Source organism: Malaya genurostris, chromosome 2, assembly GCF_030247185.1.
Source record: "Malaya genurostris strain Urasoe2022 chromosome 2, Malgen_1.1, whole genome shotgun sequence".
In the NCBI taxonomy this organism is placed as follows: domain Eukaryota; kingdom Metazoa; phylum Arthropoda; class Insecta; order Diptera; family Culicidae; genus Malaya; species Malaya genurostris.
The window spans coordinates 347,594,882-347,739,060 of NC_080571.1; the positions used below are offsets into that span (position 1 = coordinate 347,594,882).

A 144,179-nucleotide genomic window follows, 5' to 3' on the forward strand; every position below is an offset into this window, starting at 1 on the left:
TTTATTGACGTAACAGTTGTTTGTTATACCAAAAGCGATAAGCTAATGATATTCACCCCCATTCTGTATTTCGATCCAATGCGAAACTTTGCATTTTGAATCTCGATCGATTTTGGGGTTTCCATACAAAAATATCACTCGATCGAATAGGTGCATGCAAATTTTGACATTCGATCGAAGTACAGAATAGGGATGATTATTATTATTTTATCAAATATTTCTTAAAAACTCATTCATTTTATCATATCACATATCTTCGTTACTTCGTAGGCGGTTGTTGTCAGATCTAGTGCGAGAAGCTGAGTCGAGCTGGTAGTCATCCAGAATCTTTCGTCAAAGTAAGTGTTGACTCATGGCTCATTGGTCGTTATCAAATGAAAAACTTGTTTTGTTGATGCCTGTTTCATGACTCTCATATTCTCATTTACCGGGTTGAAACAAATGAAGTATGAAGAGAGCTTTTTTTTGTTAACATGACACTTATTTTGAATGAGAAAATAGAAAATATAGTCAAAGTATTGACCATTGCTTTCTATATACACATCTTGACCACATTTCTGGCAATTGATAAATACCACGCCAATAGAAACGATCGTGTTTTGAAGCAAATCAATCAGACACCCAATTTCCGACATCTGTGTAGGAATCAAAGTGCTGCTCAGCCAATGCGTAGCCCAATGATGAAAACAAATCTCGATGAACATTAGAAAAGGTCCCAAGTGCAAGTGACAGTCAGGGTTGCCACATTTAAATCTGCATTTTTCAGAAGAAAAATCTGTAAATCTGTATCGGGAGCTCAAAAACCTGTATTGAAAATCTGTATATAGAAGTGATAAGAAATCGAAGCACAACGGAATGAAAAAGCCTTTAGAACCCAAATGTAAAGAAACCAGTCTTCAACTATCATAGAGCTAATTGTTTGGATTACAGATCTCACATTGAAAATCATGTGGATCATGAAACTATTTTAGAAAATTCTGCGGACATCGACACAGCAATTGATAATTTGAATCATTACATTATCGAAGCTAGAAATCTTTCAGTTCCCAAAGCTCAAACTAAATTAAATTCTCCTATCATCGATGACAATCTTCAACTGCTCATTCGGTTGAAAAATGTTCGTCGGCGACAACATCAACGTTCTCGTGATCCTGCTATGAAAAACATAGTTAAGGATTTACAAAAAGAAATTAAACATAGATTTACTCTTTTGCGAACTGAAAATTTTGCTAAAGAAGTTGAACAAATTAAACCATATTCTAAACCTTTCTGGAAACTTTCTAAGGTTCTTAAGAAACCTCAGAAACCAATTCCTGCTCTCAAGGAAGGAAATCAAATACTTCTTACAATTGGCGAAAAAGCTCAAAAACTTGCTCAGCACTTCGAGAGTGTACACAATTTTGATTTGAACTTTGAGTCCTATTGAAAATGAAGTCTCACTGAAATATGATCATATTTCAACTCAAGTGTTTTCACAAGATGACATTATTGAGACGAATTTTGATGGAATTAAATCAATTATTAGGAAACTCAAAAACATGAAGGCTCCTGGAAATGATGGAATTTTTAATATTCTTATTAAAAATCTTCCCGATGTTGCCTTGAGACTCCTGGTTAAAATTTTCAACAAGTGATTTTCATTAGCTTACTTCCAAAAAAGATGGAAAAACGCTAAAGTAATTCCTATCCTGAAACCTGATAAAAATCCAGCAGAAACATCAAGTTATCGACCAATTAGCTTACTTGCTTCTATCAGTAAACTTTTTCAAAAAATTATCTTGTTGAGAATGATGTCTCATATAAATGAGAATTCAATTTTTTACCAGAGCAGTTTTGATTTCGTCATGAACATTCAACTACTCATCAACTTGTCAGAGTTACGAACATGATAAAAGCAAATAAATCTTCTGGGTTATCCACTGAAGTTGCACTTCTAGACATAGAAAAAGCAGGGTTCGAGCGTAGCTCCAATCTTGTATAATATTTTCACTTCTGGTCTTCCAAATCTATCCGTTGGTTGTCAGAAATCGCTATTCTGTGACGACACAAGTCTGTTAGCCACAGGAGTGATCTGCAGTCGCCTGCAAAGAAGTTTAAATATTTTCAGTGATTATCTGTCAAAATGGAAAATTAAACCAAATGCAGCAAAAACGCAATTAATTATCTTTCCTCACAAGCCAAGAGCTTCTTTTCTTAAACCAAACAATAATCACATTCTCAAATTGAATGGTTTGGAATTGACATGGTCTGACCAAGCTAAATACTTAGGTTTAACGTATGACAAAAAACTCACTTTCAAGGATCACATTGAAGGAATCCAGGCAAAGTGTAATAAATATATTAAATGTTTATATCCTCTTATAAACAGAAATTCTAAGCTCTGTCTAAAAAACAAATTGTTAATTTATAAACAAATTTTCAGACCAGCCATGCTTTATGCAGTACCAATTTGGTCAAGTTGTTGTTCCACCAGGAAGAAAACGCTTCAAAGGATTCAGAATAAAATTCTGAAAATGATTTTGAAGCGTCCTCCCTGGTTTAGTACAAATGTGAGTTACACAGACTCACAAATATAGAACCATTAGATGTAATGTCACATAATATTATTAGCATTCCGACAAAAATCGATGCAATCTTCAATTGAATCGATTCGCTCTCTGTATTAGTTAGTAAGTTAGTATATAAGTTCCTTTTCCCCATTACACAATACAAGTAGGTTTAGAATTTTCCCTACACAAAAATCTCAGAATTGCGGAAGCAAATGATGTCCTCATGGTAATAACCAAATCATATATATATACACCCAAACCTCCGTTTACGAACACTTTTTATACGTAACCTCTTTTTACGTACCTCTTTTTACGAACCAAATCCCAAATAACGTAATCTTTTTTTACGAACGAAATCCCAAATAACGTAAACTTTTTTTACGAACCAACTTCGTAAAAAGAGGTCTTTGCATCCGATGAAAACAATTTCCGGCTCCATGGAAATTTCTACAATATGGGTATTTTCGGAACGGGATTGATGAGTAGATGACGGAAAACGACGTTTGAAGCAGTTCGGAAATCCAAGATGGCGACTTCCGGTTTATCTATATTCCTTAAAAACCATTACAATATGGGTATTTTTGGAACGGGATTGATGAGTAGGCAGCTACATTTTTGGAACAGTAGTACAATATCTACGGCTGATCTGAATTATAGCCGGATTTGTAAAAAAATACCTAAATACCATTCAAATTAGTTTTAAATTACCTTAATAGTTTAAGCTTGACAAAGGATAAGAGCAAATTGTCTAAACTTGTCGTCTTTTGCAAGCTCGAAAATTTAAGTAGCGCCCTATATATAGCGAAATTCTGGATACAAAGAACTGAAGCAGATGACTATGCCACTACAGGAATTATGAGAATATTCCATTGAATAAAACAAATGTTTATTGATATCATTTTTCATATCATTAATTATTCGCTTTCATATATCAGCACGCGTGAATTTCGCGGAAACACCTCTTCGTTACTGGACTCGCTCATTGAATCTGAAAATGAAAAAAACGTCATCTACTCATCAATCCCGTTCCGAAAATACCCATATTATAAGGGTTTTTAAGGAATATCGACAAACCGGAAGTCGCCATCTTGGATTTCCGAGCCACCTTAAACATCGTTTTCCGTCATCTACTCATCAATGCCGTTCCGAAAATACCCATATTGTAAGTGTTTTTGAGGAATATCGACAAACCGGAAGTCGCCATCTTGGATTTTGAACCGACCCCAAACATCATTTTCTTGCACCCACTTATCACATCCGTTCCAAAAATGGCCATGTGATTGGGGTTTCCACATTCATTACACAAAACTTTTTTTACGAAGTAAATTCCAAATAACGTAAACTTTTTTTACGAACCAAATCCCAAATAACGTAAACTTTTTTTACGAACCAAATCCCAAATAACGTAAACTTTTTTTACGAACTACCTCCATTTACGAACCCCCGTTTAGTTCGTAAATGGAGGTTTTGGTGTATAATAGGGCTGAAAAGTCAGCACTTGTGACTGAACACCCAATTTAAATCTTAATAATTTAATTTTAACTCATATTCCAATAAATAGTTATTTAAAAAAAATAAAATAAAAAAAAAGAAACCAGTCTAGTCTGAATTTCATGATTTTGTAGTTAAAAAAGCGCTGGAAGTTGTTTTTGCGTTGGAGCCTTTCCAAATAATGTTTTGACGAAAAACTTTCAAAATCCAATCTGAAAGTGAAACTTAATCTGGTCTCTTTTTAGAATTAACACACAATCAGGATAATGTTTTCCCTTTGAAATAATAATCAATACCATCATTTAATATATTTTATCTTGATCTTTATTCAATTTTCAATCCACGCTATCAAAAATCTGTACAAATCTGTATTTTTTATTTTTTGCCAAAAATCTGTAATCTGCATATACAGAATCTTGGTCACAAATTTATCTGAAAAATCTGTAAAATGCAGATTAATCTGTATATGTGGCAACCCTGGTGACAGTTTCTCTTGGTTTACTTTCTCTTTCAATTATTACGGCAAATTCCAGTAATTTCCAACAAATTCTACAGTGCATATCGAAAGTTGATGGTTTTTGCTATAATCCTATGTGAAGTGTTAGATGGGAAGATTGCTGATTGGACCGTAATACTCGAAAGAGAAAGTAAACAAAGAGAAACTGTCATTTGCACTTAGGATCTTTTCTCGTGTTTGTCTTCAAATGGTAGACGGAAGGAATCAAGTCTGGTAAATACGGTGGAATAGCAAATGGTTAAAATTCTAAGAATTAATCCATTTTCCATCGCCAGTAACAATTCGATGCAAAACTGATTTTCTTTCGCGTTGTTGAATTTAATTTGTTTTCAAGTCTTATCTTTATGTTCCGTCTTACACTCATCAGTGCAGAATTGAACTGCTTAGAGCAAACTTAAACAGTTCAACTTGAGCGACTAAGCAACATGACTTGACAAGTCTAAGACGACTTACCTTACCTTACCTAACAGCTATAGGCCTGGGGTGTCCTTTGCTGTATCAAGCATACGTCTCCACATAACTCGGTCCATGCCCACTTAGAAAAAAACGTTCAACGGTGGTCCTTCATTGGTCCAATACGTTGTATCATTGGTCCAATGAAAGTCCAATCAATCGTTCAACGGGAGGCCAACACGGGTCCTTCGTTTGCCGATTTTGAAACAGACCGTTGAACCGAATGCCATTTTTTTCGTTCAACAAACCCGGCAGACAGAGGTCCATTGTTGAGCCATTTTTAACATGAGGAGTTGGAGCCCCGTTGGACTAGTTTTACTGCAGAATTTCTGAAGTTTTCTCCACTCATTTGTTTAAACTAACAATACATACCTGCACAATACTTCTACTTCACGTAGAATAACAACAAATTTTCTTTCTATGTAAAGGTAAAACTTAATTTTCACACTATTTTTGCAAGAGAAAAAACAACAACAAACCGTTCCAGCAAATTGAACGAATATTTCGTGCAATATATCGTTCAACAAGCGATCAAAAATCAACAAAATTGAACGGCCTGCTGAGAGGGTGGCTGCTCGTCGCCAGCCACACTGATAAAAATATGGGATGTAAAATTATATGAAATACACTACCATTCGCGCTTACTGTTCATTAAATGAAAATCATGTGAATGACAAATACATTTTAATAAACATAACTTTATATTTTCATGTGAAATACCATTGAATGTTACTACAGTAAACGGAATGAATCTTCATTGATGTGACATGAACTTTATGTATGATGATTTGCATTTGAATATGTTTCCATACGAATTTGTAATGGATTGTTTTGAAATGCATAAAAAAATTAATTTGAATTGTATCAGAATAAAAAATTTATTTCATGTGTTCCACAATTGTGATATATTGGGCTAATCTTGAATTTAAAAATAATTCATGTTTAATATGAACATGAAGGATACGCATTTTGATTAGTGTGCACAGAAGCAGTTCTAATATAAAAACTAAACAATCTGCTCGTCTGCTTGTATGCACAGTAATCAACAAAAATGTTGAATGTTTCTAATTTGAATTTTATTGAATTACATGTTCTTCATACATTTATACATTACATGATCATATTCATTAATTACATTTCGCTGATGTCATCTACATAGTTGTACTTTTTTCGATAATATACTTTATTTTTAATAGAATGCACTGTTATTGGGGAACCGTCAAAATCTTTTAAAGGAAGCACTTTGAAAAGTTCAATACGTCGTATGACTTCGAAAGCAAGAAAATGTTCATCAAACTGACCACATTCCCACAACTGGCAAACAATATAAATGTTATCAGTGATTTTTAAAATCTCAACGATTTCTAACAATTCAGTCACGCAATTCAATGTAGTCGTAAGATATAAACCATTTCTGTATCTTGTGCCGTATATTTTGCAAGAATATGTAGAAAAGATATTATCAGAATCAATATTTATGCAGTTACTCATGACCAGATTTTTGAAATATGATCTATTTTTAAAAATAATATGCTCAAACGATGTTTCGAAATCACTTTTGAAGAAATTATTATTGTAAGCATCGTGAGAAAATTGTAAACAAGCCTTAACACAAATCGTATAGCAAATGTTTTTTCTGGACGATGTGACATGAGCATATTGCTTGAAAATTTTATGCTTGGCTTCCTGTCTAAAAGTCATCATTTTTGAGATTGGTCCACTTTTCAAAATGACAGAAGCGTAATGTACAGAAAAATGATGTTTAGGTTTCAGAACCTCTCCGAAAATTTCTTGATAAAGCAAGTTATGTTTGTGTACACATGCTTTCAATTTTTCAATATCCGATAGAGAAAACGACGGAGCCAATACTAACTCTACCAGTACTACTAATAATTTTGCGTATTCCCATACAGGATCACCAAATGGGACGAAAGGGCCTACTATAAACGTGAAATAGTAACAAAAAGTACGCATTTCACTAGCCGTTGTTCTAAATCTAATGGTTTTTTTCTTGTTAACTGAATCATACACATAATCAAAATCAGGCATTCGTGCTAGTGACTCTTCAATTGCATGCTTACTAATTGCTCTGCGACTAGCATTTAGCTGCGAGATTGTCAAAAAGCTCTTACTAAATACAATGTAATTCAACACATTAGTAAAACCATATTTCAGAATACCATTACTAAAATAATCGTGCATAGCATCTACTGTCTGATTTAGTATTACGTGGAAAGAAGGTAGTTTATTAAATTCAGATTCTCCTTTTATCCCAGTGCATTTCAAATCATTAATCTTTACATCCTCTTCATAATTTTCGATTGTGCGAAGTTCAACGATATATTCGTCGCAATCATGCTCCATTAAGTCTCTATGCCGCTTACAAAATCTACAGTAAAAATTCGCATTAAAGCTATTCGAAAACATAAGCATTGTGTGGATGCCTAAATTATCTCCTTGAACTAGTACTAAAACAAATTTAACCATACGTGTTTGACCCTCCGTTGTTATCTCTACGCCATTTTCTTCAATTCTCTTGAATTTATCGACTATGCTAGCAATTAACGCATTGACTCCTAGTTTACTGATTGTCACTTTTTTCATTACGCCAGCTACAAATATGTTTGACAGTTTACTCGAATACTCAATAGGTGTCGTTAAACAGGTATAGTACATCCCGCAAACTACATCTCTTTTGTTGTGGGAGCTTAAATTATCATTAATCTCGAACTCGTCAGTGTAAAAAGACAATGGTAGCACTGTATCATGCGGATATTTCATTTTGACTCTTTTCCATGTTGAACCGTTAACGAAATTCGATATTCTGCCTGACTTTTCTAGTTCACACATGTATTGCACTGTCTTATTGAATACATTGTACGATTCAAAGTATGTTTTCAACTGAAATTCTATATCTGTAATAGCTGTATAATGTGTTTTCATTTCATCGGTTTTCAATTGATGTATGATAGGCGGTTTATATAAGTTATTCATTTCTAAGTAGCTGATAAATTTATAGTCGCTGTCAATACTATCAAACGAATGTACTAATTTTTCTATAAAATTTTGCAGTTCAAGTGCTGATTCGTCGTTTTCAAATAATATTGGTAACTTCCTTAAACAGTTAGCTATATTTGTGTGTATCTCTTGCACATTTGCTACAATACTTTTTACATCAGACCTTGTCAAATTGTTCCTTTTATGTAAATTCAACAAAAAATTCAATATAATTGATGGAACGGTTTCATCGGCCAAGTGCGAGCTATTTACGTCGTGTTCATTCGTGTTTTTCATGCTTTCATTCGAATGACATGTCAAATAATGATTTACGTCAGCGTTTTTAAAGGATTTCTCACAACAGATTGGCGAGTGATCGATGAATTTGTGATTAAAAACATGGCGCTTGAACGAGTAAAATTTTAGAAAAACTAGATCACAACTATTACAATATGTACATGTAATGCGGTAGTTATTCGGAATGCGATGCTCGTTTTTTAAATGTTCGATATATGTTGTAGCTACATTGAAGCACCTCGTACATGCTCCTACAAAACAATTTATTTTAGGTGTAGCAGGTGTCTGAGAGTAACTCCAACTCCTTGATGCTTGCATTACACTCGGGTCATCGAATCTCTGTAAGATATAGAAAGAAAAATGATATGTTGTTACTTTGAAATTTTGTTTCTGAAAATATTTCGGTTATTATTCACTTTTTATCAGCTGCTAATTCTAGACGAGAATTAATTCTTATACGAGATAAAAGAAAAACCACTTTTTTGTTGTATAAATTCCATGCGAGCAGCGAATCATCCGGAATTTCTTGTAAAATGAAGTTTAATAGGTGAGTATTATACATATACAAAACCATAAAATGAGCATTAGGTGAAAGTTTAATTTCCTTGCATGGCACAACTACTTCAATCAACTCCTAAAACAAAACTTGGTTATATGAAAGAGAATTTCATTTGTAACATATTTTCTTAGTACTATGATATTTGAATAGCTTTTGGTTCACTGATACACCGATTATGAATGAAAAAGTATACCATATTATTGCTGGAATCATGTCAAGTGTCGTACAATCCGAAATTTTATTAATCAAGACAATTTTTCTTGTTTAGGTATGCTTGCAATTTTTGAATGGATGCATATTTTTCCGGGCGTTTCATATCGTATATATAAACAGATATAAATAACCAGACAAGATTCGATATTCTAGAATGCTTTAGTCCCAAAACGGCCGTGAATTTAATCATAACATCGACAGCTCTTGCAACAGTTGGTAGCGTATAGTAAATGTTGTCATAGTAAACTCTAAACACACCAGTGAGGTTTTTGCAGTTTTTTCCAAAAAAAATTAACTTTGGTGAAACAGGAAGTCCAAAATCCTGATAGCGCCTGTAAACTGCGTACAATTTTATGTTGGCATCTTCATCAGAAGCGGCAAATAATATAGACTCCTCCAATGCAGTAACAACTGTTGGTTTGTAATTGCCGGTCACTTTATGCGGATGCAGCACACAATTCAGCAGCTGTATGAGTGCGCAAAATCTCGCATCTGAAAATAAATAATAAATTTAGTACAACAATAAGTGTAGAGATAACGTTATATTATATATTCACTAAAGTTAAATGATAATCAACTTAGGAATCCAACAACAATTACGACACATGGGCAAACGGTACAAGAATTCAAAATATCAGCATAACTTCGTGAGAATCTAACCGGCAGTATAAACAGTAACATTAGTTGGTGAAAATAACAATAACCTGGAGCTTGAACCACTGGAGCAGTTATCCAACGGAATCAGTCTAGATTTAACCATTGTAGCAAATAGTCATAAGTAGTGATAAGTTCGTGATAGAAATAAAATAATGTTTTAAAAAGTAATTTAGTGTAGTAAAATAATTAACTCCAATTCATTCAAAGTGTCTGTTGATCTAATATCTATTTTTTTCTATTTCAAAATTTGATTTTCGAAATGGATTTATTCAGCATAACATTTTGTAAAATTATTCTTAAGGGAAAGTACTACGAGCATAATACAATATAATACCTTCATTCAAATTTGTGTCGCGAAGACATTCTCGTAATTCATAAAAGAAATCACTGGTAATTTTCTGTTCAATATATCCATGAATAGAATTGATCACTTTCGACCATTTAGTCATACCATCACTATCTCCAAGTCTCATCAATTGAAAATCGATGTCAATCTATAAAAGAAAAGAAATTTTACATATAAATGTCTTATAAAAATCACGTTTTATTTTATTTACCAGCTGATAACCAAACTCTGAAGTAATTAGTTTCCATAAATCGATTTGAATCAGTTTTTCAATGGCCATAGGCTTAGCGATAAATGTTTTACGGGCGGAAAAACTGTCAGTCCACTTGTCAATTACTGTAGACCACGGTAAATTATTATGCGTAAGCCATCTAAGGGCTTCACCAACACTGTTCTGAATATTTTCAGTATCATTGTCGCACTGGTGATTTGATTTGAACCGTTTTGAATATTCATTTTCTTCTCTTGTTCGTTTTCTTTGCTTCGTTTTGATTGTGTTAATTTTATTATATATTTTACCACCCGGATTGTTTTTGTCACCCCCTTTTGGTAAGTAATAGGACTCCTTTAATAATTAGATTAGCTTAAAAAATAATTGTGTGGACAAAAGCAAAAGTAGAAAAAGTACCTCATTTTCGTACTTGAATAGTGTTTTGATAGCTCGTGTATATAATTTCAAATCCGAATCATGGAGTTTGCTCCTATTTGAAATATGATATTCAGCGACAATTTGGGCCAACTCCAACTGTCTGCGGTCGGATAATTGTCCCAGAGTTGCACTTTTCAATATTTCTTGCCCAAGTAAAGTTTGTTTTAAAATGTGATGTAGGACTTGCGAATTGAAGGTTTCGTTACTAGAGACATCCAAATCATTTTCTTGGTTTGAATCAAAACCTTGTTTGTCGCAAATGACTTCAATTAATGAATCCTTGGAGGAGAAATATAGAAAGAATTATTTGTTTAATTTGCACAGTACATTTCAATTTTATGTATTTGTAAACAAGGAACCTTTCAAAAAGAATAACAATCGAGAATCTATAATAGGTAACCCAAACTACAAAGCTGAGCACGATAACTGAACTAAGAATAGGTAATCATATAACGAAATTACTATAATTATTGTTATTATTATTATCATCATTATTATTTTATATATTTTTTTTCCAATATTAATTATATTATCATCAGCATTATTATTTCTATTTTAATCATTATTAATATTACTATCAACATCATCATTGTTAGTATTCGTATCATCCTTAGTATTGGTATTTTATATTAATGTTTTTATTATTAAATTTAAACGAATGTTTTATAAATTATAATTACATAGAGAATTTATTGAATTAAAAAATGAATTTTGTGATGCATATCGATAGAGATTAAAAGCCATACTATCCAGAACTACGGTTTATTTTATCGTTGTGTATCTCCGTGAATGTTTATGTGAGAATAGAAACTTTATGTACAAATTTGATGTATTACAAAAAAGTCTATGGCATTTTTAAGTGGTCTGCCGCTTTATCAGTTACCAACATATTGCAAATACAGGGAGTAAACATTCTAAAGTATGAACCAACTAATAAACCAAACAAGCCAGCACAAACCATCATGACTTTTATAGGGCGGTCAAACCCACACAGTCTCTCCAAATTTTTCACAAATCTACTAAATCTTTTTTGATACGAGTCGGAATTCGACAAAGTTTAGAGTGATAGATACATAATCCAACAGATTTCAACACTTATGCAAACGAAGAAACAAAACCCACGAATTTAATTAAAATAGTTTATGTTTCGTAACAGGTTTCGTAATCATATGAACAAAAGTAATGATTTATTGTGGCTGTATGAGCATGTTTCTATATGAATTTTCAGTTGTAAAAGCATCCAATGTCAACCGGGAAAGCGATATACTGTTCCAAATTTTTTCGAAGAACACAACAACATACGAATATATTCATTCATATTCATTTAAAATATTTCTTATTACAATGTATCGCGAACTCACATAATTCATAAACAATTCCTTTGCGAGTACTTATTAACTCCTTAGTATCCGCTGCATATGTTTAACAAATGCTGTTTGAACATTTTCATTCAAGTATTTAAAAACTCAGGTGAGTTCAATTATCGGGGATAAATGAACGGATTACAATAATTTAATTACCTGACTGTTTCGACTTGATAATGAACCGTAATTTGCCTTGTTAGCACTTACAAGTGCTACAGATCCAGATTGAAACTCTTTCGAAGCATTGTGATCAATGGATGAATCAAGCTGAAGAGAAAATAATTAAAATTGAGTTGTACAGTAACGTCTAGTCATCGTAATTAGCAAGACAAAATTGATGACATGCCTAGTGTGAATACAGTTGTTTTATCTGTAAATGCCATTGTTTATAATCACGTACCTTGTGTACATGTGTCCATGAATCAATCATTTGAACAAGTTGAACTTCTTTCAGCGGAGAGGAGCGCGACGTAGCTGTTTCAATAGCTTTTTCTGAATCAGCACAAATGTATTCAGATGTTTCTTTGAGGATAGAATATTGAGGTTGCTGAAATAAGTAGTTTTTGTTAAAACTCGTTTACGAAAAAGTAAAACAAAGAGAAACAAGAATCGACATTTCGAAAATCATCTTAATCTAAGACAACTCTAAAGGGCTCAATAAAGCAGGTTTATTAACTAACTGGAAGAATGCCATTGTGCTTCGAAAACATCCACATATTATCACCCGGGTTAATAATTTCGATCGATTCGGATCGAAAGTGAAATTTACAATGAAACACAGGAAGGAAATTTGACTTTTGATCAAATTATAAAACGCTGGTGTTCCAATTACGATCTAAGTGTAATCAAATCAAAAGTTACTTGTGATTCATTTCGGCCTGTTCCTGTGCTTATAAACTGTATAATTGCTGGAGCATCGTTTTCGGTGATTCCATACTCTGAAAAAAAAATGGCTTTATAAATCCCAATATTTTCGCAAAACCTCTTGTACTTACGAATTAGAACATTTCGAACGGCATCCGGGATAAAAAATTGATCTTGCGCGTCCATAGCGGATTTTTTTTTTTGGCAGTTACACGGTCAAAACAAGTTTATATAGATTTCGTGTGTGAATCACACGGAATGCACTGAATAAAATTTATGGTTCAAATTAGAGTATGTTTCTGATGAAAACGATAAGATTTCGAATATGAACTGATATCATTAAAATATTATATAGCATTAATTATAGCTCCATATGGAACCCAACGATAAGTTATTGACAATTGAATGGAAATACATACGAATTTCATAACAAACTAACACATCCTATTCATGTGACGAAACTTATAAATCTAGCCCATCATCTTTTTTCAGTGCACTCAAGGCACGGATGCTTCTGAGATCACCCTCCACTTGATCGATCCACCTTCTCGTGCGCTCCATTTCTTCTTGTACCAGTCGGATTAGATTCAAGAACCATTTTCACTGGGCTGTCGTCCGACATCCTTATGACATGCCCAGCCCATCGTAGACGTCCGATTTTAGCTGTCCGTACGATAGGTGGTTCTCCTAGCAGCTGCTGCAATTCATGATTCATACGCCGTCTCCACGTTCCGTCTTCCATCTGCATTCCGCCATAGATGGTCAATTTCGTGCGGTGGCGTACTTTTCTCGATCGGAGGGTTTTTCTGAGTCCAAAGTACGCACGATTCCCTGCCAAAATACGTCTATGAATTTCTCTGCTGGTGTCATTATCGGCGGTCACCAGCGAGCCCAAATACACGAACTCGTCAACCACCTCGATATCGTCACCGTCTATCAATATTCGTGGTGGGAGGCGTAGTGTTTCTTCTCTAGAGCCTCTTCCTCTCATGTATTTTGTTTTCGACGCATTTATGGCCAGTCCGATACGCCTAGCTTCAGCCTTCAGTCCGATGTAGGTTTCCGTCATCTTCTCAAGGTTACTTGACACAATATCAATATCGTCATCGAAGCCAAAAAGTTGTACGGACTTTCGGAAGATCGTGCCACTCGTGTCGATCCTCGCTTTTCGAATCACACCTTCCAGGGCAATATTGAACAAGATACAAGAAAGTCCATCACCTTGACGTAGCCCTCTCCGAGATTCGAAGGGACTCGAGAGCGTCCCAGATACTCGGAGGTAGCACATCACTCTATCCATCGTTGCTTTGACCAATCGCGTCAGTTTATCCGGGAAACCGTATTCGTGCATTATCTGCCATAGCTGTTCTCGATCGATTGTGTCGTATACCGCTTTGAAGTCATGAATAGGTGATGCGTGGGTACGTTGTATTCACGACACTTCTGGAGTACTTGTCTTATCGCGAATATGTGATCCGTAGTGGCGCGGGCTCCAGTAAATCCCGCTTGGTACGGCCCTACGAATTCTTCAGCTATTGGTGATAGACGACGGCAAAGGATTTGGGAGAGTACCTTGTAGGCGGCGTTCAGCAATGTGATTGCGCGGTAATTGCAACAGTCTAGCTTATCACTTTTTTTATAGACGGGACATACCACTCCATCCATCTATTCCTGCGGTAGAATCTCCTCCTCCCAAATCCTAGAAATCATCCAGTGCAGCGCTCTAGCCAGTGCCTCTTCTCCATGTTTGAGCAGCTCGCCTGGCAACTGGTCATTGCCCGCGGCTTTGTTGTTCCTCAGCTTGCCAATCTCCTCAATTATCTCCGACAGATCAGGGGCTGGGAATCTGTCGTCGACTGAGCGTGCATCCAGATTGATTCCTGTACCGTTCTCTGTATCTTGTGCTTCGCCATTCAGATGCTCGTCATAGTACTGCTTCCACCTATCGATCACCTCACGTTCGTTCGTGAGAAGTTTACCACTGGTATCTCTGCACATTTCGGCCTGTAGCGTGTAGCCTCTACGTGAGCGGTTCACCTTTTCATAGAACTTCCGTGTGTCATTTGCGCGGTACAGCTGTTCCATTGCTTCGCGATCTTGGTCTTCCTGGTGGCACTTTTTCCTCCGGAAAACAGTGTTCTGTCTGTTCCGTGCAAATCTGTATCGTTCCTCGTTCGGCCTCGTGCGGTGTTGCAGCATCCTCGCCCTTTGCTGCATTCTTCTCTTCGACCAACTGCTGACATTCGCCGTCAAACCAGTCATTTCCTCGATTCGATAACCTCGTACCTAGAACGGTTGTAGCAGTGCTACTCACGGCGGACCTTATGTTCCTCCAGCCGTCTTCAAGAGTCGCCGCGCCAAGCTGCTCTTCCGTTGGTAGCACTAACTCCAGTTGTTGCGCGTATTCCTCTGCAGTACGAATGCTACGTAGCTGCTCGAGATTGAATCCCGGCGTTCCTGTGCGACGAGTATTGTGCACCGTCGATAGTTTTGAGCGCATACAAACCGCGACAAGGTAGTGGCCAGAATCAATGTTGGCACTGCGGTAAGTGCGGACATTGATGACGTCGGAGAAGAATCGCCCGTCGATGAGAACGTGGTCGATTTGATTTTCCGTATGTTGATCAGGTGATCTCCAGGTGGCTGGCATTGTGGATATCTTTGCGGGGGAAGAAGGTGCTCCGAACTACCATTCCTCGGGAAGCTGCAAAGTTTACGCATCGTTGACCGTTATCGTTTGTTACCGCGTGCAGGCTCTCCAGCCCGATCAAGGGCCTGTACATTGTATCCCGGCCTACCTGAGCATTCATGTCGCCGATGACGAGTTTTACATCCCGCCGTGGACAGCTGTCGTAGGTTCGTTCCAGCTGCGCGTAGAATGCTTCCTTCTCGTCATCGGGTCTCGTCTCATGTGGGCAGTGCACGTTGATGATGTTGTAATTGAAGAAACGGCCCTTGATCTTCAATACGCACATTCTATCACTGATTGGCTGCCACCCAATCACGCGCTGGCGCATCTTGCCCAACACTACAAATCCCGTTCCCAGAACGTTGGTTGTGCCACAGCTCTGATAGAAGGTAGCCGCTCGATGCCCACTTTTCCACACCTTCTGTCCCGTCCAACAAAGTTCCTGCAGTGCTACGACATCGAAGCCGCGGATTTGAAGCTCATCATGTAACATTCGGTCGTATCCTGGGAAGCCAAGCGATTTGCAGTTCCATGTGCCAAGATTCCAATCGTAGTCCTTTGTTCGTTGCGTAGGTCTTTGCCGATTATTCCGAGTCGTATTTCCTTCTTGATCGTTCGTAACATATGTTTTCCGGGCGGCTTGTTAGGCCTGCACCAACCTCCTGTCTCGCCGGAGGGCCATCGTGTCAGCACTGTTTAGAGTCCCACACTGACACAAGGAAGGTAATCAGTCGCTCCTAACATGGAGAACAGACGCTGTTTCGAGCCGCCCCAACATGGGGACCAGACGCTCGGTTCTCTGTAAAGAGAAAGCAAGCCCCATCTTCCCTGTCAGCATAACAGTTCGGCTGAAAAGTTCGTATCGTTTAATAGAAACACACATTTTTTTGCCAAAATTCGATACAGATACAGCGATTAAAGCGATCTTCCAACTTTTCGATACCATTTTTGTAGTACGATTTGTCCTTTGCCTCAAAATAGGCCTCAGTTTCAGCGATTACCTCTTCATTGCTTTTAAATTTTTTACCAGCGAGCATTCTCTTAAGGTCTGAGAACAGGAAAAAGTCACTGGGGGCCAAATCTGGAGAATACGGTGGATGAGGGAGCAATTCGAAGCCCAATTCGTTCAATTTCAGCATGGTTTTCATCGACTTGTGACACGGTGCATTGTCTTGATGAAACAAAACTTTTTTCTTCTTCAAATAAGGCCGTTTTTTTTAAATTTCTTCCTTCAAACGCTCTAATAACGCTATGTAATAGTCACTGTTGATGTTTTTTCCCATTTCAAGGTAGTCGATGAAAATTATACCATGCGAATCCCAAAATACAGACGCCATAACCTTACCGGCCGATTGTTGAGTCTTTCCACGCTTTGGGTTCGGTTCATCGCGTGCAGTCCACTCAGCTGACTGTCGATTGGACTCCGGAGTGAAGTGATGGAGCCATGTTTCGTCCATTGTTATATATCGACGAAAAAAATCGGTTTTATTTCGATATAACAGCTCCAAACACTGCTCAGAATCATCAAGTCGATGTTGTTTTTGATCGATTATTAGCTCACGCGGCACTCATTTTGCACAAAGCTTTCTCAAATCCAAACATTCGTGAATAATATGTCCAACACGTTCCTTTGATATCTTTAGGGTGTCAGCTATCTCGATCAACTTCACTTTACGGTCATTGAAAATCATTTTGTGGATTTTTTTCACGTTTTCATCGGTAACAGCCTCTTTTGGACGTCCACTGCGTTCATCGTCTTCGGTGCTCATATGACCAGTACCAAATTTTACAAACCACTTACGAATTGTTGCTTCGCCCGGTGCAGAGTCTGGATAACACTCATCAAGCCATTTTTTGGTATCGGCGGCACTTTTTTTCATCAAAAAGTAGTGTTTCATCAACACACGAAATTCCTTTTTTTCACAATAACAAAAGTAGCTTCACTCAAAATGCAATATCTCACAAACTAATAATCAGACAGCTGTCAAATTTATACACGTATCTTTTGAAGGTTGGTACTAACTGAAAATGGTATGGATTTAATTCTAGCGCGCCCTCTCATAGAAACGATACGAACTTTTCAGCCGATCTGTTACGACCAAAGTCCCACCGGGGTTGGTTACCCGATCTTTCCTATGGTTGCTCGTATCCCGGCCGGCACCGCGGGGAGGTAGGGATAGGAGTTACTAGACAAGAGGCTAAGAACCACATTGGGGCCTGAATTGCGCATTGTCCAGTCGTTTACCAACCAACCAGTCTAAGACGAAGCGTATAGATAAGTGAAAACGGTTATGTGCCCTAAGCACAACCATAGGATTACCCCTAAATGTTTTCAAGTGTATTATTTCCACCTGCCTTTCATTCATTTCATGTGGTATATATATGTTTGTATGTGTGTGTGAAGCCACCAGATCCGAATTTGATGATCAGGAATAGCCAAAATAGGTTTTGAGGGCCCGGCACCTTCCACCAGAAACATCCGGTCATATAATAAAGAATTTCGCTGCATTATGGTTTGTTTGTTAGAAGGGTGCATTTTACTCATTTCCCTAATGCACTCCCAGCCCCTCCCCAGTGTCGATGTAACTGAGCATAATATTATACATTTTAATATAATTCAATGAGGTATAATATCATACATATAACATAACATAATATAATACAATAATATCATACAATACAATATAATTTGATATATTACAATACAATACAAAAAATATAATATAATAAAGGGTGATGTTTTAAGAAGTATAGGATTTGAATAAAAGAAAACAAAAATATAAAAAAAATGATGAAATTGTTATGGAATGGATAGAACTTGCAAATGCTGGCCGCAGCTCCGCTTTAGATGACCCATGACATGACGCTAGGTGCACATTTGGCACACTCTCTATAACATATCGGCCGGTATTTCACGAATAATGCAATCGACCCATAATCCACACCAAACAATAACTTTTTTGGGATGCATTGGTAGCACTTGCAACGCTTCTGGCTGGTCTTCACTACTGACAATTTTACCTGTTGATGTATCCATTCAACCAGTAATGAGCTTCGTCGCTAAACACAATGTTTGAACCTTTCATTCTGCTTCTAACGCATAAGGCAATAGCATTCAGTCGATGCCGTTCTATTGACCAGTTGTCATCATAGACATACGGGGAGGCATAAGATAGGAACTTGTGACGACTTAGTTATCTCACCTTTTGTCATTCATTCAATTCATGTGGTACCCATTTTCCACACTTATATTTTTCCATAGCTTTCAAACGGCTTTCATTCAAAATTGTTTTAATTCAGTGTCTTCAAACTTTTTTGATTGTTTTTCACCTTCTTCATTTCTCACATGAAAATCATTATCCCTGAACCGGTTAAACCAACTGATAGAGCATGATAATTACATGCATCAACAAGCATTCGATGCGACTCTGCAGAATGGTGTAACAAAATTCAAGTGTCAGTTTCACCAAATTTTCCGGGCTCCTTTTGAATCCTATAGGAACTATGCCAAATTTTTGTTCGATCGAAAGTCAGAAACTCGCTTAAATAAACAGTTTTAAGGAGTTTTCAAACAATTTAAATTTTGATATATTGTCACCCTCATTCTTGTTTACACGGCCGTAGACGATACGTTCGAAAATATGTTAAATTCGTATTACTGTTTACGTTCGATTGAATCGCACTTTCAAACATCGTACCTACAAAAGAACAAAGCCAATCTAACTCTAAATTATCTGTTCTGGTACAGACTTAAGTTGAAAAGAAAAATGTTTGATCTCATTTGTTATTTGGCTTATTTTCGGCTAATTTTGTATCATCATTCTTGTTTACGTCCGTAGCGATTATTCGACGAACACATACTTCTGAACGAATACGAACATTCCATTATCATTCGTATCCGAGCAGTCGTCCGCGATACACTTGTTGTTTTTTCGCTCCGTATCGGGACGGTATCGATTACAAAACCTCGAGTGCGAAGGTGTTTCCCTAGCAAGGGCTGGAGGAAACATTTTTTTGTTCTCTTAGATCCAGTGGTTGATCGAGTGATAAACACCGGCAGCAGACAGTGGTATACACACTTGCTTGCGACCATTTCTACCTGTCGCTTCAATAGCATCGGCACCAGCAGTGAGTGACTGGATCATCAAGGTCACGCGAGAGAAATAATCCAAGCAAAGGACCAACTCACCCATCAGCTCAACAAACCATACCGGTGAAGTAGTTTTTTCATTTTATATTTCAACTTTTTTCCTACTTCTCACTATCCTATCTATTTTTTCTATTTTCCTTGATAGTGTGGGAGACTTTGTTTCTCCTGCACAGAAAATATGTCTTCCGATGAGGGGAACCTCGGGGAAGATGATGATAAACCTAGAGGTGAGGAACGTTTGGATGAATATCCTGATAGTGATACATCTGAAATGGATATCCCCGCTCCCCCTCTGGGAAAACCACCAATCCGTCAGAAGGTCTATCAGGATGACGGATCGGATGGCCCGTGGGTGGTTTACTTCCGGCCCATAGCTAAATCCCTCAGAGTCCTCAATATTTCTCGAGATCTGACTAAACACTACTCGGCAGTAAAACACATGGACAAAGTATCTCCGAACAAACTGCGCGTTGTCGTGACTGATCTAAAACAAGCAAACGACATTGCTACCAATGAGATTTTCACGAGGGAATATCGCGTCTACGTACCTTCTCGGATGGTGGAGATCGACGGTGTGGTCCACGAAGAAAGTTTAACTGTCGAAGATCTGATGAAGGATGGGATTGGCCGCTTCAAAAATCCCGACCTTCAACCAGTGAAGATATTGGAGTGCAAGCAATTGCACTCTAAATCGACACAAGATGGAAAGTATCATCCATCAAACTCTTTTCGTGTGACCTTCGCCGGTTCTGCACTTCCGAATTACGTTGTAGTGGGAGGGGTTCGTCTACCTGTTCGGTTGTATGTACCGAAAGTAATGCACTGCTCAAACTGCAAACAGATGGGACATACGGCTCAAGTCTGTTGTAACAAACCACGATGTGGTAAATGTGGTGAGGGACACAGAGATGACTCCTGCAGGAAGTCAATCGAAAAGTGTATTTACTGTGGTGAGAATCCGCATGCTCTTTTTGAGTGCTCTAAATATAAACAACGAGAGGAAAAGCTCAAGCGAACCGTGAAGGAGCACTCCAAACGATCTTACGCGGAAATCCTCAAACGAGCTACTCCACATATCTCTGACAACCCATTCGCTTTTTTGTCGACTGACGCTGATGTTTTAAATGACCCCGACGAAGGACCTTCTTCTGTTCAGCTAGGAACAAACAGGAAACGACCAATTATGTCCTCTCCTAAGCTTCCTCGCAAAGGTCTTAAAATACTAGAAACTAAAATATTAAAACGGAACCAAAACAACAATGTCACAGAGCCGAAGCCAATACCTCCTGGATTTCAAAAATCGAATTACAACCAGGAATTTCCAGCACTTCCAGGGACACTGAAAAACCCAAGTGATCCCAAAACACAACCAGAAAACCCGACAAACGTTGGATTACTGAAACTCTCTGATATCGTGGACTGGATATTAACAGCCTTCAATATAACTGATCCTCTTAAAAGTATTCTAACGGCTTTATTACCAACAGTAAGAACATTTTTAAAACAGTTGACTGAACAATGGCCCCTCCTTACAGCGATCGTATCTATCGATGGCTGAAATACCTACAGAAATCAAGAATATGATCACTATACTCCAGTGGAATTGCAGAAGTATCATCCCAAAATTAGATTCTTTCAAATTTTTGATAAATTCGCGTAACTGCAACGTATTTTCATTGTGTGAAACATGGCTCACTTCAAATATAAACTTTGACTTCCACAATTTCAACATTATACGCCTGGATCGAGGAGACTCCTATGGAGGGGTTCTTTTAGGGATCAAAAAGTGCTATTCATTTTATCGAATTAACCTCCCCTTGATCCCGGGCATTGAAGTTGTTGCTTGCCAAATCAGAATTAGAGGCAAAGATCTTTGTATAGCTTCTATCTACATACCTCCCAGAGTCTCGATAGGGCATCGACGACTTGCAGACATCATGGAGCTTCTTCCCACTCCGCGGTTAGTTTTAGGAGACTTTAACTCGCATGGTACGGGGTGGGGCTGCCTATATGATGATAACCGTTCTTCGTTAATTTATGATCTGTGCGACAACTTCAATATGACAATTTTAAATACGGGTGAAATGACACGCAATCCAAGACCGCCAGCCCGCTCTAGTGCGCTGGACTTATCCCTTTGCTCGACATCACTACAGCTAGATTGCAAGTGGAAGGTAATCCCTGATCCCCACGGTAGTGATCACTTGCCGATTTTGGTTTCAATATCCACTGGTGCACAAACACCGACATCAGTCGATATGACATATGATCTCACGAAAAACATCGACTGGAATTCCTACTCGATCGCGGTATCCCAAGCTCTTGAAACGAAACAACCAGATTCGCTTGAAGAAGAATACAAATCCCTAGCTGACTTGATCCTCAACGCCGCGATTCAAGCCCAGACCAAACGAGTACCCAAAACTACAATCACTACGCGACCTTCAACCCCATGGTGGGATAAAGAGTGCTCGGAAATATATAAAACAAAATCATCCGCGTATAAAAAATTCGGGAACAGTGGCAAGCGCGAAGACTACGAAAAATATGCATCATTAGAAAAGACCATGAAAAATCTGATTAAAGCAAAAAAAAAAAGGTTACTGGCGTCGGTTCGTCAATGGCCTATCTAGGGAAACATCGATGACCACTCTGTGGAATACAGCCCGTCGTATGAGGAATGCAACCACTAATAACGAATCCGTAGAATATTCAAATCGCTGGATATTTGACTTCGCCAAGAAAGTTTGCCCGGATTTTGTTCGGGAATCGAATACCTATCGCGTCGCGTCCTCTCGATACACTGAAAACGATACCCCCTTTACGATGACGGAGTTTTCTCTTGCCCTCTTATCGTGCAACAACAATGCCCCAGGGCGTGATAAAATTAAATTCAATTTGCTTAAAAATCTTCCCAATATCGCGAAAAAACGTCTGTTGAACTTGTTCAACAAGTTCGTCGAACAGAACTTTGTTCCTCAAGACTGGAGACAAGTGAGGGTTATCGCTATTCAGAAACCGGACAAACCAGCCTCCAACCACAACTCGTATCGGCCGATTGCAATGCTTTCCTGTATTCGGAAACTGCTGGAAAAAATGATTCTGTTTCGTCCCGATGAATGGATGGAAACAAGTGGCTTGCTTTCAGATACACAATTTGGCTTCCGTAAAGGCAAAGGAACGAACGATTGCCTTGCGCTGCTTTCTACAGAAATTCAAATGGCATTCGCTCACAAGAAGCAAATTGCATCAGTATTCTTGGACATAAAGGGGGATTTTTGATTCAGTTTCCATAAAAATTCTCTCGGAGAAGCTGCACAAGCATGGTCTTTCCCCACTTTTCAACAATTTTTTGCACAACTTATTATCGGAAAAGCTCATGTTTTTTACACATGAAGACTTGACGACCTCACGAATTAGTTACATGGGCCTTCCCCAGGGCTCATGCCTCAGCCCCCTTCTTTATAACTTTTACGTCAATGACATCGATGAATGTCTTGAAAATTCTTGCACGTTAAGGCAACTTGCAGATGATGGCGTGGTGTCTATTATAGGATCCAAGTCTACCGACCTGCAAGGACCATTACAAACTACCTTAGACAGTTTGTCTACATGGGCTCTAAAGCTGGGTATCGAATTCTCCACGGAGAAAACTGAGTTGGTAGTATTTTCCAGGAAGCGTGAACCTGCACAACTACAGCTTCAACTAATGGGTCAAACCATAGCTCAGGCCTTCACATTCAAATACCTCGGAGTCTGGTTCGATTCCAAAGGTACCTGGGGATGTCACATTAGGTATCTGAAACGAAAATGCCAAAAAAGAATCAACTTTCTACGTACAGTGACCGGGACTTGGTGGGGAGCTCACCCAACAGATCTTATAAGGCTGTACCAAACAACGATATTGTCAGTGATGGAGTATGGATGTTTCTGTTTCCGTTCAGCCGCGATAATACACTTTATCAAGCTGGAGAGAGTCCAGTATCGTTGCTTGCGTATAGCCTTGGGTTGTATGCAGTCGACTCATACGGGGAGTCTCGAGGTACTGGCGGGAATTCTCCCGTTGAAAAACCGTTTGTGGGATCTCTCATATCGGCAACTCATTCGATGTAGCGTCTTAAACCCGTTGGTTATCGATAACTTTGAACGGCTAGTCGAGCTTAATTCTCAGACCCGATTTATGACATTGTACTTTGATTTCATGTCACGTAACAATAATTCTTCTTCCTACAATCCTCACAGTGTTCGTTTCTATGATACTTCTAATTCTACGGTGTTTTTCGACACATCCATGAAAGAAGATATTTATGGAATCCCGGATCACGTATGCCCTCAAGTGATCCCAAATATTTTTAATGACAAATTTAGAGAAGTCGACTGAAATAAAATGTTTTACACTGACGGATCACATCTCGACGGGTCCACTGGCTTCGGTATTTTTAATGAAAATTTCACCGCCTCCTATAAACTCAGTGATCCGGCTTCAGTTTACGTCGCAGAACTAGCTGCAATTCAGTATACCCTTGAGATCATTGAAACTTTGCCCACAGACCACTACTTCATTGTATCGGACAGTCTCAGCTCTATCGAGGCTCTTCGCTCAGTGAAGCCTGGAAAGTACTCGCCGTATTTCCTGGGGAAAATACGGGAACAACTGAGTGCTTTATCTGAAAAATCATACCGGATTACCTTGGTTTGGGTCCCATCACATTGTTCCGTAAGGGGTAATGAGATGGCGGACTCACTGGCCAAGGTGGGCGCATTACAAGGTGAAACCTATGAAAGACCAATCTGCTTCAATGAATTTTTCAGTCGTTCTCGTCAAGAGGCACTCGTCAGCTGGCAAACCTCCTGGAATGATGGATATCTAGGACGGTGGTTACATTCCATTATACCGCAGGTATCGACGAAAGCTTGGTTCCGAGGGTTGGATGTGAACCGGGACTTTATTCGCACAATGTCAAGACTTATGTCCAACCACTCTTTGCTCAAAGCGCATCTTCATCGTGTTGGCCTTAGTGAGAGTAATCTTTGCGTTTGCGGAGACGGTTATCATGACATCGAGCATGTTGTTTGGGTGTGCTCCGAGTATTGCGACGTCAGACTCCAGCTAATTGATTCCCTTCGGGCCCGAGGTAGACCACCTTATGTTCCAGTCCGTGACGTTTTGGCAACCCGAGATCTCCTTTACATGACCTACCTCTATAACTTCCTCAAAGCTATAAACGTGCAAATCTAGTTCCCTCTCTTTCTCTTTCTTTCTTCTACAGTGGTCCTACCCCAAACGAACTAAACACTGGTCAAGCTGAATTGCTGGAAACCATCCATAAATGACACACCAACATCAAAGTACACCAACAAAGCATCCGAGTTTAGTATAGTCTCTTCCTCGTTACAATCTGGAGAACGTCGAGAACCCGGAAATGCAAAGTGTGTTTAAAAGATGCAAGCTATTAATGAATGATTTGTAATATCAAAATATTTTCAAAATCAATACAGTATAGGTCCCACCCTCCTGACACTCCTTTACTAACTCTAGGGGAGCAGGTCGCCCCATAATACGGCTTCCACTCTTTTCCACCTAACAACAAGACAATCGGCCACGTTAAGCTAACGCAAATGAGCCCAATAAAAATTTTATTATAAAAAAAAAAAAAAAAAAAAAACATTCCATTATGTATTTTGATAAAATCGAATTACTGCGATCGAATGTGAAAATTTACATTCTGTAATTCAATCGAGTTCGAGTTTTCCATACAAATGCATCAATCGATCGAAATACAGAATGCAAATTTGCACATATTTCTTATATTGGCAAAATCATACATTTATTTAATATAAAATAAAGCATGTTTACCCATCGTCTATTTTTCATAAAGTATCTAATAGGTATGGTAAAATTTGATGCGTAAAATATTGGAACCGCGACATGCTTTCTAAATATTTTATTCAAAAAACAAATTTACCATTTGCTTGAAAATCACCTCTACATTCGAAAGTAATGTTGTTGAAAATTGTTTAAACTGTTTTCAATGTATTCGAACGGTTGATTCGCAACAATGAACTGACGAATGGGACTCGAATAAATCACCCCGATTTTGCAATCCGACGGATTTGTGATACGAACGAATCTACACTTTTGATCGAGTTCGAATTTTGCATTCTTTATTCCTTTCGACTTGTATGATTCTATCGACTCTCGTTCGAGAACACTTGAAATTTCGAACACTAACCATCAAAGCTGTCAACACTATTTACACTTTCTTTATTATTTATATTATTAATTTCTTAGTAAACGAAACCGTCATACTTGTATAAACAAATTAGAGCAATTCTAAACCGAACAGAAGTAATACGTACGTAATTCGATCGAGTAATGTTCGAAAATTTAACAACTCGAACGAATGATATTCGAGTTCATACCCAACTCGAACGGAATGCAGAATGGAAATTTCTCATTCGATCAGAATATTTCGAATCGATCGACGTACAGAATAGGAGTGAATATAATTAAAGTATACATTCAAACTGTAATAAACAACTTCATTTGTCGATGCCTTTTCACGCAGCTCACCTGGGTTCGATTCCCAACCCCGCACACGGGGTCAGAAGGTTTTTATGACCCGAAGTTAAAACCTCTATAATCGAAACAAAAAAAAACTTCATTTGTTTCCATTTCTTCATCGTTAGAGAAACGGATTCCCTATTTGTATTTGGATGATATACGATTTGTCAGGAGTATCGTAAGCTCATTTGATAGTTTTTTCCAATATATAAAAAGTTAACTGTATGTCATTTTTGGCTCGATCCATACTTTCTTTTCTAAGCTTGCGTTCTACTCCATACTTACGTGTTCGTCAAATCCTATCCTTATCACTATTTTTTGCAGTCATGCTTCTGAATATTTCACCTTTCGAAGATATAACAAAATCGATTTGATTTTCGGATAGCAAGAGATTCTCGAAAGACTTCATCTAATCAGAAATATTACATTCAAATATTAGGAACATTTTTTTTTAACATGTTGTTGGAAATTCGCTGCAGAATTAACTAATTTGAATCATTGGCAATGGTTTATCAAAAGATGGAAGTATTACGTATGTTTTTGAACATAAGATTCACACGAACATGTTGCTTACTTTTCCTTGGTCATTTGTGTGAACTTTGCAAGGTTATAATACAAATAAAACGTTGACACTTGAGAACAATTTCAATATACAAAGAAATGAGAAGTATAAACTATCAACTAGTGTTCTAGTAAACCTGTTGGGTATTAAATTTTCAAAATAAACATGTATTAAAATATAGGAAGTTTTGCGTATGATATATACGCTAGGATATAATGGGTTAAAAACGGAAATGCAATGCTACTTCCAAATATCGTGCATTTGGTTAAAATATTCAATTTCAACTTGTTTCAGATCAATCGCGGGAAACTTACGAGTGGTCAACAAAGCCAAGCTATGGTAGATTCCTACTATTGTGCATATTTCGATCGAATGTTAAAAGTTCCATCCTGCATTTCGAGTGTGTGATGCATTCGTATGGAACACGAGATACAGTACGTTGTATTTAGCGGGACTCATTTCATTGGAAAGTTTGTCTTTCTAATCGTTGGTCGCTAAGTTTTCCTTACCTTTTGTCTGCATCTTTATATCTATTACTCCTCCGTCATTAGAGGCCAGGTAATTGGACCAAATAAAATGTCTTGTAAATACGACGAAATTGTTTGATCACACAGATGAACCAATCCTGTGAGTTTGTATTTATTTAGACTACAGATTGATGAGGTATATCAATTCCTTACCGACACCTCTATTGCTATTGGTCCTTCACTCAATGGATTACTAATAGGCGGTAGTCCTGCTATAATAAGTGATAGTAAAACACATCATATCCTCGCTACATCGTATACTGTGTTGTCTATTTGTATTGATTATTCATTCAACGGTTGCTTTTATTATTGAAATTGAAATACATGTTTGATTCATTACTGTTAAATTTCGGATCTAATTGTTTTTTTTTTCGTTTGCTTTAATGAATTGCCCATATCCAAGATACGAATAGAAAAGTTTCTCTCATTGAGTTGTCATCATTTATTTATTAAACCATTTGTGAACCATCAATTATCCATCAAGATTGAATATTACAAGTAATATGTTATGTGATATATGTACTGTAAATTATTAGTAGTATAGTATTTCTTTCTTATAGAGATAAAACAAATGTCTCGCCAACGATCGAGTGCGCGTATTCAGGGGGGACTTTCTTTAGGATCGAATAAGAAGCTGCAAGTTATAAAAAAATACTTCATTGTTTTTTTTCTTTGTCGTCAAGTACCTAATAACCGTTTCTAAAATTAACAGTGTAGGTAAGTAGATAGTAGGAAAAATAATATTTCCTTTCGTTTAGGTACAGTTTCTTCACTGTCGAACGTCGAGAACTTAAAAAATAAAAACTGCAATACTTACTATAACGTAGCGTAATTTAGTTCCTTCATGGGTTACGTTTGGTTTTTCGTGTGATTGAAATGTCAAATATCGCGCACTCACCACATTTTCGTTCAGGCTGATTTACAGGAAATACAACTTCTTCTCCAGAAGATTGCTCGGTGCTTGATGCAGAAACTGGGCCACCAGGAAGGACAATTTATGTGCGTACTGACACACCGCCGGAACCCGAGTTGTGCCAGACCAGTTATAGTATAAATGACACTGTTTGTACGAAAGCATTTGTAAATGATCAATCTTCAAACCGGATGTGTCATAGATAACGTTGTACGCGGTCGGTGAAACGGTACCTTGCCGTACCGATTGCGAAACCAAGTAAAAATCAGTCCTATGGGGGAAAAACGTCGAAACATCAGAAACTTAGTTTCTATTTATGACATTAAATTAAATTACCTTTCAGGAAGGGTTACGATGTCGTCAACTACGGTTCCGGGTTTAGGATTTTGTCGGTGATCGAAGAATCGCGTATTGATACGCTTATTCACAATAAAGAAGGTAAGTAAAACATCCTGATCAACTCCTGCGGATTTGTAGATCTGGTTAAGTTTATCGACTATGGACTTTACTTCGTGTTCGTAAATATAGTGCAACTGTCCTTCGCCGACACCGTCTCGATAGAAAATTATACGTTTGGGAAGCTCTCCGAATTCCTTACGGTACTCATTTAACGCTTTCACGGTGTTGATCGGAAGGTAGTTGGAGATTTCTTCTCCATGCGTGTGCTGACTTACGGTGGAAAAGAATTTGGGTGTACCCTTGTTGTCATGATCTAACGTGGCAACCATCGCTCCGAAAGATTTTGTTTTATCCTTGGCATCGTGACACACATCGAACCCAATTGTCATTAAACCGTTTAATGGAATTTTCACTTTCCAAGGTACTCCACCAAGTTTGCAATTCATTTGAATAACGACTTTAGTTGCGACGGACATTAGTGTTCTTACATTGCCTCCTTTTGGTGTGATTGTTTTCTGAACCATAACCTGTGTAGGAATGGCCCGATCGACGCAACACTTTTTCTTGATGGCGGTATACCGGTCGGCTTTGTTATTGGACACCACGCACATAATCATCTGAGGGTCTTTGTTCAGAATATTGTCCAGTGTACGTACGTACGTACCGGGGTTATCATCTGGAATAGGAACCAGTTCGCAGTTGCTGATTTCAAAGCGCATTCCTCGAGCAGCCTGTATCATGCAACCAAGAAAATCGTTTGCTTCGCGCGTAGCTCGATTTGGAACGACCAGATACCAGCGGAACAGACGAACGGTAGCAAACATGGGATTGTTACGGAAATGGGCCGTCCAATCAGCCTGCTCACCCGCTTGTACACCACTGCGAAAAATAAAAGATCATAAAAATATATCAAAACGAGGAACATACGAACATCATACGAAGTGACATACTTTGCAGTAGTTGAGAAGAAAATCATTTCCTGTGGAAGCAATCGACCGGGAAGTTCGACTAAACGCCTATCCAGCTCCATCTGCCAGGTTTTAAAAACCTCACAGCTTTCTGGGGACGTCTGCAGTCGACGATTGAATGTCTCTAATCGTTCGATACGTCGGTCCGGATTCAAACGAGTGTGGTCAGCCATAGCACGCATCATTCTGATAAAACGAAACGATTTAAATATACAATACGAAATTTATGAAACTCTTCAACATTACCTGAAATCAGATCTCATTTGATCAGTTAATCCAGTCATCTGACAAAGTTCAGGAACCAAAGCCATAAGCTCATTTCCTCCGGCACGTAGGTCACGTTTTTTGGCGCGGGATAGCAGCATAGGCTGATGTGGATCACGAATACGGATGTTGTACTTGGTTTTGTAGTACTCCAAAAACGAAGTTTTGCCATTCTTAGTGTCGAATGTGCTCTCCGGAGTCGTCTCAAATGTTACGTCATTAATTGTGTACGTTTTGTTGTTATAACCGGTGAGTACGACAACACCCAGAACGGCTCGTTTGAACGAATCCTTATAGTTGCGATCGTGCTTCTGACAGTCGCGTAGAATATCGTAACAGGTTTGCATTCTCATAGTTTTATGTGCAATTTCACAACACACCAAAATGTCGGCTTCGTGTTGGCGAATACTGGTAATGTACCCAGGCCACAATTCGATCTGATACTCGCGGATGGCGATTTTTGCTGCGGCATCAAACAAATTTCGTCCCACAAGCTGTAAGTTCAAACCAGCCATAGCCCGTCGAAGAATCAAGTTCAATACCTGAATACCGGTTTCATTAGTCATGTCAACGGTTCCCGTGTGTACAATTCGTAGCTGATAGATGTCTCCAGTTCGCTCGTGGCGTGATTGCAGGGTCAATTGATCGCTTCTCAGTTTGTTTACCATAAACAATTGAGTACCATCGAACAGAAAACCACCAAAGATTTTTTTATGCTCATTGACTAACCCCTGCATTAGACGAGAACTAGCACATTGGGGAGAGAAATCAATGCGATATTGATACAAAGTCCATTCAATGTGCTTAAGCAGTTTGAAATAGTTGCTGTGTAACTGCAAGGCGGATCCAGTGCTTCCATGTTTCGAGGGGGCATCCAGAGCACGGGTTCGAAGAGTGTCGCCAATGTTTCGTCGACCACGCATCGCTCCTCGGCTTGTGGTGGTTCCTCCACTGTTGCTAGTTCCAGTTCCATTTCCATTTCCGTCGCCTGGCCGGCCTTCGCGCATTGCTTCACTACGTCCTTCTCGCATCGCTTCGCCACGCCCTTCTCGCATCGCTTCACCACGTCCTGCTCGCATCGTTTCACCACGTCCTGCCCGCATTGTTTCACTGCGACCTGCACTCGAGTCTCGATGAACCATCGCACGACCCTCGCCAGCTCCTGGTTGACCCCATGCGGGACGAGGCTAGTTGGAAAATATTCATTAGCATTCAATTCTCACATTAGACTTAGAATAAATCGACATTATTTTCATGAAGGCACATAATTGGGAAGCAAATTTATGGCAACTGATAAAGCAGTTTCGGGGGTTCATAGGGTACCGTTGGTTTAAGTGCCTTTATGAAATTATGTCTATGGAATACTTACTCCTTGTCCCGATATACCAATACCACTTCCGCGAACTGGAGCCTGACCTCTTCCCTCACGTCCTTCATGGGAAATATTCACAGCCGCGTAGCCGCGCGCTCTGGCGCGTGCTTGTGTTTGACGATCTGCCATACCTTTTCTGGAATAGTAAACACTACATAAAGCATCTAGATTCAGCAAAATTAAACGGTTGTTTCCAATTATTTTTCGTATTTTTATTGGCCGGATAAAAAGAACAGGTGGGATAAACTACTTGTTTGAAGTTTGCAGAATAACGATACAAACAAAAACAATACATAATTTGAACCGTGTTCTCACTAATCACCCCACCAAAACCGGCGAATTTCTCATCATTCGCGGGCTCACTTATTTTTCTCATGACAGTGAGATTATCGAAAAGAAAAAAAGGTGAAGAAAACCAGCAATGGAGGAGCAAAAATCCAACGCCGGTACAGAGCTACAGAAATGCGACTTTCTTCAAACGAAAATTTCCCGTGAGTGGATAGACTTCCTACATCCAGAACAGCTTGAAATTCAGAATACATACCTGGACTAACTTTTTCAGGTTCTTTTTCGATTAGTTAGTACGATTTTGCCGGAAAATAGCACTTTGCAATAATTTTCACACCGGACAAAAATGTGCTTGCGTCGTGCACACGCAGTCCGGTACGCGGAATACGTGAAGCTTGTTCGAACAGATAAACGGTAATGAACTGAGACGATGCAATGCGAGAATATTGAGTTAAGATCAGAGATGCCAGAATAAATATGAAAAGCATATCAAGGGGCTTTCACATAAACGAACTAGTATTTGAAGAAGAAATTTATTACGTATGAATAGAAAAAAATCTTCGACAACCTTTTGGGAATTCTAATAGGATTCTACGATATTTAAAAATCATAACACAATTGATTTTAATTCAGAAATTCATGTTTTATAATGTTACTCGGTTAACTTTCTTCAAACACCAACATGCATGATTATCTGGCTTCACTGAAAATTACGTCGTATATCACAAACACAACACCAAAAGATATTAGCGAGCAGCTTTCTCTCTTTCTCTCTCACTTGTGGACGAATAGTAAATGCGAAAAAAGGAAAGATGTAAACAAATGTGGAAATCCATAAAAACGCGCCAGTGTATAAAGCGGCACTTACACGAGAATTGTCGGTTGATTTTTCAAATGGCCGTATGAGCAAATGACAAATTCTCTTTGTTTACCTTCTCTCTCGATTATTGTGACGTGATTTTGAAGGTTTTCCTGTATTTTGAAATTCTGTTATACAAAGAGTGAAAACGTGGTAACTGTTTGGTATGTAATAGAAGAGAGGGCAAACAAAGAGAAACTGTCACTTTCTCTTACGGCCTTTTGAAAAAACAACCGAGAATTGTTAACGTCATTTTTAATAATTACACTAAAAATAATTTGCAAGTGAGTGTGAAAACTGTTTAAATTTAGTGGAAATCATGCTACGTTTATTAAATGCACGATCATTTGTGCTGTACTCATACCCACTAGAAAAAGAAGCGTTTAACACATGTAGTTCGATTCAATAGCAAAACACATCACATCAAAAGGAAAAACACATCAAAGTTAAGTGAAAAATAATCTAATCTCGCATCTTAGTGAATTTGCATATGAAATCTTGAAACAAATCGCTTTGGTTATGTATTGATTTGAAAAAGCATATTAAATTGAAGTGGTGTTTACATATGAATCGATCGTGCAAATTTTTATCTGTGTAAGCGTTTGAATGACAAGATTTCTCGGGTAATTTTTCAAAAGGGCGTATAAGCAAGTGACAGTTTTCCTTTAATCGCTCTCTCTTTCGATTATTGTGATGTGATTAAAGAGATTTTCTTTGATATCACTATTCTGTTTGAAAGTCGAAAGTTTCGGGTATCATTTCATGCAAAGAGTTGAGAGATAAACGTGGAAACCGCTTGGTAATTAATAGAAGAGAAAGTAAACAAAGAGAAACTGTCACTTGCTTGTACGCCCTTTTGAAAAATTAACCGAGATTTTTCTTCGAGGGGCACCCGGTAAAAAATAAGCTTAGACTTTACTGCATAAACAGTTGATTCACAATAAGATCTACGGGAATAAAACAATTCAGTGTACTATGACTAATTTTTTTTTCAGCTATACATTGTATTTTTTTTTAATAATTTACAACAAAGTCTTTTTTTTGGTATCCCCAAAAATATGCAAACTGAACGCTTCGATAGTCATACGTCAAAAAAGCCTAAATGCAAATGAGAGCCTCTCTTTACTTTCTTTTTTGATTATTGCTGTAATTTTTTGAAAGTTTCTACTATAAATCGTAAGCTTGTGGTTTTAACTTCGACGTTTAGCGAGGAGTAAGGTTTCAAATATGAAACCAATACGGTAAATCGCGAAAGGAAAAGTATTCAAAGAGATACCGACGACAACGACCTGCCACTCGCTAATCAAAACTGTATCATAAATCTAACTTCCCCCCAGTAACTGGTAATGTCAAAATAAGAATGTTCAAAAAATATTCGAAACTGGCAACCCAGATTGACTAACTGATGATATTTAAATAATAGTTACCATAACTATGGTTACTGCTCGTCAATTTGACCTTTAGGAACATAAATAAAACAGAATTGCTGATATAATCCTAATTTAATGGACGATCATGAAAACGAAACTTTAATTCTGACGCCGATGTTTTGGAAACATCCATAGATATTCTCATTTATACAGATAATTTTTTTTTGAAGAGGTAAAAAGTAATTTCATGTTGAATTTCAGGAACTGAACAACTCAATAATACCATCGTGATTCATTTTATCGCAGCAGTGCTTTAAGTATTTTTTGGAACACATCTGGGTGCATCTTTCGGGTGCATCATTTGTTTTAATTCTGTGTGTGCGCGTGAGTTGGAGGCCTTTCTTTAATAAAATAATACAGTTTTAATATTTTTAAATCTGAACGCGAAATGTTCACGCCATATCATTGCCACCGCATCATGAAATCAAAATGGTGACCTATATTTGATCTGGCGAGCTAGAAGACTAGAAGGAATGTACCAGCAGTTTCATTGTTTCGTTAGAAGCTAGAATTTTCGATAATTAGTAAATAATATTGATTGATATCGTGTAGTGTACCAAGTTTCTAATAATTACTCATAGCTTGGATGTATTAAAACTTCTCAAACTTTTTTTTACATTAAATCCTGTCTTTGGTTTTAATTTATATCAAATTTATGAACCACAAATTTTAAATGTCACTGTTTATTTATTTCGATGCAGTAACATGGCGACTAGAGAGCCTATAACCAGAGTGACGACATCTCATCCGTAATGTTGGCAACAATTCAACACATTCCATTAGCTTTACATTGAATTGACAGGTCGTTTGCTCGTTTGGAACTGGTAGCTGTCATTCCAAACGAACAGCTGTCGCCACTCTGATTATAGCGGCCCCCTGTTACGACGCCATCTTGATGAGATCAAAATCGGAACTTCAAAATCAGCTGATTGCAACGTAAACAAACAAACAGTAATACGAAAATGAGTGAATTTTGGGTCGACTCTCTCACAATAACTTGTCGGTTTACCTAAAATACATCAGACAGTGTTTTGGGACATCAAGTGGAGATAATTGTCACAATTTGAGAGTCGCGATGAGTATCAAAACATCGCAGTGTTTGGGGCTCGAAACGCGAGGGGCTCAATGTAATCGGTGTACTTTCAAATGGTTGGTGCTCACATACCGGTGTCAGATGGGTGGATTATAGTCACTCTAATGGCGACTATTTCGTTTGGTATAGCAACCAAGACAGTGCTGCTCGAAGAGTATATTTTTTATCATTTCAAGGGGTCGTTCAACATTTGGTAACTTGTGGTGAATCGCTTACAGACAATCTTAATGCCGATTTTCCTTCGGAGTGACTGGTCATGTCGTCGCTTGGGCCCTTTTGTTGTGTGACTATCGACTTTATTGTATTCCGAAAATAACATGCAGGAAAATTTGAGGCTTCTGTATTGTTAAGATTGTAATTTTTATTTTATTGTAAAAAGATTGTTTACAATTCATTAAATGGTTAGTAACAATATATTGAAATGTAATCGTATGGTTAATGTAAATTTTTGAATGGAACTGTAACGACGAATCGTATTGTTTATCTGCAGTATTTTATATTCGGGTTTTGAATCCAGCAGAATTTTATTATAAACATGCATTCAGTGTTACATTCAATTAACGTCAATACAAGCCTGTTGTGTTGGTACAACGTATTCACAATGCGCCTCGGCGAACGATCACGACAGCAAAAGTTGGGGTAGAATGAAACGATAATCATAAATAATAATAATAATAATATACGAATTACACATTCTCGAATACACAGACCGCAAAATCGAGAAATTTTTTTTCTAAATGTCTTAGAAATGCATAAAACATTCAAATCTGTAATCTCAAAAAAAAAAATATTGAAAAAATCGAATTTTTATGCCAAATTTTTTTAATTGAAGATATTCTAAGTGTCAGAGTTGACATAGAAAAATGTCGGGATTATACCAGATCTCGACGTTTCATGCATTTTTTAGAGAAAACAAGAAAACCGCGTAACTTCGGAAATCCGCGTTAAACAAGTCGCGTAAAGAAAACCTCAATGTACTAATCATAAATCCCTCAATATAGTATTCGAATTTGGAAAGTTATTGTTATTACCGATGATATGTCTGGATTTACGGTCATGTGATCCAGTTTGCGTTTTTCACTGAATGAATGTCGCATCATCTGAGCCTCGAGTAACATGGTAGATCTTGAGGTCATCTGTCATCAGCGGTTCTTCCAGAGAAAAATGAACATCGTTAAAGTACAGCAAGAGCATCCAAGGGCCGAGATGGCTTCCCTACGGGATTCCAGAGTTCTTCAGACAAAAAAAATCATTAAATTCAACCATAAGATGACGATTTTTTGAGATATTTTATCCATTGAAGGACGTTTGTACCAAAACGATGTAGATGAAATCCGTCTGATAACTGCTAGACATGGCGTTGGTCACATAAGATGTAAAGGATAAGAGATTGGATGTAAAATATAAGAGATCAATATACTGCTTGGTTGAAAATTTGAGTTAGTATTACTTTCGTGAGCTGCTTAGAGATAGTGCTTATAAAAGTAATGCCAAGTAACGTAGTACATAATTTCAATGGCATGGTAGCGCTTCACGGTTTTTTTGCCCATTTGTTTTATATGCGCATAACGATTTCGCAGTACTACATTTGCATTTACTTAGTATTAGAAATTATCATTAGGACTACAATGTGTCTGTTGATTTTACAATTTTAAACAATATTTGGAGTATTGTTTCAGAGATACTCCTTTGATTGTTTTCAAGTGTATCAGTTTGCCACGGCGAATGCAGAGAAATTGATGCGTTTGAAGAACGACATCAATGAGAAACGCTTCCAAATGAAGATAAAAAAAGTGCGCTTTCACTGAGAAAATGCGCTGTGTTACAATTTATTCGCTTCCATGTCGAAATTGCATGAAATAGGCTTCGAATTGCTCCCGCACACAGCATGTTCACCAGATAGGGTCCCCAACGAATACTACCTCAGTTTTTGCAATGACTGATCGTAAACCTTAATGGATTATGCCTTAATAAATATATCTTTGAAAAAAAAAATATATTCGAGAAGCCAAATGAATGAAAAACTTAACAGAAAAGATGATTTTTTGGAAAAAGATACGCTCAGAGACAGGATTCGAACCTGCGTTCTTACGCATTCCGTTATGGCGACTTTACGTCAAACCAACTAAAATTAATAAATCGAATACTGCCTGTTTTCAGACCTTGAAAAGGCTCCAAAGTAGGAGTCATCGTCGAAAAAAGCACTTATTTCGATGCAAAATAAAAATCGTTCCACTGTTACAGAAGCGCTAAACCAATTGTGTTGCTCTCGAAGGAAACTGCTGATAAATAAAATCTAGGTTTGTCAAAAAATGTTTTACTAAGCAAATCCCGAGACTTATTGATCCACGTTTTATAACACCTGTCTATGTGCCAAAACCATGTTGAGTTTCGAGATGCTCTCCCGCGGTAGTTGTCTTCATTCATTCAATCTGCTATCTTGTATACCAGAAACATGAAAGTGGACTTCCGAAGCGTTGAAAATATTTCCGTGGTGACAGTCGAAAAATAAAACAGAGGAAATTGATGACACCAAAGCAGCATTTCTTTGTAATGTATACCATTATCGTCATTTTCTGGAGAAGTCTTGATTGATTCAATGCAATTCAATTTTTTGCGATTCGTGGAACTTCAAGTGATAATAAACTTTCGCAATGTTAAAACCGGGTTTGAATAAAATGTGTGCAAAGTAAATTCGTTCAAGAAAATGGAGACAAACTTCTCGAAGATTAGATGCGGTATATATTGTTATAAGTCGTTATTGAAACTAATCCTGACTTCTTCCCCCGGTGAATGACCGATAGGTTAAAACCGGGCTAAAATAAACAACTAACTAACTAACTAATCCTGACTTCTTTGATTGAACGTTGACATGTTTCCAACAGTAATTTTCTTGATTTGATAATTTCGTGCAAATGTTGTTGTTGACCCCCCGCGCTTAGAGTTTTTCTTAAATACGTATCATTTTACAACTTTTCAGTCGTTTATGCATCATACATTTAATTTGAAACTGATTTTTCTGGTTCATTGTTTCGATTTGTCTGTTAACTCTAGCCAAATGCTGTGGTCATATCTTGACTTCAAGCGGAACATGACCTAATTACAATTCGTGGTACGCAAATTAAAAAGGTATGAAAAATATAGAAATCTGTTACTGAAAAATTATGATTGATGTACTGTATGTTAAAATTTTATTTCATGATATATCTCATCCTATCCCTTTGCACACAATTGTATGAAGGTAGCCTAACATATTGTTGAAAACGCCTCAGCGAATATACATTGAGCCAGACTAGTCAATAGAACGATGACCTCGGAACATGATTTGATCTGTATACGGAATCAGTTATCGATATTCAATTGAGCTAATACCTACCTGCTGTTTTGATCTTTTATAGAATGCAGATTTTGGTGCAGGACAACTGAAATTTCTTGATACTGTTTAATACTCGACAAAACAATGCAAAATAAATAAAACAAAAACAATTGTTTTCAATTTTTCAAAACGTTTGTTTTCATTCCTTACATCGCTCGTTACAAGAAAAAATATTTACCCCTATTCTTCCTCCTGCACTACGGTCGTCTTTTCCGAAACATAGAGACCATCCAAGAATTTACGGATATCCTTGTTTCGTACTGTAGTCGACTGCTGTATGAGCGCGGCAGATAAGGAAACGGCCTCGATGTCGTTACCCTCGAGAATCAGCTCATCTTTCTGTTTGGCAGAATTTACTACAGTTACTCCGGGCTGCATCTTTACTCGACGGATGTGTTTTTCGCCCAAAAAGTTGCGAATTTCCACTAACGAGTTATTTTCACTAATGACGCAGTTGATGGGGAAATGAGCGTGTACAGCGCGCATCTTGTATTGGAAACCCTTGGTCACTCCTAGAAAACAGCATAGAATATAAAGTTAACTTTGGTATGTTTTACACGGGACTAAATCATACCTTTAATCATGTTTTCGATGTGCGAGCAAACAGTGCGGACAGCGGCGATTTCCTTCTTGGATCCGAACCATTTCTCCACCATTAGCTTTTTCTTGGACACCTTGTAGACATCCATTGCCAAATGTCGGAAGCTTTTGCTTAGCTTCCCGCGCGGTCCGTATACTGTAACGACACGGGCATGGACTTTGGCAGATACTCCCTTCGGGATGGTGACCGTCTGGTTAGAGTTGATCGTTCTCATTGTGATTCAACCTGAAACAAATATAACTTGTATAACTTGGCTTGTACTACACATGATTCGTTTCTTTAAGTTCGAAGTGCGCTGGTAACTTTGAAAAATGTTTGAACATTTATCAGCAGAAGCAAATGTCAAATCGAAAATGTAGCTGGATGCTGATTTTTTACGATAACACAGAGGTTTTCGCAACAGTTTTTATACACTGGATCCAAATCGCACTGCAAACTATTTAATATATAGGAATTACAAAAGCCGCTTGCAAATATTACTACTTTTAATTGTAAATAAATTATTTCAAACATAAAATTCACGACTTACACGTTCAAGAAACAAACCGGAAAAGAATCCGTCAAAAATGAGTGAAGCGAAATGTCACAATAAACCAAAATCGACGCGACGCCGCAGTTTCCGTTCGGCATTGTCCCGCTCAAAAATGCCCGCCTCGTAGCTACCAAGCTAGTTCAGCAAGGCTTTTGTCGTTTTTCATAGATTCCACTCGTTCAGTGCCAATATTTTGCGCTGATGTTTGTTATTTCAAATTTACAAAGAAAACTCGTCATTACTGCACCTTACACGTTCATTGAAATGACATTATTATTTATTTATTTTCAAGTAATGACACATTTAATGAGTTGAAAGTTTGTTTTTATTTCGAGACAATTGAACTTAAAAGTATAAACTTTTGGAATGACAGGGATAATACCACAGACTAACAGACAGGACACTTAAATTAGATTCTTCAATCATTTTAACGGTCATTTCGAACATTCCCTTATTTGGGACAGTACTCACATGTGTCATGATGGCGCCACGTTACCCCATCAAAAACATCCTGTCTGTCATCTAGACTGTGTTCATTTTTTTCATTTACCAACAGAGTTGCCATTCATACAGAATTACCTGTAATGTATTGATTTGTATACGTCCATGCGAATTTCATGCAGGATACAGATTTAATCTTGGATTTAATACATCTTGCCTATATTCATAACTATATACATAATTGTGCCTACTTCTCATCCTCCAACGCAATACAAAATCAAACCCGTTTTGTTACAATATTTACTTGCTTCTGGTCTGCCGCCACTTAATTTCGGGTGAAAACTACCAACACAATAAAAATAGTCTAGATGAACAACGTTGAGTCAAATAAATGGTTACCTTCCAACATCGCGAAAAAGTTAAATGTATTATCAACGTAATCCAATAATTTATTGTAACGATTCATTTTCAAATATTTTGATGAAATCAGGCATCCCTGCAAGCAGCTGATCGGTGTTGACAAACGAGGGGAAACCAACTAGTAAAAAAACTTTTACATAACACAAGGGGTGTACAGATAGTAAATAGTTCGCGCAGTACAATATAGGTGGAACTAGTGCATCACGAAAAATTATTTTTATAAGAATTTACTCATACTGTCATGTCTGTTAGTCTGTGATAATACTTTTGAACAACCAAGAAACACTGAATCGATACAGTGTATTTTTAAGAAGCAAGACTCTTTGCAAGCGTATGAGTAATGCCAACAATGTGTCCGTAAATACTGCTTAAAATTGCAATTCAGGAAAAGCGAAAATCTTAGTCTAAAACTCTTCCGTTTTCTTTAAAGCTGCTCCAGAAAAATCATTTCAGTTTCAGCTCACTTCCACTGACACATTTGATTAGCAACAAACACATTCCTATATGGATTTCCTCTTGCAGAAATTATTGCAATATAGAGATTTACGTACCTTCTATAAGTAAACTCGCGAAAAAAGAAACCTTTAATTTAACACGCGAAAGCCAATGGATATGGAATGTTGTCGTAAATCTATTCATTTTTCCGGAAAACTTCTTTTGTAACAGAAAATATTTACTTTTGTTCAAGGAAGGGAATAATCGTATCTATTTTCACTCGGCTAGCACTCATAGACACGTTTCTACCTGATGCGAGTCACTCGATTTTATTCGTTCATAAGTGTGCTTCTGCCGAACACCTGATTGCCTCAAGTAACACCCGATCGGCAAAGCGCAATAGTTAATTCTCTCGCATTTATTCTCTCTTTCATTCGTTATGGAGCGCTGCCATTTGAATTCTGCTTAGTACATGTTCGGAACCAATCCGAACCAATGATGAGTTAACTCGCTCGGCAATCCGAATATTTGCAAGTATTTTGAATCGTGATTCAAGACGATCCATTCTTTTAACGCTCTGGAGTATAATGAAGGCAGGCGCAAAATAATCGTATCCGTGAGGTGATTTCACGAGCCGACGGGAAGTTTAAGTGCATTTTTGATTCATGCTGCAAATATGTGAAAAAAGTTGTTATTTTCTAAATTAAAGCGACATTATTTGCAGTTTTCACGATGTTGTTTCTAGTGGCCCGCTCACCTAGAAAATTTATGATACCGTATTTTCAGGTGATTGTAGTATCTCGATTTGCTATATTTCAGTAGAGGCTTGACAGTTGCCGAAAGGAACTAACATTTTCAACTGAAAACCTATTTTCTATGCACATTATATTTTCAACTTTTGTAACAGCATATTACAAGAGAGCAAAAGAAATGAATGAACAATGTTTGCCTCAATCGATAAATAATTATAAGAAATCATGAATGTAAAATTGGAAAATCAGTCTTACAATTCTTTCGGAGATATTCCCTTTGCGCGTTTTCTCGAAACCGTTAGGGAACACACGATAACAATAAAACTACTGGACCAAACTGGGTATTTTGCTTTTCCCTATAGAGAGGTAAAAGAATTGCTGCAAAATCCGACTTTCAAACGGATCCTCCGAGTCCCATTTTTCAGAAATGGTTGAACCGATTTCCGCAAGCATCCCGTTTGAAAGCTACTAACAGATATTGAGTGGGGGGGTAATATAAATATAACACATATCGAAAAAAATAGAAATAATTCTTTATAATAACGCATGCGCTATCCAAAATAATAAACATTTCAACTGTTGTTGTTTACAAATCAGCGGAAACATTCTATTAACAATATTATTCCTTGTATCTAAAACCCTGAATCGTGATTTTTTAATAGTCTAAAATTATTAATATAACCGCTTGGTGTATGTTAGTCCCATCAGCACCCAATAAATTAAAATTCGATGAACATAGAGTAGTTCCCAATTTTCGTCTAATATGTCAATTATGGTGTTGTTTAAGTGAAACTAAATTTGTCCTCTGGGGTATCAGAGGAGGAATCACGTACGGTGATCAAGCGGTGATCACCAGAAATTTAGAAATCACAGAAGGTGATCGTGTATCACCAGTCTGGTGATTGGGTAATGGGGCAATAATTTTTTTATAATATGACTAAGGAAATAAAGTTTTCCAACCAAACTTTTTCCTATTCAAACTAATTTATTTCAGTGTCTTTTTATCGAAAACTTCGAAAACTAAACTGAATAGAATGTCGTAATCATTCAAGAATTCAATGAAACTCAAAAAAGTATCAGTACTTGACAAGAATTGATGATCCATAAACTCGAACGTGATAATAAAATCATAATCATTCAAAAACATTCTCACTATTATCAGTCATGCAGAGATTCTCACTGAAAATGCTGAAATTCAATATGGTGGGTGATGTATTGAAAATCAATTTAAATCTGATCTTAATATGCCACTCTGTGATTAAAAACAATTATAATGACAATTATAACTTCAATCATGAAGCATGTTTCATGCAGAGTAAATTGCAGGTACATTTTTTATTCAGGTTTAAAAAAATATGTCACTATTGCTTGCTTTTCATACACCGAAGTAACAGGAGCGGAGAACTTGGCTAGAGCGAACACAAACAAGCGCTCAAACCAGCTCGGTGGAAGAGTGCTGTAGCAAGTGTTATCGTAGCCAACAGGCTTCCCAGTAGAGGGCTGGTTCAAGTGCTGCGCACAAATATTTGCACTCTTGTTACTTCTATACACAAAATTCATGCTAAATAGCGTTTAATAAGGGTAATAAAGTTACTTAGACCATGAGATTTAATCAACCCTAGAATTAAAACAAAGTCCTTTGTCTCTATAATCAATATTCAGATTGTATTGTTTTTTCGCTGTATCCTATTGCGCATATTGCTATTGCGTACTGAACTTCCGACATCTGAATATCATCATCAGCTAGTGCAAATCGCTGCATGGCTGATAATAGTGAGAATGATCATTCATAATCATGTGTGTATTTAAATAATATTACTGTAGTGATATTGAAAGGAAAGAAATTTTCCCCATACTTAGCGGAGGTGGACTAGGTGATAATTGTGCAGCACTGATCAGCACCCAATATCAATCTCAGGAAAACAAAAACATTTCGTTAACATTATAATGCAAACACTGGTGGTATGAAGATTTTTCGAAGGAAGGTTTTCCCAGTGTTACTTGTTTGATCTTCCTGAAATGTGTCAGAATATGCATTGATTGATATGATTAACAGAAATGCATAAACTGTTGCTTGAGAAGATTGAGCAAGCAACAAAGGGAACAACTGCTTTGGAATATTATGCCTATTGAGAGGTTTTACATGAAGATACAGTTATGATTATGTCCAGATTTCCAAAACAAACTTATATGAAATGCACCATCACACCACTAGGTGGACCGAATCAGCATGCCTTGCAATAACACGGATTATGTGAAACCTTATGCATAAGCGCACTGGCCGTTTCAACAGATTGCTGGAATCATTCGAACTGTTCAATTACAATGATGAAGCTCTACTTTACTTGAAAATCATTCCGAAGTGAAGTCGATGATCGGCGGACAAATTTGTTAGAGTTGGAACTAATTGATTTCCTCATTCGTCAACTAACAATCTCATCTTGTTTGTCTTAAAAGACCTAATTAACTCTGACTAGAATAGCACATCAAACTTGTAACATGTTAAAATAACTGGCAATGTAACGATCATCATAATGCACATTGCCCTTCAAGCAAAAACTTATATTCAGCCGACCGAACTCATCATGCAATCTTGCCATAGCCAGTTTTTTTATCCACCCTTCCCTACAACAGATCGTTTCGATCTAACTCCTGCTGAATATATCCAGTCACACTTGTCAATCGTTCGGATTTTCGATTGCACACGAACAGTTGGTTCATTTTTACGAACGAACATAATCGCTTCCGATGATGTTCGCTGGCACTCTTTAACTCATGCATTGGCAATTGGGTTCGTGTTTCAAAATTTTGCGATTTTCAATTCTCTTATTCTCCGCCATCGCACGCAGTATGATACCGAACGAGTTTGAGTGACTCTGTTATGTATTATTGAGTACGCAATGGAACGATGATGCATAGTGAAAGATGATCGTGTGTATTCAGGGTGATGATTGATTTTTTCCGTCCTTGCTTTTGTTAATTCTGTTTAGTGTAATCAAAGACATCATATTTACAAGATATCCAGCTCTCACATTTCCCGAACAAATCATTGGCAACATCCTTTTTTGCGAGCATGTCGCCCTCAGGCGAGTCCGCATCGAATCACGTACATAGAAGTAGGGGAGAGAAATGTCAAATTCGTACTCGCTAAAATAGCAGCACTGCGCACCCATACAATTGTCATGACATGTTGAATGAGACGCCGTGCGATGGCGTTGCTGAACTGAAGATTGAGATCGCTCCAAGCTGACAGGGTCTGGTGTAATCCAATACAAATGCATTGAAGCAGTGTTGCTAACTTTTTTATTAGGGAATTAAAATCTACGTTTATAAAATGTAAGCAATTTTTCATAAAACGTTGGTGAAAAATGGATCAAAACTAATAATTCATCCAAGATGTCAGGCTTAACATTCATTTCAGAATAAATAATTATGAAAAAAAGGTTGTTAGAAACTCAATCGTGCAATCCACTTTGATAAACTCTGTGCACTGCATATATGAACACATAGATCTATTGAACAATACAATCAGCGTGGTCACCACGAGATAGTGTTATGGTGATTGTTTTGACATATTCCATGTATTTAGAAAATTTTTTGACGAATTTTTCAATTTACTTGAGTTTGAAAGAATGCAGATGGCAAAACCTTACAAATATGGGTAAGAAAAACGATTATTCACGTGTTGTCATCAATCATATGATTTCAAATTGTCCTATACTCTTGACAATCTCGGATGAAATTTGAAATTTTCAGTTCACATACACATTTGATTTAGACATGAGTAAATAGACTAGTCATAAAACTTTTGATCATAATTTATCCATTAATCTCAAAATCCAATGTTAGTATTCGATTCATAAGAAAAAAAAAACAAAAACCCTGCATTTTGTTCGAATCTTCAAGCAAAATCTGAAAATTATCACCATCGCTTAGTTCAAAGCTCGCCACTCGGACAGCGCAGCGATCGCAAAAGTGTTGGTTGTATTCTTCAATGGCATACGTACCATAACTTTTTATACTCAATGCAGAACCACCTTCAAAGTAAAAGTTTTCCAGCTCTCAAATTGATTGTTTTTACTCTCTGCAAAAAAAGAACCAACGAAAGTTTTCAAATTTACCAACGATCTTCTTGAATTAACAAAAGTTATTTTTGTGCATATGAATTTGGATCGTCATTACCATACCATATGCAGCATGAATCTGGCCGCCCGTAACAAACAATTAAAGCTTGGTTCGTCCACAGCGGCAGCCGGTAAAAAAATCTTTAGCTGCCCTTACACGAGACAATATTATTGTCAATACAAGGAGTATCGACAATACTTTTGATCGTGTAGTGGAAACTTCATTGCATTGACGAAAATATTGTCAAAAAATCAAAACTGCTCATCAATCCTACAATACTTTCTCTCCAGAGAGGAAACAGTTGAATATGTACAATGACCTTTTCTCTCAATGTTTCAATATTCAGTTGCAATATTTAAAGCTCCAAACACTTGATTTTATCGAAATACGCGGACTCAAGTTACCAAGCCAATTGGATTGACGGTATTGACTATACTTTGGATTGACAATAATATTGTCACGTGTAAGGGTCGCTTTTAAATGCAAGAACCGGATAAAAACATTTGTTTTGGATGGATTCGCTAAGTTTTTGCATTTCAGAATACTTAAACGAGGTTTTCAAACAAAGTTATACTTATCCGATTTTTGTCATTCATAAAAGTTAAATCTCCAATCGTTGTAATTAGAATATTTCTGAAACAGACAAGAGAACTTTTTGTCTTAAAATTTACACATGTTTGTAGTAAAATTTCGTTCTAGCCTGTATATTTGTTATCTGTGCTCAGTCCATCTGGGCAGGGGCGGCAAGTTCCATGAAATATTGGGGGGCACAAAAAATTATTACTGCAGATCATTAAATTATGCAATATATAAAACATTTTTATAAAGACAACGGCCCGCTTGTGAGGAATTTTGACAACCGTCAGAAGGCTGGCTGCATTCCGGCTGCTGTCAGAATTGTCCAGGCGAAATTGCGTCATTATTTCGCCGTACGTGTCTTGTTTATTTCCCTCCTCTTTCTTTTTTCTTTTGTCGTGAATACGACTTACTTTACTATGGGGTGCCTTTTCAAAATTAGCCATATGGAAGAATGGGCAGAACTTAATCGTGAATATCTCGACTTGTATTAAAGGCAGCAACATAATTCTTTCACCATTTCATCAAAAATATGATCAGGAATTTAGGATAATATTTTGAACAGTGTGAGATAACCACAAACAACTCAAATATTAAGTTTTCTCAAACTTTGAAAACAACGCGGAAAACTTTTTATTTTTGCTTGGCTTTTTCGCGCAAGGACGACGATTTTGAGGTAGTCAGGCACATATCTTCAACTGACTGCGTATAAAAGAGGAAACGTGGTCGAAATTCGGTCATTTCTTCTTGTGCGTTGGATGCAAGCAGACGTCGTGGGACCAGCAGCTTCGGAGAGCAGACCTTTTGCGTGGTGCCAAACCTCAAACGCTCAGGTCGTGCTCTCATTTGGACTTCAGCCGTCAGGTGGAGCAGTCGGCAATGAAAGCAGACCTTTTGCGTGGTATAAAGCCTCAAACGCTTAGGTCGTGCTTTCATTTGGACTTCAATCGTCGGGAGCAGCGGTCATCGATAATGAGAGCAGGCCTTTTGCGTGGTGCCAAACCTCAAACGCTCAGGTCATGCTCTCATTTGGACTTCAGTCGTCAGGTGGAGCAGTCGTCAATGAAAGCAGACCTTTTGCGTGGTATAAAACCTCAAACGCTTAGGTCGTGCTTTCATTTGGACTTCAATCGTCGGGAGCAGCGGTCATCGATAATGAGAGCAGGCCTTTTGCGTGGTGCCAAACCTCAAACGCTCAGGTCGTGCTCTCATTTGGACTTCAGCCGTCAGGTGGAGCAGTCGGCAATGAAAGCAGACCTTTTGCGTGGTATAAAACCTCAAACGCTTAGGTCGTGCTTTCATTTGGACTTCAATCGTCGGGAGCAGCGGTCATCGATAATGAGAGCAGGCCTTTTGCGTGGTGCCAAACCTCAAACGCTCAGGTCATGCTCTCATTCGGACTTCAGTCGTCAGGTGGAGCAGTCGTCAATGAAAGCAGACCTTTTGCGTGGTATAAAACCTCAAACGCTTAGGTCGTGCTTTCATTTGGACTTCAATCGTCGGGAGCAGCGGTCATCGATAATGAGAGCAGGCCTTTTGCGTGGTGCCAAACCTCAAACGCTCAGGTTCGTGCTCTCATTTGGACTTCAGTCGTCAGGTGGAGCAGTCGGCAATGAAAGCAGATCTTTTGCGTGGTATAAAGCCTCAAACGCTTAGGTCGTGCTTTCATTTGGACTTCAATTGTCGAGAGAAACAGTCATCGATAATGAGAGCAGACCTTTTGCGTGGTGCCAAACCTCAAACGCTCAGGTCGTGCTCCCATTTGGACTTCATCCGTCAGGTGGAGCAGTCGGCAATGAAAGCAGACCTTTTGCGTGGTATAAAACCTCAAACGCTTAGGTCGTGCTTTCATTTGGACTTCAATCGTCGGGAGCAGCGGTCATCGATAATGAGAGCAGGCCTTTTGCGTGGTGCCAAACCTCAAACGCTCAGGTCGTGCTCTCATTTGGACTTCAGCCGTCAGGTGGAGCAGTCGGCAATGAAAGCAGACCTTTTGCGGTATAAAGCCTCAAACGCTTAGGTCGTGCTTTCATTTGGACTTCAATCGTCGGGAGCAGCGGTCATCGATAATGAGAGCAGGCCTTTTGCGTGGTGCCAAACCTCAAACGCTCAGGTCATGCTCTCATTCGGACTTCAGTCGTCAGGTGGAGCAGTCGGCAATGAAAGCAGACCTTTTGCGTGGTATAAAGCCTCAAACGCTTAGGTCGTGCTTTCATTTGGACTTCAATCGTTGGGAGCAGCGGTCATCGATAATGAGAGCAGACCTTTTGCGAGGTGCCAAACCTCAAACGCTTAGGTCAAGCACTCATTAGGACTTCAGCCGTCAGGTGGAGCAGTCGGCAATGAAAGCAGACCTTTTCTGAATTTAATTCTTGAACTCAGATCCAGTTCCTAATTTCAGAATTCTTCAAATCGGTTCTTTTTAGAACCATAATAATACTCCCAAAGAATTATGCGAAATTTTACTTTTCTGTACTCTATACAACCCATTTTTAAATTGGTTGCAGTTTGTAGAACTTCCTTCTGATTTGCTATATAAAATGCATAGCACCGACTCAGAAGCCATTCATTTCGAATTTGGCTGTCGTTGTCAACGTATCGATTATGGCGCGATCGAGGCATCTCCAGGCGAAATACAAAGCTTGCTACCGCAAGCGGAAGAAGCAGGAGGCTTCAACAGAACTCGCAGAAGGAGAGCCGAGTCGGCTGTTGAGACGCGTTGAGCAGACAGTAGCAGAGCCGAGTGATGGAGGTGGTTCGTTGAGTTCGCAACCGAGTGGAGTACAAGATGAGCACTCGAATGGAATCCGATCAGGTATGTTATTATCACTTATTCTGAATAGTGACGTATTGATTTTCCGATCGGATCCAAGCTACCCTGGATTTCGACAGCGTTTTTAGAAATATCAATAATATTCGTTCGAAGTTCTAGTGATAATATTACGGATAGCAGAATAACGGTTCTTGATATTTTCCAATAATCTTACATCCTGTTGATTAACCTTAATGCGCGCTGAATAATCGATATTTCATATGATTGATTTTATTACTTCAAAACTTTTAATGTCATTTAGTAATTTGTTCATTACGATTAGTATGATTATTATTATTATTATAATTATTATTATTATTATTTATTATTATTATTATTATTATATTATTATTATTATTATTATTATTATTATTATTATTATTTATTATTATTATTATTATTATATTATTATTATTATTATTATTATTATTATTATTTTATTATCAAAATTATAATTGCACAACGGAAGTACACATTTCAAAACGGACCATTGCAATTGTCTCTTAATGAAATCTTCGTACTTGAAAGTTTTCATTGAAATTACTTCAGAAATTTGTTGTACCCAGCCTATATTAGTATATTAAAAATGAATTGTTTTACGCTTAGAATATATAGTTTTGCATTCCATTACCAGCTGCCGAGAATGAAATGTATGAATGGTTTTTTATTTCTTCATAGATATGATGTGTGTTTATGAAAGGGCTGATCGCGAGTTCAAAAAGCGGTTTACTGATAATGAGTTTGGTGTAGTGTGTAGCGTTTGCGATCGATTATGGTTTCAAAATGATTTGAAAACGATTAACAGAGAAGAGGAAAATTTGCTTATTACATTAGCTTCTTTTGAATCCACAAATAACTTTAGAGCATGTCAAACATGCCGAAGCAGTTTGAGACGTGGGGTTGTACCTAAGCTAGCAAAAACGAATGGTTTTGTATATCCCAATCGTCCGCTAGGTCTACCTCCACTTGATCCCATAAGTGAGAGACTCATCTCACCAAGAATACCTTTTATGCAGATTCGCCGTTTGCGTCATGCTGCAGGTAGTCATTCAATTATGGGACAAATTATTAATGTACCAGTAGATGTTTCTGAGATGGTTCGCGTGCTTCCTAGAAACATTGATGATGATTATTCATTCAATGTTAGCATTAAGAAGCATTCGATTCACAAATCATCCTATTTGAATGGATTCGTTAAAAAAGCTACTGTGAAAAAGTGGCTTATGTACCTTGTTGATACTCCATTATACCGTCGTTATAATATAGTCATCAATCAAGATCAACTAAACCAGTTTGACCACTCATCGTCAACATTACTTGATCCTGACAACGAGCCGGAATGTATTGATTCTGAGAGTGATTTTGAGCTTTTAATTGGACAACAACAAACGCTCCTTTGGAATGAAGACCAGTGTTTGGAAATTGCGCCCGCTCAGAATAGAATTCCTCTGTCAATAATATATGACGAATTTGCGGAAGAACTCTCATTTCCAGATATTTATTTCGGGCATCCACGCACTTATAGAACTGATGTTCATGTTACACCATTTATGATGGCTACAAGTGAGCTCAGGCGCCAGGATAGGCGAGGTGCCAAACCGAAACACCTGTTGTATATGGCAGCAAAAATAATGCGACTTCGTGTTTCAGAAGGTTTGCACAGCACTTTTAAGTGTATGGGAACTGCGAATATAACTCGCGAAATGTTAAAGAACCGAGAGTTCTTGGAGACTTGCATTGAGCGTAATTTATCGTTTCTCAAATCTATCCCAAATTCAGTTCAATATTGGCAACAACGTAAGCATGATGTTTTCGCTATGATTAGACAACTTGGAAGACCAACAATATTCATGACTTTGAGTGCCAATGAAACTCGATGGCCCGAATTGTTAAAAATTTTACATAGACTTTCTGATGAACATATCGCTAATTTAGCAAACCCAGTAGATCAACTGACTGCTTTGCAGCGAGCTACACTCGTTAGTGAGGATCCAGTCACTTGTTGCATTTATTTCAATAAACTCGTGGATACCTTGCTCAACATATTATCTTCGTCAAGATTTAGTCCCTTTGGTGAATATTATGTGGTCGATTATTTCAAAAGAATAGAGTTTCAGCATCGTGGCAGTCCACATGCACACATTTTGCTGTGGTTAAACAATGATCCTAAAGAAACAATTTCAGAGGACATGCCCGCTACAATTGAACTTATTAATAGACTTTGTTCCATCAATTCTAACAGTAATCAGGTACATAAGCATACATTTACCTGTTACAAACGGAACGAAAAGCGATGTCGGTTTAATATCCCATATTGGCCCATGGATCAAACAAGAATTATTTTGCCAATGCCATCGAATGACTCCCGTCGTAATCGGTTGATGAAAAAAGGTGAAGAAATGCGCGAAAATTTGAATATAAAAATTTATGCGACATTAGATGAATACCTTTGCGATTGTAATTGTTCATACGATGACTACTTGGATGTAATTCGTGCCTCCACACCAAGACCTATAATTCTTTTGAAACGTTCCATGGAAGAACTTTGGACCAACCCGTATAATAAATGGGTTGCAAACAAATTACTGTCAAACATGGATCTTCAATTTATTCTAGATGAATATTCATGTGCTGCGTATGTTGTTGAATATGTTAATAAAACGAACAGAGGTATTAGTAACTTACATCTCGAATTAGTTAAGTTACAAGAAGAATACCCTGATCAAGATTATGCTTCATTACTGAAAAAAGTTAGTATTAAAATGCTAAATTCAGTAGAAATGTGTGCCCAAGAAGCTGCTTGGTACTTACTACGTCAACCAATGTCAGAAGCCAGCCGGAAAGTACAATTTATACCCACCATGTGGCCACATGAACGTATAAAGTCTAGAAAGCATACTAAACAAATGGACGAGGAAGGAATTGATGATGATTCTACCGATGTTTGGACGCTGAACATAGTACAAAAATATGAAAAGCGTGCAGATCTCGATGACATTTGTTTAGCTGACTTCGTAGCGTGTTACACGAAGGATAACAGTAACACGAATTCGTATAAGAAGCGAAATGCACCTCGCATAGTGCGATGGTTGAAATATAAAATGTCTGAATTAAACGATTACAAGCGTGAAATGGTTCTTCTGTTTCTACCATTTCGAAATGAAGCTTGTGATATTCTTGATCGTAACAAGTTCATAGATTTGTATGATCAAAATAAAACTATCATATTCGACAAGTTAAAAGAATATGATTGTGATATTAAGTTGGAACAGATCGTCGAAGAATATCTTCGTGTTGCAGAAGAAAATGAAAGTGATGATCAACAAAAATCCAACGATAAACACAATGAGTACGTACGGGCCATAACTATGGAGCCCAACGATGATGATATAGAACAGTTGCCTACTGGTGCTCTGTCAGCTGTCATCAAAAAACGTACCAATGTCATGAGCAAACAGGATTATTGTGCTATGGTCAGGGCCACAAATGTAGATCAAAGAAAATTGATTTTACATTTGATTGATATTTTGCATGCGTTCGACGGTATGAACACGCCTTTGCAGATATTCTTCACTGGCCCCGCAGGATGTGGTAAAACGTTTACTCTGAAAATATTGATGGAGACTTATAATCGTTTTAGTCAAGCACACAATTTACTTAAAAACGCATATGTCGCCTGTGCATCAACAGGGAAAGCAGCGGTAGCTATTGGAGGCACTACAGTTCATTCTGCTTTTCGAATTTCAATGGCACGTAGAAGTAGTTCAAAACTTGGGTTCGAAGCACTTCAACTGTATCGCAATGCTTTTGCAGGCGTTAAAGCGATTATTATCGACGAAGTAAGCATGATTGGCGCAGATATGCTTAATATTATTCACACTCGGTTGCAAGACATCACTGGGAACTATGATGATCCTTTTGGCGGAATTCATATAATATTCTGTGGTGATCTTCGCCAACTGCCACCTGTGAACGCACGGCCAGTTTTCAAGCCATGTAAAAACTCTATTCTTGGACCTGTACTCTGGCAATCACTTAATTTCTTCCCATTAGTTCAAGTTATGCGACAAGCTGACATTGAATTTTCTTCCATACTTACTAAAATAGGTAATGGTATGCCACTTACTGATTCTGAAAATGAGCGTATTGAAAGCCGCTTTCGAACAGCTGAGTGGTGTAAACAAAATGTTCCGAATGCTATACGTCTCTTCCATCGCAATATGGATGTTGAAAGATATAATACGGAAGCATTGCGTGAACGAGAGGGCTATGATTTTATTGTCAACGATGTTTTCACAGGTTATCGAAATGCGGAACAACTAGCTAGTGCTAGATTAAAGATGCATAAGATGAGCGTAGTGGAAACAGGCGGTCTACCTTATCTATTACGGTTGACGCTTGGAATGCCCTATATGATCTCAACTAACATTGATGTCGAAGATGGGCTAGTTAACGGGGCCATAGGAGAGCTTAAATTTATCGAACATGATGATGATAATCCCGAAGAGCGCATTATTCGATTATGGCTAAAATTTGAGAGTAATATTATCGGTGCCAGCTTAAAGGTCAAATCTAGACCTTTAGTGTATTCTAACCCAGGTCAACTGCAATTTGATTGGGTACCTATATTAAAACGATCAGCCAATATTAAGCTTGGTAGCATCAACTGTAAAAGAATTCAATTTCCGATAGTTAGTGCATGTGCACTCACGGTCCATAAATCGCAGGGAGGTACATTTTCTGAAATTGTACTTGACTACGATAAATCTTTGGAACAACAACTAGTATATGTTGGATTGTCACGGGTGACAACAATGGATGGGCTTTACTTAACTAACCAAAAGAACTTCTTCAAATTTTGGCACTCAAAGGGTAGTGATTCGCCCAGAATGACGGAACTGAGAACAGAGTTAAACCGACTATCCAGTCATAAACTATTCACAATCAGTGACGCACTGTTGGATTTTATCGCTATGACAAATCAAGGTTTAAGCTTAATCAGTTTCAATGTTCAAAGCTTAAATGCTCATGCTTCAGATATTTTCACTGACAATATACTAACCAAAGTTGATATTTTAGCATTTAGTGAAACTTGGTTGGACAATTGTTCTGCAGTGAGTATAACAGGCTATAATTGCATCGCCGAATATAAACGTTCTAATTGTAGAGCTGGTGGTGTTGCAATTTACCTAAAGGACACTGCGTCTTTGATTGCTACTGTTCATAAACTCGAACAACTTAGTGAGCAATATGATGAAAATTTGTTGTTGGCTGACAATTTCGGCGACATATGTGCAATCGATATTATGCTAAATGGTATAAAAACACTGTTAGCTGTTCTATATATTTCGCCAGATACAACTTACAAAGAGAAGCAATTTTTCATCACGCGTAATTTATTTTTATATTCTCGTAAAATTACACCGATGATCGTTGTGGGGGATTTCAATATAGATGCCTCAAAACAAGATAATATTAAATTCATTGATTTCATGAGCAAGTATATGAAGCTGGATATGGAATCTGATCCTTCACAAGCTACTACGATTGGAGGCACATGTATCGATCTTGTTTTTGCTAGGAACATCAATGTAGAAAGCCGTAGATATATTTCATACTTTTCATATCACAGGCCTATTGTATCATTGATCAATCCAGCAACTTGAAGTTTCCTTTACTGAAAGATTGTAATCGATTGTGAACGCTATACCTACACAAACCATATCAGTATCGCACCCACGGACAACAGCCTGGTCAGCCTGGAAACAGATGAAGGAAGTCAGCGGTATCCATCGAAAGTCAACGGTATCCATCGGAATTCGAACTCAACTCGTCACTCTCCATCACGAACGCTTTCATAAAAGGTTCTTTTCAGAGCCACCATTATTTTATTATAAAGAACTATACTGCTTATTTCATAATATTTAATTGCGTTTCAGAATGATTAATGTAACTAATCTGTAATCTAGTCTAGGCGCATCGTTTAAAATTCTAGTAATGAAAGAGGGGGAAGTTGCACAATTCAAACAATCGATCAACTACCAATTCGAATTCGGAAGTATAAATAAAGCGTGTCATATTCGTATTCACGACATCCAGTTATGTCTCTGACATTACACACCCGTACTTTTTTTATTCGACTTCATTTGATAGCCAGATAGTTTCTCTTCCGAATGTTGTGACACGATCACAAACATTTTCCTTACTATTCCAGTATGACAAATATTCGAAAGTGGTAAAGTATAGCACGTTTCACATTGTAGTAAATTAGTTTAAAGATTTTAGGGTTAAGACCAGAGATGCCAGGTAAAAATTTCAAATATCTGCAGACAGGGTCTGTAAATCTGAAAAAAAAATCTGCAGTCAGCAAGTATGTCTTGCTGGTAGCAATTTCTCTATAAAGTATGACACGCAAAACTGGCTTGGCGAGCAAAAAAAAAAGGTCGCGGAAATTTCAAAAGTCTGTAAATATAGACGAAAGTCTGCGAGAATTTCAAAAGTCTGTTGTAAAAGTCTGCACAACAAAAAATGTCTGCAGCACTATACCCCAAATCTGCAGATTTACAGACAAATCTGCAGACCTGGCATCTCTGGTTAAGACGATTACGAAGAGGAATTACAGGGTTAACAGAAAAAAAGTTATATCATAAGATATTTCCAGCAAATTTTCAAATATTTATTCCAGTTGCCAAAACATTGCTAGGGAATGGCCACTCCAACCCGCTTGTGAGGAATTCTGGCAACCGTCAGAAGGCTGGCTGCATTTCGGCTGCTGTCAAAATTCTCCAGGCGAAATTGCGTCATTATCTCGCCGCACGTGTCTTGTTTATTTTCCTCCTCTTTCTTTTTTTTTTTATTCGACTTCATTTGATATTCGTCAATCCCGCATGTGCGTACAAAAAACGAATCTTGAGACGAGGTAAATGAGATTGAAATATGGGTATGTTTGGTAGTGAGAAAGTAATGTTATTCACCCTCATTCTTGTTTACGTCCGTATCCGCAATACGACGAACGGGTACTTTCGAACGAATACGAATAAGCCATTCTTGTTTTCACTCGAATGAATTCGAACGCGACTCGTTTGCCACAAAATATTCAAATATCAGTAAAATTCTTAAAATAAATGCTAAGCCTTGATGAAATCAGTCCAATTCTTGTGATTAACCATATGCGAAACGCTAGAATGTATGCCATTTTAGTTTCAAACGAAACATGTATTTGAACATCATTCGTACGAACGAAAAGTCCCATTCTCGTTTACGGACGAATAGACGAAATGCCGTGGTTTCGATTCGTCAGTTTTATGTTGCGAATCAATCGTTCGAACACATTAAAAAAAGTTTAACCGATTTCTAACAAATTTATTTTCGTGTCTAAAGGTGATTTGCAATCAAATCATAAATTTGTGTTTTGCATAGAACATTTAGAAAGCATAGCAGTACAGTAAAATGCTCTTTTTCTCTGGCGAGCCTTTGAATATATGCTCGGTTCCAAGTTTTAACGCATCAAATTTTACATCTATTAGGTACTATATGGAAAATACGCCATGGGTAAACATGCTTTATAAAAATGTTGAATGCATGATTTTACCAATGTAATAAATATGAAGACTATCGAAAACATGACAAAATTGCAAGAAAATGCAAAATATTTTTCGCCGATACAACTGATCGGACTGCTATTTTAAAAGCTTTTTTTACTTTGCATGAAGTTTAATTTGAAAATTTCATTTACCGAAATGAATGAAATTGGTCCTGAGTGCGATATTTATTTATTATGTAGCATTCGTCACTCCCTTAATGCTTGGAATCTTCCTAAAAAAACTACCTGCGATGCCGATCCTTCTTTTGCACAGGAATCGCGTACGTACACGTTCGAGTGAAAACAAGAATGGCTTGTTTGCATTCGTTCGAAAGCATGTGTTCGTCGTATGGTCGATACGGACGTAAGCAAACATGATGATACAAAATCAGTGAAAAAAACGAGTCAAATAACAAATGATATCAAAGATTTTTATTTACAACTCAAATCTGTACCAGAACTGATAGTTTAAAGTTGGGTGGGCGTTGTTTTTATGCATGTACGATGTTTAAAAGTGTGATTGATTCGAACGTAAACGGGAATACGAATTTGCTATACTTTCGAACGTATCGCATACGGCCGTAAACAAGAATGAGGGTGATTGGCAATAACATATTCCACACACTTAAATTTTTTAGCTGAGTCTCGGCAAAAAAATGCCGAGATTCGCACAGCCGAGTAATCAGCAATCATCTCGGCAAAAATAAAATTACTGAGCGTCTCGGCACCCTAAAATTTGACAAACGTCAAATATTGCCGAAATCGTCAGCATAAGATTTACTGTTTGCTCAGTGAAACGTTCACTGAATATTCGGCAATCCAATAAAACGAAAAAATGAAAAAATAAATTACCGAATCATCAGTAATTAAAAATCTAGTCAATTAAATTTGTTTGTAATTTCTCAACTTTATAAACACGTCATTCAGGATCAAAAATTTATTTTATTAACATTTAAAGGAGGCTTACAAATTTGTTGCCAGTAGTGCTTAAAGCCTCTACCTGAAAACATGTAGCATAACAAAAAGCGGCGTTTCCAGATGCGACCACCTTGAGTCGAGCTGGAAATATGAAAATAAAAATATATATTGATTTTTGGCTCACAAAAATGTTCAATATTTAATGATGCATATACTGTATTGTTTAAAAAATAAACTTACTTTGATCTATTGAATTATTCCATGCATTGGGTTATTTTTTCGCTTATCCCCCAAAGTTTTGTCTCGAGGACGCTTTGAGCCCCGTGTTGGGTGTTTTTGCCTTATAATCGCGAGTGCTCTGATAAAGTCGCTTTTTATAAAGCGAAACATGTCAATATTTTTACTTGCAAGTGGTTCCACGGTTCTTCGAAGATTATTTATTTTTTCACTCGAGAATTTCATTAGAAAATAATCGCACAATGCGAAGCAAAAATGTAACGCGGCAATAAATGACAGCTGTCGTGCGTAATCTCGGCAACAGCTAGCGCATATTCCGAAATCTCGGCAAACGTCTCTGCTGATGTCGGCATATCTGTTGTTTACTGATAAATTCAGCAAGCAATTATGCTAAATTTCGGCAAAGTGAAGCATTTTACCGAAATATCAGTGAATGCATTTAACGAAGTTCAGAAACATGCGTATTGATTACTGAGCAATCAGCAAATTTACGTGTTGCTGATCAGTTTCGGCATTTTATTATGCCGAGCTCAAGAAATGGTTTTAAGTGTGCATGATTAGTATATATGAAGGGCAATAACTTATTCTCTTTCATACGTATCTTTTATTGAAAAAATAAAACCAAGACGCTTAAAATGTAGAACCGATTCAAAACGGTTCTGCCAATCTTGTATGGCAAGAATCCGACAGAAAAGAACCGTTAATAACCACTAGGCGAAATTCTCTGCCGGAAACGGTTGTAGCGTTGTTGCCAGACTTTTGCTGGCACCCACATTATCAGATCCGAATGGATTCCGAATCAATTCCGAATCAGCGAGAAATTTTCATTCGGAATTCCATGTTGAAATCATAATGAATTCCGAATCAATTCCAACTCCAGTGCAACAACCGATTCCGAATGAATTTCGCCTACAACCGGTTGATTCGGAAATCAGTCGGAATTGAGTGAGAAGATGCGGACTGAATTGTCAATTTGTCTTCTTCTTCTTCTTCTTTCCCGATTTTGCACGTTTTCGTGCTGACTTTCAGTTTATTTTTAAATGAAAACATTACATAACTGACTATACACATTGAAATCTTCATGTTTTTCGGATATACAGAACTAGTAAATAACCAGTTCTTCTTAGAATTCCAACATAAACTGTTGAAATTCGCTGGAAATTAACAAAACGGCCTACCTTAGTCAGCATCATCCATTCATCTAGCAGGAGTGTAATGAAATGGCTTAAGTCGCCTAAATTTTACACTAACACATTCATAAAATGAGCGAATATTCAATGACATTTATAATGTCACTGTCAAACAGGTTGATCGAGCAGCCAACTCAGGCGAAAATTCTAGCACTGAACCGATCGAGCACTGAAAAATCATGCAGTCGAGTAAGAATTCATTACGCATTCCGTCATTTCGATTATGTGGGCAGACATAGCCAGCCGTCTGGGGGGAAATCAGCCCGCCGCGTACAAGTGGGAATAAGTGCTTTGTCTACCCATACCCACATTATCGAAATGACGGAATGCGTAATGAATTCTTACTCGACTGCATGATTTTTCAGTGCTCGATCGCTTCAGTGCTAGAATTTTCGCCTGAGTTGGCTGCTCGATCAACCTGATTGAGAGTGACATTATAAATGTCATAGGATATTCGCTCATTTTATGAATGTGTTAGTGTAAAATTTAGGCGACTTAAGCCATTTCATTACACTCCAGCTAGATGAATGGATGATGCTGACTAAGGTAGGCCGTTTTGTTAATTTCCAGCGAATTTCAACAGTGTATGTTGGAATTCTAAGAAGAACTGGTTATTTACTAGTTCTGTATATCCGAAAAACATGAAGATTTCAATGTGTATAATCAGTTATGTAATGTTTTCATTTAAAAATAAACTGAAAGTCAGCACGAAAACGTGCAAAATCGGGAAAGAAGAAGAAGAAGAAGACAAATTGACAATTCAGTCCGCATCTTCTCACTCAATTCCGACTGATTTCAGAATCAACCGGTTGTAGGCGAAATTCATTCGGAATCGGTTGTTGCACTGGAGTTGGAATTGATTCGGAATTCATTATGATTTCCACATGGAATTCCGAATGAAAATTTCTCGCCGATTCGGAATTGATTCGGAATCCATTCGGATCCGATAATGTGGGTAGTTGCCACCCCTGCATCTGAAACTCAGTATGATTTTAAAATGGATTACGTATCAGATACAACAACTAATTTCAAACCGCTCCTAATCGGAATATGTTGTTGCATCTAATTCGGAATCCATTTGAAAATCATACTGAATTCTGAAACAATTTACAAACGAGATGACGGGGATATCGTACAGCGAGTTATATTTGTCGGGTGATTTTTTCTTAGAGGGCTTACGTCAGTTTTCTCATCGTTCGCCTGAAGCGGTTCGGGCGAATTTTTTTTCATGCTTTGCTATGATTAGTGAGAAGTGATGAGAAAAATGTCGGCTTGCTAGTTATTTAAAGCATCGGGAAAGAAAAAGTCATTATTATTGGATTGACGAACACTAATTTATGTGGTTATCTTTCCTCAGTTAAGTTGGTGTAGAAATAGTGCTTGCCGATCAAGCCAATACAGCAGGGCGCAAGATGAGCCACTCCGATAGCACGGATACAACCAGCAGTAGTAGTACCAGTAATACAAAGCCGGAGGAAAATCAGGACGAACTCATTATTAAGCAGCAGCGAGAAATTGAGCAGGAGGTTAGTATTAGTTATTTTGATTTAGAAATTCATCCAACTCTTATTTTTCATCAGATTGCCTGTTCGAATCCACTGGTGGGTGATTCTCAAGCTATCATAAGTCTATGTTCGGAGTACATAGACGATTCAGTTTATATTTCAAAGGTAAAAGACTTGTCTTCTAAATACCGAGCAATCCGGCGTACGCGTCCAGATGGAAACTGTTTCTTTCGTGCGTTCGCGTATGCATACCTGGAATATTTAGTTATGAACAAGGAGGAGTTCAGTAAGTTCTACGAGTATGCGGCAAAATCAAGAGAGCGACTGACAGAGGCCGGATTCCCGCGGTTTACAATTGAGGATTTTTACGAAACATTCATGGAAGTTATAACAAAGGTCAAACCGGAAGGTGATGACACAACTGGAGCTTTGGCCGAGTTGCATAAACTGTTTAACGAGCAGGGATATTCGGATTACGTTGTTGTTTACATGCGCTTGATCACATCCAGTCACCTGCAAGAAAAAGCAGACTTCTATCAGAACTTCATCGATGGCAATTACACGATTGTAGAGTTTTGCCATCAAGAGGTAGAGCCGATGTACAAGGAATCTGATCACATTCACATTATTGCGATCTGTTCGGCTTTGGATGCAGGTGTTCGCGTCGAATACATGGACCGGGGTGATGGAGACAACGTGATTGCTCATGATTTCCCAGATGGCTGTAAGCCTAATGTATTTTTACTCTATCGTCCTGGACATTATGACATTTTGTACCCTAACAAAGAGGTGCAACAGTAATCCAATTTAAATATAACGATGTTTTTCGACTCTTTCAAACACTCTATTCAAATCTAGAAATCTAAACCGCTAGTGGATGCTGTCATCCGATTACAAGTTCAAATCAAATAAAATTATGGACAGAAAGATTCGTATTACCCTTGTATTTCAATGTAAAGAAAGCATTAGCCATCGATTTCTCCCAGGTACAATGTTTTATCACTGGAAGCTGAAACGACAACTGGCTCCGTTGGATGAAAATCAACGTCGTTCACGCTACCGTTATGGCCAGGGAGTTTGTAAAGAATTCGTCGTGATGTTGTATCCCATATGTACACAAATCTATCAGATGAACCGGAGCTTATTTTTGATCCATCCGGAGACCAAGCACAACGTAGTAAATTCTTTTCGAAATTGTGCTGATGTCCGTTGAAAACTTTCACACATCTTTCGGCTGGAGCATAAGGCCTAACGTCCCAAATTCTTAGCGTATTGTCCATCGAATTACTAAGTAGGTATGATCCATCTGGCGATAATGCAAGTCCAGTGACAGTATCGGTGTGGCCTCTCAATCGATATATTACTTCTTTTTTACGAATATCCCAAATCTTGATCTCGTTATCAATTCCACCGGATATAACCTGCTCGGCAGTATCATTGAAACATACTGCTGTCACCTGAAATCGGTTATCAAAACTGTGAATACCACTTTTCTTTCTGGCATCCCAAATCCGAATAGTAGAATCATCCGAGCCAGACGCAATTAACGTTGGTCCACGCCTCGCACCACTACAACTATTGACAAAATGTGAATGACCTTTCATTTTCCGAACCCTAGTGCATGTAGGAACATCCCAAACTGCAACAAACTTGTCGGTGCTGCAGCTGTAAATACTTCCTCCATCCGGTGAAAAATGAACCTCCATAATCGAACCCGAGTGTCCCGACATAATCCCAACATTCTCGCACTCGCCGTGAAAGTTCCATAGAAATATTTGCCGATCAAATCCTGCCGAAACTAAGTGTTCACCTTCTGGGTGGAATTCTGTGGAAAAGATTTCTCCTCCGTGACCCTCGAGTAGCATAATTGGAGCTAGCAGCGTAGATGTTCGTTCAACATTCTGGAAAAATAAATTATGTTTAATAGTTCTGAGTAGGATGGCTATCATCTCATACCTGCAGCTCCATAAGTTGTTTATCTTTCGCGGTGTAGCCAACTAAATCGGTTCGAGATTTCTTTTGTTGAATAGGTACCAAGGCGTCCGACGGACGCTTTTGTGCAGCAGACATCATGGTATAGTTGAAATTAAATTTCTACTTGATTTACGAGGTCAAAACAATGCTGAAATTTACAAAATAATGTAGCACTCAGCAAGCCGATAAATCTGACAAACATAAAAAACATAGGACGTGCCAGTGCCCCCAGTTTGTTTTAACAAATGCAAACGATTACTGCTTGAGGGTTATTCTTCCAGACATTTCTAGGAGAAGTTTTCAAAAGGACTCATCGTCAATCTGACAGTTTTACCTCTATCAATTAGGCTTTCTGACAGCTCTGACTTCAACTTCGGTCGACCTTTGCCCGAGAATTATTAATATCATTTTTAATGATGATACTAAGGCTGTGAACCATTTCACGGTTAATTTTAACTTTTGGTTAAAATCTGACACTTGAGTGGTTATTTTGTGTCGAGTAGTTAAATTTGACTAAAACTGTGGCCCATTTCAAAATTTGACGGACGGAAAGTTATTTGGGTTTATTTTCCACTGGAAATAATTTCAACTAAAGAATTAGTATTAGAATTTTCATTGCGAGATTTTTTTCAGTGTTGGAAAATAACTATCGATCTGTCAAAAATAACCATGCTCTCGAGCAGGGTTATTTTTGACAACATCAAATTCCCCACTCGAGTGTCAGATTTTAACCAAAAGTTAAAATTAACCGCGAAATGGTTCACAGCCTAAGTAATGACATTCCAAATTTGTATGAAGAATTTATCATTACCGCCTTACACGTTTATATAAATTGACATAACTTGGTAATAATGACAGGAATTTGGTACTCATTGGAAATTAGTCACAATTTTTTATGGGATCTTAGGATATTTTATTTGAATCTAAATATGGGAACTCGATAAAAATCAAGAAAACTGAGTGTCATTATTTTCCCTTTTAAACACATTTCCCGCTGTAATCCATATGAAAAAAGGGCACCTTTTTGTGGGCCATTCAACTGAATTGTTTGTGAAAATCGGTTCAGTCATCTTGGAGGAAAGTTAGTGATAATCGCAATGGTTTGACTGAGTTCGTAGAAGAGAAAAAGAAGTTCAAAATCAAGTAACATTTCATTATCTAATTTTCGATCTCCAGCAGGGCTTGTATTGTGAATACTCAAACGAACGAAGCAAGAAAAAACATCTACTGTGAACACTTTGCTTGACATAGCTGAATGAGAGACCTATATAAGAGAGAAACTGGATGCGTGAGAGTATATGCTACTGAGCAGACCAATTCCCCTTGCCAAGTAAATTGTCTGTGCTCTCAGTCTCAGTTAACACATGAACTAAGCAATCCATGACAATGTAATGAAATGAAGGGTTCGCTCTCGTTAGTATTGTACGAGAAAGAAGACCTTGCTTCACGGCAATTTACCCTCTGAGAGAGTGATAAGTTTTTGATCGTGAATATCTCCTGTTGTATCTAATGAATCAACATAATTCTTGCGACATGCCATCGGAAATATGATCACAATTTTATGATTAAATTTTCAGTTGTGTGACATAATCTCAAATAGTTCAAAATTAGAAAGAAAAGGCAACCAAAAAGTCCAGCAAGGCCTATTGCCGAAACAAGACACACACGAGAACCATCTCAGATCTCAATATTTCCTACCAAAAGATTCATCAAGATGGAAGTTAAATTAATTTGCACCGTCACTAACACATTCAATTACGAACGGCAATGCGAAAGCGAAAGTGATGATGTTGAACACATCTTTATACTAGTATCAAAGACATCATATTAACAAGATATCCAGCTCTCACATTTCCCGAACAAATCATTGGCAACATCCTTTTTTGCGAGCATGTCGCCCCCAGACGAGCCCACATCGAATCTTATACATAGAAGTAGTGGAGAAAAATGTCAAATTCGTGCGCGCCAAAATAGCAGGGTTGCGCACCCATACAATTGACATGATATGTTGAATGTGATGCCGTGCGATGGCGTTGCTGAACTGAAGATTGACTTCGCTCCAAGCTGACAGGGTCTGCTAGTATACAAATATGCCGTGCGAAACAGAGTTGAACGTATATAGATCAATATGTATTTTTGTCGTGAATTCTTTAGTATGCGGACGAAAACAAAAATGAACAAATTGTTAGAACAAAGGTTTCCACTTAATTTGCGCATTCTACTTTCCAGGCGTATCAGAACTGACTAAACTTAAAGCAATCTTAAATATTTCTTTATCACAGTGATGTGGTCGGTTTTCAACTCCTCGTCGTTACGGATGGCCAGGGGTGATTTTCGTTTTCTTGTTGTGACGGGCAGCGTTACCGGCTAATTCCAACACTTCGGCAGCCAAGTACTCCATCACTGCCACCGGATAGACCGATGCACCAGCACCAACACGCTCGGCATAGTTCCCCTTCCGAGGCAAACGATGGATTCTGCCGCCAACTGGGAACTGCAGACCAGCACGGTTTGAGCGGGACTTTGCCTTGCCCTTAACTGTTCCTCCTGTGTTAATCTGTATTTTATTTATACATACATATATGTACAGATTAATCTGTATTATTATTATTATTATTATTATTTTTATCATTATTATTATTAAAATGGCTCTTGCATACCGAAGATCGTCGATACATTTCAGACCAGGCCATTGCAATTGTCTCGTACTGAAATTTCGAGAAGAATCAGCTTTGAACTTCATAGCTTCAATAAAAATAAACTACAAATTTGTCGTATCTAGCCTCCTATATTGGCAAATTAAAAAGGAATTGTTTCAAGTTTGGAATATATAGTTGTAGAATAGTAGCTGTTTAATGTAACTAATCTGTACTTTAATGTAGGTGCATCGCTTCAAACTCTATTAGTGAAAAAGGAGAAAGCTTGCACAATTCATACAATCAATCAACTAACTGATATTCGGAAAAGTGATGGGAGCGTGCTAGTTTTTTCGTATTCGCGACATCCAGTTATGTCTCTGACATTACCCACCCGCCTTTTTAACAAACATTTAATAGCAGAAATTTTGCATTTGAGCCCATTTTAAAAACGATCAATTTGTTTCTTGGCAGTTTACGCTGTGTAGGGTAACAGAGGTATTTTGGCCACTTCATATATTTTGGCCCACCTAACAAACTTTATCAATTTCATCGGATTTTATCGATGTTAAGTAACCCATGTTGCATCAATTTGAAGCTAATCACATTAAATTACCTATTGCGGAAGGGGTTTTCAAAGATATTATAACATTTGGGGGATATTTTTACAAAGTGGGCCAAAATAAAATCAATCTTAAAGTGGGCCAAAATACCTCTGTTACCCTATATATCCTAGGAACACTAAAAGCAATGTTCTTTAAATTAATATTCATCGGAACTAAAAGTTATGAATCTAGTTTCCTCATAGGCATCTACAATATGAGGACCATTCATCAAATGCTAACCTCATGAAGCATAGGTCTCAGCAAGCGGGCATATTCATGAACTAATGAACAAACGAAGCAGCTCTCCTTGTTTGGGTTGCGCTGTGAATTCTACCTGACATATGAATGTGTGTGAATAGCACAGATGGTGAAACCGACGACACGACCAGGCACTTCGAAGGAAAATCAGCATTAAAACTGTTCGCTAAAGATTCACCGCCAGTTACCACAAATCTAGCGACCCCTTGTAAATGATAAAAATAATCTTCTCGAGCAACACTGTTTAAGTTGCTATGGACTAGTTACCAAGGAACCCCAAAACAAATAAACATGTTTTGAAAGCGGTGGAATAGTTCTATTAGTGTTGAACCGACGACACGACCAGACACTCCGAAGAAAAATCGGAATAAAAAGTGTTCGTGAGCGATTTACCACCAGTTACCATAAATATAGCGACCCCTTGAAAATGACAAAAACTAACTATTCGAGCAACACTGTTTAAGTTGCTATGAACTAGTTACCAGGGAGCACCAGAATAAATAAACAAACAGCTTGAAACAGTTGTGGAATAATTCCACATTTCATGGTTATTAAAAATCTTACAAAAAACTGCAAAAAATAACAATAATTTATTCGAGGGCTGAATTGTACATAAAGTTTGTCAAACGCCGATGCTTGGTGAGTGTAAATGATATTCTAATTCGTATAAATGAATTTCTAATCGCTTTATGTTTTTAGTTCGATATCGAAGAAAAGTTCTCTGGAACCAAATACTTAGGAAGCGAAGTTAAAAACTTTAAATGATTGAAAAGTCCCGATTGAGTACGCAAATGCAGGAAATTCTTGGGACATATTTACTTTTAGAGCGTTATTTCATGGAAGAAAGCGTCATGAAAGCGATAATTTTGTACAGCATTGAAACGGGGCAGCAATGTTCCAGCATGTTGAATGATGAATTTTTCATTATTCGGAAGTGCATTCGACGTGGAACGTGGAACGCAATCTCTGAACGGAGTGTGTGCTGTTGTTAATAACGCTGCTAGTTGCTTGGAACAATACTTCATAAATGCTTTGAAATCACCTCTGAAATCTAGTTACCCTACCTGTTACATAGATCTAGCCCAATCGGCACTTCAAAGTTCAATCCAGCAAGGGCGATTACAAACTAGTGACGTTGAACAGGCACGTGCAAAATTTTTTTAAACCTCGTTTGCATCCGTGGGTTGACCAATTTATCAATCACAATCACAACCTCGCTGAGGAAGAGTTGGCATCGTATGAAGCTGGGGAAACATTTATACAATTCCTTATAGTGCAAGTCGACGCCTTATTAACGGCGTTCAAAACTGCCCTCACACCAAGAAATTATGATGGATTATGATTATTCGGTTAGTATCATTACTAGTGAAGTTACAAGTCGCCTGGAGCGAGTTATCAAAAAATCTACATTCAGTCGGCTTGGTGGACTAGTTTTAGTTTTTTTGCTTAGTTAAGTAAATGTATTTCCCCTGAAATTAACACACGAGAAGTTTTTTATTGCCTTAAACAACCAAAATCAAATTTTTAGTAGTGAATAATTTGCGTTGCCGGTACGGTACGCCACTACGAATTACATATTCGTTATGAGACAAGTACTCCACAAGTGTCGAGAATACAACGCGCCATTGACTTCAAAGCGGCATACGACACAATCGCTATGGCAGATTATGCAGCTATGACAGATCTCTGAAAGAATAAATTTAATACCTGCCAGCGGGCCAACTACACTCAGTGGTTTCGTTTTAAGTGAGAATCTCTTGTTTTTGTTTACATTTCTTTTGTGGTTACCAAGGCTACTGGTAACTGTTTTTTTAAATCAATAATTTACCAACTTGTGTTGCCAGTTCCAACATTTTTTCAAGCGATTCCATTTTGACATTACCAGTTACTGAGGGGTAGCTCGATTTACGATACAGTTTTAAAAACGAGTGGCAGGTCGTGTCGTCGGTTGAACTTTGTCCAAATTAAGCAGAAATGCATTTAAATGAACTCGATTTTCGAAATTTAATCGAAACTATGGATGAAACCAACGAACGAGGACAATGATCTGCTTCCAGCGATTCATTCGTACACTGAAATGAAAATCTTATTTATATTCATTAGATTTGTCATATGAATCATATGCCGAATATAATTCATAGAAATTATATAGAAACTTATAATCTTTATTTAAGGACTATTCACACATATCCGGTCCGGTTCAGTGCCGGCACGACACCGTGCACGGATACTGATATTATTTCATTCGTTTTCTATACGCGCATTTACACCTATCCGGCACCGTGCCGTTTCAGTGCAGCTCGCCGTCAGTGTAGTGTCCGTCCGGCAAACTCAAATTCGTCGTCACCGATATTTTTTATTTTCACTGAAGTCGGTATGTTATTACATTGGCTGTGCCGGAACGGAAACAGTACGGAAACGGAACGGAAGGGCTCCGATAAAAAAGAACACTGACGGCGCACTGAAGGCACTTTCACTGAACCGTCACGGAACTGAAATGTGTGAATAGTCCTTTAATGTGTACGTCAAATCTAAATGGACGTTATCATAATGAAAGTTATAAAAATATCCCATATAATTTATATGGAAATCCGATGAAAGTCGTGAATCGTACTGCTTGAAGCTGAAGGAATAGTTGTGTCCTCGATATTCGTCAACTGCTCCAGACCATTTTTTTCAGGAAGTTCCGCATCTCAATGTAATTTTATATCGCTGAAAAAAACAGCTCATCCAACTTCGTTCAAGGATATGCGTTAACGGACCATGAAATATATATCCGGTACGTTTCATTACTCTATCTGTCTAGTAAGATTCATTTTTTTTATTTTCAGTCTCGGGATCTCACTTCTCTTTCGCAAATATCATGAGGTGCTCCCTTACCGAACGAAATACTAGTATAGCTTGAATCCTCAAAGAAAAGTAGTAGTTTGCAATTATCTACTATTCGTACACTCAGAAAAATAAAATGGTAACTGTTACTATATAGAGGGCCAACTTGACCATGAGCGTATAGTGGTTTTCAGCCGACTATGAAATCAGATGATTTCAACAATGGTCAAGTTCATGTTTACTATGAATGGTATCGGCTCTAGAATAGTAATATTGAACAGTGTATTGTATGAATAACTAATACGATTGAGATGGTTAGCCTAACCATGACCGAATTTTTTTTTTACATTGTAGTTCTTGCTATAACCAGAGTCATGGTATTTTTGACATTTCACTTCTAGTTATTTCGAAACTAAAGGCAGTGGTTGATTCAACAATGCTGAAGATCAGCAAAACATGAGCTAATGTTAAAAAGTTTTATGAATTTAAATTCTAAAATAAGAACAACAAAATAATTTCATTAAACTCTATTTTATTTTCGCATCAAATCAAATAATAATATACCTGGTGAAATATTGCTTAGCATTGCTTGATAGCATCAGTTGATTCAAGGTTCTGTCCGGTGGAGTTTTTCCTGAAGCAGGAAAGAAATTATTAGCCAAGTCCAGATGCAAACCTCGATACTCACCTACGACTTTCCGTGGGATTCGAGCGAATTGAATCCGGGAATCAAATGATAATCTTCCTTTTCATCAATCGCTTGATGTTGTTTCTACAGCGACCGATAATGAATAATAAACCGTATACGAGATGTTGATTTCACTGGAAAACATAACAGTTGCCGGAAAAACTGTTGAAAAATTGAATTTCAACCTCGGAAACTAGTAAGGCTACAAACTTTACCTACCTTCAAGACCTACCAAAGTACACAGTCACAATATAGAATATTTTGTTCAAATCCATCACTGATGTGTTACCCAGGTACGACATTTTCTGCTAAATTGTAACTTTATGTGACAATAACAGTACACCCGTTCATTGACAATTTGTATAGTCAGCACAAATGTAATACATAGTAGGTTGAAAAACACTATACGATAATGTGCTTACTACATAAATTCTGTTGATATGGACTACATGAATAGTGTTTTCAAACTTCATAATCGTCTTTTAAACCATGTATCTAATTATGGTAACATTATTAAACTGTGGACATATTTACATGGTAGCGATAACTATTTAGCACCTCATATATACAAGGCTCGAGAGCAATTTCACCTTACTAGAAATTGTGATTTTAACTATCTATTCTTATATTTGAGATGACTACCATTGTCAGGATGACCATGCCAGAAAAGTCATAAATACAAATAGTTTAGTCAAGTCGTAGTCTTTGTTGTGTAGTAATTTATACAATACAGATGGTGAATAGTCATATATCATGGTTGTTGCTACTATTTAAGCGTATAGTTGAAATGACAATGGAAAACAGGTTACGGTTACTATGGTATTTTGCTCAGTGTATGACCTCCATTGAAAGTTTTATATATATATTTTAAAAGTTACTTGTTGTTACTAGTTATTATACTAAACTAGTCATATGGTATATATGAACCTTTCTAAATAAATTCGAAGTGAATATAATATGCGCTTCATAAATTGTTCCAATGTATGTTGTGCAGATATCTAGTAATGGTTATAAGACGCGCCAATAAATTTGACTCAGACTGGGAATTTCATTCGTTATATGGAAATCCTGTAAAAATAATGTTAAGAAGAGTGTTATGTTTCATAAGATTATCTCATATATTTGACATGATGTTGAACACATCTTGTAACTATTATTGGAAATGCTAATAGTGCAAAATCATTAGAATATCATATAATGTGAAAAAGAAAATTTAGCTCAGTGTACACTTCAACTGCTAGCTTTTCTGGGTAGTAGGATTCGGTGTAACATGCCGATGTCAAAATTGTGTTGTGTCGGTTGACTGCGCAGCAGTGGAAACAGTATTTCACCTTGTTGGCCACTATTCGAGGATTACTAGGGGAATTCCGCAAAGAAATCATTTTACCGTACGTTATGCAGGTACCGCAAAGCACTAGCCTCGCTCAGCTCGTTGTCGGTCATTTCCATGTCTTCCTTCTCACACAACGGTTTCAAGTCAAGACCTGAATTTTGAACTTGGCTTTATAAAAGACATAACTCATACTCCTCAATTTTTACATTCCGCTCGAGTCAGGTAAATCCATTAAAATGTTCCGTAATATAATGACCTATCAGAAATTTATTTTGTTCACATTCATCTTGCCTTCGATATGCAGTAACCAAGGTTATGGCGACTGTCATTCAAAATCAATAAATATATCAACTTGTGCTGCCAGTTTAAAAAAATTCACTAGCGTTTTCGATTTGACATTTCCAGTTACTGAGGGGTACTTAAATTTACGATACAGTTTTGATATACGAGTGGCAGGTCGTGTCGTCGGTGAAACCCTTTTGTTCATATTCGTTGCTTCAATTTGCAAGCCCTGATCTCCAGTATTTCACAAATTCCCGTTTCGGCGATGTTAATTCTATGTGTTTATAACACACAAGCTGAACAATTTAATTTTGCTGTGTATAAAAAAATTTACAGAAAACTTGGCATCCTTGTTTTGGCTATTGTCAAAAAACATTGAAGAAACGTCGAGAGTTCCCCAGGTTACCCGAAAACGGTGCACGCGTTTGCATTTGAAAGAAAAATTTCCTAAAATCTATCTTTTTTCTGGAGTTTTAGTTGATTCGCTAGAAAAAGTGAAAATTTTAACCAGCCAAGATGGTAGTAAAAACTGTTGCAAAGGGTGTAAGACCGCAAGGGCAGGCGTACAAGGATAAAAGCAAACCGGCTGAGATCCGCCAAAGCAATATCAATGCTGCAAAAGGTAATTGACTCGATGGAGTATATCAAATTGTGGTAAAATATAAATGTTACAATAAAAAGTTAGTTCTTGGGGTGAAGTAATAGACGGTATATCATGTTAAAGTTTTTGTTTAATTAATATGTAGATTAGGCTTTACTGGGTGCAAACTTGTGTTCTGATTGAAGTTTATTCCAACCTAGAAATGAGTCATATTATTCTAATGTTGGTTGCTTGTGTTAGAGAAAAAAATGGTTTTTATGTTTGAGTGATTTTTTTTAAATTCTTGAAAAATGTAGATATTAACCAAAAATACTCCTTTGCAGCTATTGCTGATGCCATCCGGACAAGCTTGGGTCCTCGTGGGATGGACAAAATGGTATGCACGCTTATTTCAAATTAGTTTACATTTTTGATAACGTTTCGAACATTTCAGATTCAATCGGGCAACGGAGAAGTCACTATTACCAATGATGGAGCGACGATTTTGAAGCAAATGAACGTGATCCACCCGGCAGCCAAGATGTTGGTCGAATTGTCTCGGGCACAGGACGTCCAGGCTGGAGATGGCACCACCTCGGTAGTGGTTGTGGCCGGTGCCCTTTTGGAGGCCGTTGAAAAGTTACTTGCTATGGGAATTCATCCCACTGCGATTTCCGATGCCTTTCAGCGCTGTTCTACTAAAGCGGTTGAAATTTTAACCGAAATGTCACGACCGATCGAGCTGACAGATCGTGAGTCGTTGGTCAAGAGTGCTTCGACCTCGTTGAACTCTAAAGTTGTTTCTCAGCATAGTAGTCAGCTAGCTCCAATCGCAGTGGATGCAGTATTGAAGGTAACCGAACCGGGACATGAAATCGGTGTTGATCTGAAAAACGTTAAGGTCATTCGAAGCCTGGGAGGCACTATTGAAGATACTGAATTGATTGAAGGTCTGGTTTTCACTCAACGTTCAAGTGGCGTCAATGGACCGAAACGTGTAGAGAAGGCCAAAATTGGTCTGATTCAATTCTGTATTTCTGCTCCGAAAACCGATATGGACCACAGTGTGGTGGTTTCAGATTATGCTGCAATGGATCGCGTACTAAAAGAAGAACGTGCTTACATTCTGAACATTGTAAAACAGATCAAGAAGTCTGGCTGCAACGTTCTGCTGGTTCAGAAGTCCATTCTTCGTGATGCTATTTCAGATTTGGCTCTTCATTTTCTTGATAAAATTAAAGTAATGGTCGTGAAAGACATCGAACGAGAGGACATTGAATTTGTTTGCAAGACCTTGAACTGCCGTCCAATTGCTTCGCTTGACCATTTCGTTCCCGAGCATTTGGTAAACGCTGATTTGGTTGAAGAGGTTTCCAGTGGATCCAGCAAGTTTGTGAAATTCACCGGCATTCAAAACATGGGAAAGACCGTTTCCATTGTAATTCGTGGATCAAACAAACTTGTGCTCGAGGAAGCTGACCGTTCGTTGCACGATGCATTGTGTGTTGTACGGTGTTTGGTTAAAAACCGGGCTCTCATTGCTGGTGGAGGTGCTCCTGAAATCGAGATGGCTCTGCAGCTGGCTGCTCACGCACAAACTCTTGGTGGAGTTGACTCGTACTGTTTCCGAGCGTTTGCTAATGCTTTGGAGGTGATTCCATCGACACTGGCTGAAAACGCTGGCTTGAATCCAATTGCCACCGTGACTGAGCTTCGCAATCGACATGCTCACGGTGAAAAGAATGCCGGTATCAACGTACGTAAAGGAGCGATCACTGATATTCTGACAGAAAATGTCGTTCAACCGTTACTAGTTTCCACATCGTCGATCACTCTGGCCACGGAGACAGTTCGGTCAATACTTAAAATTGATGATATCGTTAATACTATGCAGTAAGCTTACTATTGTAACAATTCAGCAGACCGAAATTTCACATCATAACCAGCATAACGATTTTCCTTCTGCACAGTATAATTATTTGTGTATCACCTTTTCGTCTTTAGTCTAACAAAAATAAAATGAATAAAGAAGTACGTTTAAACACCCCAACAAAGTTTTCTGTAACTGCACAAAAAGAAGAAGAGTGGATATGATCTAACATAGATTTCCATCGAATCCCGCGGATAAATTCTTCAGGTTTAGGGCAGTAAAAATAATATTACAGTCTCATAAAATATGTTATATTCATCATTTATTTCTTTGCCATCGGTTCGAAAGCATCCGGCATCCGTTCGATCACGTACCGGTTCAGAGCCACATTCATGATGGGCACCCCGGGAATCTTTCGGATCCGTCGTTTCAAGTCCTTATCGTTGGTGGCCACGATGTAGCATTTATGCTGGGTGACTCTCTGCACCAAGCAATCGTCGGCATAGGTTCCCCGGTGCATGCATTTGATCCGCTCGAAACGTGAGTCCTTTATGATTCGTAGTGCCAGTTTATACTTCGAACCTAGCTTTTCCAGTTCGCCCACAACGCAATCCGTAACGTACGGGATACACTTGGCGTACAAACAGTCCATCATCGTTTTGACGATGTCAAGTTTGTTTTTTATGCTAAAGTTGATGAAATTTGTGTCGACCAAAATATGATACGGCGGTCCGAGTTGAGTGTTATACTGGAAGAACATGGCTGAGCTAACCTGAGGCTTCTCAATAGGCTTCCGCTCTGTTTCCTCAGATTTTTTCTTTTTTCGAACATCACGATCGGCTGCTTTGAGTCGGCTATCGGTTGTTTTGATCATTCTTTTCAGTTGTGCTGAACGCTGCGATTGTAGCCGCTTTAGTTGCAACTTCTTGCCCTAGTACAAAACAAATTTAATTAAATGAAACAGTATTTTACTATGACTATTACCATTTTGCTTTTCTAACTACACAACTAAAATAGAAAGAATATTAATTCAACGTTTTAATAAAACAGCCAGAAATTCACATCAGCACATGTGTTTTGTTGATTTTTGTACTATCGAAATCATCGCAAATTCTGATATAATACATCGCCAGCTTATTGAAAGGGATGCCAGATAAAATTTTCCAGTTGTCACTCAAATACGTCGAGAAAAAATATTGAAAACTACCCAAATTAGTTTGTAGTTGTGCGTTCCTGTCGATTTCTTGAAAAAAAAAATCCGCTAGAAATAAACGAACTTTTGATAATACCTTTTTTCACATTAGCGCTGATATCACTTGATATACCATAAAGACAAATACAAATTATAATACGGAATACTTCGACAAATTTTCAAGGACACATTTTGCATCGTGCGGTACACTGTCATGATACACTGTCAGAGTCACAATGTACTTTAACGAGTTTTCTATAAAACTAGCAACATTGAAGGGTAAGAACAAGTTCACCATAGTTACTGTTTATTATAGTGAAAAATAAATAAACAAACAGTTTTTAACTGATAATCAAGATCACAAGCGAAATGTAAGTTAAACAATAATCTAGAATGGTTAAGCCACCATGAATATACTACTAGCTGTATTGATATTTGGAGATTCGTGGGTGTTTGTGTTCATTTTTCATCTTTTTTTTTTTTTTTTTATTTGCTGTGTCACTAACGTGACAGGCTAAGGCCAGTTTTAAATTTTCCAACTACTGAAAATTTCTTCCTACACGAAGTAGGGATTTTTTTTTTTAATTTTTTTTTTTAACTCTCGTTTTCCCTTGTGGAAAACGAGCTCCTTCCAAACGAAGGGATTTCTTTCTTCTCGTCAAAAAGAAACACGAGTTGTTTCCTAACTAAAAACAGACTACTTTATTATTTCCATCTTACATCTATATGTACACTTTTCTTATTCTATTACTACACTTCAAACCTCAAAGGGACAGACAAATATGCTAATTTTACCTGCTGATTTACCTTTATCTTTGCGCGTCTCAATAGAGACCAATTGATATGGGTTTTCCCATTCAGAGGAGATGCAAAAGAAATAATATATTTATTTCCTGTCTATACTGTGCGCCGATTTTGTCTAGACGCTACATCCTAACAAAACATTATACAAATTTTATAACTCAGCCTATTATTCTAGGATCGGCCTGATTTTACGATTCTACTTACGGCCGTCTCGTCAGAAGAAATCTTCCATAAATATTAAAATTAATTCGAGCGTCCGCGACATTCCGGGGCCCGTAAATCATCCGCGTGGTGATTTACCGATTTAACTCAATTGTTACATGATTGATTCTTCATTTAGATTAGATCTCCTCATTTGTAGCATACTTATAAGTGACTGTGGCATTTCTAACATGTTTTGTTGATTATTACTATTGCTACTCTGTCTTCTATTTCTTCTAAAATATATGTAACAGAATATAATGATTAACGTAATTATGATTGTACTAGTCGCTCCTCCTAAAGCATATAAATCTTTTTCATATGGACGGTTTTCTGAAACCCTTTCATCTATGATATTTACTTCTTCATACGGATTTTTAGGTAACGTCATGTTACTTTTAACTAATTTCTTTTGATTAACTTCAATTTCGTAAGGTAACTGATCGATAGATTTAAAGAATGATTTAGTTCTATAGTTTACGCCTGTCATTTGTGCATACCAAACCTGCTTTTTTGCCAAAATTTTACAATCGGAAGTTAATTCCACCATAGCAACCTTGTACGGAGGATTTATAATCACATTATCACAATGGACAATTATGTTCCTTGGTTCGTTTGTTATATAAACAACCGTATTTTGATTGTTCATTGGTATTAGCTGAATATAAGTTTCATTTAGCTTTTTCGACAAACATTTTTCTTTTGTAGCCTTATGAAGGATGGCAGCCGCAACGCAGTCAACTGTTTTTGTCAGTATAGGTTGATTTACCAGATAGTGGCTCTCGTTAAATTGAATCAAGTTTTCATTAATATAAAAGAATTCTTCCAAATGGTTGATAGCGATTATTGGATTATCTACTTCAATCACGCTTCCATTACTTGGAACTGGTATAACTTTGAATACTTCAAAGTTATCCTTATTTATTATTACATTCTCCATTAAATATTTATGGAGTTATTGCTAAGTTTTACTCCGAATTTAATAGCAAGTGGGTCCCGCAGGATTGTATAACCCGCAGGTAGTTTTTTCTTAATACTGTTGTACACTTCCTCCAATTCGTTTTTATTCAAAGGATCTTGACGAATTGAACGATATTTTTGTATTATTCCTTCAGCTAACTGAGATGCTAACATCGTTGCTTCAAGAAGTTTCCTGGAGAATACTTCAATCTGCGTGATAGAATACCGTTCTTTTAAGGATATCATGCCTGTATTCAAATGGTATATCCTTTGATTCAGATCGTTGCCCATAACCTTTGCCTTTTCGTTTAGAATTTTCATCGTTTGAGAAATTTCATGAAGTTTCTGTTCCTCATGAATTCGCAACGATTTCAATTCTTCTTCCACATCATCGCCCCCAAAAAGGAGATCTTTAAGGAATCCGAGTATTCCTCTGCTTCTTTTTTGACGCGCGATTGCTTGAATTTCAAGAATAGCGTTATCACATTGTCTTTCAATAGAAGCTGCTAGCTCCGAAAGTGTTTTATCCTTAGTTTTATTTTGCGTAAATTCTAGTGCTTTCTTTAGATTCGCTTGAATATGATTTAACAGATCAATGTCTTCAATAGGATATATGTTGGATACAATATTTGTTCTCCATACTCCTCTTTTAACCATACAAGTTCCCATGTGATCAAATATTAATCCGCCGTCTGGTACTGGCTTTATATTCAAAGTATTTATTGCGTTTGCCAGAGATAATATTGTCATAGTAGCTAGAATAATCTTTTGTATTGTGCCAAACTGCTTTATTTTAGGTTTTGACTTTTTATCATAGTCGATATTTTTTGCCATATCTAGATTTGATATGCTTCCTACAAAATTTACCGTTGATGATCCTATTTTGCTACTATCTGTAGTTTTTTCGGGATCTTCGGATGAGGACGAATCCTCTTCTTTTCTTACGTCCAAAGCAGCTAACTTGACAGCAGGTCGATCATATTGTCCTTTGTTAGTTTTAACGGTTGCCGATCGAACTTGCCCGTCTTTGGCAATCATTGTTTTAATTATCCTTCCCTTAAGCCAAATTCCTTTTTTCTCTTCGTCGGCAAACACTACAATATCTCCTACTTCTAACGGTTTAGCTTTAGTTTGCCACTTACATCTTTTTCCCAACGTTGGGAGGTATTCCTTGACCCATCGATCCCAATAATTTTTGCAGACCATTTGGGCTCTTACCCACTGTCTGCGAGTTACCTCTGCCTTTGATGCTTCATTAATAGAGCAAACGGCTTCTCCTGCACAACCTATTAAAAAGTGGTTAGGAGTGAGTACTTCATCGTCCTCGTATTCGAGTGGAATATGAGTTAGAGGTCGACTGTTTATTATAAACTCAGCCTCTGTTAATGCTGCTCTAAGAGTATGTTCTGGAATAGTGGGTTGAGCATTGTTTAATAAGCTTTTAACTTCCTTTACCATTCTTTCCCATGCACCACCGAAATGTGGTGAAACAGGAGGATTAAAATGCCATTTAATTCCATCATCTGATGTTCTTCTTAGCATTTTTCTAAATTCATTGTTAGCTCCAACGAAATTGGTTCCGTTGTCACTAAATAATTCTTGCACTCGTCCTCTTCGAAATTGTAAATTTCTCAGACAAATAATAAACGAGTCTGCACTCATATCTTGAGCCAACTCTAAATATACGGCTCTAGTTACCATGCACGTAAATAGACATCCCCAGCGCTTCTCAGAGCGTCTACCAATCGTTACATTATATGGACCAAAATAATCTGTTCCTGTAAATGTAAACGGTTTGCAATAAGGTGTTGTTCGGAAATCCGGCAAGGCAGCCATAATTGGTGGGAACGGTTTCGCAGACATGTTATTGCAATACTGACAGTTTCTCCTGACTGTTTTAATTGCAACTCTCATATTTGTTATCCAGAATCTTTGGCGGACTGCCGCGATAACTGTCTCCGTCTTTTTATGATGATATTTCTCATGGTAAAAACGAAGTATCAGCGTGCTTATATGGTGTTTATAGGATAAAATAATTGGTTTCCTTGCCGATATCGGCAAACATGTCGCATTTTCTATTCGTCCTTTAGATACCATAATTCCATTATGAAGTCTTTCAGGATTTAGATTTCTGATTTCACTTTCTTTATGGACATTTTCACCACGCTCGAGAGTATCAATTTCTTTAGGATATGATTCCCATTGCGCCTTTTGAATAAGGATGTTCTCAGCATAATCTAGATTATCCTTGTTTATATATTTGCTAAATGATTTTTTACCTATTTTCATTCTTAAATAGTCAATATATTTAAAAATGATCGCAACCGATCGCCTTAGTGTCTTCCAATTTGAGCACCAGTTGGTGTGAATTGATCTAAAGGCATTAATACTTTTATCCCGTATAACATGTAACGGTTTTAGTTCTAAAGAAGTTTCCTTAAACTCCTTTTCTTCAGGCCAGTTTTCCTCTGGTTCGTATAAAAAGTTTGGTCCTTTGAACCAAATAGATTCACGGTTTATAGTTTTTGTGGCTTCATCTGCTGGGTTATCCTTACTATTAACCCATTTCCATTGGTTAATAAAAGACTTTTCTAGGATTTCCCCAATTCTAAGTGCAACAAATTGTTTATATTTACGATGTTCTGATCGGATCCATGCTAAAACTGTTTTTGAGTCAGACCAGAAAACTGTTCCCTTTATTGGAAGTCGTAACTCGTTTTCAACGGTTTTTGCTAATCGTGTTCCAAGTACCGCAGCTTGTAATTCGAGTCGGGGTATGGATAGCATTTTTGTAGGAGCAACTCTTACCTTTGCTGCTACTATGTTTATGTAAACAGTTCCTTCGCATATACTTTTCAAGTATATAACTGTTGCGAATGCATTTTCGGAGGCATCCACAAATACGTGTAGCTCCTGCTCAGTGGGATTCGGCAACTGACAGTAAGAACGCGGTATTCTTAATGATTTTACTTTTTCGAGTCTTGTTAACCAATTTTGCCAGTTTTCCTTGATTTTCACTGGAACTGGTTCGTCCCATCCTATTCCGGTTTTCCAAAGTTCTTGTATTAAAACTCGTGATTGGACGGTAATGTTTGACAGTAGACCTAAGGGGTCATAAACGCTTACACTTTCTCATATGATTCTTCATCATTTCCGAGCAACTTTGTTTTATCGTCTGATCTATTTTCTTTCGGAATATTTTCCAGCAGCTTTTTCGAATTTGAAATAAAGCTGCGTATATTGAAATGCCCATGTCTATGGATTTCAATGACCTCATTTATCACCTTTGATGCTGCTTCAACACTCTCGAAGCTATCGAGATAGTCATCCACATAGTGATTCTTTTCTATTGCTCTGACAGCATCTGGTTTTGTCTCTTGAAAAATTCGTGCGTTTGTATTTTTTACAAATTGCGCACATGCTGGTGAGCAAGTAGCCCCAAATGTCATTACTTGCATAACGTATATATGGGGATCAGCTTCAAAGTCTGTTCTAAATAAAAACCTTTGAGCGTTTTGATCCTCTTTTCGTATTCTTACTTGGTGAAACATTTCTTGTATATCACCGGTTATAGCAAAAATACCTTCTCTAAACCTTATTAGTATTCCTAACAAGGAAGCAGTTGCATCAGGCCCGGACAATAATTTTGTGTTCAATGATTCTCCGTTTACCTTCGCAGCCGCGTCAAACACCAATCTAGGTTTTATTGGTAATTTATTTTGATTCACTACTGTAAAGTGGGGCAGATAAAAAATTTTTGGATTATACTCGCCTGCCTCTGACAGCGTAAGCTTTCGCGCATAACCTTTTTGTACATATTCTTCTATTTTGTTTATGTACCAATTTTTTAACTCAGAATTCTTGAGCATCTTTTTCTCTTGATACTGTAACCTTTTTAGGGCAGCATTAAAACTGTTTGGGAATTGGACATTGTCATCCTTCCAAAGTAAGCCAATTTCATAGCTTCCTTCTTTATATTTTATTGTGTCATTCATGATGGAGCTAGCTCTACTAGTTTCCTTTGACACTAATGTCTTCTTCGGCACCATCACTCCGAATGCTTCTGTGCTAAAGTATTCCTCCATCTTTCTGTTAATAGATTCTACTGTGATAATTTCTTTATTCATCATAACATGATTGTTACGATTTGGTTTACCCAGTACCCGTCCTGATAAAATCCAACCAAGCTTGCTCTTTTGTGCAACTGGCTCATTGAATTTACCGGTTTTAATTTCATCTGAAACTATTAGGTATGAATGTGGCAAACCTAATAGTAACGTCGGAGTAGCATTATTGTAAGCCTGCAAATCAATATCACTGATGTAAGGATATCTTTGTTTTAGTTCCTGAACCTTGAGCGACTGTGAAGGAAGACTTAATTCCGATACACTCCTGATATGTTTGAGGATGTATGGTTTCTTATCTTTCCCTGATATTTTCACAGATATTTCTACACTTTCCATTTCTTGTTGTAATTCCCCATTTGTCCACGAAAGGGTTAATGGATTATTTCTCCCTTTAATTTTTAATTTTGTCCTTATATCGTCCCGAATTAGGCTTACCGATGATCCAGGATCAATAAAGGCGAAAGTGTGAACCTTATTATTCTTGTTTTCTAAAGTAACTGGAATAATTTGGTATAAAATTGAATCTTTTGCCTTCGTATGAAGATTAACTCGGTCCATATTCATGGCGTCATTATTCAAGTTCTTGTGTAGTAATGAATGATGTCTTTTTTGACATTCATTCGTGCCACATTTTTTGAACAATTTACATTCGCTTGCTTTATGATTGTTATACGTACAACAAGCGTAACATAATCCGTGTTTGTTCACCAAGGTGTATCTCTGATGAATGTCCATCCCCTTAAATTTGGAACAATCAACTGTTCTATGTTTGTCTTTACATACAAAACATAGAACAGCTCTTTTAACCCGCGAAATTTCGCTATTATTTGTTTTCTTTTCATGAACGAGTATTCGTTCATTACGTATTGGCTTCTCACTTTTTTCAGAGAGTAGCATTGTCGCCAATCTTTCATGGGGTTTCAACCAATCGTTGAAATCTTTTAAATTAGGGATGAAAATATTATCATCACTTAAATCTTTTATATCAGCAATGTATTTCAACCATTGTTGATGCAGATTACTTGGCAACTTGGCCACTAAATCACGAATCAATCTTGGATCGTTCAAATATTCTTCGTGTTTTATTACAATCATATTATTAACCAATCGGTCAATAGACGTTATAAAGTCTATGACAGTTTGAGGTAATTCAAACTTCGGATTCCTTTGAGTAAGGACATCACTTAGTAGATTGGAATAGATAATTTCTGGACTTCCGAATCGCAGATTTAATTTTTTCATTATCAGCTCTGCATTGCCTTTATCAATGAGCAAGGTACTCACTAATTTTAAGGCGTCTCCTTTTAAATATTTTTGGAGACGATTCAAATTTTCTAATTGAGAGAAACCACCTTCTTTTGTAGTTTCTTCGAATGTGGCTTTAAAACGAGGCCATACCTTGTATGAGCCATCGAAATACGGCAGCTCCATCAAGGATTGCCTTTTGAGAATACTCAGGACATTATTCTCTTGTGGTTCAATTTTGATTTCTTTAATTGAATCCACCAAATTTTTCATTGAATCCCTTTGGATTCTCAACATTTCTTCAAACCCTGAATGGGGAGAAGAGTCTCTTTTTTTTAAGCTAAGAATTTCTGATTCGATGGTTTTGCATTTAATACATAACCATCGTTCAGATTTTCCCGGTCTTCTAAGTAGTTTAGCACATGACAAATGAAACCAACGGTCACATTCGTCACATGCCACTAAATCTTCTTTATTGTCGGGTTCATTGCACAATCTGCAATGCCCGTTCTTATTGACTACAAATGGATGCGTCATTTTAGTAGAGCAGTTACCTTACGAAGGTTAATCTCTACTTTTTCAATATTATTACAAAAAGGAAAAACTGATATTTTTTTTTTTCTTCTAGCTTTCGAATTGAGATTCGAACGAAACCTGGCTTCCTAGCTTAGATACTTTAATGTAAACACATACCTCTATTTAATTTATCACCCGTCGTTTTTGTCGGTCGAATATCTCCAGCCGTTTGCCGGTTGAATTCTCCAGCCGTATCTCGGTTGAATATCCTTCACCAGCCGTTTGCCGGTTGAATTTTATTCACTACCCGCTGCCGATCCTAATTTTCGCAGGCCGTTTGCTGGTTGAATTCACCAGCCGTTTGCCGGTTGAATATCCTTCACCAGCCGTTTGCCGGTTGAATATCCTTCACCAGCTGTTTGCGGGTTGAATTTTCTTCACTATCCGCTGCCGACCCTATTTTTCGCCAGCCGTTTGCTGGTTGAATTCACCAGCCGTTTGCCGGTTGAATATCCTTCACCAGCTGTTTGCTGGTTGAATTTCACTCTTGCAACTACGAACTTTCGCGTAAAGAGCACATCAAACACTTGTCACCGCATTGGAAGTATACTTTCCAGGATTGCCGAATCACGTCAGAATTTTCACTCTTGCAACTACGAACTTTCGCGTAAAGAGCACATCAAACACTTGTCACCGCGTTGGAAGTAAATTTATATACTTTCCAGGATTGCCGAATTACGTCGGATTTTTCACTCTTGCAACTACGAACTTTCGCGTAAAGAGCACATCAAACACTTGTCACCGCGTTGGAAGTAAATTTATATACTTTCCAGGATTGCCGAATTACGTCGGATTTTTCACTCTTGCAACAGCAAACTTTCGCGTAAAGAGCACATCAAACACTTGTCACCGCATTGGAAGTAAATTTATATACTTTCCAGGATTGCCGAATTACGTCGGATTTTTCACTCTTGCAACAGCAAACTTTCGCGTAAAGAGCACATCAAACACTTGTCACCGCATTGGAAGTAAATTTATATACTTTCCAGGATTGCCGAATTACGTCGGAATTTTCACTCTTGCAACTACGAACTTTCGGCGTAAAGAGCACATTAAAACATTCGTCACCGCATTGAAAGTAAATTTATATACTTTCCAGGATTGCCGAATCACGTCGGGGTCACCATTTAAATTTTCCAACTACTGAAAATTTCTTCCTACACGAAGTAGGGATTTTTTTTTTTAATTTTTTTTTTAACTCTCGTTTTCCCTTGTGGAAAACGAGCTCCTTCCAAACGAAGGGATTTCTTTCTTCTCGTCAAAAAGAAACACGAGTTGTTTCCTAACTAAAAACAGACTACTTTATTATTTCCATCTTACATCTATATGTACACTTTTCTTATTCTATTACTACACTTCAAACCTCAAAGGGACAGACAAATATGCTAATTTTACCTGCTGATTTACCTTTATCTTTGCGCGTCTCAATAGAGACCAATTGATATGGGTTTTCCCATTCAGAGGAGATGCAAAAGAAATAATATATTTATTTCCTGTCTATACTGTGCGCCGATTTTGTCTAGACGCTACATCCTAACAAAACATTATACAAATTTTATAACTCAGCCTATTATTCTAGGATCGGCCTGATTTTACGATTCTACTTACGGCCGTCTCGTCAGAAGAAATCTTCCATAAATATTAAAATTAATTCGAGCGTCCGCGACACCAGTGATGGCCCATCTTGCCTTTGTATTGTTTGTTTATAATTTAATTTTGTGTTTTAATTCGATTGTGTTTTTTGCACATGTGTTGTTCATTTATTTTCTTGTAGGTTATGTTTGGTTGTATTATTATTTTCGATTATTTTATATTTTTCGATTGTAAATTCTTTTACATTGACTCCCGATGATGTTTCGCGGCGTCGCCACACGGATCCACTCTAGGACGAGAAAAAATTTTTCTTCCGCGAACAGAAATACACAAAATTTTATCGCACTAGTGCGAAACGATATGCTAACACTTTGAGAGCTTCACCGGAAGTCCATTTTTCATCTTTTGTGCTAGTGCCGGTGATATTTAGACTGATTGTTGCAGTTTAATACAGCAACGATAAACATAAACAAACAAGTTTGTTTTACATCGTAGCAACTAGCATAAAGCGTTGCCAGAAACGATCTCCTTCCACATTTTCAAACTATCGCAATGAAAGGGAGTAATTTGCTAGGCTTACTTGTTCAGGCTGTGAACCAAACATTGGCGGTTCGTTTGTATGGGACTTAGGGGTATTATTATTTGTATTTGATAAAGATATGCATATCGCGTCAAAAAGTTCACATATGAATGAAATGATATCGTTTGACAAATAAGTTGACATCTTATATTTTTTTAAATTAACTATTAAAATTAAATTTTCTGACTATCAATACTACTTGCAATATTAACAGCAAGTATGCCGAAATATGAATTTCAAGCTGATTAATTATTTCATTATCGCTTATTTCACATTATTCTGTTTTGTTCACTATTCTCGGTTTGTTTAGTCATCGAATAATACTAATAACCAAAACATAAAACTGTCACGTATTTTCAATGGACGAATAAAATCTAATAGCCTCATCTCCGTTTTTTATTGTTTCAATCGTAAATAATCGCATTCAAAACAAACGAAGAGAGAGAAAGCAATTTCGTTTCTTCCTTGAACAAAAGAGAGTAGAAATTTCAATATCATTCCTTTCCAATGTGGTAGGAACAGGTCAACTTAGTCAAATTTCAGTTCTCATTCATTCTTCAATAAGTTAAAAATCTGTGAAGTTTGGAGCTCCGTAAGCTAGCTCGCTTTGACAAAACAGTACTAATGTAAAATATACACGCTTTAGCGATTTTATGCTGTAAATATTTATTTAGTGCCACTATCGAATAAGTATTTATTATAAAATCAACAACAGACAGTTTCAACAGACTTCGTAGCCGATTCTTAGTGTTACTGGCGTTAGAGACCAGTTTTTTCTTGGCTCTTCTCTGGAGCCACCAATGTTACTGGCGTTAGAGACCAGTTTTTTCTTGGCTCCTCTCTGGAGCCACCAATGTTAATAACGAAAGCCTTCCTTTCGTGCTGATAACGTGAATTCGATCTTCGTGAGTTCTCGTCCTCGCTGGAGAACACCAATGTTACTGGCGAGACTCTTTTCTCGAGTCACCAATGTTATTGACCGCAGAGATTCCTTTCTGCGGCCACCAATGTTACTAAGGGGTATCTGGATGAAGCCTAGTGTAATTGTTTCGCAGCCGGATAGCTCTCGTAGCGGTCTATCCACCTTGAAATCAATTCCACTTGGGCTGTTTTCGGATGAGTAACAATTTCCCCCTGACTGCAGTGAATTGCAAGTGCTTTATTTTAACAAAATCTTAACTATATATACAAGTATTTTCCTTACAACAAATGTAAATGTTGCGCGACATTAACCGCAACATTCTCGGTTTTCCCTTTCTATCCCATTGCGGGATCCTAACTCACACTGATATCTAGCTATGTCAGCGCGCGCATCTAGTTTTACCTGCTTGTTTACAAAGGTATTATTTACTTCATACATCCTGGTGCGCGGCTCAGACCGATGCTGTTTGTGTACATATTTTAGTCCTTATCGAAAGCTGAGCGGAAAGATTTTATTGCTCTAAATGTGGAAATTCCTATATTTGGCCCTAGACCCGCTTGAAGAGCGGCTTGTCTCGGCTTGCACACAAATCATAAATCTATACCTGCTTAATTGAGGTACTACAACCGCTTGAAGAGCGGTTTAGTTTTGTTCATTATTTTCTTAATACTTTACAATGTCTAGACCCACTCTTTGGGCCATCGGATAAATCCCTGTGTTTAATTATAAACTGATATAATTGAATTATTAAACTGATATAATTGCATTACTAAACTGATATAATTGCATTACTAAACTGATACAATTGCATTACTAAACTGGTCCGTAACACTTAGCGTCAGAGATGTCCATCTCCTCTGTGTGACGAAGAGTAAGCAAAATTTCTCCCCTCGCACTGACAACTTCAACGAGAGCTCTTCTCTTTCACATATATACACCACTGTTGTAAAAAGTGTGCACGCATCATGATTGCGTTTGTTTATTTCCTTTTGCCTCCTCCACTGAATCGCACCAAAGTGCTAGAGCAGAGCTAATAAATTCTCTGAGGTGGATTCCGATACTTTCACTGAGGTTTACCCGCCGGTGAGCACTCTGGTGTATGGTTTGCGTATAAGTAACGTGGGGCACGCAAAATCAGCAAAATAAAACAATTTATCGTTGAACTTTCGTTTTTTCTCGCAAATTTTTCATAGCAAGGCCAGATCTACTCTCTATTAATTGAAGTTCACAGAAGTGTTCGCTCACCATCACGCGCCAGTGATCACTTGGGTGTATTTAGGCGAGAGCACGTGAGAGCGATTCGTGCGAAAAGAATGTGATTCGCTCGCACCTGCTTCTTTCAACACAAGCATGCACTCAAAGTCTGTCTAATGGAAACTGAGAAGAACGGCGATTTCTTCTTTGTGTGGAGCACACCAAATGTATCCGCAGTGTAAAATTGAAACTTACGCTCTGGTGTACAACTCTAGTGCAATGCCATCTCTGCTTAGCGTTCAGAATCATTGCATGGTTACATTGAAATAAGGATCACGGTATTCGTTACCATGTTAAAGGAATAAATCAAAAAGAGTGTATAAATGAATTTTGGTAGAAAATGTATCATGCATCATCTAAAGAATGATTTCTGTTACTTCTACCCTATTCACTCATATACAAGCACATGATAATTTTTATAATTTAACAGTACAACTTTTTTTTCAGAGCGTAGCAAGTGTCATAACCAAGGAGGGCTTATGAAAAAATTCATATAACTTGATGAAAACCGAAATTTAATTTTATTTTATTTAATTTGACGAAAATCGATACTTTTTGTGCAACTTAGGGTATTCGTGTGGGGTGGATGTAGTACGTCCCTCTAAAAAGGAGATGTAAAGTTTGTAACAGCGCAACTCCGGAACTACTGAACGGATTGCTATCAAATTTGGCACAAAGAAGCTCTTCAGAAATGATCATTAGGACATTTTCAGGGGGGAAAGTGTGTAGGAAGTGTCCTTAACATGGGGGGAGAGGGTCAATGAAGAGAATCGACATTTAGACTAGAAGTAGGGGATTTTTAAAATAAATTTTAATCTCCATTTTTTATAAAACAAGAGAGTGGCAAGAATTTCAAGGTCGTATTTTTCTTTAAATAATTTCAAAAGATCTGGTTCCATTTTGCCGGGGAATTCAAAGAACTAAGGGAAAATAATCTTTGTCTGCCTATGAACGTGAGTGTATTCAAGTCTGAGCATAACTACGAAACAACTTAACGAATCGCCACCAAGTTTGGCACATGTACCAAAGCTGGGAATCGATATTTTTTGAAAAGCACAGATACTTTCTACACTACTCAGGGTAATCATGAAGGAGATCTGTAGTAAGTTCACTGACAAAAAGGAAGTTAAATAAAAATAGATTATAAGGTTATTTAGAGGGTGTGAGAGTGGAGTAAGTGCCCCGAACATGGAAAGTGAAAGGGAAAATTGATCGGGTTTTACGAAAAATTGGTACTTCTTTACGAGTACAGTATATTTCTAGCAGGTTCACAAAAATATTCACAAGAGTGAGGGGGAATAAATATTCTCAACATTGATTTGAATTGACGAAATCATACAACTAATGTGCATTTTATTATGTAAATTGAAAAAAACTGTCGACTCAAGGTAATGGAAATAAGTTTACAACAACATTAGTATTAATTGAATCGTTATTCCATAAGTTTTCCTCCCCGATGAACGGCCAAAATGGTTAAAGCCTTGGTAAAATAAATTATATAAAAATGTTATTCTATAGTACGAATGTAGTTATGATGTTAAACAGCCTTTCGTTATAAAATAATCATTATCAGATGGAAAATTTTGAACAATTCATGATGCCATAAAATTTTTATAAAGAGGAGGTATGTAGATCGATTGAGGCGAGGAAGTACGGAAGTACGTTACAAGCACATATAGATATGAAATTCGGAGGTTACTAAGAAGGTATTAATAGAGAGAAAGGTGTTTTAAATGTTTCTAATAAAAGGGTTCAAATATAAAACTGACCCAGTTTGTCGAAAATACCATGAAAATTATGATTATTGTGAGATCTGAGATGGGACACTGATCATTCGCAATCTGAACATGAACGGAGTATTGTTCAATCGAGTTGCCGTCTAAGTTATGTTTCACTACAAGAGTATTTCACTAAGCAGGACAACTTCGAGAATTTTTTTCGGCCTTCCCTTCACGAAACATTTCTGAGCAACGCCGGGTAATTCAGCTAGTCAACAATAAAATCAAAAATTTAAAATTTTAAACGGTCCTGGCAGTGTTGTATGGCAAGAATCCGGCAGAAATATAACCGTTAATAACCGCTAAGCGAAGTTCTCTGCCGGAAATGGTTTATTTATTTATTTTTTAGGTATAATCATCAGACAGAATACGGTCCTAATGATAGTTTCTTAATTATACAACAAAATCAAGAATTCTACTGCGTGATAGATTGAAGTCCAATCCTAATGATACGTGATTGAATATAGTGGTTTTCAGTTTGACATAGAATGCGACGGAATCGTCGCAGGATTGCGAAATAATGAGCGTCAGAACCACTGATGCCAGGTTTGCAGATTGGTATGTAAATTTGCAATTTCGTTTGTTAGCAGACTTTGCAATTAAGCCGACTATTTTGCAGATTTTCGAAATTTTTATAAACAATCATCCATTTTAATGACTTTTGCTATTACTGTAGGGTTTTCGTTCGGTTTTTTCGTCATACTTCTAAATATTGAGGTCGCATAGGACCATTTCTAATACGCAGACGCCTAAAATTTCACCTGGCATCGCTGACAGAAAATTGGACAGTTTTTTAACCCCTTCGCTGTCTGTTGTATTGAAATTAACTAGCATTAGAGCCAAAAGAAAAATTAATCGGCTGTTGGATTGAGGCCAATTGCATTTTCAACTGGTAAAATTCCTTAGCGACAATTGTTATTTCATTGTTCATCGAAAGCATCAACAAATGTATATCTGTCAAAGACGACCAACTTTTTAGAGTAGACAAATAGCACAATCGATTAAAGCACGAGGTTTTGAAAACCAAGGCGTCGATTAATACAAAGTATACATGAAAAGGGAACATACTAAGCACAAAATAATCATTATGTACGATTCAGACGATCCGTCTTCTTTTGTCACAGTCAATCTCCGTCACCGGCACCGTCAACATTAATTACATGCATTCTTATGGAGCCATTCACACGTAACGTCACCGTCACGGAACGTCTTGACGGACGGAGCGTGTGAACGTTCCGGTAAAGAAAGTATTAAACTAATTTTGACGGAAGCTGACGTTTCGGTGACGGTGACGGAAGGAGGCGGATCGTCTGAATCGTACATTATGTCAAATAAATAGCACACGCCGTAATCATACACATTATCAATATGAATTAATTATGACTGAAGTTTTCTTAATAATAAATAAAAAATTAGTTGTTGTAACGGTCAATTTAAAAAATATTTTTTTCTGGCTTGTGGTCTCGAAGGGGTTGAATTGATGCGAATGACAGTTTCGCTATCTTTGCGGCATTTTGTCGCTATCTTATCGCATCGCAATCTTTTCTAGCCGACAGTGAAAATCACTATAATAGCTTTGTTAGCACCATAGTTAGTTCGTCGTAAAGGAAGTCAAAGAAATGAACTGTTGCGAAGAGCACGGGGTCGTCTGATCGTCTGGTGGTAAAATTAATATGTTATTTGTCATAGCTCGACTGCAATTTCTTTCAAAAATGTATGTATAAAGGTTACCTATTGCCCGTTATCACAAAAAAGTGTGATATATACTTCTTACGGAAAAAAATTAAATAAAAAACCGAAAAATCAAAATTTGAAAAGTTTTTGCTAATATTTTTCCTGTGTCATGGGGCTAGTTTCCTTACCCTCGCTGCGATGTTTTTATTGCTTTGTTTACAAAAGTCAGTATGATGTCATTCATTCTTACGGACAAAAGGCATATCTTGCAGAGTGATCACCATTGATAAAAATTGCAACAGCGCACAAGTTTATGAGTGGTAAGGGTGTGATTCATAACAATTATTATTAAAAATGATGAAAGTGATTCAACAATTCTACAGATCCAACCAAGAAGTGAAAATCGTTGCCATAGATTAACGCTCGTCAAATAACAACGGTGATGGAAGACTTGAACTCACAGTTCGCTCATTGTTCGTTAAGGTCATCAAATGACCCTCAACAGCAGCAGTCGCAGTATGGAACACTCCCAGATAGTGGACCGGATGGTGTTGGTGTACCCGGTATGGTAATGATGGGTCGGAAGGGACCTGCTGTGCCACCAAAACCGAAAAAACCTTCACCATCGACGGTGCCTCCACAGGTTCCGAAAAGTTCTCACGTCAAACAGTACATTGAGCCGTCGTATTCTACACTACTTCAGGGTCAAACCGGTCAAGCGGGCTTGGAGGAACATGCTTATACGAATACATCATTTGGTGCCGGACCTGCTGGCAAGATGGGGATCCGAAAAATAACTTTAGATAATGCTGTAGAATTACAACAGCAGAAGGAAGCTTTGGAGCACCACAAACGTATGATGCAGATTAAAATGCAGCAAAGAGGACAAGCGGATGGTGCTGTTTATGAGAACACTGCTCCACGGTACTGCGAAGGAACTTACGCAAATGTTTCAGGGCGGTCGCAAAACGGAGATGGATTGATTTACAGTAATATAGTTCATGGTGCCGGACAGAAGAAGCCATTTATACAAAGACAAATATCTGATGAACTTCCTCCTCCACCAGCTCAGGATGTACAAGGCCAAATGTTGAATGAGTTATCTTTGGAAGAAAATGATGATGAATTTCCACCTCCTCCTAGTCCAGTTAGTTCATCGTATAGCGAACTACGGCGAGCGACAGATCCGCCCTCAACTGGATGTCAACCACAACCAACGTACAACATGGTTGGTCCAGGTGCTGCCGGTCAGACTTACAGTAATTTGGCTCAAAATAATCAGATTTATGCGAACAATGTTCATCATCAATCGTTGTATGGAACTTACGGCATGAGTTCCCAAGGCTCTACCACGTATGAATCGATTTACGAACCGATCAATCCTAGACCTTCCAGTCAAATGTCCGGAAGATCAAACTATTCACTGTACACACCGTATGTGAATTCTCGCGGTATAAATAGTCCCAACGATAGCCTGATCACTAATGCGTCTAATCAACTTCCTCCGCATAATGCTCCAAAAGAATCCGAAGTGGATACTTTGACAGATTTGTTGGTGCAATCAATGGATAACGTGCAGGATTCTGATTCATTCGGAACATGTGTCAAATGTTGCGAGCGAGTGATTGGTGAAAATACGGGCTGTACGGCGATGGATCAGGTGTACCACATTGCCTGCTTCACATGCCACCAATGTCAGATCAATCTGCAGGGAAAACCGTTTTATGCTTTGGATGGTCAACCGTACTGCGAAGAGGATTATCTGAACACGCTGGAGAAATGTTCGGTTTGTTTGAAACCTATCCTTGAACGAATCCTGCGTGCCACGGGAAAACCGTATCATCCCCAGTGCTTTACTTGCATAATCTGTGGTAAATCTCTGGACGGAATTCCATTTACCGTGGATGCAACCAATCAAATCCACTGCATCGAAGATTTCCATAAAAAGTTTGCACCACGATGCTGCGTTTGCAACATGCCAATTATGCCGGAACCGGGTCAAGATGAAACAATTCGTGTTGTAGCTTTGGATCGCAGTTTTCACATAAACTGTTACAAGTGCGAAGATTGCAGTCTCCTGCTCTCGTCGGAAGCCGAAGGACGCGGTTGTTATCCGCTCGATGACCATATCCTCTGCAAGAGTTGCAACGCTAAGCGGGTTCAAGCGTTGACCAGTCACATGACGACCGAGTTGTAAGTTCCAACTCGTCAACGTCAACATTGAATGAATTCGCCCTCACTGCCGTGTTTCTAGAAAACTAGGAAGGCAGAAATCGGAAAGTTTTCTTCTCATTCGGTACTAAGTTCGGTATTGAGTTGAAAATTTTTGTTTGGATAGCGCACAAAATTACGACCGTAAAAAGTAAAAAGACGACATTTGTTTGTTATACTACTCTTGGCTGTTAATTTAGTTTTAGGTGAGTCACTGTAAAAAAAAACGTATCGCTCGAACATTTTATCGTGTCTATTTAAAATTTTTCAATAATAATAATTATACTTGGCAACGCTCATAAATATATACATGTTTTAGACTTCTATCCATACGCATTTATGAAATCTAATCATTCCACTAAATAAATACTATTGATACTAAATATATCGTATATCACCAAACTGCATGTTAAGATCGAATTCAAATGTAAACCTAGATAAACTTTAACCATTGCCAATAGTGAGTAGCATATTGTATTTAGAAAACAAAGGATTTTAATCTTGTTAAATTATGATACCTGAATATTTTCGTCATAGTTTCAGTGCATTAATCTTTCGCATTTACAAATGCCTGGTGTTGTAGCGTCGGAATATTACAATGGATTGTAAGAATCAAAATGAATAATAAATTGGTGTCATGGGCATGTAAACAGTCTTTGCTATATTTTTAAAAGAAATTTCAAACGTACAGAATATTGCAAGTAGCAATTCATGGACCGGTAGTCAAGTATTTAGGATTCAAATGAAGCGACCCGTATTTCTATAGGCAGCTGTTTTTATTTAGTTATATTTTCGATTTACGGTTCTGAAAAATGTGAAAAATTTCGTTTTCACGGGCATTGTTCAAAAGTATGCAATCATATTTGCCCGGATTGTCGGTCCAATTCACAGGCCACAGGCGTATGTTCGATCCCCGATCTGGAAGGATTCTTATAGTGTCAGTAGGATCGTAGCACCAGCCATGCAGTACTGGTTCTGTACTCTCTATGAATCGGTTGTAATTTTATCATGAACTGCCTTTTTTTTGCTGTATGTACGCGAAAGTAATTGCATTGAAAGGGAACACGTTACACACCGGGTGGCGCCTATCGAGCCCAGATATGTTCTCACTAAACAGTAGAGATGGTCGGGTATAGAGATTCTTATACCCGAACCCGACCCGTACCCGAGTGAGCAGTAAAATTTTTTACCCGTACCCGAGAATTTTATTTTTCAATATGGAATAAAAAAAGAAAGTTTTGTTGGGTATGAACTAAAATAACCTTTTCATTTTGTAAACAGTTGTGTCAAGTTAATAAGAATAACAGTTCGGCTGAAAAGTTCGTATCGTTTAATAGAAACACACATTTTTTTTGCCAAAATTCGTTTTTATTATTCAACATAATTGCCATCAGAGGCGATACAGCGATTATAGCGATCTTCCAACTTTTCGATACCATTTTTGTAGTACGATTTGTCCTTTGTCTTAAAATAGGCCTCAGTTTCAGCGATTACCTCTTCATTGCTTCTAAATTTTTTACCAGCGAGCATTCTCTTGAGGTCTGAGAACAGGAAAAAGTCACTGGGGGCCAAATCTGGAGAATACGGTGGATGAGGGAGCAATTCGAAGCCCAATTCGTTCAATTTCAGCATGGTTTTCATCGACTTGTGACACGACTTGTGCATTGTCTTGATGAAACAGAACTTTTTTCTTCTTCAAATGAGGCCGTTTTTTTTAAATTTCGTCCTTCAAACGCGCTAATAACGTTATATAATAGTCACTGTTCATGGTTTTTCCCTTTTCAAGGTAGTCGATGAAAATTATACCATGCGAATCCCAAAATACAGACGCCATAACCTTACCGGCCGATTGTTGAGTCTTTCCACGCTTTGGGTTCGGTTCATCGCATGCAGTCCACTCAGCTGACTGTCGATTGGACTCCGGAGTGAAGTGATGGAGCCATGTTTCGTCCATTGTTATATATCGACGAAAAAAATCGGTTTTATTTCGATATAACAGCTCCAAACACTGCTCAGAATCATCAGTTCGTTGTTGTTTTTGATCGATTGTGAGCTCACGCGGCACCCATTTTGCACAAAGCTTTCTCATATTCAAATATTCGTGAATAATATGTCCAACACGTTTCTTTGATATCTTTAGGGTGTCAGCTATCTCGATCAACTTCACTTTACGGTCATTGAAAATCATTTTGTGGATTTTTTTCACGTTTTCATCGGTAACAGCCTCTTTTGGACGTCCAATGCGTTCATCGTCTTCGGTGCTCATATGACCAGTACGAAATTTTGCAAACCACTTACGAATTGTTGCTTCGTCCGGTGCAGAGTCTGGATAACACTCATCAAGCCATTTTTTGGTATCGGCGGCACTTTTTTTCATCAAAAAGTAGTGTTTCATCAACACACGAAATTCCTTTTTTTCCATTTTTTTCACAATAACAAAAGTAGCTTCACTCAAAATGCAATATCTCACAAACTAATAATCAGACAGCTGTCAAATTTATACACGTATCTTTTGAAGGTTGGTACTAACTGAAAATGGTATGGATTTAATTCAAGTGGCGCCCTCTCATAGAAATGATACGAACTTTTCAGCCGATCTGTTATCTCTTAATTTTACATGATGAATGATTAAACACATTTTACTCTATAAATCTGGAACCGAAAGTCGGACTCGGATGAAATTGAGCAGCAACCTATGATACTATAGAAACTTTGAATTGAGCCTAAGCCTTGTGGAAATCGGTCAAATCATCTCTGAGAAAATTGAGTGAGTCTCGTTTTAGAGTTTCGACCTCTATTTCAGGTACTTCTGGAACCGGGAACCTGGAACAAGTATAGCCGAAATCGGTTGGTTTAGTAAGTAACTACTATAGCCTACAAATTGAATCAGTTTTGAGCCAAATCTATAAGTATTTTATCCTCTTTGGCTTTCTCTGTAGAAGGGTATTAGAATTGCTGGAAAACCCGACTTTCGAACGGAACATAGGAGACCCATAGTGTTATATACCATTCGACTCAGTTCGACGAGATAGGAAATTATGTGTGTGTGTCGAGCTGATACTACTGTCGGGCCATTGATCAAGTTGGAAGATCAAATGGCTGAATAAGTGACGTAACCGACAAAACACGTTGTTTTTTTTATCGCTCTTATGTATATAAGGGTGCCAATATTTTGGGATCACCTCTAATTTCGTAAAGCGCTATTGTTCAAAAGTTTAAGCACCTTGTTGGCAACACTGCAAGCAGTACGAGTTTTACGCAAGCATTTCTGGCAACCGATGCTGTTTCGTTGTCATGCGAACATGTTCCCGTGGAAACAAATAAACAAAACACAGGAGGCAAGGAGAAATTAGTGAAAAAAATAAGTAGTTCTAAGTCATTATTTCATGAAACAAGTCGTTTGTGCTAGTAACCGGAATAAAATTAGAAACTGAGTTTGCGAGGGACGAAAAGTGTTTGAATTTGTCGTTACATTTTGGTCCTTCTCTCTACCAGGTGAGGAACAAGCGCTGGGTCGGAATCGACCGGGAAAACTTTTTGAATTTGTCGTTACACACCTTGAAAAAAGTCATGCCAAATTTGAGCTAAATCGGACATAGGTAAGGGACTTCTGTAGGGGGAGTACATGAGATTACCGAAATTAATTTTTTTTGATGTCAAACGTCTTGAAATTGCATGAAATGTCGAGATTTAGTGTCATCTCAAAAAATTTTTTTTTTGAAAATTTCGACTTTCTGGGACTCTCAATTCCGAATTTTCCGAAATTTTTTTTTTCAAGATGACACTAAATCTCGACGTTTCATGCAATTCTAAGACATTTGCCTTTTTCTGCCTCTTAGTTTGTGAAAATCGGTTAAGAAATTTCCGAGAAAATTGAGTGCGCATTTTTTTTTATAAAGTTGCACATATTTCTTTGTAATTCCGGAACCGGAAGTCGGATCTAAATGAAAATCAGGAAAATTGTATGAGGCCATAAGACCTTTCATTTGAATCTAAGTTGAAAATCGGTTCAACCATCTCTGAGAAAATCGAGTGGCATTATTTGTCACATACACAGAATCATACATACATACACACACCCAGACATTTTGTGATCTCGATGAACTAAGTCGAATGGTTTCTGAAATAAATGTTTATTTTTTCATCCTGTATCTAAATGTGATATGAGTACTACACTTCATTTTATCTATGAATCTTTAGTTGTACTCGATTATGCATCAAATAGTTTCTATTAAAATCTGCGTGGTGGGAGGCGTAGTGTTTCTTCTCAGAGCCTGCTCCTCTCATGTATTTTGTTTTTGACACATTTATGGCCACTCCCGATCATCACCCGCATACGCATGGCTGCCAGACGGCTGACTAAACGCTGCCAGCTGGAAAAATATGGCTGGCAGACATTCTGGTGACCGGCTGCCTCACCGCTGCCAGGAATACAACTCAAACGATACAACCGTATCCACCAGGATTTTTCCACATTGAAATCTTTGACATTTTCAGCGAAGGTGAGAAGATGAAAACGCTCGGCTAACTTGGATACAGGCGACTTTGTTTTGTCAAATTGGATTTGACAACCGTAACTGAATCAATTTTGGTAGCCTTCTGGTGGCCATGGCTGCCCAGGTAGCCAAAACGCTATGCGGGCAAGCCCTAACAAGTTTATAACAAAAAGCTGTATTCGTAACTAGTGCAGATATACCTTATGATCAAAAAAGAACCGGAATTTTATTAAAAACGTGTTTTATCCACCTAGCAGTGAGATGATACCTTTTATTTTTATCAATTCGCATGTGTTTTTTTGCATGAATATTCTTCGGTGTTTCAGTTTTCATGACATTATTCTAATGTCCATCGTTTTAAGTGGCAATTTGAGATTTTAATAACTCACTCGAGGTAATTTCCACTTTAGAGTTTATGGTAATTTAAGGTACTTCCAGAGCCGGACTGAAAAACAAGATGTTTTATAGAATCTTAAAACTTTTCATTTGAATCTTAGATCGGTTCTGCCATCTACGAGAAAAATGAGTTACACAGTTTTAATTTCGTTTCACATATCATCCTGTAGTTCCGGAACCAGAGGTCGGAACCAAACATAATTCAGGAACCTTGTTTGGGAGTATACGACTTTTCATATGAATCTGAGTTTGTAGAAAACGGTTGATCCATCTCCGAAAAAAAATTGAGTGAAATTATTTGTCACATACGCATTTGCTGATCTCGACGAACTGATTCGAATGGTATATGACTGTTATGTTCTTCTAGTATTCATTACTGTCAGTAGTTTAAATCAATATAATTATGCAAGTGTTTTTAACTCGAAAATGCTGCCATCTTTACCATCATCTGATTTACATGTGTCATATTCGAAAGATTATGTTGCTAAAAATGAACCGTGCTAAAATCGGTCCGAGACAAAATATCATGCTGTACACAGTGTTTTGGGTACTTAGGTTGTGAACCATTTCGCGGTTAATTTTAACTTTTGGTTAAAATCTGGCACTCGAGCGGTTAATTTGATGTTGTCAAAAATAATCCTGCTCGAGAGCATGTTTATTTTTGACAGACCGATGGTTATTTTCCGACACTGAAAAAAAATCTTGCAATGGAAATTCTAATATAAATTCTTTAGTTGAAATTATTTCCAGTGGAAAATAAACCCAAGTAGCTTTCCGTCCGTCAAATTTAGAAATGGGTCGCAGTTTTAGTAAAATTTTACTACTCGACACAAAATAACCATTCAAGTGTCAGATTTTAACCAAAAGTTAAAATTAAACGCGAAATGGTTCACAGCCCTAGAAACAAATGTATGTAACAGTATAAAACGTTGCTCCCAAGCATTTCTTTGCAAGACAACGCTCAAAACTTCTACTGTTGGAATAGGGGAAAAAGTCGCTTACACAAAAATTTTGATATCTCCGTTAAAATGCACGGATTTTAACAATCTATGGCTTGTTGGATAGGTATTACCGTGCGGAATCTAAGTCTGAAAATATATTCTGTTTTCAAGGTCAATTGTGACAGATACTGTCAAAAAACATAAATTTTGACATAAAACTTCGTATAACTCAAAAAGTAAAATTTTTCTAAAGTTTGAGCGAATTCTATACCTATTTTTTATATATATAAAAAAAGGTAAAACGCAAAATTTCAATTTTGAATGAATTTCTTTATTATCGCCTTCAAAGTACTCTCCTCCTGCAGCAATACATGCATGCCAACGCTTGATCCAATTTTCCATACAAGTTTTATAGGCCGCCGAAGGTATTGAGTCTGGGGAAGCGGAAAAAGTCACGAGAGTACGGTGCTTGATTGATGATATTGGTTGAGTTTTTGGCCAAAAACTGCGACACAACCAATGCTGTTTTTGAATGAAATTCAGCTTTTTGGCACCAGCCGAGAAGCGACGCGTTTCAAACCCAAAACATCAGTTAATCTAATCTAATCTCTAATCGGTACAGAACGATTTTGCAACACTATTTGCTTCGCCGATTCAATGTTTTCTTCAGTAACAGATGTTGTTGGGCGGCCAGGGATCTCATCATGATCCAAGCTTGTACGACCACCTTTGAAGCGTTTATACCACTCGTATGCCTGTGTTTTTCCTGGACACGATTCGCCAAAGGCCTTTTCTAACATTTTCAACGTTTCGGAACACTTAAATCCATTTGCAACACAAAATTTGATGCCCGCACGTTGTTCTAAATTTTCATCCATTATAAAAATCGCCACACGAAAAATTTTCAACTTCTTTGTATAGACGCCAAACAAAAACTAATCGTACGATATGCGTCAAAATTTGACAGAATGTGTATAAAAGTGTTGCCAACGTTGAGAGAATAAAAGTTCACGGATTGGACAAGCGCGGGAATTTTAAAATGAAAATTCCGGTTCTTTTTTGATCGTAAGAGGTATGACTAGGGATCTTTCCAATGGAATGCAAATGTGAAAAGGGAGAACGAATTAGTCTGAGCAGGTTTTGGTTTGTCTGGTGTGTAGAGTATGAAACTGAAATAAATCACATTCATTTTCCAATCATTGAAAGATGATTTCGCTTGAGCGAAACTGTAGATATTCAGAGAAATATGTAAGAAAATTCTACGCAGTTTCATACTTCGTGCTGCCACAATTGAAGGAGTTGCTCATTTCCCAATATCGATTTCCAGATTTTTTTAGTGTTTCAAATTTGGATGTTTTGTTTTTACTAAACTATCTCTTCGATTAATTTAGGGGAAGGTGTTCGGTTGCCGGCACCCACCGTAACTTTTGACAGAAAGCAAATAGCGTCAATCCGACAAATGTCATGTGTGTGTAATAGCAGCACGTTCTTTTGGTGCCGAATTGCGAAGCAAACAGTCATTTGTACTTTTTGCTGAGTTCAAAATAATTTTTAATTACGTGAATATCAACACAAAAGTTTTTTTCTGACTTTTTTTAGAGTATCATGAATTGAAGAGCATCAATCGGAAAGGTGAGTGGATTGAATATTTATTAGGTGAAATATTTCGTGATTTAATACCGGATGCTATCAAAATTTTTGGCAATCACAGATATTTTTTGTCATTTTCAAAATGTCTACTAATTTCGGTTACCGTCACCCCATTTTTTTCGACAAATCGTGAAAAATTGTCAGTGATATGCAGGCTGCTGTCGAGACAAACATCTAGCTGCTCATACAGCAGATGCTCCGGCTAAGAAAAAACGTTGAAGACCGGCCAAAGTAATACCGAAGGCGCCACCATCCAAATACTCGACCAAGAGAGCCAAGGCGAAGTCACAATCAGACAATGAAGACTTTTGTCAAAAACGCTTCCAAAAAGAATAAATTCTGTTTTTTATTTGAATAGCTGCAGTCTTTACTTATATTCTTCCATTTTTAGCAAAATTCCTTGGGGTGCCGAACACATTTTTTAAAATGGCCAAAATTTATCGCTTTACTAAATTGACAACAATTTTTTTTTCAATCAAGTAAATCAACTTAGTTTCTTAATCAGTTGTTAGCCAGGGACTTTAGCTTTCCATTGATGTGCACCAAGTTAGAAGTTATGAGCTAAGAGAATTGACAGATTCTGAACCATTGCGAAATGGCAGCGGTTGTTAGTTGCGTCCATACTTTCTGGGACAGTCTTTATGTGGTATTTTCCGCTACCGCTCGTTCGGACCTAACTAAAGCAAAGAAACCTAGCTTTGAGTAGACCGGGCAAACGAGGCTCTATGCCGCCGAGTCATATTGGCTTCGGATATGTGGCTGCGCCACGTCAGTTATACAGGAGGCATAATAACACACAAAAAATAATAATTTCGAAATTACCCTTTCGGCGAACCGACTTTCGGCGAAATGACCTATTCGGTGAAACTACTTTCGGCGAAATGACATTCGGCAAAACGACTTTCGGCGAAATGACTTGCTGTCGTATTTCTTCACATTCTTACTCTAACTTGAGTACTAGAATTCTTTAATTTTGATTTTATTTAATATTCCGAGTTACAATAAAAATATTCTGGTTGGTATTACCAATGTTATGAATTTTTAGACTCTAGCGCTAAAAATTATTAGGGGCTGTCCATAAAAGACGTCACGCCGCAAGGGGGAGGGGGGTGTTTCATAAAACGTGACCTTTTGTGACTGGGGGGAGGGGGGAGGGTTTTGGAATGTGACGTCCAATATTTTCATTGAGCGCATTTTTGAAATACCTAATTATATTACTGCTTTGCCCTATTTCCTGAAAAAATCTCTACAATAAACGTTTACATTATATAGGAAAACGTGGATTTGTTGATGTAAAAGCTTCTTCTTGTAAATTCGGAAATGAGTGATGCAGGAATTCATTTCTGTTGTGATCAGCAAAAGTGCACGGAGGAGCGAGTAAATTAGCGAAATTAAAAAATTTTGCCAAATATGAGTAAAAAAGAAAAAGATGCCTTCAAACGGTTTAACTTAAGTTATGCACTGACAATTTTCTCAGTAATTTGATTTTCTAGCATTGATAATATATAGTATATCATAAGAATTTCTCTTATCTGATTCTGATGCAGTTTAATCAATTGTACTCCATTTGAAAAAGGGCGGGAGATCAACGATTTCTGACGTAGATCATGTCATGTCTTATCTTGATAATATGTGATTTTCCTCCACCAACACCAAAGCTTATCGAATCATCCAATGATTGAACTTACATAAATCAAGAATCATTTTATCTCAAAATCACTACTCATTGTGTGACGGAAGATCAGTACCGATATTGATCGATGTGATTTAAAATTCACTGATTAACTGATCATGAAAAGATTCTCCGGCAGTGATCTCGTTTTGATGAGGTTTTGGTCTTTATTTTCTCAGCCCTGTATGCTACACTAAGGAAATATTATTCTTTACCTAAAAAAATAATGATTTAAATGTTTCATCAATTCCAACCAAATACTTTTGTTAATTTATATAATTGATATTAATAAAATAATTCCGATGATTTTGTAGTTTTAGGGATATTTTTTAATCTAATAACAGCATGTAATAAATCGATTTTTCCCTCATATTTGTATGGTTTGTCATACATATTGAGAATGTATTGAGATGAATTTTATTTATTTTGAATTCGTGACATGTGACATAGGGGGGGTGGGGGCTCTTTGCTTCTGTGACAAATTGTGACAAAGGGGGGAGGGGGAGTAAAAAATCGTCAAAGAAAGTGTGACGTCTTTTATGGACAGCCCCTTAGTACAAATTCAATATACCGTGCACATCAGGGATGCCAGATTTAATTTTCAAGCAGAATCTCTGTCACCGGCCCTGACACGTGTCCCGAACATGGGGAAGTAAGATCAAATTCATCGGATTCGATGAAAAAAAAGGGTACTTCTTCACGAAGTACCACAGCACATTTTTAGCAAATCAATGATGGCCATAAGAATATTCAGAGAGAGATCGTTTAAAAGGGTGGTAAAATTGAGCTAAATTGAGGAGAAAATCATACAAGAAATGTGTGATTTTTTGTAAAAGTGACTGCCGATCCAAGGTGATGGAAATAAATTTACTATTGATTGGACAAGCAAAAAGGAGTTTTTGTTTTTCCAGAAAGTGTTTATTAGGTTGAAATTCAATTGATTATGATTAAACGAAATTCCATTCAATTCAGTTATGTTTTTCAACATCCTTATATTCCGTAGTATTATAATATTTGAAAAATAAGTATTTAAATCAGTTTGGTTATGTCTCTGACATCGCTCATCTGTCTTTTTCCTTAACCCAACACACACATTATCGCTCGTACTGAAACAATACGAAGAATAGAAATAACCAGTCAAGTTAAAGCTCGGCACAATTTTCCTTTTTAATAGTCCCACGAGACATAAACATCACTCGTTTCCGATTCGACCGGTGGCCAAACCGAAACAAGTCAGCCCAGGGGGCGACAGCCAGTTATTTATGGGCCGAGGTCGATTGAGGGTGACAGTCATATCATTACGTAGATTAAGAAATTGGACGAGGCATCGGAAGAAAGAAACAGAAAAGAAAAAAACAAAACACTGTATATTCGTAAAAAAAAGACAATACCAACCCTCATTCGTCGTGTCACATTGGAATATTGGAAAACGCGTTGGAGTTCACCCTACGAACCAGCAAACACAGATCGCTTTTGCCACCCCAAAATAAGTCGCACTAAAGAAAACCGTGGAATGTGGACATGTATAATAAATTTCATGCAAAGTAAATAAAAAATGTTAGAATCGTGACAACTTTCGTTGAGAGTTTTCTTGGGCTTTTTATACCCACTCAGTAGGCTGTTTTTCTAGTTCGTTTCAATAGAGAATATTTTCCATAGAAAAAGCGCTGGTTTGTGATGCGATTTTCACAGACAATAATGGAGTAGTATAATGTCACAGTGCGGTAGTTGAGAGATATTTCTTAGTAACTTTAACTTGTGTTAGTACACAACTTACTTCTACGAAGTTATGTTATTTTTTCATTGATTGAATAACATGGGAATAGGATTAACAATCATTCGATCATTTAATCTTACGTCTCAAACATAATAAGAAGAGAAAAGTTGAGAAACTAAAAATTATCTTTAGAATACTTAAGACTTATTTTCATTTTCAGCATTTAGTTTTTATCATTGGAAAAGGATCCACTTTAGTACGAAATTTCCGACAAACTCGTCACTTCCCAACCGCCTCATAATACCATAAAAGCCTAAACGAATGAAAAGAATACAATATCCATTCTATTGTGAGAAGTTTAGTAAAAAATAAACAATATTTACCTTCATGTTATTTGTCTCTCATGTTTTCCAAATCTAAACAGTAACTTGTTTCTTTTCAAAAGCAAACAAACAGCAGCCTTCCGAGAATGGTAAACCTCTTAAGAAATTTCCCTTGACTCAACAGAAAAAAAAAACATATATCTATATGGGAAATAGAACCTGTCCGAAATCTTCTCCCACTTTACCGCAACAAGCCTCCAGGTCTCGGGAGAATTAAAAAAAAGAACGGAACACTGGCCCACAGATGCTTTTACAAACCAACAACCTTTCCCATCCCAGCAAGCCGTGCCTTCACTTTCCGTTATCATCACAACCTTTTTCCATCTATTTATCTTGTCCACCTACCCTTCCCCAGTCCAACAATCTTCGAGAAAGTGGTGGTCATACAACCAGCCCAATCCCGAACCAAAGAGGATTGTAAACACGGAAAATATGACAAGCCACCCCCGTATGTCTTGTCCTCTCGTAAGACACATCCTGAGCCTACCGGGTATCGACCTGAGGAAAGCCAATCCCTTTGCTTATATTTATTGTTCCGAAATCCCGCTCAGTTTTTCCACCTTTTTTTTTCCGTCGCCGATTGAAGATTCATGAAAAGTAGTTGCTAGGTCTGCTCACAACAGAATTCGGTAGAAGAAGGATAATGCTTTCAATCTTATTTATCTTTTGCCCAAAACGTCGAGGTCCCGGGAAAGTGACTGTCTTCCATTGGACCGGGTGATTCCCGGTCAGATGGGGCTCGAATCAAGCTCGACCATACACTCGTGAATTGTTGGACATGAGGGAAGAGCCGGACAGGGAAATGAATAAAAAACAGATGATGAAAATATATTCATCCCTCGAGATAGTGTTAAAAAACATCTAGGGGAGGTGGAAATGCGAAGCAATTTTTATGTCATTTGAATCGGCCTTCCCCGGTCTGGGCCTTCCGAAGGTTGATACGTGACAGGACTGTGGACATGGCAAATGTTTTAAGAGATTATTGGATTAGCACCGGGCTGAGTAAGTGGACCAGGGTTCTCTGGCCGGGTAAAGGTCGTGTTTTAGATGATCGGCTATAAGACGTGCCGGAAACATGACACTCATTTGGATATCGATTGGTATAAGCTAAAAATTTCGCTCTCTAGTGTTAGAGGAGCTAAGCTAATCTTCTTGCTGAGCTGAACATTTTGAAACATTCATAAAACTAAAACAAGTTTAAACTATAGAAATTATGAATCAATTACACTATCATTCCTTACAGAAAAAAGAATATTTTCTTGTTAGAAAAATCATTTTCTATCTCTATTATTATTACAGATTCTGTTTATATAAACGAAAACGGTTTTCGGATGATATGCAACGCAGTACTTGTAGAACTGGCGCGCCACTCAGCAGTTCAATAAAAACTCCCCTAAACAGAGACGTAAAGTAAACACCTACGATGTACCAAAACAGAGTGTCTTCACTGATGAAGTCTAAGATGAAACGGTAAAAATAAAAAAGAACGAACTCAACCCTTAGCTAACTATTTTCAGACGAGTTCAATCACTGATTACTTATGAAATGTCACCTAAACAATCTTACAGATTCGCAAACATAACGAAAGATGCGATATTAGGAAAAGTAACAGCATTGAGCAGTCTTTTCATTCATTTAAAATATCCTCACCCGAACCGAGTGTATTCGATCTCAATATTACTCAGCAACCGAGCTAGATGTTCCTGATAGTTTGGTAAATTTAAGTACATTAATAATTATTCCGGATATAATCGTTACCGCTGCTAAAAGGATTGAAATTGGGACCTGATGGTGACCTGAGTCGTTTATGTTTCCAGATTTTAAAAGTGGCGTTCGCCTGAATGTACGAGGCTACCATGATTTAACTAGTTTGCCAGCAGCGTCTGATAACTATTTGAGTTAGTACAAAGTTAGCACTGTCGTAATATCTCCACTGAACTGCGTGGATTTATGTCTGGACAATCAGTGAACACGAACCTATTGGATTTTACATTGACTTGATGAAGAAAAAGTCACAAATTGATGCAATGTAATACTTGTAACGAAATTGTCCCGACTAGACGCTTCGAGAACGAATAAGTCGGGTGTTCTTCTGGGCAGTAACCTTGGCCCACTACTGTTTGTTTTATTCTTCAACGATGCTGCTTTACTATTTGGCGTTGGATGCAGGGGGGCTTTCGAGGAAAACGCGTTTAAAGGTTTTTGTCTATAAAATCAATGGAAACAATTAAGGGTCTAACATTTTCGAAAAATCATATTTTTGCCTTTCTCATATAGAAAGGTTATGCAATCACTTGAAAAACCGACCAGTGAAAATTGGCCCGGAGGGCCAAGTGTCATATACCATTCGACTCAGTTCATCGAGCTGAGCAATGTCTGTGTATGTGTGTGAGTGTGTGTGTGTGTATGTGTCAAATAATCTCACTAGGTTTTCTCGGAGATGGCTGAACTGATTTTGACAAACTAGGATTCAAATGAAAGGTCTCGTGGTCCCATACGGAATTCCTGAATTTCATCCGGATCCGACTTCCGGTTCCGGAGTTATAGGGTAAAGTGTGTTCAATATTGTACACCGTCACTTAAACCGGCGAAACAAAAAAACGTAAAAAAATTTCTAAACTGGTCTCAAAACTACACAATTCGATACTCATTATCAGTAGGCAACTAAACAAACTGTTTCCGGCTATCCTGGTTTCCGGTATCCGGTTCCGGATTCCGAAAAGTGCATATAATAGTGATCTTATTTCGTTTTCTTAAGGATGGCTTACGCAATCAAAGCACTCTTTTATTCTGTATGTTATGCATAAACAATCTCTTGGTTTCTTTCAAAACTCGAAGAGAATTTTTTCGAATAGAATACCACAATATTATATGTACATGAGAAAGGCATCATTACACCACTAGGTGGATTAAAACAGGTTTTTCTTTTATAATTTATCATAACGAAACATTTCAAGAATGTTTTTTCAAGTTTTGAATTGAATCGAAGTAGAAATCTTGGGCCTGTGCACTGAGCTCTTACTTTTTCGTAAAATGAGATAGCCATAAATAAAGGTCCATAACTTCCAGAGTGAAAAATGTAAAGAAAATAATAAATGATTTTTCAAAAGTGTTAGACCCCACCAATTTCAGATAATTGGTGATTGAAACTTCACTTAGGAACGAAAATCAAATAAGACAATTTCATATACCTTATAATAAAAAAGAACCGGAATTTTCATTTTAAAATTCCCGCGCTTGTCCAATCGGCAAACTTTTATTCTCTCAACGTTGGCAACACTTTTATACACATTCTGTCAAATTTTGACGCATATCGTACGATTAGTTTTTGTTTGGCGCCTATACGTGCATGCATCAAATTTTGTGTTGCAAATGGATTTAAGTGTTCCGAAACGTTGAAAATGTTAGAAAGGCCTTTGGTGAATCGTGTCTAGGAAAAACACAGGCATACGAGTGGTATAAACGCTTCTAAGGTGGTCGTACAAGCTTGGATCGTGTTGCAAAATCGTTCTGTACCGATTAGAGAGATCGCTGTGTTGTTGGGCATCTCTTATGGATCAGCCGAACACATTTTAACGGATGTTTAGGGTTTGAAACGCGTCGCTTCTCGGCTGGTGCCAAAAAGCTGAATTTCATTCAAAAACAGCGTTGATTGTGTCGCAGCTTTTGGCCAAAAACTCAACCAATATCATCAACCAAGCACCGTACTCTCCACATATGGCCCCGTGTGACTTTTTCCTCTTCCCCAGACTCAAATTGCCATTGCGAGGAACGCGTATTGAGACCATAGAGACCATAAAAGAAAATTCGCTGCATGAACTAAAGGCCATACCTTCGGCGGCCTATAAAACTTGTATGGAAAATTGGATCAAGCGTTGGCATGCATATATTGCCACAGGAGGAGAGTACTTTGAAGGCGATAAAAAATAAATTTATTAAAAATTGAAATTTTGCGTTTTACCTTTTTTTATATATATAAAAAATAGGTATAGAATTCGCTCAAACTTTAGAAAAATTTTCCGAGGCTCGGTGGGCCGAATGACATATACCAATCGATTCAGCTCGACGAACTGAGCAAATGTTCGTGTGTGTGTCCGTATGTGTGTTGTCAACTAAGAGGTCGAGATCTCAGAAATGGCTGGACCGATTTTGATGAAACTAGTCGCAAATGAAAGGTCTCCTCGTCACCCAGAACGCCATTGAATGGTTTTGAGATCGGATGTTTACTTTTTGAGTTATACTAAGTTTTATGTCAAAATTTTCAGTTTTTTGACAGTATCTGTCACAGTATCTGACCTTGAAAACAGAATATATTTCCAGACTTAGATTCCGCACGGTAATACCTATCCAACAAGCCATAGATTGTTAAAATCCGTCCTTTTTTAACGGAGATATCGAAATTTTTGTGTAAACGACTTTTCCCCCTATTCCAGCAGTAGAAGTTTTGAGCGCTGTATGACAAAGAAATGCTTGGGAGGAACAATTGTTTCTAAGTACCAAAAAGACTGTGTACAGCATCCTTTTTCGTGACATTTAGTCTCGGATCGATTTTAGCACGGCTCGTTTTTGGCAACATAATCGTTCGAATATGACATATATAAACCAGATGATGGCAGATTTTTTTTAATTATATTGTTTTAAATTACTTACAGTAATAAATTCTGGAAGAACATAACAACCATGTACCATTCGAATCAGTTCGTCGAGATCAGCAAATGCGTGTGTTCTCGGAGATGGCTAAACCGTTTTCTACAAATTCAGATTCATATGAAAAATCGTATGCTCCCAAACAAAGTTCCTGAATTATGTTTGGTTCCGACCTCTGGTTCCGCTCATTCGTTTTCTCAAAAAAAAAAAAACAAATCGAATTTCCGAAACAATAGTTCAAATTAAAAAAAACTTATAGTCCCATACAAAATTAATTAATTTTATCCAATTATGACTTCCGATTCTCGAATTACATGATGATGAATTTTTAAAATTCAAACCGATATAGAAGATGACAATCCCGAAAAGCTTCAAAGTTGAACTCAAAACTGTTGTAATTTATTCGCCATTAGACCATACGAATCGGTTTGGGTTATGCTGGTTTCTGAATCGGCTCTGGAAATACCTTAAATTACCGTAAACTCTAAAGTGGAACTTACTTCGACATATCATGGCATGTTTAATCGATTATCACACTTTTATATGCAAATTCGATCTGATTTGCAGTTTCGACGTTACAGAGTAATGAGTGATTAAAATTTAAAATTGTCGCGGTCATTGAAATAATGTCATTAAAACTTAAACACCGAAGAATATTCATGAAAAAAACACATGCGGATTGATAAAAAAAAGGTATCATCTCACTGCTAGGTAGATTAAACACGTTTTTTAATAAAATTCCGGTTCTTTTTTGATCATAAGGTACATAAGTTCATAGTTTCCATAAGATTTCTGAGATTCAATGAGTTCGTTCGCATTTAATAAAATTACTCATATAAAACAAGATTCTGTATCGAATAGACTCCATACTTATAGAATTATTTGTCAATGACCTGATCATAGACTTCAGTTGTAGTGATGACTGTCTCGTTCGAGACAAATATTTTCTGAGCGTGTCTTTTTCTGATCAGTAAAGGACAAGCAGTCATTTCAGCTACCTGTTACGTTTTCGGGTGGCTTTCCCAGTATGATTGCTGGTATGACTCCGGATAGAAATGGTAGATCCATGTTTCGTCCACTGTTTCATACAAACGCATTGTGAGCGAATGCGACATCCATTTGGAAAAGATGCCCAGATTTTCGTACAAGATCGTAGAAGAACTTCCAGTTCATGTGCTAACCATCTCAGCACATCTAATATAACGAACTTTGATTTTGCGTACATCACGATTATTAATACTTGCTTAATTCTTTCGGGTTGATTGTATCATTTTGCCACGTTCAAAATCAGAACTCCACAAACCTATATTTTTAATGTTTCCGAGTGAGGAAAATTTTTTCTCAAGCTAGTGCTGGGCTTGCGCAGATTTTTCCCTTTAAAAAGCAATGTTTTATCAATACACGGTTTTATCGTTATTTCCATTTTTCATAAATGAATTAGTAACGCCGCTTATAAATAACGTCCCATGTTCAGTGTTTGTGATGCTATTGATGTGAAAACTTGACACATGTTCTCTGAAGGTCCGGAACTTCTTAATCAATGCGTTATGTACATCAGCGACTGAACTGTTCATGGATTTGATTTATGCGCCGTTCGACTCGCGCCACATTTTGAGTGAAGATCGGTTGTTTCTTTGTATTCGAGGAAATGCTGGATGACCTGAAAAATTATCAAAGAAATCGTTTCGAAAATTCGCAGACACGAATAAGTTAAAACGGATCACGAATGCCTGCTGCCATTGTATTGAAACTAGCTGGGTAGTCCTTCGTTACATGCAATGTTTTATAGAAACAAAACATTAAGAAAAAAAATGACCTTGCACTTTTAAGGGATAAATATAATTTCAGAAAGGGATAAATATAATTAATGGAAATGCTTAAGAGATGTTCCGAGATCCAAGAACTGCTTGGAGTACTGTCCTTAGGGTCTACACTGTGTCACAACAAGAACTACAACGGCAAATACATTTTTTGTTTGTAGTTCAAACTTTTAGAGTTACACATTGTTTACTTGTTTATATTTAGCTGTTCCAGGTAGGTTCCCAGTCGTCCAAGAACTTCAGTGAAAACAGATCTTAAGATCTATACGAGCATGCAGCAGATTGAGAACGATAAGTTCGTTAATGCACTTTGTTACACTGGTAGATCTTAAGGCCTGAACTCCAGGAAGCTTTCGGCTGAATCATCGATTACGTTAGTAGACCTTGAGGCCTTTTCCGAGGAGGTTTTGAATGAGCAAGTTCTTCTACTGATCTTATCACAGTATGTCAATTTTCTGTAAATAGTACTACGAGTACATACCGCACTTAATAGTTATATAAAAGCGATTATATACAATATTTGTTTTCCAGATAATTCTTGGATGCCCACGCTCTTATTTAGATTCTTCGAAATTAAACAATTCATTAATGTACATTTCATAATATTCAATTTCCTGAAGCATGTTAGATTGTTTTGTAATTATATAAATTGAAATTTCTATCATAATGCAAAAACCTTTTTTTACGCGATCATCGCGTAAATTAAATAAAAATTCGCGTTATTTCGTACTCCATGAATCAAAAGCAGGATTTATCCGTGCATTTTCTAAAGTTGAGCATCTATTCGAATTTGGGGAACCTTCGCAAAGGTTTGCAAGAAAACTATCAAGTGTTTCTTTCGTTTAAATTGACCTCTTGTTATTCATTAAGACTATTATTTGCCAGACACAAATAACCAATGAAATGTACTCCCCCCAATAATGATTTTTCAAGATCGAAAATTTTCAAACCTTAACCGCCGATTTAGCTCAAATTTTGAATGGGGACTTTTTTCGAGGTTCTTAAACTTTTGAGCTCTACCGCTTCACGAAATTAGAGGTGTTCCCAAAATATTGGCACCCTTATATGTATTAGTGCGGTAAAAACGATGTGTTTTGTCGGTTTCGTCACTTATACAATCATATCTCCGGAACCAAAAGTCACAGCCATTCGATCTTTGAACTTGATCAATGGCCCGAGAGTAGCTTTCAAACGAGCATAAGTTTGTTCAAATCGGTTCAGCCATCCCTGAGAAAATTGAGCGCGTATAAATATATTCGAAAAGTGCACACACAGACATTTTCCGATCTCGTCGAACTGAGACGAATGGTATATAACACTATGGGTCTCCGAGGCTTTGTTTGATAGTCGGTTTTCCCAACAATTTTTTTTATACACAGAAAGAAAAGATGAAACTTATACGACATGTAAACCAATCGTACTATTAAACAGACATCAGTTGAAACGAAAATCTGATTTAAAACCATGATTGATGTAAAATTACATTGAAATGCATTTATTTTTTCATCGAACAAAGCTGTATATTTACAAATCGCTTAGTTTTGTAATGTAACATTCCATTCGATTACCTGCTCCAAATATGTGCATGAAAATAAATGTAAATGTAAATTCACAAAATATTTTTATCTGTGTACCTTTCTATAGAGAAAGGCAATACGGTGTACGAAACGATAAACTTCCAGAGATCGTAAAACTATAGACAGCCGTCTGTCAAGAGATCTGGCACATCATTCGTTTGTCAATTTTTCCACTTTTATCCTTACGATAAATAAATAGTTCATAGTATATCGACCGATTGAACTATTATAGAATAGAAGACGAACATAAAGCGAAAAACATAAAAATCTATGTCGAATCCTGCCTTCAAACCAATATTCAAATAAGTTCAAATAAGTTCATCAGGGAAGCTGCCTACCCGAAAAAATCATTGGTTTTCTTGTAATAGTTTGAGTGTGACGTGTAATCTAACTACACACAAAAGTCAGCGATCGCAAAACAACTAAAATGGCCGGAGGGCCGAATGTCATATACCATTCGATTCAGCTCGACGAACAGATTTCACTTTTCTCAGAGATGGCGTGACCGATTTTCACAAACGTAGATTCAAACGAAAGGTCCTATAGTCCCATAGATCGCTATTTAATTTCATCTTTATCCGACTTCCGTTTCCGGAATTACAAGGCAATATGTGCAAATCTGTGAGAGAATGCGCATTCAATTTCCTCGGGAATTTCACAACCAATTCTACAAACTAACATGCATATAAAAGGTCTTGATATTCTTCAAAAAGTCTACGAAAAGTTGATCCAAATCCCACTTCCTGTTCCGGTATTACAGTAATTACAATAATATATTTTTTGACGTTAGTCTTTTCGGGGAGCAGCTAATCGTTCACAAAGGAATTTTGCCTAAGTAGCTACTCGCAGCTTTTTCACTAAACCTACAGATGATATAGAAATGCAACAGTAGATTATAATTCTCAAGAGGGAATTCACCAGCAAAATGTTCACAGGACAATTTTTCCTTTTTCCTGGAAGAAGAATATTTTTAATTCCGTTTTCAAAAAAGTTAAACAATATTTGGTAATACTACATATTGTAGAATTGATCTTTTATGTTTTAGTAAATAGAAAATCGAAAACGAACTGCATTTTTATGGCGAAACATGTCTTCGTGCGCCTGAAATTTTCAAGCGCCTTCGAATGTACCTGTTTTGATGATTGCACATCAATTTCTATGAAAATAACAATCTATTCTTTTCAAAGAATATGATCGGAATTGTGTTCAAAATATGTATAAGAAAACTATCAAGCATTCATACACCTTTTCAGACGATTTTAATCATATTGATGTTTCAATCAATCTAAAAAATCTTGAAATAAATTTTTCTTCAATATTTTCCAATATGGCATCGAGGATAACAGTGTGTTGAAAAGAAAATGGTTCACCCAACGTTATGATTTATTTCACCTTAATAAAAGAAAATATAAACGTGTAAATATTGAAAAGAGAAATTTTTGTTTTTATTTTTATCAAAATAGATGATTTTATATTTATCAAACTAGTTGACTTAAACAACAATATAATTTAGTCATTCATCTTAGTGAACCCGACTTTTGTGTTCTTTAGTTGCAAAAACAAGTTGCTCAAGCGTAAATATATAACTAACTTTTCTTTCAATATCTTTGAAATGTGATGTCAGGTCTGTTCATTTTGTTCGCGATATAAAAACCGGATACAAATTATCTCGTTTATTTTTTTGTTTTCATTGCATACGTAATGCTGTATTTTTGGAACTTTTACGATAATATTCTCATGTCGGCAAGTTTTGCGTTCATTTCAAGCAGATAAATCTGGTACAACTTATTTGCAAGTTTCGAGTTGTGTTTCTAAAAATGAAGAAATCTGCACACACTGACCTAATATTTCATGAGGCAACCAAGACTATGCGGACTCGGCTGCAAAATTGTTTTGTTTTCAATTCGGCTTACCATTTTTTGCCTTGCGAAGAGCATAATTTCACTATTTTTTTCTTCACAAGAGATAAACAGCCATTTCGGCATATATTGAGTCGGATACAATTATGACAGTCATTTGGAAAATTTTTGATAAGTTGAACAATTTTTTTTTATTTAAAAGGTATTTTTTTTCAGGCCTATTTGCGTACAAGCTTTACGTGGCCGAATTAGCCGATTTTTTAAATAATAAATTTTTCGAAGGGGTCTCGTTGTCACTCTTTTTCTAGGAGGAGAAGAGCTTCCATTTCCCTCCTGCGAGGGTTTAAGGGGCACTTTGTTCGTGGCTCGTCTCGTCATCCATTGCCTCATCGGTTGTATTGTTGTTGGTATCCGTCTTCGTTTCGTTTTCCTTGTTGTTCGTAGTCTTGAGCTCGTTGCTAGTTGCTTTAGATGCGCCTTGTTGTACATTGGTTGCAGTTGCTGGTTGGTGAAACATGAGTACTGCGCTCACTAGTTTTCGTTGTTGAACGGTTGACCTTGTCTTTGGTTGAAGATGTAAGTTGAACAATTGTTTTAGTTACTTCGTTTTTACATGACGATGTGAAAATTTTTGCTGAGCTTCTATAACTACTAGTGCAACGTGGGCAAGTTGGTGATTTGCTGCACAATTGTTTCAGATGTACCTTAAATTGTTCTATAGTGATTTTTTGGGTAGTATAGTAAAACTTAACAGTGATAAGTTGCACAACCGATTTTAATATATTTGAAAATCTTTCTGAGCTTATCTAACATACAAAACAATTCTAAAACAATTGCAGAACCTCTTGAAATTTCAATAAGTTTCATTTGCTACTTGGGATGATTAATCATCTATATATATATATATATATATATATATATATATATATATATATATATATATATATATATATATATATATATATATATATATATATATATATATATATATATATATATATATATATATATATATATATATATATATATATATATATATATATATATATATATATATATATATATATATAAATGAATGTAAGTTTGTATGTTTGTAACGCCATAACTGAACGGATTTCCCATAACGCCATAACTGAACGCATTTCAGAGATGGTTTAAGGAGTATTGTTATTCCGACCATCCAGTTCAAATTTTATGTATTATTTTTATTATGGTTTATTTTGCCCTCAATTTTATACAGTTTGGATACTGTCAGTGACAGTGGAGTTTCAACCATCACGAAACTCTTACAACCACTGTTTCGCGGTGTAATCTGCTCCATAATATTCTTCAATTTTATTTTTTTTTTGTTTCGGTTTTTGATTTCGGGAAGGGCCAGGGCCCCTCGGGCTCCCCCTTTTAGTACGTGCCTGGTTCTTTTGAACCGTTCGCGAACGGATTGCCCATCTCTAGTGTTAATATCAGTCATTTTTGACGCTCGAATTCGGTCTCAGAAGACGTAAATTTACATGATATTTTCTGAGTGTGTGCGAGTTAAAAAATTGGCAATAAAAAGAAACTGAAAACAACGTTCAACTGCACATAGAATAAAGGAAACACAATCCAAAATAACATTTGTGTTGTTTATTGTAGGCAGTTGGCACACCGTCGATTGGGGGAGTTTTTTTTTGTTTTTGTTGTTGTGTTGCGCAGCGGGACTGGCGCTCCTCTATCTAAGAAATGCTCTTCTGTATGCGACGGTATCCTGTAAGTTTCGGGATGAAAATATCCCATAAATCAGATATAAAGCCATTTGAATTTTGTTTCTACACGCGTTGACCACGCTGTGCAATGCCTACTATATATTTTGCGACACACCTTCTTACCCCTCGCCATCCCCCTGCGGCTAGCTCCTAGCATCGATGAAGTGGATACGTGGCCTACTAGGTTCGGAAGCTCGTTTCTGTCGCCGAGACCAGGATGAAACGAGTATATTTCACAATTTAATGTGACATTTCGATTATTCGATGGGATTTTATGTGTTTTATTGCTCTTGCACTGTCATTCCGGAGGACATTCTTTGCCCGAAGCACGTAGTGTGTAGTTAAATCTTGGTTGGTCGGTTGGGAATTGGTTTGACTGTACAAAAAGTCTTCAAAAATATGATTATGAACCATGGTTTATAATCCTGGGCCTGATGGTTTCTATAGTTTACTGAACGCACTGAGCGGTGCGTTTCAAAACTCTTGTTTTGACCTTTTAAAACCGTTCACGTAAACATTTATCAATTGTTGTCACCAACCGTGAACTGATGCGTAACCTCGTTAAAAAATATAAACCTCGTTGGACCGTATTTTTTTTGCAGCATCATGAAAATCCCGGAGACACATTTCCCCAGACGCGAGCTCTTTCAAAACCCATCGGTGACTTTACATTCTCGTCGTTGTGAAACATATTTGACCCCAAGTGAGCGAAAGCGCTGGCTTGGGAAAATAAACTTTTCAAGGAATATTACGGCACATAATCCAGTGTTTCCCTCTGAACAAGATTTTTTTTAGTTTTTATAAACGGGAACGATTTTTGTTTCGCTGTTGAAATAGAAGAACTGAATTCTATCAGCCAATGCGTAGAGGGGCAGCCTGATATTACTTCTAATTCAGTTTCATTGTAAACCAACAACAATCCGTTTATGATCGGTGAAAATTGAGCTGTGGTTACTGGGACATAGTTCAAAAAAATCTTTGAGGTATGGAACAGGTGGAGCATGTAGTTTTGCACGGTTTATATTTTGCGGAACATATGGCGTCAACCAGATGAATGAATTCATTTTTAATTTTCATTTGAAAGCGGATCATTTTAGCTCGTTGTCGCTGATTCAGATGCGTTTTACGATACGATCTAATTATGCATTTAAAAATAAAGCAAGTTTCGCTCGTATTAAAAAACACAACACAAACTTATTAGCATAATTTCAGCTTATTTTGAGCATTTCTTGGGTCATTGTTGGTGGCAATCTCAATATTTATGATGATTCATTTACATTTCCGTACGCAATGTGGATGAAAAAGTTGTGAAAGCCTGATTTACTTTTCGAATGGCGCAGTTCCGCTCTTGTGCCAATCTCTGTAGTTACCTCGAATTTTGTTCGCTAAGAAGGAGTTATCGATTTTGTATTTAATTAGACCTACGGCACCAGTTGTCGATCAGCGGTCCATGAAGAGATCACTGTAGCTCTACCGACACCGAGAAACCTCCGACGAGCTCGTATGAACATTCCGAATTCAATTTATATGCTAATAAGTTATGTCGCTTGTCTACGACCAACCCACTTAGCATTATCTTTTAGCTTAATCGTATTCATTTGCGTGAAAACCAAACCAAAATTCGTGGATTTGTTTCCCGTAGTGGCGTTTGTCAGTAGTTTTGACTAGCTTTTTATTAGAGTTTCTTACTATGAACTCACTAATAATATTAAATTCAATTGCAGAAAAACACGAAAATGTGCAAATCTTCGTTTCAAAACATTAAATACTGCAATGAAAATAAATTCGTCCAGCCCAGCGATGAAATCTTGATCCGAAAATCTATCCGAATGGAATGAAAGGGTGAAAGATTTGTTTTATTACTACACTGCAAGTGGCTCAACCGATAAGCGATCTCCGTTGCTTATAAAAATGAAATTCAAATAGACCTGGTGAAGTAAAGTGCGTGTTCTCTTCATGTTTACGAAAGGAAGGGCATTAAAGTATAACAACCTACTTAGTACAGTAAAATAAAACCCCTAATGAAATGGGTGCCAAAACGAGTAGCCATATAAAATGTGTATTTAGAATAATAAGTGAAAAAAATGATAGTTCTGGGCATGCAATTGTCTCATAAATCTTCGAAAGACCAGCAACCGATTATTGGTTCAGTACGTAATACCTGGTCGATTGGCATTTACTTTTTAAATAAATTTAGATAAATTCTGATATACAAAGTTTATATTTCTATTTGTGATTTGTTTGTTGTCTGTGGCGCACTGATTAGTCGTAGCTGAGGAGACCAAACGTATTGAAATACATTGGAAATTGGAAGTTGGCTCCTGGAATTTTTTTCTGGCTACCTAGAGTTTCATTGATTCAAGGCTTCAGTCTTTTTCAAGGCTACCTGAATAACTAACAGTCTTTTTAAAGACTAACAATTATTCAGCCTTTCTCAAGGCTATACAAAGAGTGATATTTTAATATAATCAGTCTTTTTCAAGACTATGAAATCAATCAGCATTTTTAAAGGCTAGCTATTCAGAGAACTATTCTTTGAACTAATCAGTCTTTATCAAGACTACCACAAAATCAGTCTTTATCAAGACTTTTCCAAACTAGGAGTCTAATCGAAGACTAATTTAGCCTAGTTAATTTAATTTCAAATTTCATTCATTTGAAAAATGCCTGCGTCTAACCGGAAAGGCAACAAGCATAAGGCTAAAAATAATTCAATACGGAATAAATCACAATCCGATATTCAACATTTTTCCAATAACATTCACGATCTTATAGAATCTGAATGTAAAAATAAAAGACAACGAACGGATTTCCCTTCCGTTGATCCTATGCCGTCTAACAATATTTACGAGATTCTTCCTGAATCCGTTTGTAGCGACATAGAAGAAAATTCTTCAAAAATTCCCAAAATGGACGCAAAAATGTCGTTCTGGGAAGAAACAACAATCTATGCCACCAGTGACGGTGATGATTTCCGACTTCAAAGCATTCCGTACTGAGCTTTCTACTTTTCTCCCGGAAGTAAAAGTCTCATTTCAAACCGGACGAAGAGGAGAATGTCGAGTCTTGGTTGATGGATTGGAAGATTACGAATGTCTTATCCGATATTTGTTCGAGAAACTTCATACCTTTTTATTCATATGATATAAAATCAGGCAGACCCTTCAAGGCAGTATTGAAAGGCTTATCAAATGATCAAAGTACTGATGAAATTAAAAATGAACTAAAAGAATTGCTTGATTTTGCCCCTTCCCAAGTAATGCTTATGAAAAAAAAAGCGAATGATACTTCTAAACCACGCTCTGGAATTTCCCATGAACTTTACTTAATACACTTCAATCGAAGTGATGTAAAAAAAATTGTCCTATGAAAATCAAAAAACCGTTACAAATGCCACGCCTAATTCCTCTAAGGCACTTATTTCTTCAAATTTAAAACAAAAAACCTTCCAATTCGTCTTCTAACGAAAACAATTTATTGACAGGTAGATCGACCTCGTCATCATCTTCTTCTAATGTCAGTTATGCTGGTATATTAGGTAGAAATCTACCACCTATTTCTTCTAATGTAAATAATCAAAACACAGGACCGCCTTGCAGTCCATCTTCTAACGAAAACAATTTATGAATAGGTAGACCGGCCAAATCATCTTCTTCTAATGGCAGTCTACCTACAAATATTCCTTCAATGCCTTTCGCTTCTTTAAATGAAGTCGATTTAGGCGATATAACTGAAAATAAAATGATCTACCTACAAGATCAACTTTTTCAAATGATCATCCGAATGAATTCGACTTCATCACTTTTTGAAGCATTTCAAATCGGATGGAAATTTGCAAATAATATTATAATGAATTAAAAATTTAACAGTGATGTTAAATAATTATTTGAATATTTTAAATTGGAATGCTCGATCTTTGAAATCGAGTGAAGATGAATTTCAAAATTTTCTCAAAGTTCACAAAATTCATATTGCCATTGTGACAGAAACTTTTCTTAAACCAAATGTCAAATCATCGATTTGACAGGTTTACTGGAATGGGTGGTTGAGTTGCCATTTTTGTCCAACGGCAAATTAAACATCGAATTTTACCTTCTTTCAATACTAAAAATATTGAAAGCTTGGGAATCGAAGTTGAAACTATTCATGGAATTTATTTCATCGGTGGAGCATATTTGCCATTCCAATGCACCGGCGAACAATTAAATTTCTTTAAAAGCGATTTGCAAAAACTTACAAGATATCGATCGAAATTTTTCGTAATAGGGAACTTAAATGCTAAGCATGTCCAGTGGAATTGTAGGCAAAATAACAGTAATGGTAAAATACTTCATAATAAACTCTCAGCTGGTTACTTTACAGCTCTTTGCCCCAGTAATCCGACTTGTTTCTCTTCCGTGAAAACCCCGTCTACAATTGATCTGGTTCTAACAGATCAAAGTCACATTTGTAGTGAAGCGATTACACATGCTGACTTCGACTCAGATCATCTTCCTGTAACATTCAGACTTTTCCAACGAAGCTATAATTAATCCAATTAGTTCTATACTCAACTATCATAGAGCTAATTGGTTTTAATACAGATCTCAAATTTATTTTAGAAAATTCTGCGGACATCGACACAGCAATTAATAATGTAATGATTATCGAAGCTAGAAATCTTTCAGTTCCCAAGGCTCAAACTAAATTAAATTCTCCTATCATCGATGACAACCTTCAACTGCTCATTCGGTTGATGAATGTTCGTCGACGACAATATCAACGTTCTCGTGATCCTGCTATGAAAAACATAGTTAAGGATTTACAAAAAGAAATTAAACATAGATTTACTCTTCTGCGAAATGAAAATTTCGCTGAAGAAGTTGAACAAATTAAACCATATTTTAAACCTTTCTGGAAACTTTCTAAGGTTCTTAAGAAACCTCAGAAACCAATTCCTGCTCTCAAGGAAGGAAATCAAATACTTCTTACAAATGACGAAAAAGCTCAAAACCTTGTTCGTCAGTTCGAGAGTGACCACAATTTCAATTTGAACGTTGTGAGTCCTATTGAAAATGAAGTCTCACTGAAATATGATCATATTTCAACTCAAGTGTTATTACAAAATGACATTACTGAGACGAATTTTGATAAAATTAGGTCAATTATTAGGAAACTTAAAAACATGAAGGCTCCAGGCAATGATGGAATTTTTAATATTCTTATTAAAAATCTTCCCGATGTTGAAGAACGCTAAAGTAATTCCTATCCTCAAACCTGATAAAAACCCAGCAGAAACATCAAGTTATCGACCAATTAGCTTACTTTCTTCTATCAGTAAACTTTTTGAAAAAATTATCTTGAATGATGTCTCATATATACTGAGCCCAAACGACACATTAATTCAATGTGAAAAAGTATATAGGGTATGGGCTCCCTATTTCATCTCATTTGTAAGGACGTCGCCTTCAAACCTCGATTTAGCCACTAAAATCACTATAACTATTTCATATTACTGCTTCATTCGCCTTGCTCCACATTGAGATTTGATTCACATTCCTTGGAAATTAAAATAATGATCATAAAACAGCAAAAAACACTTATGAAATGTTCACTACTCTGCTCCTAATTTCATCTCAATGGACTTTTATCCATCCTATCGTTGATCCTTTATTCATCCTATAAATTAGTAATGGCGACAGCAATCAAAACGAAATATTCCACTATTACACTCTCAGGTTCAAAATGTCAGAATTCTTCTTAAAAACGGCCTAATGCCAACTATGAGACAATATACGATATTTTTAGAACCAGTTTGAAATCATTTCAACGTTTAAAAATTTTTCAGTCGTTTCCGTTACCTTTCGCTTTAAATTTAAAATTTTACTGAAAAGTTAATTTGGTGAACTTTAAATAAAAACAAAACTGTGATTGTTACTATTTATTCATTAGCCCTTCTTAAAACAAAGTGTAGAGCCAGAGATGCCATTTATACAGATTTATATGTATTGTATAGATTTTTGCGTTCGCATACTGGTTTAAATCAAAGTACCGATTTTGTAAAGATTACCTAAATTTAATACAGATTTGTACAGGGTATCTATTAGTATTTGATTGCGGTGATTCTTTAAAAGTTTATTAATCATCGGACAAATCACATGTTAAAGTGGAAATCTTTTATGTAGATAATTGTTTATGAACACTGACAAACATTTATACTAAAATTTGGAACCAATTTGAACTATTTGAAGCCAGATATTTTCATAGAATATGTATTACGTTGCATAGAAAGTCTATATCTGGTCTATCTGTTTTCACTAATAAAATGATGTTAACAGATTTTATTAGTGAAAACAGATTTAACATTATTTTATTTGTGAAAACAGATAGACCAGATATAGATTTTCTATGCAACGTAATACATATTTTCTATGAAAATATCTGGCATCTCTGTGCACATCCGATGAAACACACACACTTCACAGCGTTATGTTGACGTATAGCGGAATGAAACCAGTGCTACTAGATTTGCCACAACGGTTATTTAATTAGTATTTAACATGCTCTTCCTGGTAATATTCGAAGCCAAAACAGTTTTATTGAAATATTAATATCAATAATATAATTAAACTAATGTCACGGATACCAAAAAACATTCTTTTTGATGAGATTTTGAAGAAGAAAAACAATTTTTGTTTTGTAACATTATGAGATAACTTGGCAACTTTGTGAAACCAAATGAGATGAAAACAAAGCGCAATCAAGTGAACCAAGTGAAAAACTTTTATCTCATATTTTTAAAGACTTTTGTCGTGAATACGACTTACTTTACTATGGGGTGCCTTTTCAAAATTTACCCTCTGAGAGAGTGATAAGTTTTTGATCGTGAATATCTATTGTTGTATCTAATGAATCAACATAATTCTTGCGACATGCCATCGGAAATATGATCACAATTTTATGATAAAATTTTCAGTTTTGTGACATAGTCTCAAATAATTCAAAATTAAACTTTTCTGAAATGTTTGGTATAAACGAGTATCAAAGAGGATAATTCATAAGGCGCGTTTGCCTTTCTCGTATTTTTAAAGCTCATAGCTCAGTGATCTGTGAAAGGATTTATATAATCTAACTACCAATAGAATCGAAATTTTTCAATTTAAACGTGTATAGCAAAAGCATTGAAGTATTTCAACAGTACACTATCGAAAAACCTGTCTCATTTGATCCATGTCAACACCAGCCAATCAGAACGCGTTCTGAAAAAGAGAACAAAATATCTGCTGCTGTAAAACAAATCGTCCGGGAAAAATGTTCCGAAAAGTGGTGAATATCGCAGTGAGTTCCTCAATTTGGTCCTTGTGAATGCTAGAAACGAATCCCTACAACATATTGATAGTTTCTTTCAATGAATTATGCAAATCCGAAATGAAATAATCGACATTAAAATTCTGTATGCGGCTATTTTTATAGCCGTTAGGACCGCCCATTAGTGATAAAGCTACAAACGAAATCACATAAAAGGAAATCTCTTAACAAAAATTCAATCAGTTTGGATTGTATCGCCACTACGAGCAGATGTGTTTTGTGTCGTCTGCACAATTAGTTTCGCTTTCGACAAGAGCGATTACGTCACAGCTGCCAGTCATTAGCATTGGGAAAAAACAACGTTGGAGAGCATTGCACAAAATCAGCCGTTCTAATGGCTCAAAAGTTTTCTAAAGAACTATTAGGATTTGTTGTTCGCAAATCGTAGGGAAATATCCTCAGTTTACTGCAAATCTAGAACAGTTTGCTTAGATTTGTGCACTTTTCGCTGTGTGAAATTCACAGTAATCGAGATCAAGTGAAGCCTTTTTTCGCGAAAAATGTTCCAGAGTTTAATGTCGTGGAGAATTAGGCAATTTGACTCTTCTGAATGCTGGAAACGAATCTCTACAGCATATTGATAGTTTCTTTCAATGAATTATGCAAATCCGAAATGATATAATCGACATTAAAATTCTGTATGCGGCTATTTTTATAGCCGTTAGAACCGCCCATTAGTGAAAAGGCTACAAACGAAAACAGGTAGATACAAGCCTCTCAACAAAAAGTGAAGCCTTCTTTGTTTTTGCGAAAAATGTGCAAAGGGGAATGCTTGCATAATTCATACAATTGATCAACTAATTCATATTCGGAAGTGCTAAGGAACATGTCAGTTGTTTTCGTATTCACGACATCCAGTTATGTCTCTGACATTATCCACCCGCCTTTTTATTGTTTGTCGGGTAGTTTTTGAAGTTTTAAATCGTTAATTAAACAAGTGGCAAGTGAACATTACTAATTATGAAGTCATCCAGCATTCAATGGTAGTGTAATTGTGCGAAAAAGTGATCATGTTTTGAGACGAATCGATTAGTAGATAATCAGAAACATGACGAACTGTAAATCTTGAGACGAAAATGTGTCCTAAATTGAAAAGTGAGTTTATTTGAAATGAAAAAAACGATAACCGAAGAACTTAAAACCATTTCTTTCAATAGAAAAGTGTGACAATAGCTTTTATAATCATTTTAAAACATTTCACAGTTTGGTTCAGGTAGGTTTTAATATATTATTCATGTTCAAAGTAATGAGGTGAAGGGATGAGATGGAAATAGGAGCTCAGATGAAATAGGGAGCCGTTACCCTACTTATTAAAAACTACCTTTCACATTATATTTATATGCATCATATGACAATTATGTGTTTATATGTAAATTTCAATAGGAAACCCGATAGCTCTTAAGTGTACAGCACATACACCTTATGTGAAGAAACATATGAATATTATGTGATAGTAAACTGTGGAAAATAAGAATTTCAAAATGGCGTCATGTAACGAGACGTTTGTAGATACGTTGCTCGCGGATTTAGGATTCCCGAAAAGTTTACTGGAAGTTTTTGAACGTAAATACATCCTACTGATCATGAAGAATATTACAATCATTTAGCTTTAAATTTTTCAGAGTGCGGAATCGGAGTATTTGAGTTGCTTAAAATCACAGTCGAACAACTACAAACTTATTTAGAACCGACGGAAACTGCATGGAAGTATGACGATTTGTTCAATAATATCACAGCCTGGAGACAACGAAATGTAATTAACACATATTTTTGAAGCCATATTTCTGTCAACCTTCATAACCTATTTCATTTATTTATTTTCAGAAACACAAAATATTAAGAGTACTGAATGCACCAGAAATCGAAAATGCAGATAACGATCAAGTTTCTGAGGACAGTATTGCATTATTAATCGAAAACTTGTTATATAGACCTGAAAATTATGTGAAGCAGTCTGCATCAAATATAAAATCAATCCGATATTCGTGAAAGAGAAAATAAACGAAGAGAAACTGTCACTTGCATTTAGGCCCTTTTGTCGTGGGACAATAGATTTGATAATTATTATAACAACACATAAAAGTTACTAGAAAATTAAATAAATGCTATACCAATTTCAGGTAAACTCCATGATTTTCCTATGATAGGTAAATGAAGTTCACATGAAACATACATATTATTCAAATAGAAGATGTATAGTTTTCAAATGATATGTATGTGACATTCCCATGATAAATAAGTGGAACACATATATAATGCATATGCTTTGAACAATAATTTTTATTCTATGGATCATATGAATGCTATGTGTGAGATCAATATCGTTTACGTGTAAAACATTATGGAAAATATTTATATGGTTTTGCATCTGAAAAGTAATTTACATATTTTTTGAGTGTAAATGAGAATTCAATTTTTTTACCAGAGCTCGGATTTCGTCATGAACATTCAACTACTCATCAACTTGTAAGAGTTACGAACATGATAAAAGCAAATAAATCTTCTGGGTTATCAACTGGAGTTGCTCTTCTAGACATAGAAAAAGCATTCGACAGTGTTTGGCACAAAGGTTTAATAGCAAAAATGTCTGATTTCCAGTTTCCTATTTATTTGTTCAAAATGATTCAAAATTATTTAACTGATCAGGTTAGCTATCAGAATTGTAAATCTGAATTGCTTGGATAATATTTTCACTTCTGATCTTCCAAATCTACCCGTTGGTTGTCAGAAATCGCTATTCTGTGACGACACAAGTCTGTTAGCCACAGGTAGAAATCTAAGAGTGATCTGCAGTCGCCTACAAAGAAGTTTAAATATTTTCAGTGATTATCTGTCAAAATGGAAAATTAAACCAAATGCAGCAAAAACGCTATTAATTATCTTTCCTCATAAGCCAAGAGCTTCTTTTCTTAAACCAAACAATAATCACATTCTCAAATTGAATGGCTTGGAATTGACATGGTCTGATCAAGCTAAATACTTAGGTTTAATGTATGACAAAAAACTCACTTTCAAGGATCACATTGAAGAAATCCAAGCAAAGTGTAATAAATATATTAAATGTTTATATCCTCTTATAAACAGAAATTCTAAGCTCTGTCTAAAAAACAAATTGTTAATTTATAAACAAATTTTCAGACCAGCCATGCTTTATGCAGTACCAATTTGGTCAAGTTGTTGTTCCACCAGGAACAAAACGCTTCAAAGGATTTAGAAAGAAACATTCTGAAAATGATTTTGAAGCGTCCTCCCTGGTTTAGTACAAATGAGACTCACAAATATTGAACTAGTTTTGTATAATCGAATTTGTACAAACTGATTCAGTTCAACTGATAAATATTACCAAAAAAAAAAACAGTCTCGGCTCGGTTCGATTTCCGCTTTCAAACGAATCGCGAATCGATTCTTGATTACAATACCAAATATTGCCATAAGACAATGGATTATGGAAAGCCATTTCCATCTTTTGCATCCAGGCGGGGCGACGGCAGGCATCGGTTCGGTTTGACTTTTTCAGCAATTTTCCAATATACAATCCCATTTGTTGCTGATTTGATGGGGGTTTATTTTCCATATTGTCATTCTCAGTAATTGGATTTTCTCGGTTATTGGCTGTATAAACCTCGGCAGGGCAGGGTAATTTTCGGAGACATTGCGAGGCATATTTTCTTGTTGCTTTTATTGGATTGACTGGTAGCGAAATTGGCACATTGGAAGGGGCGACTAAAATGCCGATTTTGTAGATTCCTCGTAAAATCTACAGTTCGACTGATGCGAGTTCGAATTGGAAAATTTGTGTGTAGCTGAGAGTTAAAGTACATTAAAAGAACGCAAAAAAAGGAACACAACTGAAAGTGCATGACTTGTAAATGGTGAAACATTTATGAATGGGAAGACTCGCACCACCAGTCAATGGGTGTCCAGTTTAGCCGCAGTCAGTCCAAGATAGCGTGCTTTCCGCACCGCTTTGTCCTAAATGGCAATTAAAGTCGCCAATTTTTACTTTCTCGATAAATGTTGCGATCTTCACACGACTGCACACCTGGACGAGGAGGCACCAGAAGGCAAACGAATATCCCATTGTTTGTTTTCTCAAGTTCGCACAGTAGGCGAGATGCGGACCGGTTGCCTTGGTAATGTGTGGTACGTTGATTCGATTCATGGTGAAATATTGATTCTGATTGCCAGTGCCTACTGCTGAGTTCGCAGTGCAGCTGAATGGAATCTGAAGTGCAAAGAAGAGCGAAAAACTAATTAATGATATCGTTAATGTTACCTTTTTGCTGATAATCCACACCAAAAATTCCTTACCGCAGCAACAGACACGGACTACTGCGACTACCGCGTGGGTGCAGTATGTGGTTTTTCTTTTTTTTTTTTTAATGCAAATGATTGTACGCGATCGAATTGGAAGATCGAGGGTAAGCGATAAGTTCAATTATTTCGAGTACTCAGAATTGGTTTTTTCACACGGAATGTGAGAAAATGCATTGTTCTGTACATTCAGATGATATTTCTCTGGTGGTCAATGTGAATATATACATTGTGAAGATTCCATGCATGGGTTGCTATTATGTCAGCACTAAGACGGCGGCGTTTCAGTAAAGAAGCGCCGCAATTAACAAATTTATTCGTTTTAATTTAACTTTAATCAGCACACAGCAGCGCTTATTTAGATTCTATCAATACACATTCTGAGAAAATTTATGCACACTTCGGATGGCTCTATTTACCGCTTAATAACTTTGATGAGGCACTCGTTCGCCCGTGTTTGTGAATGTGGTGTGTCGATCTGACAGGCAAAATTGTGCCTGAGGAATCGCTCCGGGTGACTGGCATAGCATGAGAAATGAAGACAGGAACGAAGGAATGAATTTAAATTTGAATTGATAAAGTTTGTTAGATAAGATTCCTTCGAGTAAATTTATCTTGTTAATTGATGTGCGAAACTTCACTGGTCATAAGAATTTGCGGTGTAACTGATACATCTTAGGAGTATGACGCCACACACGTATTGGCATAGGTATATAGCCACACATTCCAAATAATAGACTCGGGGTCGATTTTGCATACAGAAATAAAATAATGGTCTTGTTATATGAAAAATATTGAATTCGATCGTTTTGTTCTTTCTATTGTATCTCTATTCGAGCTGATTTCTTACTTTTTCACTTATTTTCATCTCATTATGTTTCTTTTTGTTCACATTCTACTTTTTCGAACTGACAGAGAAAATCTTCCAACAAACATAGGGATTTATATATTTATTTTTATTTTATTCATCCAACAACAAAAGGTCTTTATGAATATTTATTTATTTTATTTATTTATTTACTATTATTGTGTCCATCGGATACAAGATCTTAATGGACAATTAGAGTGGGAAAAACCCATTTGAGTTGAACTGTTCGTTTGTCATTCTCAAACGGGCACAAAAACTACTATCTTTTCAAAAACATAAACGAAAGTAATGAAACACAATGTAACTTAAAGCTAGTATCACAAATGTCACTAATGAAATATCTTAAAAATTCAAATCACAGTGGATCGTTTCAGTTTTTTCGCGAAATGACTAGATGATTCACCAAACTCGAAAAGATCCTCAACAGCGGTGAAAGTTCGAATGGAAGCAGTAATCGGTTCATTAAAGCCAAAACGAGTCCTGTGAAATCTCTGCTGAAGCAGTGATGTATTCCGCAGTGTCCTATTCGGTATCCGATAATTTACTTCAGAGCGTAATTCAGGAGCATCAATTTCCCCATTGATCAGTTTTGCAATTAATAATGCTTGTTGGATTTTTCGGCGCCGATGAAGCGTATATGATTCCTAATAGTTGACATCTATCCTGATATGGGGATTTTGCCAAGGTAAGTTTCGTAATGCCAGACGAACGAATCGTTTTTGAACTCTTTCAATGCGTATGCTCCACGAAACTTGATAAGGAATCCAAACTACTGAAACATTCTCTAGAATAGGCCAGACAAGTAAACAATACAAAGCTTTCAAGCAGTGAGGATCTCTAAAATCCTTGGCGATTTTACTGATAAAGCCCAATTGACGTGATGCTTTTGAGATGAACTGTGATCGTTGTAAATCAAATGATAATTTTTCATCTAGCAGTATTCCCAAATCGCGAACCTGGGTAACTCTAGTCAAGATTGAGCCATCGATGCGATAGTCAAATTTAACAGGTCTCAGGGTACGGTGAAACGTGATCACCTGACATTTTGCGACGTTGATTATAAGTTTGTTTCGACTACACCAATCTACGAACGATTCAAGTGCATTTTGCAACCGCCAACAATCCTCCACAGTGCGAAAAACGAGGTACAATTTCAGGTCGTCTGCATATGTCAGTTTGCAATCAGTTCCCAAAGCAAATGAGACATCGTTGAAATATAACACGAAAAGCAAAGGTCGTAAATTACTGCCTTGAGGAACTCCTGAGTTGTTGGAGAAAAGTGATGATGAACTGTTGCTCAATTTTACTCGTAGAACTCTCCCGGAGAGATATGAGCTCAACCAGGACACAAGATGGGCGGAAAATCCGAGACGAGATAATTTGCTGAGCAGTATTGTGTGGTCAATTTTGTCGAAAGCAGCTTTTAGATTCGTGTAAATGACATCCATCTGAGCTTTAGCTTCCATGCTGGCAATACACTTTGAAGTAAGTGTTAGCAGATTTGTTGCAACTGATCTTCGTGGCATGAATCCATGTTGATCGAATGATATATAATTCCTTGCTCGATCTAATATAGCACTACTCACAATAATCTCGAAAAGTTTCGACGAAGCGGAAAGATTAGTTATGCCACGATAGTTTACAACATTACGACGATCGCCATCTTTGAATATTGGGCAAATGTAGGATTGTTTCCATATCCGTGGGAATATAATATAGTCATGTTATAAAATTGTGGATCGTAACACTTTCTGCGCAAATTTATGTGTAGGATCAGTGAAATTGAAGAGATGTTGAACAGTGCCAAATGTTTTGATACATGCTGTTATCGGTTCATAAAAACCAAACGTCATTCGGTGAAATCTCAGTTGAGGTAAAGATTGTACCAGAAAGTATGGACGCACTTTGATTTCGCTGTAAATAATTCACAAGTGTTAGATTCAGTCCCAGTACTGAGCTATAGAATTATACATTTTGGTCCTTCGAACCGGATTTGGACGGTTCTCGCGATCGGTCGATTTCGAAAGTAGTGAAAATCGGTACCGCGTATTTAAGTTGGCCCAAGGCCGAACCAGTAAAGAAGGTGCGGAGCTCGAGGCTACGCCACCAGTTAATGCTGTGTGCCCGTGGCACAAACAAATGAGGACGCCATTTTGTAAAACTGCTGCACGAGAGCGTGTGAATAAATGAGGACGCCGTCGTGAAGGGAGCGGAAGCATCGGAATAATCGCTATTGAAATCTTAACGTCGAAAGTATAAAAAGTGTGTGAATGTCCGATACAGAAACACCACGTCGAAGCGTGGAGGAGTTTACTCGTAGGAATATATTAGACGCATTAACGGGTGAAAAAAGTGCCACCAAAAACAACCAAGTGCTTTCAATTGCGGACCAGAAAACTGCGAAAAAGAAGAAGGAAGAACGGTTTGCAATGGAACGAAACCTGGAAGTGTTGTACGATCGGCGTGATATGTTGGTGGATAAATTGCTACGGATGAACGAATCGATACGACAAGAAAATGTGAGCACGCATCTGCTCCAATTGCACTTGGAGACGTTACAACGGTGTGTTCTCGATTATGAACAAACCTATTCGGATATTGCTATGCTATTGCCAAAGGAGGAAAGAGCTGAGTTACGCAAAAACTATGCATCGTTTGAGGAATTACATAATCAGCTCTATGTTTGCTTAAAAACGAAAATCAGTCATACCCTGTCGGCAGGTAGTCCGAATCAAGTAGCTATGCAGCAGCAGCCGGTGTACGTGAATGCGCAAACACCACAGTTGCATGCACCATTTCCTACATTTGATGGAAATCCAGAGAACTGGTATACTTTCAAAAGTTTATTTACAAGCATTATGGCGAGATATGCTCATGAAACTCCGGCAATGAAAATCCTACATCTGCGAAATTCATTGCTCGGTGAAGCGAAAGATAAAATTGATCAGGAAGTCGTAAATAGCAATGACTACAATATGGCCTGGAAGATTCTAACTGATGCATACGAAGACCGTCGGTTAATCATGGATATGCATATCGACGCTATTCTCAACATTTCTAAAGTTAGCAAAGATAGTCGCGGAATCTCGATTTCGAATTTAGTTGAAGTCAGTGTTAAGCACATCGATGCATTAAAAAATCATGGATACCCGGTGGATGAGCTGTCAGAGCTAATCATCGTAAATATGTTGTATAAAAAATTGGATAGAGATACTCAAGAACAGTGGGAGTTAAGGCTTAGAACCGGTAACATGCCTGTTTCTACGGAATTTATGGATTTTCTAAGGGAAAAGGGGCGAGTTTTGATTCGAACGACTCGTTTCCAGCAGCAATCGTCACAGCAATGCAGCGTACCCAATAACCAACGACAAACTGTTAACCAGAAGCAACCAACACTAAGTGGATCAAGATCATTCGTTCAAACTACGAAAGAAGTTTGCCCGTGCTGTAAGGAAGATCACTATATATATATATATATATATATATATATATATATATATATATATATATATATATATATATATATATATATATATATATATATATATATATATATATATATATATATATATATATATATATATATATATATATATATATATAAATGTGCTAAATTTCATGAACTTAGTGTTGAAGAACGCAAAACTGTTATTTCGTAGAAGAATTTATGCTATAATTGCTTGAAAGCCAAACATCGAGTGGCTAACTGTCCGTCTGATCAAGGATGCAAGATCCGAGGATGCGGTAGGAAGCACCATTCAATGCTTCATTCCAGCAACGTACATCAGAATTCTGATGAGCCAGAAAAACTAGATTCTTCAAAACCAGCGGAACTGGTAGCTGCCAACGAAAAAAGTGAATCGGAGCCGAAGGCCACAACGTTGTGTGGTAGTATAATCGGCAGAAAACGACAAGTACTCTTATCCACCGCCGAGCTGTTCCTGGTGGGACGAGATGGAATGACAGTAAAATCACGTGCATTATTAGATTCGGGATCTGATAGCAATATAATAACGGAAAGATTAGCAACCAAGCTAAGGTTGCAATTGCAAAACGTCGATCTACCCATCAGCGGTCTGAATGATATGCAGACACGAGTTAAGTATATCGTCAGTACGAACATAGTCTCGCGCGTTAATCAATTTTCCTCGTCCATTTTAGACTTCCTGGTCGTACCGAAGGTGACATCAAACCTTCCAGTCACAGAAGTGGACTACCGATCATGGTCCCTTCCTTCTGAGCTCCTGCTTGCCGATCCATCATTCAACGTACCGGGTGAAATTGACGTAATAATAGGAAACGAAATATTTTTCGATCTCATAAAGCATGGCCGCCTGAAATTAGGCAACGATGCAACACTGACAGAAACGGAATTAGGTTGGGTCGTTGGTGGATCGGTACAGACCAGGAAGTCTAAGACGATCGCGCGTATGTGCCAACTGAGTCACCAAGAAAACATGTTAAACAAAACATTAATACGATTCTGGGAAATTGAAACTGTTGGCATGGAGTCGAACGTTAGTGTGGCTGAAGCATTCGTTGAGGAACATTTCGCTCGTACGCATACTAGAGAAAGAGATGGAAGATACACCGTTCGATTGCCTTTTCATGAATCTAAACCTAAGCTCATTCAGTAATAGCCGTTCAACCGAGAAGGTTGTGTATAGAAGCGTACAGTTTAATAACGCTGGTTAGTTTACACGCGTTAAATACGACAACGGTTGAACTACAGGTAGAGACCTGTTGGCAGCAGCCGTTAAAACGTATAGTCGTGCTGCATAAGAGAGCCCTAGTGCTGGGCCAAGCTGGTGAAGGAAACAACAAAGGGCGTTTCCCAAGCTCTACCCAGGCCACAATATACAGCCACAAGTGCTGAGCAGGAGAGTCCAAAGGCACATCGAAGAAGAAGAGTGCAAAGGCACACAGAAGCAGGAGAGTGCAAAGACACACCGGTGCGAAGGCACTTCGGTGCAGAAGCATATCGGTGCCGAGCACAAGGAAGAAGGAGACAAGACAACTCGGTCTTTCCACTGCCATACAACACGCAGGTATACACCGGTGACCTGCGCTGGTTACAGCTGGCGAAGACAAAAGTAAATCGGAAATCGAGTGGTGCTGGATGTCAGGTAGCAGTAGCATCACATCCAACAATCAGCATCCAACAAGAACATCTAGAGCAACGAGGATCTACACGGCAGTGCAACGGAGATAGACAACAATTTCAAGGTAGAAGTTTTTTCTTTTCCTTTTGATTGAGTACTGTGTAGTGTTGGTTTCATTTTTTATTTAAAGTTTGATTAAAAATTTTAATGTGATGGATGAATCCATGGACGTAAATCCTAGCATGAATCCGATACCCCCACGAACGAAAAAATATCAGGAGAGCTCTTCTGGGCCTTGGATAGTCTTTTTTAGACGTATATAAAAGCCATTAAACATTTTACAAATTAATAAAGGTTTGACATCACGATACTCTTCAATCAAAGAGATCATAAAAGTAAATAACGATAAAATTCGTGTTGTGGTAAATAATTTGAAACACGCGAATGATATTGTCTCTTCGGAACATTTCAATAAAGAGTATAAAGTTTACATACCCTCCAAAGATGTCGAAATTGACGGTGTTGTTACCGAAGCGAGTCTTTCGGTAGATGATTTACTCAAGCATGGTGTTGGTCGTTTCAAGAACTCTATGCTTGAGGGTGTGAAAATACTGGAGTGCAAACAACTGTACTCAGTAGTTTATGAAGAGGGAAAAAAAGTTTATCGCCGATCAGACTCGTTTCGAGTGACATTTGCCGGGTCTGCGTTGCCGTCCCATGTCTATGTCGATAAAATTCGCCTCCCTGTACGGCTTTTTGTTCCAAATGTAATGAATTGTACGAACTGCAAAAAATTCGGCCACACAGCTACTTACTGTAGTAATAAACCAAAATGTATTAAGTGTGAAGGGCCTCATAAAGATAATGATTGCAACAAGGAAATTGAAAAATGTATTTATTGTGGAGAAAGTCCTCATGAGGATATTTCAGTATGCACTGCATTTAAAGTACACAAAGACAAAATTAAGCTTTCTTTAAAAGCACGGTCTAAGCGCACATATGCAGAAATGCTTAAAACGGTCATTGATGTCCCCCCTTTGGAAACCGAAAATGGGTTTTCAAATCTAGAGGAACCAGAGGACTCTGACTCTGACGAAAATAGTGAAGGTAATTCGTTTATCACTACCCAAGGGTCAGTTAAGAGAAAGAAGTCTTCCTCCAAATTACCAAAAAAGACACCTAAAATTTCATCTTCAAAAAAAGATCCCCGTGTTAAACAAAAAAAGTCAAAACCAAAGACTGTGCCTCCTGGTTTGTCAAATTCACAAACCAATCCAGGATCTAGTACAGAAAAAGATAATAATCCAGTGGGCTCCATTTCACAGCCACCAACAGGATTACTGAAGTTTTCGGAAATTGTTGAATGGATTTTCTCAGCATTCAATATATCTGAACCCTTAAAGACCCTCATAATGGCATTCCTTCCAATAGCTAGAACCTTCTTGAAGCAGTTATCAGCTCAATGGCCAATTGTCTCAGGTTTTGTATCTTTTGATGGATAATTTATCACTCGCCGCAAATAATACAATCACTGTCCTGCAGTGGAATTGTCGAAGCATCATGCCAAAACTTGATTCATTTAAAATTTTATTGCATAGTCAAAAATGTGATGTATTTGCTTTATGCGAAACATGGCTTACTTCAAATATAGCTTTAAATTTTAATGATTTTAACATTATACGTCTCGATAGAGACTCTCCGTATGGTGGAGTGCTTTTGGGAATTAAGAAATGCTATTCCTTTTATAGATTAAACATTCCTTCAACTTCTAGTATAGAAGTTGTTGCTTGCCAAATAAACATTAAAGGCAAAGATATTTGCATAGCTTCGGTTTATATTCCTCCAAAAGCACAAGTTGGACAGCAACAGCTTAATGAAATGGTTGAAGCCCTTCCTGCACCACGATTGATTCTGGGGGATTTAAATTCGCACGGTATTATGTGGGGTTCCGTTTACAATGATAGCAGATCATCTTTAATACAAAACATTTGTGACAATTTTAGCATGACGGTATTAAATATGGGTAGCATGACACGGATCCCAAGACCTCCTGCACGCCCAAGTGCATTAGATCTATCTCTTTGCTCAACATCAATTCGACTAGATTGCACCTGGAAAATATTGCCTGATTTACACGGTAGCGATCATTTACCAATCATCATCTCAATTAGCTGTAACAAATGTATTGCTAATTCAGCTAGTATTCCATATGATTTGACAAAAAATATCGACTGGATTAAATACCAAAGTAGTATCTCTAGTATTTTGAATTCAATGGAAGAGCTCCCTCCACTTGAAGAATATGACTTCCTCATTTGTTCGATTCTGGAGGCAGCAGAACAATCCCAAACTAAACGCTTTCCTGGGCCAACGACTAACAGAAGTCCTCCCAACCCCTGGTGGGACAAAGAGTGCTCAGAGGCTAAACTCGCAAAACAAAATGCTTGCAAGACGTTTCTAAAACGGGGAGGAGGAACTCCTCAGAATTTTGAAAAACTTATGGTTTTAGAAACCAAGTACAAGAGCATACTTCGAGCCAAAAAATGTAGCTATTGGAGAAATTTTGTCGAAGGTTTGTCAAGAGAAACCTCAATGAGCACTCTTTGGAACACGGCCAGACGAATGAGGAATCGTAACGTAGGAAATGAGAGTGAGGAGTACTCGAATCGATGGATATTTGACTTTGCTAGGAAAGTTTGCCCAGATTCTGTTCCTACGCAGAGCATTATACGGGAATCTCCTCCAAATAATGGTTTTATTAATAACCCATTTTCAATGATGGAATTTTCTATAGCACTCTTGTCTTGTAACAATAACGCTCCTGGGTTGGACAGAATTAAATTCAACTTGGTGAAGAATCTGCCCGACCTCGCAAAAAGACGTTTGTTGGAATTGTTCAACAAGTTTCTTGAGCAAAATATTGTTCCACCTGACTGGAGACAAATGAAAGTTATCGCCATTCAAAAGCCGGGGAAACCAGCTTCCAATCACAACTCATATAGACCCATTGCGATGTTGTCCTGCATCAGAAAATTGTTCGAAAAAATTATTCTACGACGTCTCGACACTTGGGTCGAGACGAACGGTTTGTTGTCAGATACTCAGTTTGGCTTCCGTAGAAATAAAGGGACGAATGATTGCCTTGCATTACTTTCGTCTGACATCCAAATTGCCTTCGCTCAAAAGCAACAAATGGCATCTGTATTTTTAGACATTAAAGGAGCATTTGATTCAGTTTCCATTGATGTTCTTTCAGACAAGCTTCACCAAAATGGACTCCCAGCGGTTATAAATAATTATTTGCACAACCTTTTGTCAGAGAAACGCATGCATTTTTCATATGGCGATTTGACAACATTCAGAATTAGCTACATGGGTCTACCGCAAGGCTCATGCCTCAGTCCGCTCCTTTATAATTTTTATTTGAATGACATTGACAGCTGTCTAGAAACCCCATGTACACTAAGACAATTGGCAGATGATGGCGTGGTTTCAGTTACTGGACACAAAGCTATTGATCTGCATAAACCATTGCAAGATACCTTAGATAACTTGTCCGTTTGGGCTGTCCATCTGGGTATCGAATTCTCTGCGGAGAAAACAGAGCTGGTCGTCTTTTCAAGAAAGCATGATCCCGCGCAGCTTCAGCTTCATATGATGGGAAGAATGATCCAACAGGTTTTGACTTTCAAATACCTCGGGGTGTGGTTTGATTCCAAATGCACGTGGGGAGGACACATTAGGTTTCTGATAACAAAATGCCAACAAAGAGTAAATTTTCTTCGAACAATAACAGGATCTTGGTGGGGTGCTCATCCGGAAGATCTAATAAAATTGTATCAGACAACGATACTTTCAGTGATGGAATATGGATGCGTTTGCTTTCGTTCCGCTGCAAACTCTCATATTATCAAACTGGAGCGAATTCAGTATCGTTGTTTGCGAATTGCTTTAGGGTGCATGCATTCGACACATACAATGAGTCTTGAAGTTCTGGCGGGAGTTCTTCCATTAAAAGATCGATTTTGGGAGCTTTCATCACGCCTGCTAATAAGATGTGAGGTGCTGAATCCCATGGTGTTTAATAATTTCGAACGACTAGTCGAGCTTCGATCTCAAACAAAATTCATGACAGTATATTTTAACCATATGTCACAGGAAATCAACCCTTCAAGATATATTCCTATCCGTGTCAGCATCCTAAGTGCCCCTGACTCAACTTTATTTTTCGATACATCCATGCAGCGCGAAGTGCGTGGAATCCCGGATCATCTACGTTCGACGGAAATCCCAAAAATATTTTCAAGTAAGTTCAGGCATATTGACTCTGAGAAAATGTTTTACACGGACGGATCGCGAATTGAAGAAGCGACAGGGTTTGGTATGTTCAACAATAATGTTTCGGCCTCATTTAGGCTTCAAGAACCTGCATCTGTTTATATAGCAGAGCTAGCAGCAGTTCATTATAGTTTGAGTGTAATCGTCACATTATCTCCAAACCATTATTTCCTCTTCACAGATAGTCTGAGTGCAATTGAAGCCATTCGCTCAAACGCTGCTGGCAAAAATGAACCGTTTTTCTTGGGCAAAATAAAACAGTGTCTGAACGACATATTGAATAATAATTATCAAATCACAATAGTCTGGGTCCCGGCTCATTGCTCCATTCCTGGCAATGAAAGAGCCGATATTTTAGCCAAACGTGGTGCTATTGAGGGTGAAATTTATGAGAGACCGATTGCTTTCAACGAATTCTATAGCTCGTCTCTCCAAAGAACACTTACCAGCTGGCAAGCTTCTTGGGATAAAGATGATCTGGGTCGGTGGATGCACTCAATTATTCCGAAAATATCGACAAAGGCATGGTTCAGGGGACTGGATGTGAGTAGAGATTTCATTCGTGTGATGTCCAGACTCATGTCCAATCACTACACGTTAGATGCACATCTCCTTCGAATTGGGCTCTCCGAGACTAATCATTGTGCTTGCGGAGAAGGTTATCGGGATATTGATCATGTCGTTTGGACATGCGTGGAGTATCGTGATGTCAGATCTCAACTAATAAATTCTTTGCGTACCCAAGGTAGACTATCCAATATCCCAGTTCGAGACATTCTTGCTTGTCGTGACCTTTCATACATGAAACTTATTTATCATTTCATAAAGAAAATTGGAGTTTCAATTTAATAAAGGCCCCTTTTAAGACTTAGTTCTGATCCCAGCTGCGTCCATGAGTTCAACCAATAGCTAAATTAGAATAAAAATTATTTAATGATACAAACAAACTCGAAACAGTTTATGAAATTATCAACAAAATGTCTGAAAATAACAGCTTATTTTATAATTTATAGAAGTTAATCGTTTGGTTCAAATAATATTTCCGAGTAGATTTCATAATTAATGACGAGTTACCTAAGATGATATTTAAGCTATAAGAGAATATGTTTTAATAAATTCAAAACGTTGTGACTATGTTAGAATTAAATTAGGATAAGAATATCATGTAAAAGTGATGCTACGGCGAAGAATATTATGTAAAAGTGATGCTACGGCTTAAGGCGAACTGCCTTAAGAAATAAACGTATTTATGAAAAAAAAAATAAACCTAAGCTGGGTGATTCGTACGAAACAGCAAGCAAGCGCCTAGATCGAATACTAATTGCATTGGCTAAGAATCCTTCCAAACGCGAACAGTACTTTCAGTTCATGTCTGAATATATTTCGTTGGGTCACATGGAGGAAGTCAACGACGGTAGCAAAAACGGATATTTCGTTCCCCATCACGCAGTGTACAAAGCAACAAGTTCCACTACGAAAACTCACGTGGTGTTTGATGCCTCGACAAGCTCAAGCACAGGAGTGTCATTAAACGATATCGTAATGGTTGGACCGACAGTCCAGAGCAATTTGCAGTCTATCATTTTACGTTTCTGTTCCCACCCTATTGTCCTAACGGCAGATATATCAAAAATGTTCCGCCAGATTTGGATTCATAAGGATGATCGCAGGTTCCAGAAAATATTGTGGGTGGATGGTAATGGAGACCGCAAGGTGTATCAGTTAAAGACGGTTACCTACGGAGTAGCCAGCTCTCCTCATCATGCAACTAGAACATTGGTACAGCTGGCGACAGATGAGGGCAAGGATTATCCGCTAGCCGAACAAGTGATTAGAAACGATAGCTATATCGATGACTTTCTAACAGGAGGAAAAAGTGCTGATGTTGTGGTAAACATCTACAATGAGTTGTCAGCGCTACTGAAACGTGGTGGTTTCAGTGCTCATAAGTTTTGCTCTAATGACCAGACTGTATTAAGTAGAATTCCAACGGAGTTGCAAGAGACGTTCGTAAGTTTTGAACACACAGGAATAAATAACACTATACGAACACTTGGCTTGATTTGGAATCCCCGTGATGATTTCTTCACGTTTTTTGTGCAACCAGTTAACGAAGAAATCTCATCTACTGAACGCAAGGTGCTATCTGACATCGGTCGTCTGTTCGATCTTCTTGGTTTTCTTGGACCGATTATCACAGCAGCCAAGTTAATTATGCAGAATATCTGGCGTCTTAGTTTGGATTGGGACGATGAGCTACCGGAAGAAGTTTTGCTGGAGTGGACTAGATTCCGTTGTCAGCTGCCGATCGTCAACGAAATACGTAAACCGAGATGCGTGGTCCAGAGTGAAACAAAACGGATTGAATTGCATGGCTTTTCAGACGCTTCTAAGCGGGTCTACGGTGCGGTAGTGTACATCAGGTGTATCGCAATTGACGGATCGATTAGTATAAACTTACTCGCAAGTAAATCTCGCGTCGCTCCCATAAAACCGATTACAATTCCTCGACTTGAATTATGTGGTGTCAAACTTGTGACAAAAACTATTTCAACGTTGAATATCAAATTTGATGATGTGAAATTATGGTGTGACAGTTCCATCGTTTTGTGTTGGTTGAAAAAAACACCTTCGACGCTGAATCAGTTTGTTTCAAATCGAGTAGCAGCAGTTGTTGAAATAACTAATGCGTTTCAATGGCAGTACGTCCAATCGGCTTTCAATCCTGCTGATGTGATTTCAAGAGGTGCTTTCCCCGAGGATTTATTCAACAACGAGCTGTGGTGGAATGGTTCACCGAAGTTACAACAACCGATACCAAGGGCAGATGAATCTGAAATTATAAGAGATTTACCAGAAATGAAACCAGTCAAAACGCTAACAGTCATAAAGGTCAGTTCGATAATCTTAAACCGATTAAGCCATTACCGTAAATTGCAGAGAGCTTGGGTATACGTACTAAGGTTCATTTACCTTGTCATTCGTAAAAAGCGTAACATTAGTGTTATTAATGCTTTAGAGATGACTAACGCTGAAAGGGCAATATTCGTGATAGTTCAAGGAGAAGTGTTCAACGATTTGTTAAGGGAACTACGAGCAAATTCAAAAAGGCGCCATTGTCTATTGAATCTGGCACCGTTTATTGGAGAAGATGGACTAATACGCGTAGGTGGACGATTGAAGTATTCAGCGATTCCATATGATGGAAGGCATCAAATACTGCTTCCGGAGCGACACCATGTCACGGAGACATTGATTCGACGACTTCATGAAGAGCACTACCACGTTGATCAAGGAGGCTTGTTAGCGATCGTACGCGAACGTTACTGGCCACTGCGAGCTAAATCAGCTATCAGGAGAATTATTTCCAGATGTCTAAAGTGTGCCAAGCACCAACCCATTATCGGCACCCAGTTTATGGGTAACCTTCCGGCGTCTCGTGTGAATCCTTCAGCGGTGTTTTCTAAGGTTGGGATCGATTATGCTGGGCCGTTTCTGTTGAAACCTGAAATGCGAAGTACGAAATCATTTAAAGCCTACGTAGTCGTCTTTGTCTGCATGGCGGTAAAGGCTATTCATTTTGAATTAGTTTCAAACCTGACATCCGATAATTTCATCGCTGCACTTCAACGTTTCGCAAGCCGACGTGGTTTTCCTTCTGATGTATATTCCGACAATGCAACGTGTTTTGTTGGGGCAAATCACCAGCTTGTTGCGTTGAACAATTTGTTTAAGGACCAGCACCATCTAGAGAGGATGGATGAATTTTGTGCTATGAAGGGAATCACTTGGCATTTCATTCCTCCCAGAAGCCCTCACTTTGGTGGGATCTGGGAGGCAGGTGTAAAATCGCTCAAGTATCACATGAAACGGATTGTTGGAGAAACACGAATGACTACAGAAGAAATGAACACTTTCCTTACTCAAACTGAAGCGATTTTGAACTCACGTCCCCTTTGCGCGATGTCGGAGGATCCGAATGTTTTCGGTATTCTCACACCATCACATTTTTTTATTGGGAGATCAGCGGTTGCTATACCAGAACCTTCCTATACGTCCGAGAAGATCAATCGATTAAAACGATGGGAGCATATCCAATGAATGCAGCAGCATTTCTGGACTAGGTGGTCAAGGGAGTATTTACATCAATTGCAGACTCGTCAGAAATGGCACGGTACAGTAAAGGAATTCAAGGTTGAAGCACTAGTGCTGTTGATCGACGAAAACTTACCCCCGCAAAAGTGGCGGCTAGGAAGAATTGTGAAATTACATCCTGGAGAGGGTACGGCCGTTCGAGTGATTACTGTTCGGACCACTGCTGGTGAATTCAAACGAGCCGTAACTAAAATTGCATTGCTACCATCTGTTGGGCTACAAGTCTCAACGGGGGGTGAATGAATGGATGCGTAGAGTGTACATGTTGTGTAACGCAGTTTCTTGATATAATTTTTACCTATGATTTTTCTTGTTTGAATTACTTCTAATTTTTCCTGGCAACATTGTTGTAATGAATAAGACAGAATAAAGTTAACCATTGCGAAGAACGGACGCTAAGTTGTGTTTTCACTCTCGCGAAAACCGCAGTCCCAGTACTGAGCTATAGAATTATACAGACATGTTTCCTATATGTGCCTTCGTTAATGCCCAAAATTCCTCAATTGGTCGAAGTTGTGGGCAATTTGGTGGATTCATGTCTTTTGGGACGAAAGTGACATTTTTGGTAGTATACCATTCTACCGTTGATTTCGAGTAGTGGCAAGAAGCAAGATCTCGCCAGAAGACAACAGGATCCTTGTGGCTTCGAATCATGGGTAGAAGTCGTTTTTGTAAACATTTCTTGATGTATATTTCGCTGTTCATTGAAGTAGTGGTGATGAAGGGTTTCGAAATCTTACCGCAGCTACAAATTGCTTGCCAGAGCATAGCTTTCTTATCTAATTTTTCGACTTCAATCGATGTCTCGGACTTGCTCTTCTCACACCGTATAATATTGTGGTCCCGGCAAGGATTTGTAATTGAGTTTCACGTATGTTTCGTCGTCCATGATTATGCAGTTCAAATTATTTCATTTTCGGTTTCAAATTATTTCCACACTTTTCTCAGTGATGGTTTCACGATTTTACCAAACTGGTATAAATGAAAGGTCTCATGGTACTATACAAAACTCCAAAGTTTCACCCCAATGCAACTATTATTATAGGGTAATAGTGGTCATATATTCCAAAATGAATCTCACTCACTTTTCCCAGCGATGGCTTGACCGATTATCACAAACTTAGGTTCAAATGAAAGGTGTTGCGGTTTCATATTGAATTACTGAATTTCATCCGAATCTCACATCCGGTTGCGGAATTACAGGGTGAAAATTGATAAAATATTTATACCGTCACTCAGAGTGGCGAAATAAAATTTCTTCTAATTTCTAAGCTTGCCTCAAAACTATTCCAATCGGTAGTCATTGTCGAAAGGTGGCCAAACAAATTAATGTCGGAAACTCGAAAATGGATCCCAGTCACTTTGCTCGAACCGACTTCGATTATACCAATCCCGGGAATCCCGGGTTCCGGTTTCGGAGGTACCTGCAATAGTGAAACCGAACTGAGAACTGTCTCACTCCGTAGGTTATACTATTTTATGGACAAACCTTTTTGTTTTTCAAGAATCAAAGACAATTTTTTTTGCGAAAAATATGAAAGATATAATTATATATATATATATATATATATATATATATATATATATATATATATATATATATATATATATATATATATATATATATATATATATATATATATATATATATATATATATATATATATATATATTTATATATATAATTTTAAACCAGAAACAGCTGAGTTATCGAGGTTGGAGTAAAGTCGTTTTGTAGTTTGTTTAAAAAATGGAAAAAACCGAGTTTCGTGTTTTGATAAAACATTGTTTTTTAATGGGTAAAAACACCGTGCAAGCGAAACAATGGATTGAAAAATGTTATCCAGACTCTTGTCCATCAAAAGCAACGATTTGTCGGTGGTTCGCCGAGTTTAAACGTGGTCGTACCGACACAAATGACGCGGAACGCTCGGGTAGACCTGTGGAAGCCGTTACACCGGAAAGTGTGAGTGAAGTGACAAAAATTATAATGAAAGATCGTAAAGTGAAGCTCCGTGAGATTGCTGAGATGACACAGATATCATATGGAAGTGTATTTACTATCCTTCATGAAAAATTGAGCATGAAAAAGGTTTTTGCCAAGTGGGTGCCGCGATTGCTTTCGATGGAACAAAAACAGCAACGAGTTGATGATTCAGAAAGCAGTTTATCGCTATTTACTCGCAACAAAAAAGATTTCTTGCGTCTTTACGTGAGCATGGACGAAACATGGATACATCACTACACTCCAGAGTCGAAGCGGCAGTCATCTGAGTGGCGTACAGCTGGCGAAAGCCGTCCGAAGCGTCCGAAAACGCAGCAGTCAGCTGGCAAAGTCATGGCGTCAGTTTTTTGGGATACGCATGGCGTGATTTTCAGTGACTACCTCCAAAAAGGTAAATCGATAAACAGTGATTATTATATTGACTTACTGGTACGTTTGAAG

General features: G+C 37.4%; 8 protein-coding genes and 1 long non-coding RNA gene across 13 annotated transcripts; 3 read left to right on the forward strand and 6 right to left on the reverse strand.

The window, feature by feature from the left end:
* Positions 1-6,106: 6,106 nt before the first annotated feature.
* LOC131432029 (uncharacterized) lies at positions 6,107-13,149 on the reverse strand. 4 transcript variants are annotated; one of them, XM_058598072.1, is made up of 7 exons: positions 13,088-13,149; positions 12,954-13,030; positions 12,493-12,639; positions 12,249-12,359; positions 10,068-10,227; positions 9,335-9,568; positions 7,809-8,643 (listed from the first exon to the last, which is right to left on the reverse strand). In XM_058598072.1, the coding sequence occupies exons 1-7, from the start codon at positions 13,140-13,142 to the stop codon at positions 8,633-8,635; spliced, it is 795 nt and encodes a 264-aa protein (XP_058454055.1). In that variant the 5' UTR covers positions 13,143-13,149; the 3' UTR covers positions 7,809-8,632. The 4 variants fall into 4 exon arrangements, with proteins under 4 accessions (XP_058454051.1, XP_058454054.1, XP_058454052.1 ...); XM_058598068.1 differs by lacking the exons at positions 9,335-9,568; positions 10,068-10,227; positions 12,493-12,639 and having other exon boundaries at positions 6,107-8,643; XM_058598071.1 differs by lacking the exons at positions 12,493-12,639; positions 12,954-13,030; positions 13,088-13,149 and having other exon boundaries at positions 6,107-8,643; positions 12,249-12,436.
* Positions 13,150-27,876: 14,727 nt separating this feature from the next.
* Positions 27,877-32,055, reverse strand: LOC131432030 (protein aubergine). Of its 2 annotated transcripts, XR_009229772.1 has the most exons (7): positions 31,910-32,055; positions 31,363-31,501; positions 29,976-31,180; positions 29,712-29,915; positions 28,699-29,640; positions 28,267-28,633; positions 27,877-28,083 (listed from the first exon to the last, which is right to left on the reverse strand). XR_009229772.1 is itself a non-coding variant. In XM_058598073.1 (6 exons), the coding sequence occupies exons 2-6, from the start codon at positions 31,492-31,494 to the stop codon at positions 28,369-28,371; spliced, it is 2,748 nt and encodes a 915-aa protein (XP_058454056.1). In that variant the 5' UTR covers positions 31,495-31,501; positions 31,910-32,055; the 3' UTR covers positions 28,091-28,368. The 2 variants fall into 2 exon arrangements, 1 of the variants encoding a protein (XP_058454056.1); XM_058598073.1 differs by lacking the exon at positions 27,877-28,083 and having other exon boundaries at positions 28,091-28,633.
* A 6,466-nt stretch (positions 32,056-38,521) lies between these two features.
* LOC131432032 (large ribosomal subunit protein uL6) lies at positions 38,522-39,593 on the reverse strand. Its single transcript, XM_058598075.1, has 3 exons — positions 39,542-39,593; positions 38,986-39,237; positions 38,522-38,923 (listed from the first exon to the last, which is right to left on the reverse strand). The coding sequence occupies exons 2-3, from the start codon at positions 39,224-39,226 to the stop codon at positions 38,592-38,594; spliced, it is 573 nt and encodes a 190-aa protein (XP_058454058.1). The 5' UTR covers positions 39,227-39,237; positions 39,542-39,593; the 3' UTR covers positions 38,522-38,591.
* Positions 39,594-60,277: 20,684 nt separating this feature from the next.
* LOC131432036 (ubiquitin thioesterase otubain-like) lies at positions 60,278-61,472 on the forward strand. The gene is made up of 2 exons (XM_058598078.1): positions 60,278-60,558; positions 60,613-61,472. Exons 1-2 carry the CDS (start codon positions 60,445-60,447, stop codon positions 61,336-61,338), a joined length of 840 nt encoding a protein of 279 aa, XP_058454061.1. The 5' UTR covers positions 60,278-60,444; the 3' UTR covers positions 61,339-61,472.
* LOC131432034 (U5 small nuclear ribonucleoprotein 40 kDa protein) lies at positions 61,467-62,728 on the reverse strand. Its single transcript, XM_058598077.1, has 2 exons — positions 62,494-62,728; positions 61,467-62,438 (listed from the first exon to the last, which is right to left on the reverse strand). Exons 1-2 carry the CDS (start codon positions 62,608-62,610, stop codon positions 61,503-61,505), a joined length of 1,053 nt encoding a protein of 350 aa, XP_058454060.1. The 5' UTR covers positions 62,611-62,728; the 3' UTR covers positions 61,467-61,502.
* A 7,893-nt stretch (positions 62,729-70,621) lies between these two features.
* Positions 70,622-71,402, reverse strand: LOC131432039 (uncharacterized). Its single transcript, XR_009229774.1, has 2 exons — positions 71,067-71,402; positions 70,622-71,011 (listed from the first exon to the last, which is right to left on the reverse strand). It is a non-coding gene; the product is annotated as an uncharacterized LOC131432039 (long non-coding RNA).
* Positions 71,403-71,506: 104 nt separating this feature from the next.
* LOC131432038 (T-complex protein 1 subunit delta) lies at positions 71,507-73,776 on the forward strand. Its single transcript, XM_058598079.1, has 3 exons — positions 71,507-71,764; positions 72,067-72,119; positions 72,177-73,776. Exons 1-3 carry the CDS (start codon positions 71,659-71,661, stop codon positions 73,617-73,619), a joined length of 1,602 nt encoding a protein of 533 aa, XP_058454062.1. The 5' UTR covers positions 71,507-71,658; the 3' UTR covers positions 73,620-73,776.
* A 105-nt stretch (positions 73,777-73,881) lies between these two features.
* On the reverse strand, positions 73,882-74,715 carry LOC131428091 (rRNA-processing protein FCF1 homolog). The gene is made up of 2 exons (XM_058591752.1): positions 74,577-74,715; positions 73,882-74,523 (listed from the first exon to the last, which is right to left on the reverse strand). The coding sequence occupies exons 1-2, from the start codon at positions 74,577-74,579 to the stop codon at positions 73,915-73,917; spliced, it is 612 nt and encodes a 203-aa protein (XP_058447735.1). The 5' UTR covers positions 74,580-74,715; the 3' UTR covers positions 73,882-73,914.
* A 15,988-nt stretch (positions 74,716-90,703) lies between these two features.
* On the forward strand, positions 90,704-93,359 carry LOC131432040 (lipoma-preferred partner homolog). The gene is made up of 2 exons (XM_058598081.1): positions 90,704-90,818; positions 90,882-93,359. Exon 2 carries the CDS (start codon positions 90,941-90,943, stop codon positions 92,693-92,695), a length of 1,755 nt encoding a protein of 584 aa, XP_058454064.1. The 5' UTR covers positions 90,704-90,818; positions 90,882-90,940; the 3' UTR covers positions 92,696-93,359.
* Positions 93,360-144,179: the final 50,820 nt, after the last annotated feature.

Bases quoted from the DNA above. Each gene is read 5' to 3' on its own strand.
- LOC131432029 (XM_058598068.1), bottom strand. From the start codon at position 13,142: ATGGACGCGCAAGATCAATTTTTTATCCCGGATGCCGTTCGAAATGTT. The intron at 13,031-13,087 runs GTAAGTACAAGA...TTTTTTTTTCAG, and splicing joins CGTTCGAAATGTTCTAATTC to AGTATGGAATCACCGAAAAC. The intron at 12,360-12,953 runs GTAACTTTTGAT...TTTTCTCTTCAG, and splicing joins CAGGCCGAAATGAATCACAA to CTTGATTCATCCATTGATCA.
- LOC131432030 (XM_058598073.1), bottom strand. From the start codon at position 31,494: ATGGCAGATCGTCAAACACAAGCACGCGCCAGAGCGCGCGGCTACGCG. The intron at 29,916-29,975 runs GTAATGTTGAAG...TCGTTTTATCAG, and splicing joins CAAATGAGATCTGATTTCAG to AATGATGCGTGCTATGGCTG. The intron at 28,634-28,698 runs GTAATTTAATTT...TTTCCCCCATAG, and splicing joins ATCGTAACCCTTCCTGAAAG to GACTGATTTTTACTTGGTTT.
- LOC131432032 (XM_058598075.1), bottom strand. From the start codon at position 39,226: ATGAGAACGATCAACTCTAACCAGACGGTCACCATCCCGAAGGGAGTA. The intron at 38,924-38,985 runs GTATGATTTAGT...GCTGTTTTCTAG, and splicing joins CATCGAAAACATGATTAAAG to GAGTGACCAAGGGTTTCCAA.
- LOC131432036 (XM_058598078.1), top strand. From the start codon at position 60,445: ATGAGCCACTCCGATAGCACGGATACAACCAGCAGTAGTAGTACCAGT. The intron at 60,559-60,612 runs GTTAGTATTAGT...ATTTTTCATCAG, and splicing joins AGCGAGAAATTGAGCAGGAG to ATTGCCTGTTCGAATCCACT.
- LOC131432034 (XM_058598077.1), bottom strand. From the start codon at position 62,610: ATGATGTCTGCTGCACAAAAGCGTCCGTCGGACGCCTTGGTACCTATT. The intron at 62,439-62,493 runs GTATGAGATGAT...TTATTTTTCCAG, and splicing joins AACAACTTATGGAGCTGCAG to AATGTTGAACGAACATCTAC.
- LOC131432038 (XM_058598079.1), top strand. From the start codon at position 71,659: ATGGTAGTAAAAACTGTTGCAAAGGGTGTAAGACCGCAAGGGCAGGCG. The intron at 71,765-72,066 runs GTAATTGACTCG...ACTCCTTTGCAG, and splicing joins CAATATCAATGCTGCAAAAG to CTATTGCTGATGCCATCCGG. The intron at 72,120-72,176 runs GTATGCACGCTT...CGAACATTTCAG, and splicing joins CTCGTGGGATGGACAAAATG to ATTCAATCGGGCAACGGAGA.
- LOC131432040 (XM_058598081.1), top strand. From the start codon at position 90,941: ATGGAAGACTTGAACTCACAGTTCGCTCATTGTTCGTTAAGGTCATCA.